The sequence below is a fragment of the Phocoena phocoena genome, chromosome 4, assembly GCF_963924675.1.
Source record: "Phocoena phocoena chromosome 4, mPhoPho1.1, whole genome shotgun sequence".
Taxonomy (NCBI): Eukaryota; Metazoa; Chordata; class Mammalia; order Artiodactyla; family Phocoenidae; genus Phocoena; species Phocoena phocoena.
The window spans coordinates 78,960,478-79,084,342 of record NC_089222.1 but is presented as its reverse complement, the minus strand read 5'-3'; the positions used below and the strand labels follow the sequence as shown (position 1 = coordinate 79,084,342).

Below are 123,865 nucleotides of genomic sequence, written 5' to 3'. Positions count from 1 at the left end.
TACGTTAAGAAACAAGACAAACTCACAAATATTGTGTATTTTACAAATTAAAGGTTTGTGGCAACCCTGTGTCAAGCAAGTCTATTGACACCATTTATCCAATACCATTTACTCATTTTGTGACTCTGTGTCACATTTTGGTAATTCTCCCAATATTTCCAACTTTTTCATTATGATTATATTTGTTATGGTGATCTGTGATCAATGATCTTTGACATTACCATTGCAAAAAGATTATAGCTCGCTGAAGGCTCAGATGATGGTCAGCACTTTTTAGCAATAAAGTATTTTTTAATTAAAGGAAAAAACCCAAGATCTCAAATAATCAACCTAACTCTACAGCTCAAGAAACTAGAAAAGGAAGCACAAACTAAGCCCAAATTTAGCAGAAGGAAGTAAATAATAAAGATTAGAGCAGAAATAAATGAAATAGAAAACAGGAACAATAGAAAAGATTAACAAAACTAAGAATTGGTTCTTTAAAAAGATAAAACTGACAAATCATCAGTTACACTAACCAAGGAAAAAAGAGGACCCAAATCAACAAAATTATAAATGAAAGAGGAGACATTACAAATGATACCACAGAAATACAAAGGATCATAAGAGGCTACTATGAACAACTATATTCCAACAAACTGGGTAATCTAAAGAAATGGAAAAACTACTAGAAACATAAAACCTACCAAGACCGAATCATGAAAATTTGGACAGAGCCATTACTAGTAAGGATACTGATTCAGTAATAAAAAAAAACCTCCCAACAAACAAAAGCCCAGAACCAGATGACTTCACTGGTGAATTTTACCAAACATTTAGAGAAAAATTAATGCCAATCCCTCTCAAAGTCTTTGGAAAAAAATCAAAGAGAAGGGAACACTTCCAAACTCATTTTATAAGGTCAGCATTACCCTGATACCAAAGCCAGAAAAGGACACTACAAGAGAAGAAAATTACAAGCCAATATAACTGATATACCCAGATGCAAATATCCTCAACAAAATACTAGCAGACTGACTTCAACAGCACATTAAAGGGATTATACTGCATTATCAACTGAAATTTATACCTGGGATGCAAGGATGTTTCAACATATGCAAATCAATAAGTGTGATACACCATGTTAACAGAATGAAGGATAAAAATCATACAATTGGGCTTCCCTGGTGGCGCAGTGGTTGAGAGTTTGCCTGCCGATGCAGGGGACATGGGTTCGTGCCCCGGTCTGGGAAGATCCCACATGCCACGGAGCGGCTGGGCCCGTGAGCCATGGCTGCTGAGCCTGCGCGTCCGGAGCCTGTGCTCCGCAACGGGAGAGGCCACAACAGTGAGAGGCCCGTGTACTGCATTAAAAAAAAAAAAAAAAAAATCATACAATCATCTCAATAGATGCAGAAAAAGCATGACAATATTCAACATCTATTCATAATAAAAACTCTTAATAAATTAGGTATGGAAGGAATGTACCTCAACAGAATAAATGCCATATATGACAAGCCCAAAGCTAACATCATGCTCAATGGTGAAAGGTTAAAAGCTTTTCCTCTAAGATTTGGAATAAGACAGGTGTGCCAACTCTCAACCACTCCTGTTAAAAACAGTACCGGAAGGGGGCTTCCTTGGTGGCACAGTGGTTAAGAATCCACCTGCCAATGCAGGGGACATGGGTCAAAGCCCTGGTCCAGGAAGATCCCACATGCCACAGAGCAACTAAGCCCATGCCTCACAACTACTGAGCCTGCAAGCCACAACTACTGAGTCTGTATGCCACAACTACTGAGCCTGCATGCCAAAACTACTGAAGCCCACACACCTAGAGCCTGTGCTCCGTAATAAGAGAAGCCACCGCAACGAGAAGCCCACGCAGCACAATGAAGAGTAGCAACTAGAGAAAGCCCGCGCACAGCAACAAAGACCCAACACAGCCAAAAATTAATTAATTAATTAAAAAAAAATAGTACTGGAAGTCCTATACTAGACATCAGCCAAGAAAAAGAAATAAACAGCTTCTAAATTGGAAAGGAAGAAGGAAAATTGTCTCTATTTGCAGATCACATGATTTTATATATAGAAAATAGGGATGTAATGCACAGAATGAAGCCTATAGTTAACACTACTGGACGGTATATTTGAAAGTTGCTAAGAGAGTAGATCCTAAAAGTTCTCATCACAAGGAAAAAAAACGTTTTTGTATCTAATGAGATGATGGATGCTAACTAAACTTATAGTAGAAATCATTTCACAATATATGTAAGTCATTATGTTGTACACAAACTTACACAGTGCTGTATGTCAATTATATCTCAATAAAACTGAAAAACAAACAAAAACACAAATTAGTATCTTACAGTTCTGAAGGTCAGAAGTCCAATATGATCTTATTGGGCTAAAATCAAGGTGCTGCCAGGGCTGTGTTCCTTCTGGAGGCTGTACATTCCACTGCCTTTTCCAGTTTTTAGAGGCTGTCTGCATTCCTTGGCTCATGGCTCCTTCTTCCATCTTTAAAGTCAGCAGTGCAGCATCTTCATACCTCAATCTCACTCTTTCCATCGTCACATTTCTTCCTCTGACTCTGATCATCTGTCTGCCTCTCACAAGGACCCTTGTGTTCATATTGGAACCACCCAGATAATCTCCCCATTTCATGATCTCTAACTTAATCACATCAGCAATGTTCCTTTTGCCATGTGACGAAAATGTTCACAGGTTTTGGGGATTAGGATGTGAGCAGTTGGGGAGGGGAGGTGCATTCTGCCTACAACAAAGGGCATCTGTTACTAACATAGTGATCTGTAGACTGAAGAGCTACCATTGAAGTTTGAACTTTATGTGATTATTAAGTTAATATACCATGCCAACTGAAATTTGAATTGTGTTGTATGGACATTAGTGTTATTTAAGTAAACCATGGTAACTTGAATTTTTTCATAACTGAATCATGCAAAGCAAGGAGTGCCTGTTTTAAGCCCAGCTGAAGGTCAAAAAGGATGAGAAAATGCATGTAACCACACATGCAGAGCCATGGCTGCAGAAGATGAGGTGGAAGTGATCTATATGTCTGCACTCATATTTGGAGAACACTCATGTAAATAGGCTGAGGTTTCTCTTGTGCTGGATTCTCAAGGCCACCAGAATACTAACAGCACTGCAACTCTTCTGAGAAACGTGGTACAGGTGAATACGGAAAAAACTCGAGAAATAATGATATAACTTCCCTCTTACCTCTGTCTTCTTCTGCCACTTCCCCCCAGCACCAAAATATCTGAGGATCTTGTGCACTAATATCCAACTACTAATAGTGTATTACACTTTGTTTATAAAGCAACTGTCTTTTAAAATTCTGATGAATAAACATAAAAGAGCTCTTTGATAACTGATTAAGAATATAATAAACACTTCCTATGTGTACACTGTTGAGCAAACTATAGAATAAGTGAATGGATACACAGGCTTCTGATACTTAGACCAAACACAATTTTGAAAACTGAACTGCTGGTATAAAGTTTCTCATACATTAATTTTATTAAAACAGCAAAAAAAAAAAAGGTCAGTTATTCACCTCTGACTGGGATTATAAAGTACAATCTTTTAGCGTGAGTATTCTCACCATGCCACAGAGAAAGGCACTGAGGGACTGATGAGGGGGTGTTTTCCTTCTCTGGCAGTGTTATATTAAACTGCAGTATAAATATCTGATCTTAAGATCAGAATACCTCTTGAAGAGGTGTAGCTTGTTTTATAATACCTAAGTACTGGAAATATATTAATTGCATGAATTGGGAGAGGGAAAGGAAGAAGAAATGGCAATTCATGAAAATCCATTCCCAGACTACATCCATACCAAGTCTTACCACTTTACAGAATTCTTAATTTACTAGCCAGTGCTATTTAAAAATACCATTTCAAAAGTCTTACACCGATACTGGATGAAAATCACACACAACACCTAACCCTGGTGGTTTATGTGAAACCAAATCCTTATCTGCCTCTGGCTCCTTCAGGGGTCTGTATCACTAGTGTCTGAATCCTGGTTGGGATGAAAATGACCCTGAGACAGCAGTTTCATTTTCTTCATGCTCAACCAGACAGATGAAGATCCAAAGTGCTAAGTACCTATTTCAAGCATGTGTTCTGAAACTGTTTAGGGCCACAGTAAACTATAAAAGGCAATTTCACAGATACTCTTTGAGAGTGAATATAATCATTAAACTTGATATTTTGCCTCAAAAACGTTTTTCATACTACAGAAAATAAACTCATATATGTTTTGAAACTCTCACTATAAAATTACTATCATAAGTTCATCAAAACTTGAGGGTTTCCGTTTTCATGAAGTAGGTGAAAGGGTAATCTCTATTCTTTCCATGTGATTGTACCTACACCAGGCTTCCCTACAATCACACATCAAAGTCCTTCAGCTCTCCCCAGCTGGCACCTATTTTCACTTTCACTTTCAGTTTCACAGAGAGTTTTATGGCACTTTCCATTTCATTCTTGACAATCTGAGCTACCTACAAAAAAAAAAAAAGAGGTTAACAAACTCTGCCCAATCCAAGAACTGTCTGCCAGCCCACCCACTGAGGGGATAAACCAGACTGGAGCTCTTTACCTCATGGTGCTTAAAACTCTAAGTTGGAAAAGAGCCGGGTATCCCACACTAGTCTGCCCTGACAAACAGAAGCTCTGCCAGGTTCACTAGAATGCTCAGAGTTTTGAAATCCTCAGGGCAAGACTCCAAATTCTCATCTAACTTCTCACAGACAAAAATACCCCTGCATCAGGAATTTCTTTTAAAATGAGTTTAAAGCTGAGCACTCTTAGCTCTTTCTCTACCCTTAAGGATTCTACTTTTCTATAGCCATCCTGGGGCTAGGGAAGGGTTCCAGAAATCTCATGCATCTTAGCCTGACTTACAGTGTCTTAGCTTTCTGTAGAATGGACATGAACACTGCAAAAATACCTGAACAACATCCTCTTCTGCCACTTCATATAAGAGTTCATCATGGAGTTGAAGGATGAAGAAGCCTCCTCTGATGGGACAGAACATCCCTTGCAGTTTTCTCTTTGGTAACAATCCTACCCCATGAGAAAAGTAGCAAAACTGATCAGCCTGTCACTGTGCTATGGGAGTATTTTTTTTTTTTTTTTTTTTTTTGCGGTACACGGACCTCTCACTGCTGTGGCCTCTCCCGTTGCGAAGCACAGGCTCCGGACGCGCAGGCTCAGCGGCCATGGCTCACGGGCGCAGCCGCCCCGCGGCATGTGGGATCTTCCCGGACCGGGGCACAAACCTGTGTCCCCTGCATCGGCAGGCGGACTCTCAACCACTGCGCCACCAGGGAACCCCAGGGAGTATTTTTTTTTAAAGAGGGATTTTGGGAAATTATAATTAAGAGATTAAAACACATAAAATTTGGAGCTATCAAGAAAATAACTAATTGCTGGTTGCCACCTAGCCCACCTATCAGGTAAACTCAAATCTCCACCTACCTCCTCCCAGAAATGAGGAGTCTAACAAAGACATCAGTAAATGGAGTTGATTGACACTCCTTGATGTCTTTTTCTGGCCAGAAGTGTCACCATGGTAGAATTGGTGATTCCCCAGTTGGACCACACACTCTAGACAAGTAATTCTAAACCTAGGGTCCAAATGTGGACTTCAGAAAATACACAGATTCCTTCAAGATATATGAAAGGGTCTATGTCTGTATATTTTTCTGTGGAGATGATGTATACCTTTTCAGAAGATTCTCAAAAGAACTCATGAATCCAAAAATGGTTAAAAAAAATCACTGTATTATAGTTATTATAATATAGTTATTATAGTCACTATTTCCTAACTAGTGGGCCTAGTGGTACAGAATATGCCCCTCTGATCACTAAAATAAGGTTCAACATTAATACTTTTAGAGTATCTGCCTTCCATTGTTTGCCCGTTTCTCAGAGCAGTCCTTCCTTTTTGCCATTCAAATTTCCTATACTTATTCTTCAAGACAGCACAAATACCGTCTCCCTCAATATCTGGTGCTTCCCTCAGAGAGAGTTCTTTAGCTGTCACTACCTGCAGCCCAAGTTTTCTCAGAGGTGGCTCTCACAGGGTAAGAGAACAAAGGCAGATGAGGCATGGCAAGTTGCTTCCATACCAGGGCTGCAAAGGCTGTGCATCTGTTTGCCAGTTTGGCTAAAATCTGATCTGACCCTTTGGGCCCCACTTATCTTGCATCATTGGCTGTCTGGATGCTCTAGTTTTTCTGCTTTCTGATCGTTATACCTTTGTCCTCTTGATTTCCCTTGGTTACTTGGCTTCTGACCCAGAATGCCATGATCCTCCTGTTCCCTGTGTGGTCTGCTTCCTCAGGCTGAGCTCCCTTTGATCCCACTGACCTACTACTGCCTTTAACTCAACATGACACAATCAAGCCATCCTCATGACATACCCACATTGTCTTCCACTCACTCTAAAGAGTGATACCACCTATATCTTCATTTTGACACTGCATCATTCTGCTGTGAAGAGTCAGGTAAATATTTCACAGTCAGGTATCATATCTTCCTTTCCTTAGCAGATTTAAAATTCAAACATAGGTTGACAACTTTTACTTCTAAATCCTCCAAAGCACACAGTACAATGTTATTCCCCAAATAAGTTTGACCATACATCCTCTTTCTACAAATATAAGAGTATGAATGTGTGCATGTGTTCATGGAAAGTCATGAACAGGAAAATCAACATCTTCTTAAGGTGTGGTATGAGGATCGAAGAGGATCCCAGAGATTCTTTCAAAGCATCTGCAAAGTCAAATTATTTTCCCAATAACACCCAAAGGTTATTTTCCTTTTTCAGTCTCCTTCTTTCATAAGCGTACAACAAGGTGATCAATTATCTTGGTTTTAGCGATGAAAGTCCCACATCCTGGGAAACCATCAGTCTCCCACAAACTGGGACATTCATCATCCTCTACAGAGGATTTTCCAGAGATTACAGAACAGGTAATATTGCAACAAACTGAATGCAGAAAAATATAAGAGACTCCAACTGTCATCTCTTAAGCCAGACATTAAAGAGATTTTCAGAAAAAATAAAACCACTCATCACGAATTTTTTTGTTGTTCTGAAAAAAATGTAGTTATTTTCATAAAAATATGTTATTTATGTTAACACATGGTGGGTTTATTATTGTTACCTGTAAATGTTAATAAATGTTTTTAAATTCCCAGTTTTAATTTCTAATATGGTAAATATTAGTAGATATAATTAACACACATAAACAAAAGCTCTTTGGGATCCTTTCTAAGAGTATAAAGACATCATGAAACCAAAATGTTTGAGAACTGCTGAGAAATAAATATAAATCGTTTCCCCTTTTCTTTTCTGATGTAATTAATCTCACCATGTTATAGCAAGGGCCTCATTTATGAACAAACCTGTTCTGTCATTTTGGAGCATACTCTCCCGATGACCATGGGATTTGAAGGCTGAGTGGAACGTTTCTAACTGCTTCTGAATATTAACTGTGGCTATTTTGACAATATCAGCCGCCGAACCTTGGACTCTTGTGTTGATAGCCTGACGCTCAGCCTATGAAAAACAACAATAACAGATGCTCCATCAGACACGCCAGCATTGTTTCATACCTGCCTTTAGCGTCCACAGATTAGTGCTCACATGTGCAGACTGGAAATCTGGAACTGAGATGTGACCCAGGGCATCCACTATAAGCTGTATCTTAAGAATAACAACCAGAATGATCCAGGGCTCTAGATTCTGGGCTATCATTCACATGAGGATAGACTAAACAAAAGAAGGTCAGATTGCTTCAGTTTAGAAATCTTCGACAGTTAGGAACCAAAAACTACATTACACTTAAAATGTATCTAGAAGCTCAAAATTATTTTTAAAAATATATTATCAGTATTCTAAACTTCACTTTAAAGGATCCATTCCTCAAAATACAATTCCTCTTAACACTAAATAGATATAATTAGAATACCATTCTTTGTGATGTGGGTTGGAATGTTTCAAGCACATCCCCCATATCAGTGGCCTCTCAGTCCTATGTAGAGTTTGGCCCCAGCAAGTCTGCAGCCCTCTGGTATGAATCAGAGCTTTTTATGGGCTATTGGGCCTAATCGATAGCTGCTGGTGAAAATGCAGATCCTAGATCCCCAGGTATTAAATTAGAACTTCCCTGAAACTATTGCTGCCATGAGCTTCTTGGCAGGCAACCACAGCTGCTAAAAGTGAACATCCTGGGGCAGTAGGAATAGGGGTCTAGGTTAATATCCAAGATGTAATCTATCCATGAATATCACTCCTGTTGTTCCAAAAGGGCTCAGAAAATGGGAAGGGTCTACTCACTGGAGGGATCTATATAACCTGAGAGGTGTTCTCTAGTTCCCTGTCACCTGGGCTACATCCAACTCCTAGTATATTACATACTGGTTAAAGAGATAGACTTTTTAACTATTGTTTTGTCAAATGCTGATGAATCCATTCTAAACTCACTCAGTTGTCACCGTTTAAAGAGTGACTGAATTTCAAAGTTCTGACTGCTCCCGTTCTTGAAACTATATGCCTCTGTGCAGTGGATTATGTTATTGTTACTATTACTTGCTGCCTTTCTCTGTGAAGTCCCATGGCCCCCACCCATTGCCATGTAATTCAAAGTGTTTTTCACTCTAAAAGAACGGCCTTGACTTGTTTTGGCCAATAAAATGTGAGTAAAACTGACATACAGCACATGCAAGGAGTTTTAAAAGCTATCTAACACTGTCACAAAAAAGGGCTTATCCCAAGTAGGTACTTTTCTTTATTCTGAATTTTAGAATGAAGAAAATACAGAGCAGAGGCAGAGTCAACCCAGAGCCAAACTGTAATGTGAATTAAAAATAAATATTCTTATTATAAGTCACTGAAATACAGGAGTTGTTTTTACTGTGACACAAACAAATATAACTATAATATATAATTCATTCTCATGATACTGTACTTCCCTGATTCTATTCCAAAATAAGAAAACTTGGCAGTCTCAGCTTTGTGTCCCACAATCTCAGTCCCTTCTCATCACTAGAGTGTTTTCATATACATAAAAATATACAGGTTTCTGGTAATAGGAGATTATGCCATTAGGACTAACCCTTCCACTGATAACCAGAAAAAGGCGGTCAGAAAATGCCTCTTTGAATGAATCAGACAGGAAAAGGGAAGTGAAGAATTATAGAACCTAGAGAACTGGGAGAGAAAGGAAACCAAGGAGGTGATCCTGGCATTGGAGGCCATCCTTTCTGCCAGGGAAATCAACAGATTCCAGAAGAGACAGCTGACAGGCTAAGAAGCTGAGCAGAACTTGATGGTCTTGAAATATTTGGGTTCACAGCCCAATAAGTAGGAGGCCTGGTAAGGAGGTGAGATAATACAACTGTTTCTATAGAAAACTAAGAAAAACAAAAGGCAATAGGAACAGACTACAGGGATTCAAGTATGAGCCATATTTGACTACAGACTATTATCAAACCTATTAGACTATAAAATGATCATGTTATCAAGAAAATAAAAGACAAAATTGAATATTTCGGCAGAGAACAAAATACCATTAAGAACCAAATAGAAACCCTATAACCAAAAAAATTAAAACAACAGAACTTAAAGCATTTAAACAGTGCTTTCCCTATAGTTTGGTGTATGTGTGCAGTGGGGAGATAGTATTGACTTGGAGAGAAGATAAAAAGGCCTTCTGGGGTGCTGGAAAAGTTCTATACCATTTAGAACCTAAAAGCTCAATAGTTGCTCAACAGCAAATTGAAGAGCAAATCAGCCAACTGAAAGATAAGTTAGAAGAAAATATCCAGAATTAAGCATGATGAAATATAAACATGGAACAGAGGATATGAAATATAAACATGGAACAGAGGATACGAAAAACGAGGAATTAAAGAGAAAAGTTTCTAAAATTTATAATAGAAGTTCCAGAAAGAGAGGAGAGATTTTGATGAAGCAATGACTGAAGAAGAAATGACTAAGAATTTTCCAAAATCAACAAAAGATCTCACGGTGCAGATTCACAAAGTCCTAACACCCTCAAAAACAGATCAGTTAAACACACACAAACACACACACAGACACAGACACACACACACACACACACACACAGGCACATGAAGTTAAAAAAAAAACCACAGGGGCTTCCCTGGTGGCGCAGTGGTTGAGAGTCCGCCTGCCGATGCAGGGGACACGAATTCGTGCCCCGGTCTGGGAAGATCCCACGTGCTGTGGAGCGACTGGGCCCATGAGCCATGGCCGCTGAGCCTGCGCGTCCGGAGCCTGTGCTCCGCAACGGGAGAGGCTGCAGCAGTGAGAGGCTCGCGTACCACACAAAAAAACAAACCCACAAACTTAAGCACATCACAGAAAATCTGCTGGAAACCACAAGGAAAGAAAAATACTGTATTAAAAGCAACCTAGAGAAAAAAGGCAGATTGCATTTAAAGAAGAAACAGACCAGGGATGGGCAAACTAAAGCCTACAGGCCAAGTCTGGCCCATCTCTTGTTTCTGTAAATACAGCTCTACTGGAACACAGCCACACTCACTCATTTATGTAGGGTCTATGGCTGCATCTGCACTAGAACAGCAGGCTTGAGTAGTTGTAATGGAGACTCTGCAGCCTACAAGCACATATTTAAGGGAGCTTACTTTTTCTGACACAGACACTATTAAAAACTTAAAGGAAAGTTCTACTTACTGGTAAAATGTTTAAAATTTCCCTCTGAGACCTGAAAAGTGGCAAAGATACTCACTATCACTAACTCTATTCAACACTGTCCTAGCTAGGAAGTCAAAAAGTCAAAAAGTCAAAAAAAAAAAAAAAAAAGAATAAGACTTGGAAAGACAGTTATAAAACTACTTTTTTTCCCCAGATAACAACTGTGTAGATAGAATACCTAAAAGTATCTACAGATAAAATTTTGTAATTAGTAAGTAATATTTGCAAGGTTTCTAGACAAAAGAACAACAATAAAGGCAATTATCTTTCTATACCAGTAGTAAAGGGTTAGAAAACATAAAAAGGGAAGGAAAAGATTTAAAAAGATGCCATTCACAACAGCATGAAACTTTTCCAATATCTAGCTATAAATTTAATAAAAACCTTGTAAGATCTCTTCCCCAAAACTATACATCATTAGTGAGAGAATTTTAAAAGACCTAAATAAATGGACATATATAACATGTTTATCAACTGGAAAACTCAAATTTATAAATATGTCATTAATCCCATCTTGATCTATGAACTCAAGACAACTGCAATAAAAAATCCCAGCAGGATTTTGTGTTTGTATGGAAATTCACAAGCTGCTTCTACAATTTATATGGAAATGCAGAGAACCCAAGAACAGGCAAATATTCTTGGGGGAGAGAAAAAAAGCAAGTTGGGAAAACTTTACCATATATCAAAACATAGTATTCAAGAAAAAGCAAAACTACAAGATACTACTTTACACCCACCAGAAAAGCTAAAATTATGTTAACTTAATAGCAAATGTTGGCATGGATGCAGAGCAATGAGAACTCAAACTTATATGGGAGGACAAATTGCTACAACTACCATAAAACACAATGTGGCTTTATCTACTGAAATTGAAGATGAGAGCAATTCTATGTCTACCGCTTTACCAAACATAAACAGAAGTGCACCAGGAACCTTGAACAAGAATAATTAAATCATCAAGATCCATAATAGAAACCCATCCAAACAGAAAATTCTCCAAACTAGAAACCCATCAACAGAAAAATGGATAAATTGTGGTATATTCATATAACAGAGCCATATACCTACCCCAACATGAAACAACATAAATGACTTGCCTAATGTAATTTTGAGTGACAGAAGCTAAACACAGAATACATATATATGATATATAGAGGTCAAAACAAAACCACAGGGTTAGAGGTTATAGTGGTTATTTCTGGGAAGGCAGTGTATGGTGATTAGGAAGAGGTATGAGGGGAGCTTCTGGGGTGCTGACAATATTCTATATTTTGGTTTGTATGGTAGTTACATAGGTATAGCTCTATGATAATTTACTGAAATTTAAATTTGTTTCTTGTGCTTTCTCTATGTATATTTTTCAGTACAGTAAAAGTTGAAATAAAATGTAAAACCAAACTAAATGAAAACCAAACAATAAATCTGGCTATATTTACTCCATTTCTGATTCAGAGGGGTGCAATTTTTTTTTTTCCCTCAGCAACAACATAATGAATCAATTAGAACTCTGACTCCTAAGGATTTGGTATAAAAAGTCTTACTCTCACAGTTTTAACTTCAAAAATATTAGTTTTTAAAAAATTATATGGTTCATTAACATTAATCATTCTATCCTCCATTTTTCATTGTGTAAATACCAAAAAACATAATCAATCCCTATTAGATCAAGCTCAAATTTCTCAGCCTGCCATTAAAAGCCTTCCCCAATAGCTGATTACATCTGACCAGTAGAAAATTATCTATTCCTAAGTGACAACTCAAACTTTCCACTCCTATCAGATTGGCTTCCAGCCAATCCTTACTCAAACTCTTGGTCACTTGTGATTATCTTTTTCTCATGCCATCAATTAAATTTTAAATAGTCTTCAAGAATCTGTTTAAGTCCTATCTCCTCTAGAAGCCTAAATAACTGAGTATACATGCTTTTATATTTTTTTAGTTTGCTTTATCTCTTCCAATACATTTTAAGACTTACTTTTCCTAGTGCAACAACTACAGTGCCTACTTCACTTGGAGATATGATAAAAGGCTGATAAATATCTGACATCTGTATGTGGATATATGGGAGGCGAGAGAGTGAAGAAGTAACAAAACCCCAACTATTCCTCCATGGTCCCTAAGAGCATTATTGCTCTGAGAGATTCTAGCTCAAGACAGTAGTTTAGCAATTTGGGGGCTGGATATTTTCATTACATACAATGTGTAGTGGGCACTGACACACAAAAGTATGGAGTAAGGGCAAAATACAACCAGTTAAAATAGGAAGGTTTGGACTATAACAGAAATTTAAATGCTCAGATACACAAAAAGTGTAGATACACTTTTATGGATCCCAATGATTTCAGAAAGAGATTTCAATCATAATTTGAGTAAATACCATCAATACATCTTTTGAATGATATTAAATATCATTTTAATATCTTCTTTAATATTTTGGGTATCCTAATAACAACCTCTGATGAGCCAGTGCTTTTAAAATAAATAAACAAAAGGAATGAATGAAAAAATACCACAATTCAATGACTGGCTAATCTCTGAAGACAATGCAATCTGGTGTAATATGACAAATTAGTATAGATATCTGAAACAAAGAACAATTAGCAAATGTAAGAATTAAGTTTTTATATAACTTATTACCAAAGCTAATAAATAATTGGCTTACTAAAACAGAACATCTTTAACTGAAATATTACTAAGTGAACTCATATTTCCATTAGTTTCCTATAGAGACTGTGTTCAGCAAATACTGGCATGTACCATCACTTCAGAAGTCCTTAATAAAATAGAAGATCCTATTAATATGCTAGTGATCTCTAAAAGGGACATTAGCAGGGTTCAGTCTTTGTTGAAAAAGTACATGTCATTAAAGTTAAAAATTTAAGTTAAAATACTAAGTTAAAAATCCAGAGAAATTTCAACATACGTGAGCTTTGTGATAAGGGTTGTTGTCTTTGATTCCTGGTAAATATCTATGCCTTCCCAAAATGGTCTGAACAAATCCATCTCTTTTACAATTCTTCACTGTCTCTCTCATGAAATGATTAATCCCTACAAAGAAAATGAAGAAACAATTACAACCAATGTCCATCCTTAATCTCACTCACTAGTTTCAATATAGTGAAATATACCAAAACTTCACCATGATTAACATTAATATCACATCATCAAAATTTTGCATATAAACTTTCATTCACTTTTTCTTCCAGTTTTATTGAGAAATAACTTATACACATCACTGTACAGCATGACAGTTTGCTTTACATATATTGTGAAATAGTGCTCGCTTAGGCAGCACATATACATATGTTGTGAAATTACCACAATAAATTTAATTAACACTCATCACCTCATATAGCTATGAAAGTTAGAAACAAAAGGGACTTTAGAAATGACATAATCTCTGTTTTTCAACCACCATCACCAACAACAAAAAATACAAAACTAAACTCCAGAACAACAGAGCAGGTACTAAAACCTAGAAGGTTTTATTACAGGACCTTAAGACTACTCCATGCTACTTTTCACAGGGTTCTGTTCTTTGATCACACTAACCCTCTTTTACTCTTTGAGCTTATCTTTACCAGGCTTAATACATTCCAACAGCTCCTTGTTACCATCTATGCTATGATTCAAATAGGACCTAACTGAAACTAATGCATGAAGTTGTAATATTTTATTAGAAACTTAAACAACTCACTTCTTAAAATTCAAAAAGACTACATATAGTATATTACTCAAACACATTCATATTCCCTATACCAGCATTCATCCTTTGCTATATAGGTCCGTTATTAGGTCTTATGACTCTCCAGGATGAACTCTTTGCTTCAGATGGGCCAGTCTCTTCATTGCCCATTCCTGTCTCTGAGCTAGAGAGGTTCTTCTCTCCTGGAACATTCTTTTTCTATACTCTTTAAAACACATTTAAGTACAGAGACTGCTAATCTATCTTTATTCTTTTGTGCAATTTCTGCTTTCTCACAGCTCTGCTCATCCTAAGTAATAAACACTAATGCCTCCCAATTAAAACCCCTCATTTGAGGATTTATATTGTGTGGCTGGCACAGATTGTGAGTGAAAGAAAGGGGAGAAACCCTGCCAAGTGCAGCTGTTGGTGATATCTGACTACTAGCATAGGAGTTTCAGAAAGCAATCAGGCTCTCATCTTCTCTTCAGGAATTACTGTGATATTGCTGAGTAAAGAGCAAAGAAAAGGATGAGATTTAAGGGACTACACCTCTATGAATTCTCTTACCTGACTCCTGTAGGAAGCCTTCAAATAGTCAGAGATTGCAAGAACTACTTTAAAAAAACAATCAATGCTGAGGTATAATTTACATACAATAAACAAAGCTGAGATATAATTTACATACAATAAAAGGCACCCACTTCCGGTGAACAGTTTGATGCATTTTAACAAACATATACACCCCTCTAACAGCCACTACAAGATACAAAACATTTTAATCACCTTCACAGTCAGCTCCCCATTATCAGCCTCAAACACTAATGGATCTACTTTATTACACTCTATCTTTTTCATGTTCTTGAATTTCATAAATTACACTGTATGTTCTCACTTGTGTCTGCCTTCTCTTGCTAAGTAGCATTCCATTGATGAGATATACCAAAATCTGTTTATCCATAATCCTGTTGACAGATATTTGTTCCTGTTAAAAAGGAGACAGCAGGGCCAAAATGGAGTCACTTGTGCTAAACCCTATGTCAGCAAACTAAGACTTACTACCTAACCAAATTGCAGCCTCAACACCCCCAGGAATGTAACCTTTAACCAGTCAACCTGGTATTACATGGTCAGCACTAGTGAGGTTATCTGCCCAATAGGCCCTTCCATTACCCTTAGGAGAGTGACCTTGCCGGAAACAATGCATTCTTTGCTAATATTTCCTTTATCCCCCTACCCTCTTTCTGCCTTTAAAAAACTTTCCTCTTCTACAGTTTGGTGGAGCTCCTTTCTAGTGCTAGATGGGATGTTGCCCGATTCATGAATCATTGAATAAAGCCAATTTGATCTTTAATAAATTTACTCAGTTGATAAAGAAATGGAGTAATAGGTACAGAGAACAAACAGATGGTTGCCAGAGGGGAGGGAGTTGGGGGGAGGAGAAAAATAGGTGAGGGAGACTAAGAGGCACAAACTTTCAGTTACAAAACACATGAGTCACAAGTATGAAATGTACAGTGTGGGGAATATAGTCAATAGCTATGTAATATCTTTGTATGGTGACAGATGACAACTAGACTTACCATGGTGACCATTTTGAAATGTATAGAAACATCAAATCACTGTGTTGTATACCAGGAGTTAACATAGTTTGTAGTTCAAATATACTTCAAAAACAAACTCATAGAAAAAGAGATTAGATTTGTGGCTACCAGAGGTGGGGAGTGGGAGGAGAGGGAATGGGTGATGGTGGTCAAAAGGTACAAACTTCCAGTTATAAGATAAATAAGTACTAGGAATGAAATGTACAACACGATACAGCTAATTAACACTGTTGAATGTTATATATGAAAACTGTTAAAAAGAGAGCAAATCCTAAGAGTTCTCATCACAAGGAAAAAATCTTTTTTTTCTATTTCTTTAATGTTGTATCAATATGAGATGACGGATGCTCACTAAATCTATGTGGTAATCATTTCATGATGTATGTAAGTCAAATGATTATGCTGTACACCTTAAACTTATAAAGTGCTGTGTGTCAATTATAACTCAATAAAACTGGGAAAAAATTTTTTTTAATTTACTCACTAGGATTTTTGTTGTTTAACACTTCCAGTCTTTGGCTGTTATGAATAAAACTGCTATAACATTCACATACAAGTCTTTCTTTGGACATATGTTTTCATTTTTCTTGGGCAACCATCCAATAGTAGAATTGCAGAATCATACAGTTAAGTGTATGTTTTACTTTATATGAAAGAGCCATAGTGTCTTCCAAAGTGGTTGTACCATTTTACAACCAATCAGCAATGTAAAAGAGACACACTGTTTTTAAATTTTAGCATTCTAATGTTTCTATAATGGTATCTCTTTGTGGTTTTAACTTGCTTTTCCCTGAGAACAAATGACGATAACACTTGATGTAGTTATTCACATATTTTCTTTTGTGAAGTGTCTGTTCAAATTTTTGAACTTTATTTTATTGCATGATTTACTTTCTTAGTATTGAGTTGTAAGAGTTCTTTATGTATTCCGGATGAAAGTCCTTTGTTAGATAATAGGAACTATAAATATTTCCTCTCAGTCTGTGGCTTGACTTTATATTTTCTTTATGGTGTCTTTTATCAATATTTATTTTTTATGACTAATTCAGTGTTATTATCACCTAAGAAATTGTTGCCTACCTCAATGTCATAAAGCTCCTCTCCCTTTTCTTCTGCAAGATTGATAGTTCTAGTTTTTACTTTTAGGTCTGTGGTTCATATCAAGTTAATTTTTGAATATAGTATGAGATAAAGTAGAGTTCATTTTTTTTCCCATACTGGTATCCAGTTGTTCTGGCACCAACTGTTGACATGACCATCTTTCCCCCATTGAATTACTATGGCAACTTTGTTGAAAATCAATTCACCATATATGTATAGGTCTATTTCCTGATGCTCTATTGTGTTTCATTGTTCCCTGCATCTACCCTTATACCTATCTTGATTATTGTAGCTTTATAATAAATTTTGAAACCAAGGAGTGTAAATAATCAACATTGTACTTTCCCCCCCCAAATTATTCTAGTTATTCCAGGCCCTTTGAATTTCCATATAAATTTAGAATCAGCTTATCAAATTTGACACAAAAGTCTAATGATATTTTGATTGGAAATGCACTGAATCTATAGAACAATTTACAGCAAACCGTGATCATAACAATATTGTGCCTTCTAATAAATTAACATGGTAAACCTCACATTTACTTAAGTATTCTTCAATTTCCCTCAGGATTGCTTTGGAGTTTTCAATAAAGTCTTGCATATACTCTGTTAAATTTATCCCAAGTATTTCATGTTTTTTGATGTTGCTGTAAATGGTTTTATTTTTACTTCATTCACTAATTGTTTATTGCTAGTATATAAAAATACAACTGATTCAGGGACTTCCCTAGTGGTCCAGTGGTTAAGACACCGCATTTCCATTGCAGGGGGCATGGGTTTAATCCCTGGTTGGGAACTATGATCCCACATGCCATGCTGGCATGGCCAAAAAAAGGAAAAAAAAAATAAATACAACTGATTTTTACAAACTGACCTTGTATGGTGGGAACCTGTGCCAAATTTAGTTATTTGTTCTAGTAGTTGTTTTTGTTGAATTCACATGATTTTCTATGTACAAGATCATGTCATGTGTGAATAAAAGTTTTTCTTTTTGGGGACCGGGGACAGGGTTGATTACAAAGGGGCATAAAGGAACTCTCTGAGATGATGAGGTGATGGTTCCATACCTCAGCTGTAATGCAGACAGTATGATTGCGTGCATTTGTCAAAATTCATAGAACTATACAACTAAAAAAGGTGAATTTTATTGTGTGCAAATTACCTTAATAAACTGCCAAAAGAAGAGAGAATTTAAAATGGTGATATTCAAACTGCTCTATAAAAGCAATTTTTCTCTCACAGTTTCTGGTACATTTGCTCAATGGTTTACTGTTTCAAGATAAAGCTATGTAAACCTAAAGCACAGGACAATTCCTAGATTTTATAAGATTTTCACAACGACACAGTAGCATATATATCAACTTCATTTTGCTATTCCATTTCTGTCCCTACTTTTATGAAAAAAGCACATCTCTAAGTAAGGTTGATGTTATTTAATCAACAATGCTTGATGAAAACTTCTGTTAATAGAAAATTCTGTAACACAAATTTTTAAAAATATAATATGGAAAGAGAGTTGAGAAGAATAGTATCTAGAAGATAATTAACATTCAATGCTTCCTTACCGGTATATCTGGATTTGAAGGAGTCAATGTAAAAAGCAGCATCATTTTCTTTAATACCCATCTGCTCTCCCAAAGATTTAGCTCCCATTCCATAAATGATTCCGTAGCAAATCTGAAAGGGACTCATCACACTCAGTAAGTAAATTATAGGTCATAACTACATAAAATGCAAACATAAAAAGTTCATTAGGATTGAGATTTGGTAAACTTTTCATAGTGAGTCAAAGAAATGATTAAATTTGCTTTGGTGGGTTAGATCCATACAAGCTGATATCCAGTGAGCGCTTTTACTGCCTTTTAGCAATACTTTTTGAGGTGCGGGGAGAAAGAGAAGAAGGGGCAGAATATGAATCAATATGAGTGTGTGTGTGTTAAGAAAATAACCCTAGTGGTTTAAAAGGAAATATTTCTGACTGTCATTTATCCAGAACTCTTCAGAGAAGCTTTCTACTCCTCATAATACTTCATTAACTGCTGCTTAAAGAAGTGCCTAGGAGTCAGGAAAGAGAAGCATTATAAACATTCCTCTCCTCACCTTTGAATAGCACTAAAAAAGCAGAAGAGTAGACTACATGACTTCATGATAGGGAGGACGTCATTGGAAATAAATATCCTCTTCATCTCACAGCCACCTGAAATCCCACAACTGCAGAATTCATTTGGGTTAAACACAAACTTTTGAGAAAATTTTGGGAGTAGTGGAGGAAAATGGTCTAAATAGGTCAATAAAGAAACTGATTTAGTAATAAGTATTGCCTGGGTTCAAATCCTAGTTTCACCATTTACAAGAGGTGTTATCTTGCACAATCTACCTTGTATCTCAGTTTCTTCAACTATAAAATGAGGACAGTAATACCTACATCATGAGTTAGTTAGGATTAGATGAGTTATTTTATATGTGTGTGTGTGTGTGTGTAGGATACCACCTGACATAAAGCAAGATCATATAAATATTGTTAAATAAAATTTAAAAAGATAACTTGCAAAAATTGATTATCAAAATCCAAAATACTTCCCAAAATATTTTTTTTTAATTACATTGAGAGGGAGTTTTTTCACTCCTGTTTTCTTTTCCTTTTAGGTCTTTTTACACTTTTTTTTATTAATTCAGATATTACTTAGTGCTAGCTGATATCTCAGCAAGACTGAGATCTAGATTAGATGGTTCAGTGCATGACGATTCAAGAAAACTGGTATATCATAAACACTATTAAATCATGCAAGAACTTATTAAATAGAGGCAGCTATCATCAGTGTATAAATGTTTAGATTATGGAGTCAGAATGTCTAAGTTCTGTCATTCTGAACTTATCCTGGCTCCACCACTTATAGCTATATGACCTTAAGCAAACTACTAACTTTCTGTGCCTTGGTTTCCTCCTATGTAAAATGGGAATAATAATAATAAAACCTATTTTGTGTACTTACTACGAGGATTAAATATTGGACTATTACCTATTTAACTTAGGGTTTGATTCTTGCTAAATGCAGGATTTAATCTGAGAGGATTAGATAGAGAAGACAAAACTGGCTTTCTAAATAGTGGAAGAAACAAGTGTTGGTGCTAAACAGGCAGTGGTGAGAGGAAGTGTTTCATGCCTAATGAGCCAGTCAAGAATCACAGCTGTGAGTAACAAGAAGTGTAAATGCAAAACTAGTAAAGCAGGATCTTAAAAGTGGTGTGCCTTTACCTCAGCCAACAATCCTGCTCTCTTGAAAAGGGCATCAGATTTCCCACAGGTCATGTGATAAACAAGTATCAGTTGTTAATTTAGGCCAGGGAACAGTGTGAATGTGGCCTTTGATTTTCCCTGTGCCCAACAGTCATCCAGGAGTAGGAACTAATATGGGCCTATGTGAAAAGTCCAAGGGCAGTATGAAGTTTTACAGGCAGATTAGCTAACTAATGGCCTCAAAAAACTAAAAAGCTGGGTTTCCCTGGTGGCGCAGTGGTTAAGAATCTGCCTGCCAATACAGGGGACACGGATTCGATCACCGGTCCGTGAAGATCCCACATGCCGCGCAGCAACTAAGCCCGTGCCCCACAACTACCAAGCCTGCGCTCTAGAGCCCGTGAGCCACAACTACAGAGCCAGTGTGCCGCAACTACTGAAGCCTGCGCGCCTAGAGCCCGTGCTCCGCAACAAGAGAAGCCTCTGCAATGAGAAGTCCATGCACCGCAACAGAGTAGCCCCCGCTCACCGCAACTAGAAAAAGCCCATGAGCAGCAACGAAGACCCAACACAGCCAAAAATAAATAAATAAAATAAATTTATTTTTAAAAATAATAATAAATAACTCTTAAAATAACTAAAAAGCTAATAGTTATTGATTATAATCCGCAGCTCAGCAATATTTATTTTTCAACAAACATTCAGGGAGCATCCTTCTATAAAAGGCACCATGGCTCAATGCGTGTGAATATAAAAAGATAAATATATGTGTGCTTACAGACTAGAAAGAGATTTTAAATATACACACACACACACACACACACACACACAATATCTACCACCACCACCACAGTATCTACCACTAATGCATATAAATTTCCCAGAACTAAGTAGGCTCGGACTAACTCTACCTGATTCCTTCTATTGACTCTACAAAGGAAAATATGAATACCATGAGACAGGCTCAGGTGAACGTTGTGAAAAATCCAAAGAGGGAGAAATCACTCCTCAACCACAAATGATTGAGATAGTTAAAAAAAATTTTTTTAAATCGTAAAAATTCTCCTCATTTATGTTAAACATGTTCAGTAAAGACCACCTGTTTTGCTTGTTGCCTCAGATCATCCCCAACAGACTCTGGCTCAATCATCTTCCATTCAGCTGCAATACTCCTGAAAACATCAGCTCCAGTGTTTAGTACTTGAATAAGACGATGATCGTGGGATAAATGAGCTAAGATCCTCAGCTCAAGTTGAGAGTAATCAGCAGCTAATATTAAACCACCTGAAACAGAAATGATTTTAGAAAAGTCGGTACAAAGACAAAACCAAGTTTTATAACACTGAACAGGATGACAGAAATTTAGTTCCAACATACAACCGTGAGATCATGTAAAAAAGCTCAAATCAAAAAAAGCTAAAACCTTGCTCTTAATATGATGCAATTCAGCTCTGTAACATGTAAAAAGTTTTTGCTTAGCTTTCAAGGATATGTAATATATGTAAAGCCACCCTTGACCTCTGCCCGTTAACCACTGTGGTAGTGCTTTCCTCAGTGTTCCTATAGCACTGATACATTATCTAAAATGGTTCTTTCATGCCTCTCCCACGTAACACTGAGCCATTAGGGATGGGAGACAATCTTCCTTTGCATTCCACAGAAATGCACAATTCCTGGTACCTAATAGGTCCTTAACAAATGGTTGTTGAAGGAATGAATGAATGAGTGAATAAAGAAACTGGTTTCTAATGTGTGCTGACATTTTAAGGGGTGTGGAGAGAAATGTGTGCTCTGCTTTGAAAATAAACTTGCTCAACAAAAAAAGGTCAAGTGGCCTGTATGTGAAAAAGAGTATTCAAATAATTAAGAGGATTCAAATAATTTATCTATGGACTAGAAATGACTGGATATGCATGGCAAAAACAAAATAGAACAAGCAAAAGCACAGTTAAAGAAAAAGTAGAAAAATATTTGCAAGTGATATCACAAAGGATTCATTGCTATATTGTATAAAAGAGGTGCTATAAATCAAGAACAAAATATAAACAAGCAATTCACAGAACTAATAAAAACAAAAGAATCTTAAACCTATTGAAGAATGCTTAACTTCATTCACAATAAAAGAAATGCAAATTAACTCTATAACAAGAAACAATTCTTTTCTACTTGTAAAAATCCAGAGGTTGGATGGCACATTCTGTGGCAAGGCTGTGGAGAAAGAAACACTCATACATTGTTACTTGGAAGTAAATGGTAACTGTGTCCCATTAGATGGCAATTTGACAATATCCATCAAAATTAAACAGGCTTTTTACTCTGTGACTCAGTAAACAAGCCCACAGGCTGCTGCAAAGATTATCTGCACACAGATTAAACTGGCTTACGTTCAAATTTCTTTACTGATAATCACAAGTCTTCAGCATAAAAATATTAAACAAAAAAACAAAGCAAACAACAGTGTATACAGAATGCTTATGCTTGTGTAAGAACAGAGGAAGAAAATAGTACATATTCATATTTGCTTGTATCTGCATGAAGAAATACTGGAAGGATATATAAGAAACTCAAATATGTAATTAACTATAAGAGTTATACATAACAGGGTAGCTAGGACAGGGAAGGAAGCAAAGTTTCTCAATCTATACCTTTTAAATATTTTGATTTCTGAACTATGTGAACGAATAACCAATTCAAAAATATATAAATACTGATTTGAAACAAATGACCACAACTTTTATGGCCTTTCTGCCCTAAACAAAATAAAACTGGACAAACTATATGAAATAACAGTTTTCAGATGTTGGACAATAGGCAATACAGGACTACAATCCCTGAGAAAGGGAAAGGAGAGGGGAGATAAGAGGAGCCGTGCAACTGTCTCAAGTTTCTGAATGGAGGCAGCGCAGGGAAAGAGATGAAACAAAGCACTGTGGTCTCTGAGCTGGAAGAAGAAAGTGTAATTTGGGCCTGCTGAGGCTGCTAGAACTTGTGAAATTTGGAGAGAAAGGAACTTTGCATAAAAGGATCACCAGAAATATGCACAGCAATCCCTTTGGATTTTTGACCAAATACTAAACTGTGCAGGGAGAAAGTTCAGAGAACCAGGCAAAGAACACTAAAGAAATAGCTATTATCAAAGTTCAGCTATCAGCTGAACTACTTGAACAACATACTCTTGAATGTTGAAAGATGTTCAAGCTCTGACCAGACTGAGTGGAGAAATCCTGCTGAACAACTTGAGCACAAAGTAGAGACCGCAGTAAGGCCAAACCTTACAATGATGGTTAATCTAGCCCTAGAGTAAAGGCTACTCTAAACGTCTCCTCACAAAGCTTTAAAAGACTCAAAATGATCAAGCTGATGTGAAAGTAAATTAACTGCCTGCCAGAAGAAAATGCTATAAATGAAGACTACAAATCCAAAGAGTTAACAATGTAGTATCCATAATGTTCAGCATACAATAAAAAAAATACTAGATATATGAAGAACCAGGAAAATGTAACTCTGACTAGGAGAAAATTCAGTCAATAGAAAAATGACTCAGAAATTACAGCGATGATGGAATTTAAAGAAATATAAAAATAATGATGGAACAAATAGTGAATTACAATAAAGTAATGAAAACTATACAAAAACTTAAAATTCTGAAACTGAAAATACAATATCTGAAATGCAAAATTCACTAAAAGGATATAACAGCATTTAGACACTGTAGAAAAAAAGATCAGTGAACATTAAAACAGTCAATAGAAAATATCCATTGCAGTACAGAGTTTAAAAAAATGAAGAGGGGAATAAAGAAGAAAAGAAAAAAAGTTTCAGTGATCTGTGGGACTATACTAAGTGGTATTACACATGTATATTTGGAGTAATAGGAAAAAAGGGCAAAATATGGACAAAAATATTATAAGAAATAATGGTTGAAAATGTTCCAAACTTAATGAAAAATATAAGCACACAGATTAAGAAGATGAAAGAAAAAAAAACCTAAGTGGACTCAGGAAATTCAGCAAACTCAAAAGCCCAAATAGTAAAGCATAAAAAACCACCCAGAGACTCACACCCAAATCAAATTGCTAAAACTGAATAACAAATTTAAAAAATCAAAAAAGCATCCTGGGAAAAAATATATTATGCTTGGAAGAATAGCAAGAAAAATAGTGGTGTACTTCTCATCAGAAATAATGCAAACCATAAGCTAATGGAAATATATATTTAAAGTGCTGAAAGAGAAGGACTATAAACCCATAAATCTATGTCAAATTAAAAAATCTTACAAAAGTGAGGATAAAATAGAGAAATTTAGACATGGAAATGCTAAGAGAAATCACTGTCAGTAGAAGTGCACTACACAAAAAACCTTAAAGAAGTACTCTGGGTAAAGAAAATTGGTAACAGATGGAAACTTGAGTCTACTTCAAAGAACAAAGAGTGCCAGGAAGGGTAAAAAAGTGAACAGACAGAAAAGACACTTTTGTTTCTTGATTTCTTTGAAAGGTCATAACTGTTCACAGCAAAAAAAAAAACTACATAGCAAAGTTTATAATAATCATAGAAGTTAAACGTATTACAAAAAATGGGAAATGGAAAAACACTCCTTACGTTATGGATGAAGTGGTATAAAATTATTTGAAGCTAGACTGTGATGTGATGCATATTGTAAACTCTAAAGTATCTAAGATATAGAGTTAAAAAGATAATAGAGGAGCTTCCCTGGTGGCGCAGTGGTTGAGAGTCCGCCTGCCAATGCAGGGGACATGGGTTCATGCCCTGGTACGGGAAGATCCCACATGCCACGGAGTGGCTAGGCCCATGAGCTATGGCCACTGAACCTGTGCGTCCGGAGTCTGTGCTCTGCAACGGAAGACGCCACAGCAGTGAGAGGCCCGCATACCGCAAAAAAAAAAAAAAAAAAAATAGAGGAAATAAAACAATAACAAAAATAGTCATTTACAGTTTTTAAAAAAGAATAAAGAACAGATAGAACAAAATACAAATGACAAGACAATAGACTTAAATCCAACCATATATCAAGAATTATTTTATTTTTTTAACATCTTTATTGGAGTATAATTGCTTTACAATGGTGTGTTAATTTCTGCTTTATAACAAAGTGAATCAGCTATACATATACATATAGTCCCATATCTTACATTTAGTAGTATATATAAGTCCATGACACTCTCTCACTTCATCCCAGCTTACACTTCCCCTTCCCCATGTCCTCAAGTCCATTCTCTATGTTTGCATCTTTATTCCTGTCCTGCCCCTAGGTTCATCAGAACCTTTTTTTTTTAGATTCCATATATATGTGTTAGCATACGGTATTTGTTTTTCTCTTTCTGACTTACTTCACTCTGTATGACAAACTCTAAGTCCATCCATCTCACTACAAATAACTCAATTTCATTTCTTTTTATGGCTGAATAATATTCCATTGTATATATGTGCCACATCTTCTTTATCCATTCATCTGTCGATGGACACTTAGGTTGCTTCCATGTCCTGGCTACTGTAAATAGAGCTGCAATGAACATTGTGGTACCTGACTCTTTTTGAATTATGGTTTTCTCAGGGTATATGCCCAGTAGTGGGATTGCTGGGTCATATGGTAGTTCTATTTGTAGTTTTTTAAGGAACCTCCATACTGTTCTCCATAGTGGTTGTATCAGTTTACATTCCCACCAACAGTGCAAGACGGTTACCTTTTCTCCAGCATTTATTGTTTGTAGATTTCTTGATGATGGCCATTCTGACCAGTGTGAGGTGATACCTCATTGTAGTTTTGATTTGCATTTCTCTAATGATTAATGATATTGAGCATCCTTTCATGTGTTTGTTGGCAATCTGCATATCTTCTTTGGAAGAATGTCTATTTAGGTCTTCTGCTCATTTTTGGATTGGGTTGTTTTTTTTTGATATTGAGCTACATGAGCTGCTTGTAAATTTTGGAGATTAATCCGTTGTCAGTTGCTTCATTTGCAATTTCCTCCCATTCTGAGGGTTGTCTTTTCATCTTCTTTATGCTTTCCTTTGCTGTGCAAAAGCTTTTAATTTTCATTAGGTCCCATTTGTTTATTTTTATTTCCATTTCTCTAGGAGGTGGGTCAAAAAGGATCTTGCTGTGATTTATGTTATAGAGTGTTCTTCCTATGTTTTCCTCTAAGAGTTTGATAGTTTCTGGCCTTACATTTAGGTCTTTAATCCATTTTGAGCTTATTTTTGTGTATGGTGCTAGGGAGTGTTCTAATCTCATACTTTTACATGTACCTGTCCAGTTTTCCCAGCACCACTTATTGAAGAGGTTATCCTTTCTCCACTGTACATTCCTGCCTCCTTTATCAAAGATAAGGTGACCATATATGCGTGGGTTTATCTCTGGGCTTTCTATCCTGTTCCATTGATCTATCTTTCTGTTTTTGTGCCAGTACCATACTGTCTTGATTACTGTAGCTTTGTAGTAGTCTGAAGTCTGAGAGCCTGATTCCCCCAGCTCCATTTTTATTTCTCAAAATTGCTTTGGCTATTTGGGGTTTTTTGTGTTTCCATACAAATTGGTAAATTTTTTGTTCTAGTTCTGTGAAAAATGTCATTGGTAGTTTGATAGGGATTGCACTGAATCTGTAGATTGTTTGGGGTGGTATAGTCATTTTGACAATGTTGATTCTTCCAATCCAAGAACATGGTATATCTCTCCATCTATTTGTATCATCTTTAATTTCTTTCATCAGTGTCTTATAGTTTACTGTATACAGGTCTTTTGTCTCCTTAGGTAGGTTTATTCCTAGGTATTTTATTCTTTTTGTTGCAGTGGTAAATGGGAGTGTTTCCTTAATTTCTCTTTCAGATTTTGCATCATTAGTGTATAGGAATGCAAGAGATTTCTGTGCATTATTGTTGTATCCTACTACTTTACCAAATTCATTGATTAGCTCTAGTAGTTTTCTGGTGGCATCTTTAGGATTCTATGTATCATGTCATCTGCAAACAGTGACAGCTTTACTTCTTCTTTCCCGATTTGGATTCCTTTTATTTCTTTTTCTTCTCTGATTGCTGTGGCTAAAACTTCCAAAACTATGTTGAATAATAGTGTTGAGAGTGGACACCCTTGTCTTGTTCCTGATCTTAGTGGAAATGCTTTCAGTTTTTCATCACTGAGGACGATGTTGGCTGTAGGTTTGTCATATATGGCCTTTATTATGTTGAGGTAAGTTCCCTCTATGTCTACTTTTTGGAGGGTTTTTATCATAAATGGGTGTTGAATTTTGTCGAAAGCTTTTTCTGCATCTATTGAGATGATAATATGGTTTTTCTCCTTCAGTTTGTTAATATGGTTTACCATATTGATTGATTTGCATATATTGAAGAATCCTTGCATTCCTGGGATAAACCCCATCAAGAGTTATTTTAGATAGTTAACTAAACACTACATTTAAATGGCAGAAATTTTCAGGTTAAATCCATATACATTTAATTTAAATTAATTTTAAAATTTTAAACAAAATCAGTATAAAATATTGTTGTGTTAAACACAGTTTTGTTATTTAGGTAAGAATAAATAAATATCATGAAATATTATTTGGCCTTAAAAAAAGAAAGAAATTCTGACACAATTGCTACAACATGAATAAACCCTGAAGACATTATGCTACGTAAAATAAGCCAGGCACAATAGTACAAATATTATATGATCTCGAGTGGTCAAATTTATAGGGACAGAAAATAGAATGGTGGTTGCCAGGGGCTGTGGGAGTCCAGGGGGACAGTTATATTTAATGGGTACAGAGTTTCAGGTGGAGATGATAAAAAGTTCTGGAGATGGATGGTGGTAATGGCTGCACCACAATGTGAATGTACTTAATGCCACAGAACTGAATACTTAAATATAGTTACAATGGTAAAATGCTGGTAGTTCATATTTAAAAAGCAAAGCTGAAAATTGCCAAATGGGTTATACTATCATAGACCTGAATTCACCCTTGGAATATAAATTTCTGACAGAATTCAAATAAATTCAGCTGGTTAACTGCACTCACCCAGAGCTGCCAGGTGGTAAAAAGAGCAAATATGTATACAAATAATAGGGATGATCTGGGAGATAGATCATGACTTCCAAATGTTTTGATGACGAGTACTGAGGAGAGGTCAGACAGAAGTAAGATAGCCTTGAGGGTTACCCCCTGCAATAGGAAGCAGCAGTGGGGAGAAGTGGAGAAGAAACAAAAGAGCAAAACAAGTTAGAAAGAGACCAAAAAAAAAAAATTGTGTCCTTAGAGGTCGGGGGGGAGAGAAATTGAGGAAAGAGAGGGTTAACAGAGTGACAAATGCTATAGAGAAGTCAAAGAGGATGACAACTAACAAAATTCACTGGATTTCGCAAAAAGGTTTACAATGACCCAGGATTACGGATTACATGATTTCAGCAGGATGCTGAGCAAACAGCACAGAGGTTTCCCACAGAGCAGATCATGAAGACAATAATGACTGACTGTTATAAACCTGGCAACATGAAGGGGAAAAACAGGCTCCACCAAAGAGAGGAAAGATGGAGGAACTAATATATTCTTCTGAGTCTTATTCATAAATCAGGCTTTATCAGTGCTTTGAAAACCATTCCCACAGCAAAAAGAAGCTCAAAAACTATCATCGGTCACCTTACCTGGGAAAGGCACAAAGGCATGTCTCATGCTAACTGAAAACGGCATTCCTCTGTCTGAGGCTCTCTCCTCCATCTTTGCCTGGTGCCTGGGGTTCAGGCCACAACCCTTCTTTTTTCCTCCTCTGTTGTGCGAAAAACATCATCAGCTGGACATGAAGTAGTCTTAAATATATGAAAATGGTCTGAATTTTTCAGTAAGTCAATATTTCCATCTAAGAAATTTAAAAACCTTATTTGAAACACACTTTAAAGCTTAACAAATATACTAGACCTCATTCAGCAAACCTTCAATTAAACAGGAAGGTATTTCTGTAATAACCTTTCCCACAAACTGTTTCACTCAATTCAGTAAATCTCATTGACCATATCTAATATAAATGATCTGTGCTTTTTCTTCCTTTTGTGAGCATATGAAGAGGGCAGGAAGGGGGATGTTCCAGACACTGCTAAACTTGTCCCTTTAGTATTTGACTTAAACAAGCATATAGTGCTGGTTGATTTAATTAGTGACCCAGATTTTCAGCTTTTTGCCATCAACTAGCTTCTTTATAGACAGACTCAGGATTTGAAACAGAATAGAAATGTGTATGCCTGGAACAGAAAATTAAACTGATTTCATTATTTGTCCAATAGTCTATTTCTGAGCCATTCATACTCCCAAAAGTATATTAACCCAAATAAAGAGAAATAGAGTCTACCTGCCCATAGGAAGTAGGCCTTTGCCTAGGGCTTGGGAAGGTGGGCTTTCTTCTACTAGTGTTGGCATTTTGATCTCAAAATCTCTTGGCACATTCTGAATATTTGGTTCTATAAAGGTTATTCGTCCTAAAATCAAGCAGAATGAAGACATAAAATTGGGGGGGGGGGAAGGGAAGAGGGGAAATCTGACATTTACTTTAACACGAATACCATTTCTGAATTATCCTAAAAATGCATGCTCTGTTATTGTTAAACTAAATTTAAATGAAATACACTTTATTATGTTCATGTGTCTAAAAATAACAAGTAGAAGACCAATCGTAATATAAGTGAATATATGAATCAGCTACAATACAGTGTTTTATAATTAACCTCGTTCTACAGAAACAATCCCATGATAAGAATATGATATATCATACTATTTCTACGCTAAAATGAGTACCAGAAGTTAGCACTATAAAATGCTAGCCGTTATACAAATGAGTAAAAGACAAATCAAATGGATCTTAGGAGAAATGACTGTCGAAGCCTTTAAAAGCCAGGAACAAACAAGATACAGAAAAGAGGATCTGAAGCAGAAGAGCAACTGAGTGCTGAACAGGGACAACTGGGGCCACAGGAGTTAGGCCACAGGATGCAGGAGATGGAGTAGTAGTGAGAGATGGTGACTAGAACGTTACTTTCTAAATATCACCTGGCCAGTTTTCCTCCTCCTCATCATCACTTATCACAAGAATCAATAATGGTAGGTAGCACTGACATGACTAGAAACTAGAATCAGGTGGCTAGTACATTTTCTAGGAAACAGAAAGCTATTTGATTTAATGCTTATGGCCTTTAATTTCCCCCCAATATTTTACATTTTATTTATTTATTGGATGAATTTTTCAAAAACACACAGGTGTTGTTCAAAAAGTTCGGGTAACTGACTGCTACTGCAGTTTTTATCACACACATACAGTGACAAAAAAATCCTCTGTTTTATGATACTCTTCATTCTAACAGGCTCTCTACTAGCTACTGTATGTAATTCCATCTTCTTTAGATGAATCAGAGATCTTAAGTATCTCAGATACTGTTTTTCTGAATAAACTCCTGATACTATATCCTCGTTATTTTGATTTTAGCAAAAATTAGTGTTCAATTAATGGTAGATATTATTACACTTATAAGCATTAAATGGCCTAATCAATTTTATAAAGCTAACAAATAGCACAGGAAAGAATCCAAGTCTCTTTCTGCCTCAGCACACTGTCTTCTCTTCTATGATAATATCAATACTTAATATTCAGGTCTAGTGTTTGAATTAATGAGGTAACACTGGTAGACAAATAAAATGGCAAAAGTAAATTACAATACATGAATATAGCTTCATGAAGATTAATTCTAATAATGAAAGGGCTTTACTATACTTAGGTAAGCTTGTATTTCTAAAATATTCTTTAAATGTAGGCATAGTATAATGAAAAACAATCAGGAAAACAAGGAATTGATGACTTTCTGCTTTATAAGCAACAAATAAATGTGCAAAAGCTTTGAAAACTCTAGGTTGATTGTTTTTTCACCAACAAGGATTTATTTTACATAAGTTTACAGCATTAGCATATGTTTCAAAATGAAACTTAAAACAGGGCAAGAAATAGGCAAGAAGTACCAAGAGGTTAGCTAAATAGGGAGAAGGAAGAGGAATTGTTTAGAACAGAGACTAAGCAAGCAAAGAGAAAAGCAGCTCCTCACGGTGCCCCCATCCTCAATAACAGCAACAACTGATAATGTACCACGCATCATTCTAAACACTTTACATGTACTGATCTATTTAATCCTCAGGATGACCCAGTGAGGTAGGACTGTTATTATCTTGTTTTATACATTTGGAAACTTGGGCACTGAAAGGTTAAGTACCTTGTCTAAAGATTCTCAGCACCAAGATTCAAACCTTGTGAAAATGTGATATCAAAGTCCACATTCTATACCACCAAACTAAAATGCTCCCTCTATGAAGGAGTTAATGCTGCCTTTTCTTCCACTGCACATTGCATTTGACAAATATGTGAAGTTGTGCACTACCTAGAAAAAGAATGCTTTTTTTTCTTCATGCGATTACATGCATACTGATCCCAAGAGGGCCAAAAGACATGCAAAGGACTCTACACCTTTCTTTTCCGATTGAGTAAAGTAAGACACTCCCTTATTACCGCACAGGCCTACTTAGATTCAACTTGGAGAGACTCTTAAGAGATTCAGAATAGGGCTGGGACTGAAATTAGATAAGATCACTGACTCAAATAAATATTTAATTCCTGGCCATACTCTCATCCAATCTCAGACATCCAAGTTACTCTATACAGTACTTGAAAGCAGAACTGTTATCTTACTAAATTTCGTCTCTTTATCTACCTGATATTCACCTATGCTTTGGATGTAGTATGCGTTTCATAAATGTTTATAGAACTTCACTGAACCCAATGATCAACACTTGAATTCCTTGGTCATCATAAGCAAATATTACATATGAATTTTTTTTTGCAAAACTGGATATTATCCATATTTAAGATTTCTCATTACCTGTAGCAGTGTGTGATTGTGATACAGGATAGATTCTTTCCATTCCAAGGAAAGGATTCAGACGTTTTTCCCGCTGCAGGGGAAAGACCACTTTGGTAATAGCATTAGTGATTCTTCTCCACTCTAATATCAAGCCTGGTAAAGGATGTAATGCCCTTAATTTATTTAAAACGTCCTGCCAAAGAATTATAATAAAGTAGGATCAGATTCTTGTCCAAATTCCATAGCAAACTAGAATCTCTTTTAAGTAAACAATATAACCTCAAAACTAAATTTGAAAACTCCTGTATCTAAACTCAACTTTACTATTATAAAATTACTATTTGGGTTTTTTGGAAATCACCATAATGATAAATCTATAATAACTATAGATTATAAAATGTAAACATGTTAATGTTGAGTAATGTCAATTTACATCTACTATTAAAAAAAAAAAATCAATGAGAGGTCAACTTAGTAAAACAGCTGCTTCCCCACACCCCACCCAATTGTTTACAACATCTCTTTCCTTTATATTTTCCTCCTCCATTGCTCATGTGATTGTAAGTTTCCCAGTCTTTTTTTTTTCCTTCTTTTTGCCATAATACTTTCATAGTCTTTGTATCAAGGAAATTTATTTTTAAAACTGTGAATTTTCCATGCTACAGACATTCAATGAACCATTAAGGAACAAAAACTTGTAAGGTAAAAGGGCCAATGCGATTAAATAAAAAGTTTTGCTACAGAATGAAGCTGTGGAAACTTCCCCGGGGCAGGCAAGTCATAATTAATAATATTATGGTCAAAATTCTACAGAATGGCAACTTGGACTGCTCTCTCCATGGCTGTTGTGGCTGTACTTTCTATCCTTATTTTCCATTGATAATTCATTCAGTAAAAATGTAAAATTAAGGCTTTCTCTCTTTTGTCCCATGTATACAGTTTCCATGGGTTGTGATTCAATTTGACTTTGAAATTAACAGATTAGATTCTCAAAACAAATGCATGGAAAACTTACTATTTTGCTCTGGAATTGAAAAAAACAAACTTTTATTTATATTGACTGTCTTCTTATTTTTTAAATTCTTCCATACCTTTCTGTTCATGCTCATATAACGACAGAAATTATATTATACTAGAAGTCCAAGAGTAGTGCATATCAATAATTAATGTCTATATAGGTCTGAATCTACAAACCTTTACACTGTTTTAATGATAGGAAGGACACAACTGCTAACTCAGATTATGATCCAGATTTTCCATGCTGGAATGTTTCCATAGTGTTTGTGGGCAGCTGAACAAAAAACCAATTTGTTTTTGTCTGGATAAGTTCAAATGGTGTACTACGTTGGATCTTGATTTCATCAGCATTCTTTCAGGACACCAAAATGCTAAAAGTAGTTCAGATTCTGCCCTGTGACTGCCCCAAAGAGCACCTTACTAGTGCTGAACTGTTTTCCCAGCCTTAGCTTCCATCCATCATCATTCCCTCTTCTGGTAGAACCCAAAGTTTTCTTGCTGCCTTGGTGTTTTCTCTCTCCATTTGGTGGCAACTTCAATTCCAAAAATAAAACCTGCAAGAAATTAATGCTTCTTTAGTCAAGAATCAAATCACAAGTATTATCATTCAGAAAACATTTTAAAAAGTTATTCGAGAAAAGATTCTATACATTGCAACATGGATTGTAAGAATTTTTTTGGACAATTTGGAATTATCACATTTAATAAATAATGGCAATAAAATCTTATGTCAAGTAGGCTGTCCATACCCTAATTTAGTCAGTATTAGATTAATAGTAACACCAGGCTCTTAAACAGTCAAGAACACAAGAATGTATATATTCTGTGCTGAACGACTGACAAACTATTGGCATTGCGACTTTAGGTTGCTCTGATTATAAGCTCACCTAAATACTCCTTGATGTGGTAACCAATGCGGCTGCTTGATCATTTAAGCCCCATAGAGGATAAACATGGGAGCCTTTGTGGCTATTGTGTGATCACAAAACTCAGAGAACACTAAAGTAGGAAGGGGCCCAAAAAGCCATCTAATTCCACTACCACAAGGCTAGACCCTGAGAGGCCCTGGACAAAAAGCCAGGAGAAGGTGATTGATCCAATGCAGCAATAATGAAAGTTAGGGAGTGGCCAGTAAGCACCCACTGAAGAAACTAGGCTTACACGGAACAGGGATCCAGGCTGTGGGTCAGAGGGAAGATCCCATGTATACCTTAAACTCACTAGTTCTTGTTAGAGGGGTTCCAATTTAGGCAATTCAGAACACTATCTACTCTTTCTACTCATTCATTTATATACTTTCAGTAAGATTTATTGAACCTTGGATTATTTTCCCAATAATAATTCTAAAAATTGAAACCCTGTGCATGAGAATTTTTTCTACAAGTTGGGCCAGGGGTGGAAGTAAAGATATACCTGTTTCCCTAGAACAGTGGTGATGACAGAAACAAAAATCTGGTTTCAGTTTTAAGTAGTGTGAATAACTGGGGTCCTAGGCATGAAAATTACTGAGGCTTACTATGGATGTTAATAACTAACTTGCCCAAAGACTGTGTTATATAGATATGAACGTATGCACACATAAGGATTGGGGTTGCTATATTTAGCAAATAAAATTACATGATGCCCAGTCAAATTTGAATGACATGGAGCATACTTATACTAAAATATTGTCCACTGTTCATCTGAAATTCAAATTTAACCAAGTGCTGGTATTTAATCAGGCAACTCTAATATACATATCAAAGAGTATATAAATGAATGGCAGCAGAGAAGAGAGAAGAAAATAACTGAATAGAAAAAATGAAAGATTATTACAATAACAATAAATCAACAACCCCAGGAAGGACGACCTATCATAATTAAGACAATTTAAAGATCTCAAGTTTTATCTTAAGCTTCCATTTTTGGTGAATCCTTCAGAATTAATTATAAAAACTTCACACATAAATTCTCTCTTCAGGTCTTAATTAACACATCTGTGACTGAGGGAGTTGAACTGGATGGGAGCAAGAGACACTAATATTTATTAAGCACTTCCTATGTGCCAGCCATCAGGCTAGGTGCTTTAACATGCAATCCTTATAACAACTTTATGACAAATCTGCAAAGTTTAGACAGTTGGAGAAACTTGCTCAAAGTTGCATGCCCAAAATGTAGTAGAATTAAGAATTAGAACCCAGAGTCTTCTAACTCTAAAGTCCTTTTTCTTTCTACTAACCCATGCTTCCCTCTAGACCAGGAGTCAGAAACTTTTTCTACAAAGGGCCAGACAGTAAATATCTGTCACACCTTTTCAACTGTGCCATTATAGAATGAAAACAGCCACAGGCAATAAGTACATGAACAGCTATAGCTGTGTTCCAATAAAACTTTATTTACAAAAACAGGTGGCAGGCCAGATCTGGCCTGCAAGTCATATTTTGCTGATACCTTCTCAAGACCAGTGCCATCCAAGAACTTTCTGCAATAATAAAACTGTTCTATATTTGTATTGTCCAATATAGTGGCCACTAGCCACCTGCGCCTATTGAACACTTGTAATGTGGTTAGCATGACTAAGGAACTTAATTGATATATTTTATTTAATTTCAATTAATTTAAACTGAAACAGAGATAAGTGGCTAGTGACTCCTTTATTGAACACTGCAGCTCTAGATGATTAGTAACATCTTGCCTATTTGAAAGATTCAACTTAAAATCACCAAGGATAAAACAATCAATGTATGAAAATGTTAGATTACCTTTAACATAACTTCCATTTTAACATGAAGACCTAAGAACAAGCCAATAATATCAAAGGACTTTTATTCTAGGCCAGAGTTTGGTCTAGGCCTAAGGCCCACATGCCTTTGCACCCATCTGAATCACAAGAGTACTGGTTCTTGCCTTTGCCCCAAGCCTACTTATGCTGATATCCAGAGATTCTATATCTTTGACAAGTTCCCCATGTAATTTTAGGTGTAGCGAGCTAGGTTCTGGCTTGGGGACTTGTGGACTAAAGAAATCAAAAGAAAGTATTTTAAAACACCCCAAAAAACACCACTGAATTCAATACAAATGTACTACGTGATTAGGAGAAACAAAGTTCCCCATTTTTTAAAAACACGTAACTGTGGCTAAAGAGGGGGGGGCATGCGTAAGCCCTTTATATAGTATTTATACAACACTTACTGTGAGATAGGCACTGTTCTAAGTGTTTTACATTTATTGCTTATTCCTCACAACTCTATGAGGTATTTCTAACATGAGGTATTTTACTGATGAAGAAACTGATATAGAGTTAATGAAGTGGTCCAAGGTCATAGAGTTAATTAATAAATAGAGCAGGTAGCATTCAAACCCAAGAAGTCTGGATTTAAAGTCTATAATACCAATATGCTATAATACTGAATCACATCTAGATAACAATAGAACTTCAAAGATATCAAGAGTAAGCACCCACCCTGTATCGGTAACTCCTCTAAAACAACCCAACCACCCTTTATGGAGTGTGGGGAGGGAAGAGAACACCAACTTTTGAGGGGCGGCGGGGGAGAAGAGTAAACTATGTCAAAATTTATCTAAGATGATAAAAATATTAGTAGGTTTAAAAAAGCAGAGCGTTCCCAAAATCCCTTTTTCACTAACACCTAAGAAAAATATCTAATTTTGCAGTGAAGAAGGAGTGAGAGTTCATGAAATGACTAACTTCATGGAGAAACACCTACACTGTTATACAACTACCACTATGGATCTCATTCACACAAAAAGTATTTACTGGGTGCCCCTTCTGTTCCAGGCAAATCTCCTTATGGAACACACATTCTAGGATACTTCTTTACTACCTTCCTATTCATAAATATAGGTATAAACTTACAAAGGAGATGTTAGAATATTCTATCTCCAAAGTATTCTGGTTAACTGATTGTTTTATTTTACTGATCTTTGGTATTTAGGTAAACACACTTATGAAACACACACACACACACACACACACACACACACACACGTTTTTGCTTTAAAAGTGACTTTTCTAAATTTTTTATTCCCATCATACAACCTCAGCGATGTCATCTGAACTGGTGAAAGAAAAACTATGGCCAGCTAGTTGATAGGCCTGAGTCTCAATTGCATCCAGTTTGGCTTGCATTATGTGTTTCTGACTTTCACATTCTGCGGTACTAAAGCCGATTCCATTTAGTTCTAGCAAGGCCAAGCAGTACTGGGAGGGCATCTCCACTTTACAGAAGACATCTGGAAGAAAAAAAGAAAGCAAAAAACATTAATTCACCAGCTAAGTGACTAGATCAGCATGATTACCTAAACATACATAGAATTTTTCTGGGAGAATCAGAGATGCTACTAAGTTATCCTTCAAGATCCAGTCTTTTGAGCAGCATTATCAAACCATCATTGAAAGGTATTAAAGTACTTTCCACTTTTCCACTTGAGTATTGGATTACTATCTGTGTCCATGCAGAGTAAAACAGGCAATCTTATGAACAACAGTCTGAATTATAAGAGATTGCATTTCTCCCAAGATGATGTTTCTGCTTCTACTCTTAGCAAGAACAAGGTAGCCAATCTAATTTGCTAAGCTGACTACAAAAGGTTAATTCACCAAAATTTTTTCCAGTATTCCTGGTCCCATGGTATGCAGGCGTGCACAAAGCTAAACATGAAGGCTTTATATTTTCCAATGCTCTAAGAGTAAAGAATAAGATTCCTGAAGAATCAGAGTATTTTTCTATCTGCTGACATTTCTCAACAGAATAGTCACTCTAAATCAGTTTTCCCAGTATGTTCTTTAGAATATTAGTCTCAAAAATACTCTATAAAAGGCTGGGATTGAGAGACACTGTATACTATGAGTTTCATCATTTATAAATTACTCTTAGATGTTCATGATGCCTGTTAATATATTAAAGGTTCTGAGCAGAAATGAACAAAGACAACTATTTAATTTTGTTTTAACCAAAAGTCTGAAATCATTTGACCATAAAACCCTTTAGCTGTATAATACTTATTAACATTGTGAAAAGTAAGTGTCCATAGAACATTCTGTGGGAAATGCTATCCTAAAATTGTTAAGAAAAAAATCCATAACAAAGATTTCTGCTCCAGTACTATGGGTCACTAGGACTCTGTGTAACCCTGGCCTGCCTTCCCCAGCTCCACATACACACTTTTTTTTTTGGCTGTGTTGGGTCTTCATTGCTGTACGCGCGCTTTCTCTAGTTACGGCGAGCGGGGGCTGCTCTCTTCGTTGCGGTGCACGGGCTTCTCTCATTGTGGAGCACAGGCTCTAGGCGTGCGGGCTTCAGTAGTTGCAGCATGCGAGCTCAGCAGCTGTGGCTCATGGGCTCTAGAGCACAGGCTCAGTAGTTGTGGCACATGAGCTTAGTTGCTCCGCGGCATGTGGGATCTTCCTGGGCCAGGGATCGAACCCGTGTCCCCTGCATTGGCAGGCGGATTCTCAACCACTGCACCACCGGGGAAGCCCCCACACATTCTTTAAGGCACTCTTGGTCTCAATCAGCAGGCGAAATCGCAAAGGACACCTGTAACCACCCCCAAAAGCAAACAATTGAGAGCTACTGGCCTCTAATAGTCAGAACATACTGGGCAGTCAGAGCCTGGCTTTGGAGACTTGGAACCAGAGCAGAAATTCATGTGATGTGGGACCAGAGAAATAAGGAACTAGGGTCAGAAAAAGAAGAGTCAAGAGTGGTAGGAAGCCAGCCTGGATTCATAAACAGTAGGAAGAAACAGGGTTGCAATGGGAATGGAGTCCTACTGCAAAAAGGTTGAGGGAATAATAGATTTTTGGAGTAGCAATAGGAGGAGAAGCTGATTCTCAGACTTCTGTTCTGAACCAAAACTCTCAAGAAAAGCTAATGTAGGCCTTGGATGAAGTTTAGCTTAGTAACAAGCAGAAGCCAGAGCATAGCCTTTCTAGAGAAAGACTTCCCCCAAATAAGCCCTGCAGGGCTCTACTGATCAAATCTTGTATAATTTCACAAAGATTATAAAAAATATAAGATAGCAAAGAAGTATGAACTGGACTCAGCAGAAACAACAAATGACAGATTTAGATCCCTAAGAATTGCAGGTATGGAATCATTAGAACAGAGCACAGCTACGAATGAACTATCTACAAAATCAAACAAGATGAACAGAAACAAAACAGGAAAGTGTAAATATGTCAATAATCACAATGAATAGAAACACATCAATCATCATAATAAATTGCTAAATTTGTAAAAAAAAAAAAAAACCTGATAGTTTGAAAAAGAAATAAGCTATACTTTGTTTAGAAGACATCTAAAAAGTAAGGATCTAGAAGGTTTAAAGGGGTAGAAAAAAAAGATATATGAGGGGCTTCCCTGGTGGCGCAGTGGTTGAGAGTCCGCCTGCCGATGCAGGGGATGCGGGTTCGTGCCCCGGTCCGGGAGGATCCCACGTGCCACGGAGCGGCTGGGCCCGTGAGCCATGGCCGCTGAGCCTGGGCGTCCGGAGCCTGTGCTCCGCAGCGGGAGAGGCCACAGCAGTGAGAGGCTCACGTACCTCAAAAAAAAAAAAAAAAGAAAAGAAAAGAAAAGATATATATATGAGGCAAATATTAATCAAAAGAAAGTTGATGCTGCCATATTCATTCCAAAAAATAGATTAAGAGTAAAAATCATATTAGTGGAAAAGCTAGTCACAACATAATGATAGGTTTAATGCACCAGGAAAATACATCAATTTTAAACCTGTATGCACCTAATAAAATAGTCTCAAAACATATAAAATTAAAATTACCTGAACTACAGGGAAAATCAGATATAGAAGATTTAAACAACAACATTGAATTAACAGACATTTATAAAATTCTGCATCCAGAATTAGAATACATACTATTTTATATGCACACAGAACATTTACACAATAGTTCAAGTTTTAGGTTACAAAACAATTATCAAAAGACTTCAAAGAATGGGTATTATACAAACATGTTCTCTAGCTACAACACAATAAAGATTGAAGGTAATAATGAAAATATGAAATAAAAGTTTCCAACTATTTGAGAATTAAAAACAATCTTCTTATAATTTATAAGTCTAAGAGGCATACCAGAAAATGTTAAATATTTAGGATAAAACAATGAAAACAATATATGTCAAACTTGTAAGATATAATGAAAGTAGAACTTTGAGGAAAATTTATAGCCTTAAGTACTTAAATTAGAAAAGAAAAACATGATTTTAAATGTAATGAGTTTAGTGTCAAACTTAAGAATTTAGAAAAAGGACTGCAAATAAAGTCAGGGGAACTAGAAAAAAAGAGATTACATAAATGTTCACAGAAATCAATGAAATAGAAAACAAAAACAACAGGAAATATCAAAGGCAAAAGCTGGTTCTTTAAAAAGACTGAAAAATTGGATAAACTTCTAGTGAGATTAAACAATAGTATTATGAAAGAAAAAGATGACATAACAGATAAACCAGAGATATAAAAAATCAGCAATACCTTTAGATAAATTCTTAAAAATATATATAGCTTACCAAAACATAACCAAAAGATATAACTGAATAATCTTACCGTTATTAAAGAAGTCAAAGTAGTAGTTAAAAATATTTCCATAAAGAGAGTTTACAGGCAAATTCTACCGAACTTTTAAAGAACACATCATTCCTACGATACATAAACTCCTCCAGAACAAAAAGAGGCTATATTCATCAACGCATTCCATGAAACTAGAGTAACTCTCTTACCAAAAACAAAGCACAAGAAAGAAAAATTACAGTCATTTTACAACCAATGACTTGGCAAAGTAGAGACAACGTAATCAGCAAGATTTCTTTCACATTGCTGTTTAAAGAACAAACTTTATACAACCATTCTGGAAAACAATTTAACATAATCTTGTACAGTTGAATATTCCCATTTCCAAGATGGAGCAATTCTACATGCAAAAGAAATTCTTGCCCAGTGTAGCAGGAGACATGTAAATTTATAAGAATATTTATAGAGAAATACCTGTTATAGCAGAACAAAAGAACAAAATAAAACAAAACTAGAAACAACCTGAGCATTCACCAAGAGGAAAATGGGTAAATACATTTTGGTGCACACACACGCACACACACACACACACACACACACACAAAAAAAACACAGTGATATATTACAGAGCAGTGAAAATCAATAAACTACACATACTTGCAATAATATGCAGGAAACTTACTAACATGATGCAGAGCAAGTAAAACAAGACATAGTGTGACAGATGTTTTATAAAGTTCAAAAACAAGCAAAACCAAATAATACATTGTTTGGACTTAGACATATATATGCTAAAATTTTTAATTAAAAATAAAATTTAAATAAGAAAATAAGGGAATGATAAACATAAAACTTGGGATGTACAAGGAAGGAGGAGCACAAAGGTAGACAAATGTCTAAGTTATGAATGTGAGTTAACAGTTATCATTATATTATTAAAATAATGGTGAATAATAAGAGGACCATACATGGACCAATGATGATAGTGATCATGAAAGAAAGATTATGACTAATATAAATCTGTACAGCTGAGGTCCTTTGAAAAAGAGAGAAACCAACTCACTCCATACCTAGAAAATCATCTAATCTATGTTCAAACTATCTAGAAAGGACCTAATTGATCAATGTGAAGAGGACAGGATACTTTGTCCTGGTTCAAATTAAGCAAAGACACATTGTACTATTAGTATTAATTCATACCCAAACAAAAATCAGCTCTCTATGGGGAGAAAGTCAGCTAGAACACACCTCTCCAACAGGCAAGAAGATGAGAAAAGAAAAAGATGAAGATTCTGGAGGCCCATTAAAATTAACAAGCACATCCTGAAATAATTATTTTCAAATAAAATTTGATAGCTGTCCACATTCTCTCCAAAAGACTCCCTTATCTCAATGTACTTCAATTCTATGGATTCTGTGAATAAGAAATATTTAACACTGTACAAGAATGCATTTAACACCTCGTGGTCACCCACTTTTGAATCTGCAGGGAAAAAAAAGCTTTCAAGGCACATAGAAAGAAATTGTGAAAGTTAAAAATTACAAATCTAGAGGGTTTCTTGTGCTTTTCTGGAAAGGAAAGTCAGTCTTCTTTTTTTTAATAGGTGAAAAACTGTCTTTAAATAGTGGAACCATCCCCTCCCAATCAGACTGAAAACTTACAAATCTGATAATGGGTAACAAATATCTAAAAAGTTACAGACTAATTCATATCACCATCGTCAAATGTCAGTGTCTAGAAACTATACAGACTACCCAGGATGCCTATCCTAGGGGCAGACTAGTCAGACTAAGAGGGAATGAGCTATGTTCATTCAGCATTATTGTAAAGTAGCCTGAGGTATGTGCGCTGCATACTCCCACTCCTTGGCCTGCCTAGATTGGCTTAAAGAAGCTGTCTGAAATACTACAATGCCTGTTGAAGAGCTACTAATTAACATCACTTAAGGAAGTCTCCTGTGAGCAAATAAGTCAGTCTGGTCTTCTGTATATTCTACCCCAATGATGTTGGGGAGAACTTTATTACCAGCACACAGGGTTTGTGCTAGCAGTAATAATAATCAACAAGGAATACAATAATGAGCGCCTGCTCTGTGGCAAACACTGCACTAAGTTCTCTGTCTCATTTAATACTTACAAAATAAGAACCAGACTTAGAGAGTTAACATAGCTTGCCCAAGGTCCCTCACAAATAAATAATACAGATTCAAGCCCTGGTCTCTGTGAATTCATCAGTCTGCTGTTTCTAGTATTTATTAATCAGCCAGTAAATCCACAGTTTATATCTCCTCACAATGAAGCCAACTTTGTTCCACTTCCTCATTTTCACCATAAACATATATTATGCTCTCCGAAGTCAAGGTACTCAATCTGGGCCAGCAGCCTGCACAATAAATCCACGCTATTTGTCACAAGGGAAAAAAAAGATTCACATAAACACCCTTGGCTGAAAAAAATAACTGTTAATAGCTCTAAAAAGAAAACAGTTCATTTTTTTAAATCCATAAAAGATATATTCTAAGTGTGAACAAAAACCATTTGATAACATTCAAATATAATATTAGGAATAAATGAGGAAGATGCCACTAATTCACCTCATTACAGTAGAGCCAAAGGTCAGCGAACTATGGCCAAACTAGGGTCAGATGCCCGTTTTTGTAAATAAAGATTTACTGGAACACTCATTTTCACATTGTCTATAGCTGCTTTCGTGCTGTGATGGCAGAGTTAAATATTTGTGATTGAGACCATCTAGGTTGCAAAACCAAAAATATTCACCACTGGCCTTTTACAGAAGAAAATTTGTTGATTCCTGCACTAGACAATCAAAAGAAAGGGTCTGCATAAGAAGTATAATTTATCCACCTGTGATAGAGTGGCTAAATACATAACTATCCCCAGTCTCATAACATCGTAAAAATGCCAGGAACTGTGTTTTTACCTTGAAGGTTTTCCTTCTTCAACAAAGAATTAAGTTGACTCATAGAGCTGAAGATGAGAATGGACTCTACAGATGCTCTGTATCGCCCAGAATGCTCAGTGGTGACATTCAGCCCTAGGCTTTGAGTTCCTTGGCCAGTCTCTATCTCTTCCAGGAGTGGAAGCTCATGAGGAAGAAAACGGGAAACTATGCCATGAAGAGTCGGCTCCTTGGAATCTGGATCTAGTAACCAGCATGCCACCTGAATGAGATAACAATCAGAATATTTTCTTGATTTTTCAAAGATATTTCTGTACCCTTAAATTAAAAGGGGAAAAAAGAAAGCTCATTTCTAATCTCACTCGTTTTCACTTAATACTTATTCAATGGTCTTCCCAGGAGAGGAGAAGGAAAGGATAATTGTACCAGGATAAGGAAAGGATAATTGGTATAAAAAATAACTCATCTTTTACCAATAAGAGCGGTGGCCTTCAAAGAAGGAAAATTTATACTTTTCCACTACTGCAATGCTCCTGCTGACCTACTTCAGAAGTAGGCTTGAAAACCAAATGCCTTTCAGCTAACAAAAGTCATGTTTCTGAAAATGCAGCTGGATTCTTCTCCACTAAGGCTAATTTTGGCTTTCCTACTACTATAATAAAGATGGGCCTATATAGTTTTAGGTTTATTTAATTAAAAAAAATTTTTTTATTGCGGTAAGTCACATAATATAAAACATACTATTTTAAGCATATTTAATTGTACAGTTGAGTGGCTTATTCAATATTGGAAGAAGTGAGACATAAATATTTCACCATTACAAGTTCATATCCAGTGTTTTAGAATGCCTACAGAATTTCTCTCAAGGATGAGGCCCTGTCACCATGACCACCCAACTAGTGATTTGACTGCTATTGTTAGCTTCCCTATGAGACTAGAAGACCTGTATTTTCTAATACTTGATTCTAGCAGAGCGAAATTGGATTTAGAATAAGGAAATCTAAGCCTTGTTCATAATTTCAATAATTACTAAATGACTTGGTTACTTCTTTTATAGGTCTAGAATGTAGTTTTACAGGGTGGGGAGGGGCGATATTGTAAATTATAATAAGAAATATAAATTGGGTCTTCCCAACAGAGATAAAGGTGTCTTTAATTATGCTAATGCAGTGACTTGGAGTGCCCCTAGGTCACCTAGGAATGGCGGCTGGTTGCCACCAGTAATCAACCCTGTGATAGGAGGGCTGGAACTTTCAGTTCCACCCCCTCAAACTCCTGCGAAGGGGAAGGGGCCAGAGGATAACTGATCACCAATGGCCAATGGTTTGATCAATTATGCCTATGTAATGAAGCCTCCATAATAACCCAAAAGGACAGGGTTCAGAGAGCTTCTGGGTTGGTAACCACATGAAGATGCAGGGAGACTGGCAAGCCTAAAAAGAACAGAAGCTCCACGCCTCTTCTTACAAACTTCACCCTATGTATCTCTTCGTCTGGCTGTTGACTTGTATCCTTTAATATCCTTTGTAATAAGCCAGTAATTTAGTGAGTAAACTGGTTTCCTGAGTTCTGTTAGCCGCTCTAGTAAATTAATCAAACTCAAGGAGGGGGCTGTGGGAATCTGATTTATTTATAGCTGGTTGACCAGAAGCACAGGTAATGAGCTGGGCTTGCAAGTGGTGTTTGAAGTTGGGGGCTTGTGGGACTGAGCCCTTAACTTATGGGATTTGATGCTCATTCCAGGTAGATAGTAACAGAATTGAGCTGAATTGTAGGACACCCAACTGGTACCCAGAGAACTGCTGGAGATACAGCGAAACCCCCTCCCCCCCCACCATTAGAAATTGGTGATCAGAACCCTTTTAGGGTTGTTGAATAAGAGAGTCTGATGTAAAAGTTGGCAAACGTCTCTTATAAAAGTGAAATTTTATAAATTAATAGCTTCTCTTCTTACACCAAAAATGTTATGATTAAGAAAACCAAGCATGGAATATTTCAAATAGTTTATGCCAAAGGTGCTATATAAATCTGGGATACTACTACAGCTTTAATAAGCTCATATTACCCATATTCTCATTTTGGGCTCTGGAACATCAAAATTAGGTAATAACCTTTTATATCCAGTAAAGGTCAGTTTAGAAACTATATGAAATTTATCACATATAAACCAAGGCTGGTTTGAAGTATAGGAAAGAATAGTATCATTAGCTTACCTGATACTGCCTTCAAAAATCTTTGCCAAAAAAGCTAAAGAAACTAAAATATTATCCTATTATCATTGATCATATTGATAATAACAACCAATTAGTATCATATCTCAACTCAAAATTAATATTCCACACACCTCATGTATCCAGTCTCAACAGAAGGGAAAAAACGATATCCCTTTTCAGGGCTATGATCCTGTAAATAAATGTCTTCTGAAAGTGCATTATACTGTTAAGTGTATATTACAACAACATAAGTTACTCTTTCCTTAATAACTCAGAGTCATCATTATGAACAGTGTATCATAGTTTGCTATTATATGGAAAAGTTCTCAGGGGCTAGTAAGGTCATTTGTCCCTATACTAACGGCCTCTAACTACTATGCTTTGTGATCTCTTATATCTGTATGCTTTTGCTATTTTCTGCCTCTATCCTCATGGACATTTGAAACACCCGGCTATCATATATCTAAATCTGACAGTTCTCCTTTCATTTCTAATTTACTATGAGACAGAAAATTTAGAACTTATGACCAAAATGAAAATTGTTTAAGTCTCTGAAGAAAGATGTGAACTTTAGTGCTTGGAATGTGTGACATCTCTGGTTTTATCTACACAGAGGCATTTGGTGCATAATAATCTGTTCTGGGTGGATGAAGTTATTGGACAAAGGAGTGACTACTCTAAAATACTTAAGCTGTATTGTTGAAGCTAAATAAATACCAAGTCATTTAAGAATTAACCCTAAACATTAAAATTAAATATTTTTTGAAGTATGTAAAATTCTTTTAGATAAGACAGGGAACCTTAGGATCTTCATAACTTTGTTCCAGGGAGATGCCACAAGACAGAAGAAGAATTTTATAGCTCTGGATGAAGTCATAGATGATAACAGAACGTTCTTTATCAGATTCCTTTTGAAAGCAAGACTGAAGGTGCCGCATTCTGTCTTTCACAGTCAGGCTTGGATCCAGAGAAGGTGGGGCCAAACTGGCACTAATTTCTTAAAAAAAAGAAAAAGAAAAAAAGTCTTAAGGCAAAAAGTACACGCATTCATTTGAAACAGCAATCTTTAGTGCCAAGACTGAAAAAGACTCAAAAGCCTCAGTTTAGTTCAGCAAGACGTTATCCAGGTCATGTTGGCTATATAGATGAAGTGCTCTGTAATCTAAAAATTAAGGATTGGGCTAGGTGATTTATAATGCTCTATTTAATCAGGTGGGAGAAAATTCTAAACATTAAGATTCCTAAAAATAAATTTACACTTCTCGGAATGTGGAATTAAAAAAAGAAAAGTTATTTTGAAATGAATTTTAAAGGAACTCATTTCAGAGAGAATTTTAGTATGAATGTATAAAATTACATCTAAAATAAAAGAAGTTCAAGTAATTACTTATCCTAAGATGTTCTCCTATGAAACAACTGAAAATATTTCATGCTTACTCAGAACAGACATTATATGGCATCTTTTAAAATGTTTCCTTATTAATTTTGCTTCTGTCTAAAACCAAACAATCAACTAGGTATCCAACAACCATAATCAGATCACAATTTATACCTAGGTCCTATCCTTTTAATGCCAAGACTTCTCCAAAGGCTGTGTGATTCAACTACTGTAGATGTCTAGCTCATCACTGCCTCTAAATGAGTTCCAGATACAGTCGATAGGAGGATAAAAGCCTGGAAAGAAACTGCCATGATCCAGTCTTCAGAAGCAAATCCTCAAGGTGGCCAGTGAGTCCTTAAGGATCCACTACCCCGAAGAAGAAAACACAGTATTAACAGCCACATGTGACAAGCAGAAGACAGTAAGGGGGGTGGCTTCTCAAAACGTCATTCTAGTTAATATATGAAATAATGTATACAATAGCTACTATTTTTAAAGGTTTTTTTTAATCCTAAAAAATAAATTCTAGGTAAATATCAGGAAACTATTCTCAACAAACAAGTCACTATCCTCATAGAGGTTACATTAAAATTATATGGTAACTTAACCAAATAGTGATTACTTACCAGAATGCTTTTGTTCCTTCTGCAATGAAAAATAGTAAGCATCTCTTCCACCCCAGCATACTGCCAGTCCAACCACCAAGGTGCCATCACAACCTTTAACAGGAATTCCATCAACTCCAATAGGGCTTTCCTGAGAGGAACTAACTACGTAAAACCAAAGTGAAATAGTTAAAAATCTCTGAAAATGAAACCACTAAATTGAATACTAAAAAAAATGATATAATAAAAAATTATTTGATAAGCAAATTTTTCAGATCCCTACAATATGCATTATGTGGATAGTCATTTTTAGGTGTAAGATCTTCCTAGGCTTCCCATCATTTAAGATAACTGTCACTATGAAAAATCTACCAAAGATTTCTTAAAAGAGATCTGTAATAACGACTAAGATAGTTTAAAATTAACTTTTTAAAGTTTTCCAAAAGCTGCATTTTGAATTTCTATAACTCAAAAATAAAGACCACTTGCATACTACAAAAATTTTGTAGCAAATTTAGCAATTCTTAACACGTAGAAACTCCAGAAAAATCAAGAGTTTTACTTCTTAGTGAAGAATTAGGTATGATTTTGTATTTGAGTCAATATTTTTCCTAAAATAATACACCTTTCAATTGCACAGACATAGGTCAAAAACTAATCCATCTTATTTACAATTATATCCCCAATACCTGGAAAATAACTGTCACATATTTGTTAAATTTAAGTGAATGTTTTTATCCCTCTAACCTCTAGCACAGAAAATGTACTCAATTTTATGTTTGTTGAATGAAAAATGGAAAGAGCTAGTCAACAATGAAAGTGCATAAAACTTGTCATTAACACATATGCTTCCTGAATTGAAGATCAAACAAATACTCAGAACTTTATGAACAAACTCATTCATAAATATAGAGATTTAAGAAATTTGATCAAATCTTTGATTTCCACAACAGGTTGTCAAGCTGACTACAACTATCCCCCATAATACTGAATCATTACTTCCATGAAATAAGACAGGAATACGTGGCATTATTTAACCAAAGTTTCAATTCTCTGAAAACCTGAAAGAGTTCTATGAGGCTTTCATGACTATCAGTAGAGGTACAAGTTCTACTTGAGAAGAGTAGAAGTGGGGATTACCAGTGGGGAGAGGAGGGGGGAGGGGAAAGATATCAGTAGGGGATTAAGAGGTACAACCTACTATGTATAAATCAGCTACAAGAATATATTGTACAGCAAAGGGAAATATAGCCATTATTTTACAGTAACATTACATGGAGTATAATCTATAAAAATACTGAATCACTATGTTGTATACCTGAAACTAATTTAATATTGTAAATCAGCTATACTTAATTAATTAATTAAATTCAAACCATGTCACACCATTAAGGTACCATAACAAAAGTCTGATCCATTTTCAAAATATACATCTTAAATTTTACAAAATTATATTCTAACTAATATACATTAATATATGCATATGATTATATATATATAGATATTAGATGTATATATATATATATATGATTTCTTTCTTAGAGAAATGCTGTGTTTAATGGTAAGCTTGGCACACTCTAACACCAGGCACGACCAGGAGCTAAAGCAGCAGGGATGTACAGGAAACCTCCAGAGACTCACAAAGTAAAGAGGATGAGGAAGATAACCAAAGAGAAGGGCCCTATGGCCTCAGACAAGGCAGAGCCCAGAATGGCATAGAAGAGGTATTGTTTGTATGTATGTATGCCTGGCACTCAAGCATCGATCTGTCAAACACTGTTCTAATGCTGGCCTCTGAACCAGCCATACCAACTCTGGTGTCCCCACCAGCAATAAGCTTGGCTGCTGGGTCAGTGTCCTGGGAGACAACACTGGTATGGAACTCCTGTGGGAAGCTGCTATAGAAAGGCTGTTTAGATGGGATTTCTGGCCTGCTTGGAAGGAGGCAGACACAGGCCTGATTAGACCCCAGGCACAACAATGGATCAGAGCCAGAGGAACGAACAGTGTCCTAGTGGTGTGTACATTTTCAGTCTACCAGCTTGAGCTCTTGGCCTCACTGCTCAGCTCTCCTCCCATGTGTCCAGAGGTCTCCCATCTCTTATACCAGAGGGTAACTATTTTTAATCTAGTTGTGCTGAACAATAAGGCTGTTCCACATGTAAACCCACATAGGAGAAACTTATTAAACTTTTTTTTTTTTTTTTTTTTGCGGTATGCTGGCCTCTCACTGTTGTGGCCTCTTCAGTTGCGGAGCACAGGCTCCGGACGTGCAGGCTCAGAGGCCATGGCTCATGGGCCTAGCCGCTCCGCGGCATGTGGGATCTTCCCGGACCGGGGCACGAACCCATGTCCCCTGCATCGGCAGGCGGACTCTCAACCACTGCGCCACCAGGGAAGCCTGAAACTTATTAAACTTTGAACACACTTATTACATTTAATATCCAATACTGAAAAGTCTCAGTCCCATCTCAGTCCACTATTTTACATAAAAATGTAAAAGATTAAAAAAAAAAATCTTACCTTGCTTAAACCTACCACCAATAGTAGCACTTTTAGAAGATGTCAAATTACTGATCTTTTCACAAGCCAATGAGATGGAAAATCGAGTTTTGTTTTGCCACTCCTTCATGAATGTTTGAAAGAGAGTTTGGTCACTCGCTACGTCAATTATGGCCAAACTTTCTGAACTGCATGAGGCTAGAGTTAACTGCAATCCATCCTGTGATAACTGCGGTGAAAAACTTGTGTCTCTAATAGGACTGTCATCTTTGAAACCATTTCTAGTCTCTGGATTTAAATCGCAGTTTTTATTATCTGAAGGTGAGCCAAATGAATAAGTTTCATCAAGTTGTAAACCACCACTAATTTTCCTAAGTTTTACAGAAGATGTTCCAAGAAAACCTGGAAATGACAACTTAGAAGCAGATGGTATAGGAGGAATGAGTCCATTATCATCAACTATACAGTTTTCTTTACAAGGCAAGAGAGAGGAGGTTTCACCATGAATGACATTGTTCTCTAGTGTGTCAATATTGCCTTTTACCACAATATTAGGGGAAAATGGAATTCCTTGCACTTGATTTGTCTCCAAATTTGAAATCACTTCTTGTTTGTCATTTATCTCTGTGTTTTTTCCTTTCAAACTGAGCAAGTCTGTAATGGTTAATTTTAGCTTTTCATTTTCTAGAGGACTGGACACATTATCTAAAATCCTTTGTAGTCCTGGACTTAAATCAAATGATGCCCCTGACCATATGAATGAACTATCTTGCCTTGTCCCAGTAAATATGGATTTTTGAGACCTTTTATCTTTATCTCCTCCAATTACTTCTCTTTGGGAATAATCATTACCCACAATCACTGGATCACTCAGTTCTAATACTCTAAGAGATCCTGCAGTATTATGTTTCTCTTGGACAGGAAATACGTCTACATTATCCAAAGCTTCAACCATCTGAGCAGAATCCATTTCTGAAAATACAGTAGACTCATCACTGAAACAAGACAATGGCTGCTGATTATGTTGATTCTCATTCACATCTGATTTTTTAACTGGGCCCTCTGGTTGTAGACACAGAGAATCAGCAAAATGGACTGAAGTTATTTCAGAAGGAAGGCATTCTTTTGCTTGTACATCAGGTGGTTGTTCTTCTACCAGGTACTCTTCACTGAAACTGTCAAACAGTAAACTACCACTCAAATTCAAACTTGCTTCAGGAACTGGCAGACATTCTACTTCTATATCAGTACGAGTTCTCATTTTAGGAACCAGAGGTATAACTGGTTTCATAGCTTCTTGTGTTTGATAACCTTGAAGAAAACTATTTAATTGGGAGTCAGTAACAGAGAGTTCATTGCCTTTAAAACATGGGTCATTTTCCCCTATTAATATTGGAGAATAAAAAATTGGGCTTTCTGGAGTCAGGTTATCAACCCCATGTGAATCAGTGCTTTGTTTCATAGCATCTACAGTCTTATGTTTCAAATGATTTGTCATTCCTGGTGAATGTTGTTCACCTGGAAAAGTAAAGTGAATCTCTTTCTGAAAGGAGCTCACTGAGCTCTGTTTGTCTAGGCTCTTCTGCATCATTCCTGTTGCCAGGCTGGTATCCTTTGCTCCTTCTTGCTTGGCATTTTCAGTTGCTATCTGTTGAATTATTTTCTCTGACTGAGTATCCAGGTAGAAACTATCTTCAAAATCACAGAGATCTAAACCTAAGTCAGAAACATGATTATTTTTAGTTCTGTCTGCTGCATAAGCATCTGTTTTTACTCGTACTCTAAGGGTATTCAGAATATTCTCACGCTGGCCTCCTGATTTACCAAATGCTCCACTTAGTAGATGTACTCCACTGGATATCTCAGTGCTGCTTATGTTATCTCCTGATACCTGAAGATTACTTGATTTATTTTCCTCAGCATTAAACTTTGTACTTTCACATTTCATAATAACATTTGAGTCCCTATTCATATAACTGCTGTCTTTCTCACAGGGCATTTGCCTTGCTATTGGTTTTTTCAGTTTGGTGTAAGTATTTGTCTGTTTATCAAACTGCTTTTCCAGGCACTGGTTAATTGGATGGGTGTCGTGGTGTTTCACATTAACATGCTGGTTTTTTGAATCATTTTGTATCAGCACTTCATTTGTTTTTTCTGATTCAACAGCTAATCCTCTTCCATTTTCACTAACCACACTGGTGGCTTGATGAGTCACATTTTTATTCTGGGATCCTGTGATAAAATATTCCACAAGAATATCATTAGATACTTTATTGTTCCTTGAACAACTTTGTTCTGTTAGTGATGGGAATGATACTTTGCTATATCTTCCCTCAGCACAGAAAGATATGTTTTTAGCAAATGGCTCTGGACTTCTAAATTCCATATTCTTCTCATCTGAAGTAAATGACTCTTCACAATGAACAGGATTAGACAGAGTCTGTTCTTGTAAATTGATTCTACACATCCTAGTGTCTTTCACAGGGCTACTGTCTCTAGATCGTTTTAGATGCTTACTATGATTCCAAGATTGAGAGGTTGTACTCATCTCTTCTGAACTGAAAGTCAAAGCTTCTTTTTTTGTGTTCTCAGATGAGAGAGTCTGAACAACTTTCGTAGTGCTTGCTTTCCCCTCATTCAGAGAGGTCCCTAGCTTTTCTTTATGTATACTCAAAGAAGCCCGTCTTTTTGCTCTGGAAATGGAATGTACCTGACGTTCTTGATGCCCATCCTGAAATTTATAATAAAAGGAATCTGTATGCTCTCTACTTTTATCTAAATCTTGCACTGTATTTGGTAAATGAGTAACAGAAGAATCATTAAATATTGTGTTACTTTTTTTCTTTGATGTTAATCTTTTATAAGAACTCTTAGTTTGGGGTATAAATTTGTGTTCTTTTACTTCTGATTCACTGCAGGTCAATGAGTGTGTATCAGAATTTAAAAGGGAATATGGACTCCACTGCACTCCCATTTCAACTAAGTCCTGCTGCAGAATCATTCTGGCTTCTTCTACTATAAGAGTTGCCGCTTCCCTTTCAGTTAAATCTTTTCTGCCAGTCACCCAAATAGTTCGCATATTCCGACGCTCTTCAACTGCTTCCTCTTCCTCATCCACTGCCTTTCGGGTACTATACAAGAGGTAGGAAAAGAAAGAAATTAATGCATTGATTCATTCATTAATACAAGTATTTATTAAGCATTAATCTGAGCTTTTCTAGGAACTGAAGAAATAGCACTGAACAAGAGGGAAATGTATCTACTCTCATAGCGCTTACATTATAGTTGGGGAAATCAGAAAGTAAACAAATGTTAAAATGCATTCTGTGTCAACTGGTGATAGGTAAGAGCTGTGTAAAAAATTGAAGCACAGTTGTGACCACCTAGAGGGGTGGGAAAGGGAGGATGGGAGGGAGATGCAAGAGGGAGGAGATATAGGGATATATGTATAGCTGATTCACTTTGTTATAAAGCAGAAACTAACACACCATTGTAAAGCAATTATACTCCAATAAAGATGTTTAAAAAAAAAAAATGAAGCACCAGAAAGGGATAGGTGGTTCTGCAGTTTTTAAATCATTAGGGAAGGCCTCACTAAGACAGAGTCTTTAAATGGAAACCTGGAGTTTATTGACAGAATTTGAAAGACAGTTCAGAGTAACTACAAGAGATTCAAAATGAAGAGAGAAAGTTCAGAATTGAGAGACCCAGAGAAGGAGAACCCCATATTTTTCATACAAATTCTGCCCAAATATCTGGCTGACCTCAAAACTATGCAAGTGTGGAGAGACTCCAAGCAGCTAGGTGAAAGTCTAAACAACTGAACAGAGATTTGAGCTATTGCCTACAACAGGAAAAGTTTGAGCTTAGCCAAGCTGACTGACAAAATATCAGTGCTCTTCATAGTAAAATAATAGATTCTACACCCTAAAAGGTCAAACATACGTAACTGAAGTACCATGAAGAGAAGATAAACAGGATGAGGCATAAAAATTATGGAAGCTGGGAAACTTCTGTTTCCAACCAAGATAAAATAACAGGGACCAATTTAGCCTCTCACCCAAAACAACTAAAAACTGAGGCTAGGTCATAAAAGACATTGCAGTTTCCATTTTGCTGTCTTTTGGGTCACTCACTCTGGGGGAAGCCAACCATCATGGCAAAAGGGTCTCAAGCAGCTCTATGGAGAAGTTCATGTAGAGAAATGAACACCAACCTGCCAGCATGTGTGTGAGGCATCTTTAAAGCAGATCTAAGTCAGCCCTTCAGATGACTACAGTTCTGGCCAACAACTTAACTACAACCTCCTGAGGAGCTCAAACCAGAACTATGAGGAAAGGTACTCCCAAATTCATGACTTGCAAAAACTTTGAGTAAATATATATTTACTAGTTGCTTTTAAGACACTAAGTTCTTAAGTAATTTTTTCCATAGCAAGAGTTAACTAAAATGCCTAGTAAAACTATCGAACTTCAAAGATATAGAAAATAAATCTCGGGACTTCCTTGGTGGCACAGTGGTTAAGAATCTGCCTGTCAATGCAGGGAACATGGGTTCAAGCCCTGGTCCGGGAAGATCCCACATGCCGTGGAGCAACTAAGCCTGTGCACCACAACTACTGAGCCCGTGCTCTAGAGCCCGCGAGCCACAACTACTGAGCCCATGTGTCACAACTACTGAAGCCCATGCACCCTAGGGCCTGTGCTCCGCAACAAGAGAAGCCACTGCAATGAGAAGCCCGCGCACCCCAATGAAGAGTAGCCCCTGCTCACCACAACTAGAGAAAGCCCACACACAGCAACGAAGACCCAACACAGCCAAAAATAAATAAATAAACAAATAAATGTTAAAAGAAAAGAAAAGAACTCTCAAGGCCTACATATTTGGAAGGGCAAAAGAATCACACTCCCCTAAGAATTCTCGAAAACAGCATACAAAGCAAAGAAACAACATTTTCAAAAAACTCAATAAAAGAAAGTATAGACCAAGGATTTCTATCCAGCCAAGGTGTGCTTCAGATATTAAGGTTATGGAAAATCTGTCTGAAACACACAAGAACTTGAAGAATTCTATATTATATAAGCCCTCCTCAAGGAACCTAAAGCTACTAGAGGATAAGTTTCATCCACTCAAGAGAGGAAGGAATACTTCAGCAATAAGAACGATGGTAAGAATCTGAATAACTAAAAATGTAGATTATATTAGTCTTCCAACCCTACCCCCCCACAAGGGTGGAGGCAAAGGTGGAAAATTAATGTATGCAAGTTTTATATTGAGATAAAGTAGAAAGAATGCACTTTGAAAAAGGGAGGGGAAAAAGAAAGTTAAAGTAAGCTCAATGTCAGTGACTGTTGTTCCGGCAATAGGTAGGAATCACAGGATACAATTAAAATCTTGACAAACCACATAATAAAAAGTACAAAAGCACCCATTAAAACAAAAATATACACCTTTCTAAATTTAAAAATAAAATACCAAAGAATACCCTCGGGTGGAGAAAGAAACAGCAAATATCACATAATACACATAATTATAAAATAATTTGAGAGAATTGAAACCAAACATGTTATTCATATTGATAAATGTGAATGGGATTAAATCATCTATTAAAAAGATATTCAATTTGTTTCAGAAAGCAACTCAATGTGGTACAAAAAAGCATATCTAAAACAAAGTAATTCAAAAAGGCTAAAAATAAAGGAATGGGCAAAGGAATTCCCAGGCAAAGGGAAACAAGAAGAAAGCAGTGAGGGATATTCCAAGAAGGGTATAATTTAATGCTCAAAACCAAAAGCACAACAAAGATAACTATCAATCAGCCATATTTACTATGAACATTTACACTCTAACAAGCAACCACATTTGTGAAGCAAACACTGTAAGAGATACAAGGAGACAAAGAGAGAAGTGTACTAACAATTAGTAGACTTTAATAAACCATTCTTATTAAAAGACAGATGAAGTACTGGCAGGGGGGAATAAATAGGAATGAATAAGACTTAATTAACATAATCAAAAAGGTAGATTTTGTGAAAATATCTCAAATATTTTACTTTTATAATAGAGAATACAACTATCTAGTTTGTATTGATCATATATTAGGAAAGAAATTGCCAGTGAATTCCATAAAGTAGAAATGTTATAAACAACATGCTTATATTACAATGCAATAAACTAAAAATTATTAACAACAACAACAAAAAAGAACTTCTACCCAGGCAAAAAAGGGAAGACATGTAAATTCCATAATTCCTAAAAAAATATAATGAAAGCCCTAAATAATCAGAATCTATGGTTACATTTAAAATAAGAGACCACAGGAAAATTCACAGTACTAAATTCATAGTATTAAAATAAAAACACACAGTATTTTATCAATAAAAATATGAATGTCAACCAATTAAACTCCTAGTTCAACAAAAAGAACTAGAAAAAGTATGACAAAGTAAAACAAAAGAAAGCAGTAGGTAGTAATAAAATTCAAAAAATAGGATTTAATGAGGTAGATTTTTTTTAATAGACCTAACTAGTAAAACAAAATACTTGATTTTTTTAAATTTACAAAATAGACCACTAGTTAATCTGATCAAGAAGAAAACAGAAAGCAGAAATTTACCAAATAATAAATCAAAAAAGAGGCATAGCCAATGAAATAGAAGAAATATTTAAAATTCCTAACAGACTAATTTACAGATCGCTATAAAAATATATTTGAAAATCCAGATGAAATAGATAATTTCGTTGGGAAAGAAAGGCTACCAAAATTGACCCCACTAGACATAGAAAGCTTAAAGAGATTAAGTTCTGAAAAAATAAAATAGAGAAGGTGATCAGAGAATTAACCCCATAAAAAGGCACCATCCAAGACTGTTTCATAGGGTAATCATATCAAACCTTTAACCAGTCCCAAAGTACTGAAAATAAGGGAAAATCTTCCTTTTTGTTTTTCATGAAGAAAGTCTGATATCAAAACTTGAGTAAAGATAGTGCAAAACACACATACAAAAACTGTAGACTAATATTATTTATGGATAACAATGCAAAAGTATACTATATTAAATATTAGCAGATAGAATCCAACATCATGTAAAAAAATAATATAACACGACCAAGTGAAATTTATTCTGGAACATAAAACTGATTCAATAGTAGGAAATCTATTAATATAACATGCTAAGAGATGTAAAGGGGGAGAAACCTATGACTATCTCCATAGATACTGAAAAAGCCTTTAACAAAATTTAATACCCATTCCTGATAAAAAAATATATGAGAAAATTGCAATTAATGGGCATTTTCTTAAAATGATTACACACACACACACACACACACACACACACACACACACACACACACACCACAGTCCTGAAGTCAGTATCTTACTAGAGTAGCAGAGGCATTTCCACTAGGATCACAAACAAAGCAAAAATGTCCACTATCTCTATTACTACTGTCTACTACCACTACCTATTAGAGCTATTAGCTAATTCAATTAGACCAAATAAATCAGTTAGATGCACAAGAATTGTTAGGGAAAAAGTAAAATAACTCTATTCACAAATGATATGACAATATACCTGGAAAATCCTTGAGAATCAATGATAAAAGTAATTTAAACAAAAGTATTCAGAAAATAGCACGATAAAAAAATATAAAACTCAATAGCCTTTACATATTCAAATAATAACCATGTAGAAGACATAGAAGAGAGCCACTAATTAAAAACAGGATAATGATTAAACAGGACAAGAAATGTACAAAACTTGTATGAGGAAAACTAAAACTCCTGAAAACCTGTATGAGGAAAATATTTTAAAACTCCTGAAAAATCAAAAAAACTAGATCCAATGCAAAGTTATTACCTATCCTTGCGTAGGTTCACTCAACATTATAAAGATTTCAGTTCTATTAAATTTCAATTGAATTCTAATACAATATCAAAAAGCACTTTAAGTTTCATATGGGCAAACATGCAAGAATAGCCAAGAAAATACTGAAAAACCATAAGGTAGAATTTACTCTACCAGACATTAAAACACACTATAAAGCCCTTATAATTAAAAGCATGGTACTGGCTCATTAACTGACAGAAAGAATAGCAAATAGAATAGAAAGTCCAGAAATAGACTTAATTACATATGGATATTTAATATATGATGGTGGCATCTCAAATCACTGGGACAAAGATAAACTTTTTTATAAATGGGAACCATTGAGAAATAAAATTGGATCCAGACTTAACACCATTCACAAAATTAAATTCTAAATGCATCAGGAATCCAAATGCAAACTTACAAATACTAGAAGAAAACATGTGAATTCCTCTTTAATCTCAATATATGAAAAAACCTTTCTAACTATGACAATTTAGAAGCAAAAAAAAAAAAAGATTGCTAAAAAATAAATGAAAAGAAAAATTAAAATTCTGCATGGTGAAAACAATGCAATAAAGTCAAAAGACAATTGATAAGTTTTTGAGAAAAATATATGAAATATACATGTGAAACAAATGGCTAAGAACCCTAATCAGTTTTTAAAAGAAAAGATTCTAAGACTCTTTAAAAAGGAGAGGGTAAAAACCAAAACCTAGTAGAAACATAAGGAAAAGACATAACCAGATAATTCACGAAGATATATTTCTTTAAATAATCCTGAAAATAAGAAAAAATATTCACCATCACGCACATTTAGAGAAATGCACATTAAAACCATACTGAGATACAACTTCTCATCTATCTGACTAGTAAAAATGAAAACCTTTTTGTTAAAGAGAAAAACCAGAGGCTCCAAATGGCATTACTTGTGCTAAAGCCCATGATACCAAGCCTAGATTTAATACATAACCTAAATACAATTTAAACCTTCATCAGAAGTGTAATCTTTTTTTTTTTGAAATATAGTTGATCTACAATAAGAGCTGTGATTGGCTACTCCAAAGTTCTAAGGAATATAGCTAACTCAAATGCTTTTCAACATCAAGTTATCCAAGATAATCTTTAGGAAGTAAAAGCTAGTTTAAGTTTGTTGCTTTAATTAAAACAGACATGTCAAAAAAAAAAAAAAACAGACATGTCTTAATAGTTGTCAGCATTAATTATAATATTTTTATTCTACCTAAGCTAACAAATTTGTCAGCAAGAAAAATAACTTGGTATGATGAAATTTTCATTAGTAACCTAAATATAATTGTTTAGAGCAAGTAAATTAAATAAATAAAAGTAGAATAAAAAGATTTTCTAGGTGAACTTTTGAAATAACTTTTCCAAATCTTTAGCCTGAAACCCTAAAGTTTTGCTAAGCTTAGGTTAAGTAATGGAAATTTATTGAACATTTAGATCATTCCAAATAAGATAAAACAGGTGAAAGATTAATTACTGAACATAGCTTTATCTACTTTTGGCTTTCTATTGTTTAAAAACTAAAGATAAAATTTGGGATTATTAGTAAACATGTTTGGTGCTGCCAACTATTGGCACTTGCTATCTACCTCCACAAGGATTAAATCATGAGCTGCTGCAGCTGCTGACCTTCAACACCATCTGAAAGGAGTTCAGGGTGGAGATCAGGAATGAGGCACTTCATGCTCTGGGAAAAACTAGCAGAAAATGTCTTCAGACAGATATTTTCAGGAGATTTTTATGAGCCCAATTCTTACATTCCTCATATCTAGAAAAGCACTAAAATCATTAACAGTGACGCCTGCTCCTCGTGACTAGCAGCAAGCCTCTGCCAAAATGTGTGCTTGGCTGCTCGCACCCCCTTCACTAAAGTCATATAACACTGACCTTCCCTGCTACCTCGCTGGAATGGGTACCTCAGAGCCGTCTGAGATGCTGTCTCCCGGGCTATAGTTCTCATTTTGCCCCAAATAAAACTTCACTCACAACTCTCACATTTTGCTTTTTTTTTTTTTTTTCCCAGTCAACAGTGCCATGCTAAGAAAGTTTCTATGAGAAAGCACAAGTTTCTAGAAGTTACAAAGAGTACTTATAATTTTGCCAAGCTTCAGAATGCTAGTGTAAGAGTCCACAACTGTTTAGTTCCTAAATTTTAGCCAGAAATTAAGGTTTTCAAAAGATTAAAAATTCTAATATATGTAATTAAAGCTACAAGAAACAACAAGGAAACATCTCCATATGCAAGGAAAGCACGATATGCTTTTGGCTAGAAAAGGTATGAGAGACTTCCCTGGCAGCACAGTGGTTAAGAATCTGCCTGCTAATGCAGGGGACACAGGTTCAAGCCCTGGTCCAGGAAGATCCCACATGCCACAGAGCAATTAAGCCCATGTGCCATAACTACTGAGCCTGTGCTCAAGAGCCCATGAGCCACAACTACTGAAGCCCGCAGGCCTAGAGCCCGTGCTCCGCAACAAGAGAAGCCACCGCAGTGAGAAGCCTGCACACCGCAACTAGAGAAAGCCCGCGTGCAGCAATGAAGACCCAACACAGCCAAAAAAAAATAATTAATTAATTAATTAATTTTTTAAAAAAACAACGAAAAGAAAAGGCATGAGGAATGAAGATGCATTTTGTTAAGGGAAATGAGAGTAATTTTGTCTGAACTAGAGCTTCTGGTTATAAAGGGTAAACTAAAGGCATACAAAAATCTTTTCTCTCTTCACTGAAGAGAGAAAAGATTTTACCTTGTGTAATCAAGCTGGCTAAAACTGACTTATTATAAGCATTTTAAAAATTAAGTTTTAATATCAATAGTGTACATATATAAAACTAGAACTTAATTTTCCTTCATCTGCTAAATAGACAACCGAGTATTGTTTCATATGGACCTGTGATCCTATTTAGTCAAGTGTCCAAGCCATTTGATATCTTTGACAAACTTCCCCAAATCAAATTCTGAATGATGTCTTTTGACCACAAACTAACTTTGAAATTTTTCAGAGGCCCCTGGAACATTTCAAAAGATGTTAGGCTTATTTGATATGTTAAATTACATGAGAAGCATTACCAAACAAGAAGTAACATTAAGCCTTCTTTATGTCGTACTTGATTAGGTGTATAAGTGTTCTAGAAATTGTGTGAAATTCCTAGAAACTTGATATATCCTGGTACAGTCCTAACTTATAATTCTAGTCATTATCTTAAAATGGTGTATGACATCCTCTGGGACCCCAATCAGAAATGGGTAACAAGTAAACAATCCTTTTACTGCTATTCACTTACTTTCTGAAATTACTCATCAAAATTGAGGCTCACACTAAAATTATTGAACCTGAGTAACAGGGAAATGACCTAGCTGACTTTCATGTAAAGGCAACAGAATCTATATAAAGATTGTGGCAAGTGTTGATGAGATTCGTTCTACTTCTCCAAAAATGACCCGCTTACTGCCAGACCTGATGTCCTTATAACAGACGACAGTCTGCTTCTGAATCAGAGAAACTAAGATGGGTAAACAATGGCTGTAAATTAAACAAACAGTTGGAGCTGTGGGAAAACCAAGATGGCCTCATGGTTCTTCTTGGCTCCCTGACAAATCTCATTTTTCTGTTTTCCCATTCCTTCACCCACCACAGTATATGTAAGAACAACTATTTGTGTCCCTGAAGGCCTTAGGCTTCCTCCCTCTGGGCCCTTGAAAAACTGTATTCAAGCAGAAAAAGTATTAATTACATAGGACTACATGACCTGAGGAGGATACTCTAATGTTTTTGTTTTTCCAGATTTAAGGAGACCTTTTCTTAAGCTATCTATGACTTAACAACAATTTGGTAAAGTATACCTTTGTGAACAAAGATGAAACAACTTCTCCCCACCTGATCCCTCCAGAATTCAGGAACTCTCAGTGAATATTCTTACTCTCTTAACAATTTATTTGCTTGCATAAGTTCAATAACAATCTGTTCTCCTTGTAACAGGATACAATTAGAAACACTGGCTATATTACCAAGGCTTTGACTGGAATGTCATATTTGAGAAAGGTGTGCACAGACTCAGATATGACCAGATAGCTTCAAAGAACTGCTTCAAAAAAAATCGACCTGGTACCTTGCTTACAAGGTTTCAGCAAAGCAGTCTTAAAAAAGGACTTATATGGTCAATCATTATTCTTGCTGTACTTATATAACTAATCAGGCCAAGTTTAATGCAAACAAATTAGTTTTACTATGATTATCTTTGGTTAAAAAAAACATAGGGGTAATTAGAGAGAAAAATTATCTTTGCACCTTTGTAGATAGTATTAGATTCTAGTCCTGTTAATTGTCTTTGAAGTTTTATTACATACCTGTAAACTGGACTGGATCCTGAACTCTTCTAGTGTCCTTAAATATCTGGCTACAACTCACCAAACTAAGATTTCCAATTTTCTCCCACCCTTCTGATTTGACATCACTAAGAACAAAGGCAGCCTTTGAGCCCTGTCAGAAGGGAGCTTACCAAGTGCTCCTGACCACTGACACTGATGCAAAATTATAGAAAGTATTGAGCCTTGGGTACATGTCTCACAGCTAAGGAGGACCACCTGACATCTGGTCCTACACAACACTGGAGACCCCTGAATCAAAATGATGAGTAAGAAAAGTCACTGATATTGATGTCTACTGCTTTCACCCAAGACACCAGATTCAAGTCTTCTTGCTTTAGTTAAACATGAAACCCTTTCTCCTTTTCTTTCTTAATTTCACTCTGGCATTGGCCTGGAAAGATAACATCCTCATCTGTATCTCCCAGGCCATTACTAAGAAGGGATAACCTTCAGTATTTAGGATAACTCTATTTTAGGATGGGGGAGATTCTCTTTCCACATGCACTAAAAACCTGACTGACTCCTGGCTTGAAAAGGTAAATGCAGCAGTCCCTGTGAATAAATCTTTTATCAGTATTCCTTAACAGGAATGGTTTGCATCCCGACAGGTCTTGTCTTTGTCTGTGGTGGTTATCATTCTCCTTGGGCCCATATGAATGCCCATATAGCTGGCACACAACTGTACTAGGCGCCTTAGGTTATCTAACTGTGCCCCTAACTGTTCTAGAAAAGGTCTAACAGGAGGATTCATGATTCAAGAACTGCTTCCTTTGGCAGGGCCTACTTCCCTGATTAGGAGTTAAAACAAAGAAGAATATAATCAGGAACCTTTCCTCAACTCTTAGAGAACATTGCAGATTCCATTGCTAGGGCACTAATTGCCCTAAATAGTCTAAATACTTAGACTCTCTGGCCATAGTTGCTCTTGATAATAAGATAGCCCTTGATAATCTTTTAGCTGAGCAGGGAAGTGTCTGTGCTATGACCAATACCATCTGTTGTACCTGGATTGACACTTCTGGTGAAGTTGAAACTTAATTATGTAAGATCACTGAGTAAGCCACTTGGCTTAAAAGGGTGACTCCTTCAACAGTGTCTTTGACTGGTTTGGGTCTTGGGGACTATGTCTCTGAAGCACACTCCAAATACTGGGAGTTATCCTATTTATAGCTGTCATAAATATCAGCGCATTGGATCCTCTCAAAAGTTTTAAATGCATGTTCACAGCCACTGACCAGCAGAGAAGTGATCTCCCTGAGTGGAACATCAGACAAGAAACGAGAACAGCCACCTTAAAAATTGTGAACCTGTAACAGGGAAGAACAAAATCTGACTCCATGTTGGATCTGTTTACTTTAACCTTTGCTTCCTGTTGCTTTTGTGACTATAATCACTAAAAGGATGCTCTTTATAGCTATAAGCATAATAGTGGCCTCCCTTGGGGAACCCTGCCCCTCTGCCTCAATGTTAAACCAAAGTGCCTTCATTCAGCTCACAGGGAAACACCCTGCCCCTGCCCACCCGTGAATGGCTGCAAGAAAGAAGAAATTAACACATCCCCTCCCAGACGCTGGCCAAACCAGAAGACATTTTGCAAGACTTAGAGCCTTTTTACTTTACTTCCTCACCTCCTCCCCCTCTCTGTTCTATAAAAGAAACTAGCATCCAGACCCAGATAAGATGGTACTCTAGGACTCTAGTCTGCCATCTTCTCGGATGCCCAGTTTTCCAAATAAAGTTGCTATTCCTTGCCTCAACACCTCGTCTCCTGCTTTATTGGTCTGTTGTGCAGCAGAACAAGCTTGGACTCAGTAACAAACCTGAAGTCACGGCCTGTGAACATCACAGGAGTTCATCAAAGACGTCATGACCTATGGATAGCACAACAAAGATCAACAAAGCTGCAGAGCAGTAGTTGAGAGCAAAGCTAATGCCTTAAATTTTGATCACATCTCTCAGGCTTAGAGTATGATGAAAAGGAAGGAATTGTTAAAGAGAAAAGCCACAGGCCCCAAATGGCTAAAGCCCATGATACCAAACCTAGATTTAATACCTAACCTAATTGCAGTTTTGACCTTCACCAGAAATGTAATCTTAATCAACCGGTCTAGAATTTCCTGGTCAGCACCAAGAGGTAATCTGTCCATCCTCCCTTCCCACCCCCCCGCACCCCCACCCACCCCCAAGATACAATCTGCATGATAAAACCCCCTTGCCATTCCCTTTTACCCCCAAAAAGCTGCCCTGGTATAAAAATAATCCTTTCTTTTATTTTGCTAATAGCTCCTTTGCCCTATCCTTCTTCCTATAAAAACCTTCCATCTTTCAGTAAAACCCCTTCTAGTTCCTAGACTGGATGCTGCAATTCATGAATCACCTAATAAAGCTAGTTGGATCTTCAAATTTACTCAGCTGAATTTTGTTTTTTAACAAACATCTAACAATGGATTCTACTCGTGCGCTGAGGGGTAATAGACTAGTGAGAGTGCAACTTGGCTAGACCCTTCTGCAGAGCAATCTGGAATCTAATAAATCTATATATATGCACTTACCTTCTGAAATCTCATGTCTAGGAATTTACTCTGAAGAAACATCACCAACAATATGAAAATACACATGCACAAGGTAATTCATTACAGATTGTTGGTAATGGCAAGCTATTTGAGACAATCTGAATGTTGGATGGGTTTTCTGGCTTTTACGTACCGGGCACTGAAAGGGTGGCCAGTCTCCAAATACATCAGTTTCTATTCAGAAAATTAACATTAATACAATACTGTGGGCTTCCCTGGTGGCACAGTGGTTGAGAGTCCGCCTGCCGATGCAGGGGACTCGGGTTCGTGCCCCGGTCTGGGAGGATCCCACATGCCGCGGAGCGGCTGGGCCCGTGAGCCATGGCCGCTGAGCCTGCGCGTCCGGGGCAAAAAAAATAATAATAAAAAAAATACAATACTGTATCTAATCTACACACCTTACTCAAAATTTACCAATTGTTCCAAGTATGTCCTTTTTCTAATCCAATCTAGAGTAAGGTGGTACATTTAGTTGTCATGTCTCTTTAGCTTGCTTTAATTGGAATCAGCTCCTCAGTCTTTGTTTCCGTGACCTTGATATTTTTGAAAAGTACTGGCCAATTATTTTGTAGAATGTCTCTCAATTTAGGTTTGTCTGATGTTTCTCTACAGCTAAATTTACATTAGACATTTTTGATAAAAATATTCCAGGAGTAATGTTGTGTCTTTCTCAGTATGTCACATGAGGAGGCAGATAATGTTGATTTCTCATATTACTATATTTCATTAATTTTGATCAGTGAAGGTTCTGGGCTTTCAGAAGAATCACAGTCATGGCAATAATGGCCTTAGAATCACACAGAAGAGATTCCAAAATATGTTTACAAATTTTTTCCAATTAAATTTTTTAAAATGTGTACTGACTTCAGATGACTCCCTGGAAGGGTTAAGTATGCTGTTACCACAGAGATACTCCCACATCTGAATTTTTTCACCTCAGGTCTTTAATTACATATTTCTAAGCAACTATGAATATATCCAAAGATTCTGTGAAAATCACAGGCTCCAGAGGAGATCAACACCTTTACAAGTAGGTTTTAAAGCATACTCTATGTAGGTTTCAGTCAGAGGCACACTCCAAAGTGACAAAATCTCCCACCATTGGATCTGCCAATCTGGGGTCACAGGGGATGACCCTGCCCCCACAGCTCCACATTCTCTGCTTGGGTTGCATATGCTTAAGACTCCAAGCAATTTCATCCTTCAAAATCTAGGTAGAGGTAGCTATACAGCTATAGCTATGCTGGCTGTAGTGCATGCTGTACTAGGGCCCACTAGTAGGAATCACACCTGCCGTTGCTGCCGAAGTACACGGAGTAGAGCCCATGATGTGAGGTGGCACTGCACAGTGAGGCCCTTTCTTTGACTATGCTTCCCATCCCTTCACACATGTTTCAAGTTTCAGAGCATGTGACAAACCAAAGAGGAAAGAAGCACTGAACTGGAAATGAGATTAATGCTGTAATTTAGGACAAATTTTTAAAACCTGAAAATAAAACTGTTAATACTTGAAACTGCCTAAACAGCTATAGAATCTGGCTAAGATTCCATATAACAGTGAGTTCAAAGAATAGTGGTTGAGAAAATAATTAAGCTATTCCTTGATAATATGCTGAGTCCAGCCCATTCAATGAATTGGTTACACACACACAAACACACACACACACACACACACACACACACACACACACACACTTCAAGAAGTCCTCTTCTCATAAACTGTTTTTGAGGGACTAGTATTACAAAGAATATTCAAGAAGAGTATATTTTAAAGTTTTCTTGCCTGAAGAAAATCTAAGATGAGTCCTGGATATATACTGAGAACTAAAATCCATCAAAGCAGAAACATTGGTAACTTAACTTTACTCAAACTTTCTAGGAGAGAGTTATGATACATTTAGAAGTGTCTTTAAAGTCATAAAATATATTTTAAACATACAAAAAAAGAAAAAAGTAATCCTCAAAGGGGAAAAGGAGCCACATTTTCTTCCACTTATACCAAATATGGCACGATATTATCTAAGGGAAAAGTATTTTAATATATTATCTATTATTTACAAATTGACCTGTTTTCATTTAATAACATATGTAGACAAGGGGATTTTTCTTACCTTTTAAAAGGCACAGCATTTTTCAGAACACTTTCCACGTCAGCAACATCTGCTCTGGCAAGATCGGCCACAGTAAGAAAGCCAGAAGCATAGAGGAATCTGGCTCTCTGTGCATTAAGTAAGGATACCCGGACCAGGTCACACAGCTCCCTCTGGATGCCAAATGTAAGACGCTTCTGAAACTGGGACAGTAGTAGTTCCATGTTGTGCCAGCCCAGGCGGTTAGAAAACACTGTAATCATCCCTAGAATATTCATATAATATTTATTGAATTAAAAATTCTTTCTAGACCAATTCTCCGTTTCTTGAGATGTATTTTTGTTTCACTGTTGTTGTTTTTTCTGCAGAATTATAAAGTTTAACAGGCCCAAGGTATAAAATAATAGGAGAGTAGACATCTTTAAGGGCCTAGCTAATTGGCTAGACACACTAAATATCATCTCATTTTTTCTTAATCATGAACTTGCATTTGAAAAAATTGAGGCAGAGCACATAAACACAAAACAAACAAAAAGCCCTCACTAGTTCGCCTCTCTCTCTCTCTCTCTCTCTCTCTCTCTCAATTTTTTCCTTACTTTCTTTAAGGAAGAAAGAACTCTTAAAACAGGTAAAGAACTCTTTTCACCTAGAGGAAAACAAGAGAGCTAATTTAAACTGTCAAGTGCTGAGAGGATTATTTACAAAGAGTGAAAGTCCCATTGATAATTTCATAAAAAAAAAAAAAAAGGTTGCCCAGCTTGATAGCTATACCCTCTTGAAATAAAGAGGCCAGAGTAGCCAAGTGTCAAGTCATTAAGAAAATCACTTCCCTACAAGAACATTAACCCTAGAGGTAATCTGAGATCTTTGATGCCAGTGAGTTGAAGGGTAAGTCTCTCCCTTCTTACTACCCTCTCCTGGCATCTTTCCCTCGGTAATCTCTCATGCACACAATTTCACAATGAAACTTCTTACACGTGTAAACACACTCTCCAGCAGCCCAGGATTTCCCTCCTAAGGGCTTAAGGATTTCTTGGTAAAACCAGACCTAGAACTTCCCTTGTTTGCCTAGCTTAGAAGATAAGAGCTTAATTTTATTAAGAAAGACCAGTATTTCCTTAGAGAACAGATATTTAAAACAATGAGACAGAAGTCTAGAAATCCCTCTCCACTTGCCATCTTCCACAGTAACAAGTATTAATCAATAACTTGATGAGAAAATGAAGACCAGTGAGAACTGTGTCTGTTTCTTCTTACAATACGCTCCCCCCGCCAAAAAAAAAGACAGAAAAACAGAAAGAAGAGCGATGGTCAGCAGGTTGCTAGGGAATGGAAGGGGACCAAGATCCAGACACTCAGCCAGCTGCCAGTCTTCTGTAGCAGGGTAACTGAGCCCCCAGAAGTCATAGTTTTGGGTGTTCTGATGATGACAGGAACTACACAAAATTATAGCTTAACATGATCCCCTCACTTTTAGAGAAACCTACAGTAAAATGGAATTTGAAAAAAAGTAATCTTAACTTGACCTCAAACCACAGAGTCTTAAATAAATGTGGGAACACTTGTTTAACTGACCTGCATAAACAGCAGCTGACTGTTGTAACGATTGAATCTGTCCACGACTGCATCCATATTTCTGATTAATTTCCTTTAAGGGAACTTCACTGATTAAATCTAATAGCACAAGACTGGTAAAAAACCTGGAAAGTAAATTACCAAAAGTATGGTAAAAGGTCACTTAACTCTACTATGAAAGTACAATGTATGTTGAGAAACAAGAAAGAACCAAAAAAGGTAAGAGGGTGAGAAAGGGATAAGATTCCTAATAGGATATAGGATTAGTGGACAAAGAGCTCAATGTTTGTAAATTCTAACATATGTTAGTACTATAGCAAAAAACTAATATCTGTATAACAAAAAGATTTTGTTCATATTTCAATAATGCTAACTAATTTTAAGAAATGAGACTTGGTTCAAGAAATATGATGGCACAAAAATTTTAAAGAACACTTGATACACAATTATATCACCTAATCATATTTCAATCAAAATTTGGTTATAAAGAAGTTTTGATGTGAAAGGCAACTGTGCCACAAATAAGCCAAGTATATAATCCTCACAAAATTTACACTTGACTATGATGTAAATAATATGAGACTAATGCTTTAAGAAAAATAATTTTATTATATTTCAAAGAAGCTAAAGCCTGTACAATTTCCCCACCTGAATCTTTTAATTGGCTCTTCCCTACTGGTAACAAATCAATTCAAAGGATGATACAAACCATATCCTCAAATGGAGCCACACTAAGTTGGCAATTCTGATCATATCTTCTTTAAGGGAAGAAAGTAATTAAGTGTTCTACTTTAAAAAGTCTTGATATATAGTAGTTTCTTATAAGCTACAAAGAAACTAAAATATCAATACATTCAGTAAATACAAGAAGTTGAAAATTTTTACTATATTCAGCCAAAACTTTTATTTTAATGACAATGAAAGTGATTACAATAAACTGGACATCTACTGTATATCCAATACTGTGTTAAAAACTGGATAGTCCAGGTTCCTTGATATTTACCTTTTATGGATGGCCATTTGTCGGTGCTGTTTCTCAGTTCTGGCTACTACTTTTCCTTTCACACAGCGAGCCAAGAACCCTTCTTCAACTCCCACTAGCTCTGCCACCCGTTTCATAGAAGCTGGCAACTTCTCCCATAAACAGAAAAATCGATACCAATCAATAGTAGTCCAATCCTCAAACACAGGTGTAACCTAAAGGGAAGAAGCATCATTCATTACCTAAAACTACTGCATTACAAAAGGGACAAAATTGTAAACATAAACTTCATGTTAAAAACAAAGGCTTCATGGGCTTCCCTGGTGGCGCAGTGGTTGAGAGTCCGCCTGCCAATGCAGGGTACACAGGTTCGTGCCCTGGTCTGGGAAGATCCCACATGCCGCGGAGCGGCTGCGCCCATGAGCCATGGCCGCTGAGCCTGCGCGTCCGGAGCCTGTGCTCCGCAACAGGAGAGGCCACAACAGTGAGAGGCCTGCATACCAAAAAAACAAACAAAGTTTTCAGTATTTGGAAAAATTTCTAAATGTGATAATGCCTCACTTATATGGAAACTTCATTTAATCACAAACAACTCACTGACAAGAGAAAAGAAGAGACCACTAAGCACACAAGCTGGATTTTACAGAATCCAAGGACTTTAATCATAGACACTTTTAATCTCGGTATTCTGATGTTAAATACAATCTTAAGTATTTTGTATGACTTCTGAGAAAATACAGGGAGGGGAAAGAGGAATCAATATTCACAATTGCTATAATATATTTATTATCTGAAGTGTCCAGGATTCAACAACAACAAAAAAAACAATGAGACATTCAAAGAAACAGAAACATGTGTCCCAAACACAGGGGAAAAAGCAGGCAAAAGAAACACCTTTGAGGGGTTCCAGATGTCAGAAATATCTGCAAAGACTTCAAAGAGACATTATAAGTATGGTCAAAGAACAGCAACAACAACAAAAAACACACTTAATAATGTAAAGGAAAGTATGATGACAATGTCTCACCAAGTAGGGAATATGAATAAAGAGAAATGATAAAAAAAAAAAAGAGCCAAATGGAAATTCTAGAGTTAAAAAATACAACTGAAATGAACTATTAACTATAGAGCTCAACAGTAGATGCAAGCTGGCAGAATAAAGAATCAGCAAACATGAAGATAGATCCATCAAGATTATGTAATCTGAGAGGTGAGAAAAAAGGAAAAAAAAATGAACAGAGCCTCAGAGAAATGTGGGAAGCATTAAAGTGTACCAACATATGCATAATGAGAGTACCAGAAGAAGACAGAAAGGAAGAGAAAGAACATTTGAAGAAATTATGGCTAAAACCTTTCCAAATTTAACGGAAAACTTTACATATGCCAGAGACTAAAAGTGAACTCCAACTAGGAAAGCTCAAAAAGATCCACACCCTGATGCATCAGAGTCAAAATGTAAAATACCAAGAGAAAATCATGAAAGCAGCAAAAGAAAAACAATGCATCATATACAAGGGAAACCAAAAAAAATTAAGAGCCGAATTCTCATCAAAAACAATGGAGGACAGGGCTTCCCTGGTGGCGCAGTGGTTGAGAGTCCACCTGCCGATGCAGGGGACATGGGTTCGTGCCCCGGTCCGGGAGGATCCCACATGCCACAGAGCGGCTGGGCCCGTGAGCCATGGCCGCTGAGCCTGCGCGTCCGGAGCCTGTGCTCTGCAACGGGAGAGGCCACAACAGTGAGAGGCCCGCATACCACAAAAAAAGAAAAAAAACAATGGAGGACAGAATGCTGTGAAACGTGTTCAAACTGCTGAAAGAAAAGAAAAGTCAACAAAGAATCTTATATAAAGGAAAACTAACTTTATAAAATAAAGGCATAACAAAGACATTCCCAGATAAACAGAAAATTTGTTGCTAGCAGATCTGCCTACAAGAACTACTAAAGAAAACGCTCTTCTGGTTGAAAGAGAGTGACCCAAAACAGTATATTAATTCCACACAGAAAAACAAGGAGTGCCAACAAAGGTAATTGCATGGGTACTTGTAAAGATAGTATTATTGCATATTTCCCCTCTTTTCTTCTCTTGACTGACTTTAAAAAGCAACTGTACAAAACAGTATGTATAAAACATATAAAAATGCAAAATGTTTGATAATAACAGCCCAAAGGAGGCAGATGGGAGCAAAGCTATATTGAAGTAGGAAATAACAAGAGAGAGTAACTAAATCCATAGAAACAAATAAAGGGAAGCACAAATCTTAAATAAAAATGTAAATATAGCAAATTTTATACGTATACATTTGTTCTCCTTTCTACTCTCAGCTTCTTTAAAGACATAAAATTGTATAAAATAACAATTATAACAATGTATTGTTGGTTTGTAACACATGTAGATTAGATGTAACATGTATAACACTAATAGCACCAAAAAGAAAAAAAAAAAGGAATAGGAATACAGCTATACAAGAATAATGTTTCTATATCTCAATGGGATTAAGTAAGTATAAATTTTAAGCTGTATATGCTAACCCCTTAAGTAATTACTGGGAAAATAACTTCAAAAAATATAGAGAAAAAGAAATTTAAATGTTATACTAGAAAGTTTTGCTTAATTCAAAAGAAATCAGTAAAAGTACAAGAGAACAAAAGAAGATGTGACATATATAGAAAATAGACAAAATGTGGAAGATGTAAATCCAACTACATCAATAGTAACATGAAATGCAAATGGACTAAATAATCTATCAAAGACAGAGAATGACAGATTGGATAAGAAGAAAACCAGAATCCAACTATATGCTGTCTATAAGAGACACATTACAGATTCAAAAATACAAACAGGTCAAAAGTAAAAGGAAGTGAAAATATGCAAACCACAACTATAACAAAGCCAGAGTAACTAGACTAATATCAGATAAAATAGACTTCTAAAAAACAGTTCACAGAAGAGGACTATTTTATAATGACAACAGGACCCATCCAACAAACAAACATAACAACTGTAAATACATACAGGGTTCTGAAACACATGAACAAAACTTGACAGAAATGAAGAAACAGACAATTCAAAAATAAGAGTTGAAGATTTAAATACCCTCACTTTCAACAGTGGAAAGAAGAACTAAGCAGATCAACAGGAAATAGAAGGTGAAAATGATACAGTAAATCAACTAGACCTAACAGACATCTGTAGAACTTCAACCAGCAACAGCAGAATGCACATTCTTCTTGAGGCCACATAGAACATTCTCCAGGACAGACCATCTACCAGGCAATAAAACAAGTCTCAATAAATGTAAAAGGATTGAAATCATGTGAAATATGTGTTCTAACAATGGAATGAAATTAAAACTAAATTTAAAAAAATTTTGGAAATTCACAATGTGGAAATTAAACAAGATGCTACTAAATAACAATGGGTCAGAGAAGAAATCACAATTGAAATTAAAAACTACCTTGAAACAGATGAAGATAAAAAATGAAAACATAAAATACCAAAATTTATGGGATACAGTGAAAGTAGTGCTTTGAAAGAAATTTATAGTTATAAATGCCTATACTAAAAGAGAATAAAGATCTAAAATCAATATCCTAATCTTTCACCTTAAGACACTGCAAATTGAAGGGCAAAGGAAAGCCAAAGCAAGAAGGAAAAAAAAAAAAACTATAAAGAGCAGAAATTAAGGAAACAGAGAGTAAAAAATAATAGAGAAAATCAACCTACCCAAAATAGGTTCTGTTAAAAGGTAAACTGAAACACATTAAAATTTTCAAGAGTTTATTTGAGCATGCACCAATTAGAATTGGGCAGCGCAAAACCAAAGGCAGTTAGGAGTCCTCTAATGACAGGAGCTAGGGGCAAAGTTTTTAAAGAGAAGATGCTGAAGAAAAGCAAAGCAATTATAGGACTGGTTATCGCTTCAGCAGTTGCCTTATTTGGGAGAACCTAGTTGGCTTTTTGTGATTGGTTGTTCTCAAGTTTCACTTTCTTGGATTCAAGTGCATTGACTAAGGCTTAAGTTCTTGTTTGCTTACGTAAGCTGCTAAGACAGGCTTCCTTATTTAAGTACTGTTAACAGTTCTTTGAAACAATACTGAAACCTTTAGCTAGACTGATCAAGAAAAAGAGAGAATACTAAAATTACTAAAATCAGGAATGGAAGAGGGGACACTACTACTGCCTTATAGAAATAAAAAGAATCATAAAAAAATACTATGAACAATTGAATACCAACAAATTAGATAACCTAGATAAAATGGACAAATTCCTGGAAACATACCAACTACCAAAACTGATTCAAGAAAAAATAGAAAATCTAAATAGACCTAAAACAAGAATAGAGACTGAATTAGTAATCAAAAAATGTACTCCAAAGAAATGTCTAAGCCCAAATGGCTTGACTGGTAAAATCTATTACCAAATGTTTAAATAATTAACAGCAATCCTTCACAATTTCTTCCAAAAAGAGAGAGGAACACTTCCTAATTCATTCACTACCTCAAAACCACACAAAATCATCATGAGAATAAAGAACTACAGACCAATGTGTCTTAAGAATGTAGATGCAACAATCCTCAACAAAATACCAGCAAACCAAATCTAGCAACATGTAAATAGTACTATACAACATGATCAAGTGAGACTTACCCAGAAAATTCAAGATTAATATCATATCTGAAAATCAAATAATGTAATATCAATAGAATAATGGACAAAAATCCCATGATGATCTCAATAGATGCAGAAAAAGCACGTCACAAAATCTAACACCTTTTTGTGATTAAAAAAATTCAACAATCTAGGAATAGAAGGTAAATTCCTCAAACTGATAAAGGCTATGTGCAAAAAATCCACAGCTAACATCATACTTGATGGTGAAAGCCTGAACACTTTCCCTCTAAGATCAGGAACAAGACAAAGATGTCTGCTCTCACTATCTCTATTGGTATTTAACTGGAGATTCTAGACAGGTCAAGAAAAAGAAATAAAATTCATCTATGGTGGAAAGGAAGAAGCAAAACTACCTCTATTTGCAAATGATATGAACTTGTATATAGAAAATCCTAAGGAATCCACCAAAATACTATTAAAATTAATGAACAAGTTTAATAGGCTGCAGCATACAAGATCAAAATATTAAAAAATTGTTCATACATTTCAATAAACAATCTGAAAAGAAAATTAATAAAGGAATTCCATTTACAATAGCATTAAAAACAATAAAATGTTTAAGAATAAGTTTAACAAAAGACATAAAACTTGTACTCTGAAAACTATAAAAACTGTTGAAAGAAATTAAAGACCTACACAAATGTGAAGACAGCCAAGTACACTAACTGGAAGACTTAACATTGTTAATTGTCATCAAAATTAAAAATCTTTGTGCTTCAAAAGACATAATCAAAAACTTGAAAAGTCATCCCACAGAATACAAGAAAATATTTCCATATCATATATCTCATAAGAGACTTGTATCCAGAATATATAAAGAACTCTTACAACTCAACAATAAAATGATAAATAACCCAATTTAAAAATGGGCAAAGGATCTGAGTAGATATTTTTCTAAGGAAGATATTCATGTGGTCAAGAAACAGATGGAAAGGTGTTCAACATCACTACCCATTAGGGAAAGACAAATTCAAACTATAATGAGATAGCACTTCAAGCCCATAAGGATATACTTAAAAAGACAGATAAAAACAAGCATTGGAGAGATGTGGAGAAATGTGAACCCTTGTACATTGCTTATGGTAATGTAAAATTATGCAGCTGCTTTTTAGGACTTTGGAAGCTCCTCAAAATGTTAAAATTAGAGTTACCATATGATCCAGCAGTTCTACTTCTAGAGATACACCTAAGAGAATCCAAAACATATGTCCACAAAAACTTGAATATGAATGTTAACAGCAGCATTACTCATAATAGTCAAAAAGTAAAAACGTATCAAATGTCCATCATTTTGATGAATGGATAAAGATGTAGTACATCTCTACAATGAAATATTATTCTGCAATATAAAGGACTTAAGAACTGATACATGATAAAACATGGATGAACCTTGAAAACATTATGCTAAGTGAAAGAAATCAGCCATAAAAGACCACATATTATATAATTCCATTTATATGAATAAGAATAGAATAGAAAGTCTATAGAAAAACAGAAATCACACTGGTGGTTGCTCAGGGGTAGGGGAGGATGAGGAGGTTGAAGGAAAATGGGGAGTGACTGCTAATAGGTACAGGGTTTCTTTCTGAGGTGATGAAAATGTTCTGAAATTAGATGTTGATGACTGCACAACTCTGTGAACATACTAAAAATCATTTACTTGTACACTTTAAATTATATACTATGTGAATTGTATTGCAACAAAGCTATTTAAAAAAAACTCAAATTCCCTATGAGAAAATTTTCAGAACACTCTTGAAAGCCCCAAACTAGACTCAAAGAAATAGAAAAACATCTCTTTTCATGAATAAGATCAATCAAATTAAAAGGGATGTCAGTCAGTTCTCCTCCATGTTAATGTATAAATTTAACAATACCAATGAAAATACCAAGTTAATTCTAAGCGATATATGAAAAGGGAGGTAAGCAAGAATACCTATGAACACTAAAAAAGGAGAGCAATGAAACTAACCCTACTAGATAATACAATAAAAGCTTTTAATTAAAACAGAGGTAGTAGTGTACATATTGGTAAAATTGGTCTGTTGTCAGGTCAACAAATGAAATAGAAATATACCCAACAACAAATGGAAATTAGAAAAGCATCTAAACACAAATGCAAATTAGCACATAAAAATTGGAGAAAAAAGTTAAATGAAAGCTGAAGAACATTTTTCAGTCACTGTGTGTAAACAAATCTTTTTAAAAAATAAAGATGTGACTACAGATAGCCATTATGAAAAAAGATAAAATTGAAGAACCATATATTAGAATAAACTCTAAATGAAATAGAGCGCAAAAGAGAGGGACTACAATCATATAATTACTTGAAGAAAATGTGAGAGAATTTATAATCTCAGAGCAAGAAAAGCATTTCTCACTGATTCTAAAGTTCAAAATTCAACTACAATTTTTAAAAATGCTACACAAAACACACAATAAACAAAGTCAAAAGCCAAATGAAAAACTAGAAGAAAAATATTTATACCACAAAGAACTACTCTCCCTAATATATGTAAAAGAATTGTTAAAACTTAAGAAAAAGACCAAAAATACAATAGAAAAATGTGCAAAAGACATGGACAAGTCATAGAAAATAAAATACTACCTTAAACATATAGAAAAAATGTTCAAATTTATTCATAATAAAAAGTGTAAATTAAAAAGTACACTCAAAAATATAAAAGCTTGACAATATAATTTTATTTATGAGGTTGTGGGAAAATACCACTCTCATATAGCACTGGTAAAACTGGAAAATGATATAAACGCTATAGAGGGCAATGCAAAACCAAAATCACCTGTGTCTTTACACTTGACCCAGCAATCATACTTCTAGGATTCTTTCGCAAAGATACACCTCCATCAAAACTAAACTAAACAATAATATATGCCAAAGTTACTCACTGTAGCATCATTTGCCATACCAAAATATTGGGAACAACTCAAATATCCATCAGAGAACTGACTGAATAAACAATGGATTATCCACATACACAATGGGGTTACACAGATATAAAAAGAATAAAAATCCCATGAATTGACAAAGAGTGATTTCCAAGATATATTAGATATATTGTTAAAGGGGAAAAAGAGGTACAAAGTAATGTATATAGAATACTATCCTCTGAATAAGAAAGGTAAAGTGAGACCGTATCTAAGCACTTTCTAATATTTATTAGCACTTGCTAATATTTATACAATGAAAAAGAAAAGACATACACCAGAAACTAATGAAAACAATTATCTATGAAGGTAAGAGGAAACGGCATGCAGAGCATTAACATATAGCTGCCAGACCTCACTGGGTATTCCTTTTTATATAGTTCTGACTTTTGAATCACATAAATGTTTTAAATATTCAAAAAACAAAATAGTACATGCAAACTTAAATGTTTTATTTAAAAAATAAATGTACATTAACTTGGCAATTTTTTGAGACAGGGTTAAGGTCTTTTGAGTGTGAGTCTATTGATTAGAATTTACCATGGCTTTCTTATGTAAACCATACCCACAATACATTGTCTCATAAATCCAGTTTCTCTTTTGGTCAAGTGAAGTTTGACATTAAAGAAAATTGCAAAATACTCTGTGAACAGTATCCTTCTAGTTGTTTTCCCATATAGATTATAACTTTTTTTCAGAGCTTTACAGAAGTCTCACTCACATGTTTTATCAGCAATTATTTTAGTAACTTGCATTAAATCTAATTTTCATAGAAGGAAACTGGCAGTCTGACTCTAGAACCCATAATCATAACCAATGTAAAATAAATGAGACTTATTTTTAAGGCCATGCCAGATAACTGGTAAGACCAGCTTTGAGATTCTCCTTAGACACATTCTCAGGCACAGAACTTTGAACACATTATCACCCACGTAGTACACATGTTCACTGGAAGGGGGGGCGGAGGGAAGGCCCTGTCCAGAAATTTCTCCTCTGCTCGCCTCTATATAGTGTTCTTTTTGAAATACATTTCTTGATAAGCCTTCCTAATTCTTATAATTTGAAATTTACCCCCCACTCTCTTGCCTATCAAAACACATGCATTTGCTCCTTCCCCATTCCCAACTTTATTGAGGCATAATTGACAAATGAAATTGTATATATTTAAGGTGTACAATATAATGATTTGACATATGTATTCACTGTGAAATGATTACCACAATCAAGTTAATTAGCACAACTATCACCTCACATAGTTACCACCGTGTGCATGTGTGTGGTGAGATTCTCTCTGTAAGCAAATTCCAAGTATACAATACAGTATTATTAGCTAAAATCACTACACTGTACATTAAATTCCCAGAACTTATTCATCTTACACAGGCATACATTGGGGATATTCTGGGTTCAGTTCAAAACATTACAATAGAGGGAAGAGGGGGAAGATGGCGGAAGAGTAAGACGCAGAGATCACCTTCCTCCCAACAGATACATCAGAAATACAACTACACGTGGAACAACTCCTACAGAACACCTACTGAACGCTGGCAGAAGACCTCAGACCTCCCAAAAGGCAAGAAACTCCCCACGTACCTGGGTAGGGCAAAAGAAAAAAGAATAAACAGAGACAAAAGAATAGGAACGGGACCTGCACCAGTGGGAGGGAGCTGTGAAGGAGGAAAGGTTTCCACACACTAGGAAGCCCCTTCAGGGGCAGAGACTGTGGGTGGTGGAGGGGGTAAGATTCGGAGCCACAGAGGAGAGCACAGCAAAAGGGGTGCAGAAGGCAAAGCGGAGACATTCCCGCACAGAGGATCGGTGCCGACTGGCACTCACTAGCCCGAGAGGCTTGTCTGCTCACCCGCCGGGGCGGGCGGGGCTGGGAGCTGAGGCTAGGGCTTCAGCACTGGGAGAGGACTGGCGGCGTGAACACAGCCTGAAGGGGTTAGTGCACCACGGCTAGCTGGGAGGGAGTCCGGGGAAAAGTCTGGACCTGCCAAAGAGGCAAGAGACTTTTTCTTCCCTCTTTGCTTCCTGATGTGTGAGGAGAGGGGATTAAGAGCGCTGCTTAAAAGGAGCACCAGAGACGGGCGCGAGCCGTGGCTAGCAGCGCGGACCCCAGAGACGGGCATGAGAGATGCTAAGGCTGCGGCTGCCGCCACCAAGAAGCCTGTGTGCGAGCGCAGGTCACTATCCACACCTCCCTTCCGGGGAGCCTGTGCAGCCCGCCATTGCCAGGGTCCCGGGACTCAGGGACAACTTCCCGGGAGAAAGCACGGCGCACCTCAAGCTGGTGCCACATCCCGACGGCCTCTGCCACCACAGGCTCGTCCCGCAGAGTGCCCCTCCCTCCCCCCGGCCTGAGTGAGCCAAAGCCCCCGAATCAGCGGCTCCTTTAACCCTGTCCTGTCTGAGCGAAGAACAGACGCCCTCCGGCGACCTACACGCATAGGCGGGGCCAAATCCAAAGCTGAACCCCGGGAGCTGTGTGAACAAAGAGAAGGGGAAATCTCTCCCAGCAGCCTCAGGAGCAGTGGATTGAATCTCTACAATCAACCTGATGTACCCTGCATCTGTGGAATACCTGAATAGACAACGAATCATCCCAAATTCAGGAGGTGGACTTTCAGAGCAAGATTTATTATGTTTTCCCCTTTTCCTCTTTTTGTGAGTATGTATGTGTATGCTTCTGTGTGAGATTTTGTCTGTATAGCTTTGCTTTCACCATTTCTCCTAGGGGTCTATCTGTCCATTTTTTCTTTTGTTTTTTTACTTAAAAAAATTTTTTTTCTTCATTATTTTTTATTTTAATAACTTTATTTTATTTCCTCTTTATTTTATTTTCTTTTATCCTCTTTCTTTCTTTCTTTCTACTTTTTCTCCCTTTTACTCTGAGCCGTGTGGATGAAAGGCTCTTGGTGCTGCAGCCAGGAGTCAGTGCTGTGCCTCTGAGGTGGGAGAGCCAAGTTCAGGTCACTGGTCCACAAGACACCTCCCAGCTCCACGTAATATCAAACGGTGAAAATCTCCCAGAGCTCTCCATCTCAACACCAACACCCAGCTTCACTCAATGACCAGCAAGCTACAGTGCTGGACACCCTATGCCAAACAACTAGCAAGACAGGAACACAACCCCACCCATTAGCAGAGAGGCTGCCTAAAATCATAATAAGTCCACAGACACCCCAAAACACACCACCAGACGTGGACCTGCCCACCAGAAAGACAAGATCCAGCCTCATCCACCAGAACACAGGCACTAGTACCCTCCACCAGGAAGCCTACACAACCCACTGAAACAACTTTAGCCACTGGGGAAAGACATCAAAAACAACAGGAACTACGAACCTGCAGCCTGCAAAAAGGAGACCCCAAACACAGTAAGATAAGCAAAATGAGAAGACAGAAAAACACACAGCAGATGAAGGAGGAAGATAAAAACCCAACAGACCTAACAAATGAAGAGGAAATAGGCAGTCTACCTGAAAAAGAATTCAGAATAATGATAGTAAAGATGATCCAAAATCTTGGAAATAGAATAGAGAAAATGCAAGAAACATTTAACGAGGACCTAGAAGAACTAAAGATGAAACAACCAACGATGAACAACACAATAAATGAAACTGAAAATACTCTAGAAGGGATCAATAGCAGAATAACTGAGGCAGAAGAACGGAAAAGTGACCTGGAAGATAAAATAATGGAAATAACTACTGCAGAGCAGAATAAAGAAAAAGGAATGAAAAGAACTGAGGACAGTCTCAGAGACCTGGGACAACATTAAACGCACCAACATTCGAATTATAGGAGTTCCAGAAGAAGAAGAGAAAAAGAAAGGAACTGAGAAAACATTTGAAGAGATTACATAGAAAACCTCCCTAGTATGGTAAAGGAAATAGTTAATCAACTCCAGGAAGCACAGAGAGTCCCATACAGGATAAATCCAAGGAGAAACACGCCAAGACACATTAATCAAACTATCAAAAATTAAATACAAAGAAAACATATTAAAAGCAGCAAGGAAAAAACAACAAATAACACACAAGGGAATCCCATAAGGTTAAGAGGTGATCTTTCAGCAGAAACTCTGCAAGCCAGAAGGGACTGGCAGGACATATTTAAAGTGATGAAGGAGAAAAACCTACAATCAAGATTACTCTACCCAGCAAGGATCTCATTCAGATTTGATGGAGAAATTAAAACCTTTACAGACAAGCAAAAGCTGAGAGAGTTCAAAACCACCAAACCAGCTTTACAACAAATGCTAAAGGATCTTCTCTAGGCAAGAAACACAAGAGGAGGAAAAGACCTACAATAACAAACCCAAAACAATTAAGAAAATGGGAATAGGAACATACATATCGATAATTACCTTAAATGTAAATGGATTAAATGCTCCCACCAAAAGACACAGACTCGCTGAATGGATAGAAAAACAAGACCCGTATGTATGCTGTCTACAAGAGACCCACTTCAGACCTAGAGACACATACAGACTCAAAGTGAGGGGATGGAAAAAGATATTCCATGCAAATGGAAACCAAAACAAAGCTGGAGTAGCAATTCTCATATCAGACAAAACAGACTTTAAAGTAAAGACTATTACAAGAGACAAAGAAGGACATGACATAACGATCAAGGGATCGATCCAAGAAGAAGATATAACAATTGTAAATATTTATGCACCCAACATAGGAGCACCTCAATACATAAGGCAAATAGTAACAGCCATAAAAGGGGAAATCAACAGTAACACATTCAGAGTAGGGGATTTTAACACCCCACTTTCACCAATGGACAGATCATCCAAAATGAAAATAAATAAGGAAACACAAGCTTTAAATGATACATTAAACAAGATGGACTTAATTGATATTTATAGGACATTCCATCCAAAAACAACAGAATACACATTTTTCTCAAGTGCTCATGGAACATTCTCCAGGATAGATCATACCCTGGGTCACAAGTCAAGCCTTGGTAAATTTTTAAAAATTGAAATTGTTTCAAGTATCTTTTCCGACCACAATGCTATGAGATTAGGTATCAATTACAGAAAAAGATCTGTAAAAAATACAAACACATGGAGGCTAAACAATACACTACTTAATAACGAAGTGATCACTGATGAAATCAAAGAGGAAATCAAAAAATACCTAGAAACAAATGACAGTGGAGACACGACAACCCAAACCCTATGGGATGCAGCAAAAGCAGTTCTAAGAGGGAAGTTTATAGCAATACAATCCTACCTTAAGAAACAGGAAACATCTCAAATAAACAACCTAACCTTGCACCTAAAGCAATTAGAGAAAGAAGAACAAAAAAACCCCAAAGTTAGCAGAAGGAAAGAAATCATAAAGATCAATCAGAAATAAATGAAAAAGAAATGAAGGAAGCAATAGCAAAGATCAACAAAATTAAAAGCTGGCTCTTTGAGAAGATAAAAAAAATTGATAAACCATTAGCCACACTCATCAAGAAAAAAAGGGAGAAGACTCAAATCAATAGAATTAAAAATGAAAAAGGAGAAGTAACAACTGACACTGCAGAAATACAAAAGATCATGAGAGATTACTACAAGCAACTCTATGCCAATAAAATGGACAACCTGGAAGAAATGGACAAATTCTTAGAAATGGACAACCTGCCAAGAATGAATCAGGAAGAAACAGAAAATATGAACAGATCAATCACAAGCACTGAAATTGAAACTGTGATTAAAAATCTTCCAACAAACAAAAGCCCAGGACCAGATGGCTTCACAGGTGAATTCTATCAAACATTTAGAGAAGAGCTAACACCTATCCTTCTCAAACTCTTCCAAAATATAGACGAGGGAGGAACACTCCTAAACTCATTCTACGAGGCCACCATCACCCTGATACCAAAACCAGAAAAGGATGTCACAAAGGAAGAAAACTACAGGCCAATATCACTGATGAACATAGATGCAAAAATCCTCAACAAAATACTAGCAAACAGAATCCAACAGCACATTAAAAGGATCATACACCATGATCAAGTGGCGTTTATTCCAGGAATGCAAGGATTCTTCAACATATGCAAATCAATCAATGTGATACACCATATTAACAAATTGAAGGAGAAAAACCATGTGGTCATCTCAATAGATGCAGAAAAAGCTTTTGACAAAATTCAACACCCATTTATCATAAAAACCCTCCAGAAAGGAGGCATAGAGGGAACTTTCCTCAACATAAAAAAGGCCATATATGACAAACCCACAGCCAACATCATCCTCAATGGTGAAAAACTGAAAGCATTTCCACTAAGATCAGGAACAAGACAAGGTTGCCCACTCTCACCACTCTTATTCAACATAGTTTTGGAAGTTTTAGCCACAGCAATCAGAGAAGAAAAGGAATCCAAATCGGAAAAGAAGAAGTAAAGCTGTCACTGTTTGCAGATGACATGATACTATATATAGAGAATCCTAAAGATGCTACCAGAAAACTACTAGAGCTAAACAATGAATTTGGTAAAGCAGCAGGATCAGCATACAAAATTAATGCACAGAAATCTCTTGCATTCCTATACACTAATGATGAAAAATCTGAAAGTGAAATCAAGAAAACACTCCCATTTACCATTGCAACAAAAAGAATAAAATATCTAGGAATAAACCTACCTAAGGAGACAAAAGACCTGTATGCAGAAAATTATAAAACACTGATGAAAGAAATTAAAGATGATACAAATAGATGCAGAGATATACCATGTTCTTGGATGGGAAGAATCAACATTGTGAAAATGACTCTACTACCCAAAGCAATCTACAGATTCAATGCAATCCCTATCAAACTACCACTGGCATTTTTCACAGAACTAGAACAAAAAATTTCACAATTTGTACGGAAACACAAAAGACCCCGAATAGCCAAAGCAATCTTGAGAACGAAAAAAGGAGCTGGAGGAATCAGGCTCCCTGACTTCAGACTATACTACAAAGCTACAGTCATCAAGACAGTATGGTACTGGAACAAAAACAGAAAGATAGATCAATGGAACAGGACAGAAAGCCCAGAGATAAACCCACGCACATATGGTCACCTTATCTTTGATAAAGGAGGCAGGAATGTACAGTGGAGAAAGGACAGCCTCTTCAATAAGTGGTGCTGGGAAAACTGGGCAGCTACATGTACATGTATGAGATTAGAACATTCCCTAATACCATACACAAAAATAAGCTCAAAATGGATTAAAGATCTAAATGTAAGGCCAGAAACTATCAAACTCTTAGAGGAAAACATAGGCAGAACAATCTATGACATAAATCACAGCAAGATCCTTTTTGACCCACCTCCTAGAGAAATGGAAATAAAAATAAACAAATGGGACCTAATGAAACTTCAAAGCTTTAGCATAGCAAAGGAAACCATAAACAAAACCAAAAGACAACCCTCAGAATGGAAGAAAATATTTGCAAATGAAGCAACTGACAAAGGATTAATCTCCAAAATTTACAAGCAGCTCATGCAGCTCAATAACCAAAAAACAAACAGCCCAATCCAAAAATGGGCAGAAGACCTAAATAGACATTTCTCCAAAGAAGATATACAGACTGCCAACAAACACATGAAAGAATGCTCAACATCATTAATCATTAGAGAAATGCAAATCAAAACTACAATGAGATATCATCTCACACCAGTCAGAATGGCTATCATCAAAAAATCTAGAAACAATAAATGCTGGAGAGGGTGTGGAGAAAAGGGAACACTCTTGCAGTGCTGGTGGGAATGTGAATTGGTACAGCCACTATGGAGAACAGTATGGAGGTTCCTTAAAAGACTACAAATAGAACTACCATATGACCCAGCAATCCCACTACTGGGCATATACCCTGAGAAAACCATAATTCAAAAAGAGTCATGTACCAAAATGTTCATTCCAGCCCTATTTACAATAGCCAGGAGATGGAAACAACCTAAGTGTCCATCATCGGATGAATGGATAAAGAAGATGTGGCACATATATATAATGGAATATTACTCAGCCATAAAAAGAAACGAAATTGAGTTATTTGTAGTGAGGTGGATGGACCTAGAGTCTGTCATACAGAGTGAAGTAAATCAGAAAGAGAAAGACAAATACCATATGCTAACACATATATATGGAATCTAAGAAAAAAAAATGTCATGAAGAACCTAGGGGTAAGACAGGAATAAAGACACAGACCTACTAGAGAATGGACTTGAGGATATGGGGAGAGGGAAGGGTAAGCTGTGACAAAGTGAGAGAGTGGCATGGACATATATACACTATCAAACGTAAAATAGATAGCCAGTGGGAAGCGGCCGCATAGCACAGGGAGATCAACTCAGTGCTTTGTGACTACCTAGAGGGGTGGGATAGGGAGGGTGGAAGGGAGGGAGACACAAGAGGGAAGAGATATGGGAACATATGTATATGTATAACTGATTCACTTTGTTATAAAGCAGAAACTAACACACCAGTGTAAAGCAATTATACTTCAATAAAGATGTAAAAAAACAAAACAACAAAAAAAAGCATTACAATAAAGCAATTATCACAATAAAGTGAGGCACACAAGTTTTTTGGTTTCCCAGTGCATATAAAAGTTATGTTTTGGTTTAACAGTGCATATAAAAGTAGTCTCTTAAGTATGCAATAGTATTATGTCTAAAAAACCATGTACACATCTTAATCTAAAAATAATGTTGTTAGGGAATTCCCTGGCAGTCCAGTATTTGGGACTCCATGCTCTCACTGCTGAGGGCCGGGGTTCGCTCCCTGGTGGGGGAACTAAGATCCCACAAGCCGCAAGGTAAGATCCCTCAAGCCGCAAGGCACAGCCAAAAATAAATAAATAAAAATAAAATTTTTAGTTATAAAAAATAAAAATAATGATGTTAGAAAAATGGCACCAAAAGACTTGTTTAATGTGGGGTTACTACAAAACTTCAATTTCTAAAAAACAGATGCAGTATCTACAAAGTGCAATGAAGCAGAGCAAAGTGCAATAAAACGAGGAGGTATGCCTTTAACTGAAGTTTATACCCTTTGACCAACACCTCCACATGTCCCCCATACCCCAGCCCCTGGCAACCACCATTCTCCTTTGTTTCTGAGTTCAACTTTTCCGATTCTACATTAGCGAGACCATACAAAATTTTTCTTTCTCTGTCTGGCTTATTACACTTAGCACAACACCCTCCACGTTAATCCATGTTGTCACAAATGGCAAGGTTTCCTTCTTTTTTATGGCTGAATGATATTCCACGGTATACATAGTTATAAAAACCTATTTTAAGCTAATAACAACTTAACTTCGATGCTATACAAAAACTCTATGCTTTTACTTCTCCATCCCCTCATATTTTATGCCTTTAATATTACAATTTACATTTTATCTTATGTATCTATTAACAAATTATTGTAATTATAGTTATTTTCAATGTTTGTCTTTAACTTTTGTATAAAAGTGATTTACATACCACCATTACATTCAGAATTCTGAATCTGATTATAAATTTACCTTTAGCGGTGAGTTTTATACATTTGTATGTTTTTACACTGTTAATTAGCATCCTTTCATTTCAGCTTGAAGAACTCCTTTTAACATTTATTATAATGCACGTCCAGTGGTGATGAATTTCCTCACCTTTTGTTTGTTTGGGAAAGTCTTTATCTTACCTTCATTTCTGAAGGACAGAACTACTTGGTATAGCATTCTTAGTTGGCAGTTTTCTTCTTTAAATATTTTGAATATATCATACCATTCTCTCTGGAAAGTTTTTGCTAAGAAATCCACTAATGGCCTTTTGAGGTTTCCTTGTACATGACAAGAGTCTTTTCTCTTGTTGCTTTCAAAATTCTGATTCTTGGATTTTTGACAGTTTGTTGTGTCTAGATGAAGTCATTTTGGGGTTGTACCTGTTTGGGGTCCTTTTAGCTTCATGTCCATATCTCTCGCCATATTTGGCATGTTTTTAGCCATTATTTCTTTAAATAGACTTTCTGCCATTTTTTCTCTCTCTTCTCCATCTTGGACTTCAATAACGTATATGACGGCATCCCATAAGTCTTGCAGGGTTTTTTTACTCTTCATTCTTTCCATCCCCCCTTCTCTGGATGCATAATTTCAAATGACCTATCTTTGAGTTCACTGATTCCTTCTTCTGCTTGATCAAGTCTGCTTTTGAAGCTCTCTATTGAATTTTACAGATCACTCATTGTATTCTTCAGCTCTGGGATTTCTGGGTTTTAGGGGGCTTAGGGGGCTTTTTAAAAATGGTTTCTGTTTCTTTGTTGAACTTCTCATTATGTTCATGTATTGTTTTCTTTATTTTGTTCTGTTGCCTGTGTTTTCTTGTAGTAACTGAACTTCATTAAAAGGATTAGTCTGAATTCTTGGTCAGTCAGTTCATAGATCTCTATTTCTTTAAGTTTGGTTATTGGAGCTTTATTAGTTTCTTTGGTGGTGTCATATTTCCCTGATTCTTCATTATTCTTGCATACTGGTGTTGGTGTCTGTGCATTTGAGGAAGCAGTCTCCTCTTCCAATCCTCACATTTGCTTTGGCAAAGAAAGACCTTCACTAGTCAGGCTAGCTTGGGGTTCTAGAAAGGGCCAGCTGGTAGAGTCCATAGGAGGGCAGGCAGGGCCTCTGGTTGGGTGGGGCCACTGGCTCAGCTCTGCATTCAGGCAGGACCACTGCCTGAGCTGCCTGGTCAGGTGGAACTGCTAGCTGGGGTCCATGGATAGGCATGACCACTGGCTGAGCTCTGAGGTTGCGTGGGGCTGCTGCTTGGGTTCTCTGGTCAGGCAGGAACAAACTGTACTCCCTGGCTGGTTGGTGCTATTAGCTGGATTCCATGTTCAGGTGTAGACAGAGACTGTGCTCCACAGTTGGGTGTGCCCACAGGATGAACTCTGTGTTCATGCAGGACTCCAGGCTATGTTCCACAGTCAGGGTCCCTGGTCAGGCAAGACTGCAAGCAAGCTCTGCCATCTGGTGGGGCTGCTGGCTTGGCTCTCTTTTTTTTTTTTTTTAAATTAAAAGGTTTTTATTATGACCTTTATTAAGAGCTCATAAATCACATTCTTAATCTGGCTCTGTTACTACTTTTTCCCTCCACAAATTCTCCCAAAATTATAAAAAATAAAAATGTATAAATATACATTGAGGATTATGCACAGGCCACTAGCCAGGGATGCCAGCTGGGCAGAACTGCTCACCCTGCTTCCTGGCCAGATGGGGACATCATTCTGATACCACAGTGAGTGGAATCGCTTACTGGCCTCTCTGATTGGGTGAGGTGGCCAGGAGAGATGCAGAGCCACTGCCATGATCCACACACTGGTCACTGTGAGCCCCGCCCACTTTTTTTGTTACTACCTGACCCTTGGTGGTCTAGCCTTGCCAATTCTCCCATGGTTCTCCATGAGGCGAGACAGAAGTGACCTTCCCAGGGAATACTCCAGAATGCTGAGGAAACTGGATGACTACCTTGACTCTCTTCACCCCACTAGAGAAACTGGATGCCTCAGTGTGGCACTGTGCTTGCTTGAAGGAGGGGCAACAGAATCAAAGTGAAACCACTGTTCTTAGTGTTCTAATGTGGCCTCTCTCAGTTTTTGTGCTCTAAGAGAGTGTTTTAACCTCACCACCAGGTTCTGGGATTTTCAGAAAGGCATTCTTGACTGTGAATAGTTGCTAATCTGTATTTTTGATGAGGACTAGAGCCAGGGATCTCCTATACCACCATCTTGCTTACACCAGTCCCTACATCTGCTCTTAATTGCAAAATTAAGTATTTATTTCCGGTCAGGTTCTTCCCAGAGAATATGATCTCAAACTTTATTTTACTCAATTCTTATCAAAAATATTTGTTATAAGAAATAACATTTATAAAAGATTACCTAATGTAGACAAACTTTTAAAATTCCTAATTGCATTTACTATAAATATTTTATCAAGAATCTAAGTCCCATAGTATCTTTCTAAGACATTTCTCTTAGGCAATAAAATGCAATGCTTCTCCTAAATTTTTTTGTTTTTTATCTTATGAATATTGAGACTAACAAAGCTTCCCTCTTTGCTACAGCTGCTAGACAGCCCAGAACCAATGTTGGGCACAACAACTGTACATGACTTAATGGTGTTCTTGTTTATGTACCAACATTTGCTTGAGTTTTACATTATGATCTTATCTTTAATTTCCAGATATCTCATTGTCCTTTGCTGTGTTCTTACATACTATATAATACATATTTTTTAATAAGTCACCTCAAATACTTTTTGAAAGAAAGTTGGAGAAAAAAGACAAGTAGGCAAGTAGATTGAAAAGGTCACTAGAACATTTAGCTTATTCCTTTACAACAATCCTTCTTACTTCTTCTCTATTCCCACCAGTACTACCCTAGTCAAGGGAAGCAGACAAGATATTCCCTTAGGGTATCTTTGATGCTCAGGATTCTTATAGGTATTTTCTCCCCATTTTCACAAATATAATAATGAAGAAAGCAGAACTTACCAGATAAACAATATGCAGATCATTTTCTAAAACAAAGCCCTTCATTGCTCTTTGGAGGTCAGCAAAAATATCTAAAGTATCAACTGGAGAAAGTGAAGAAGAAAGAGTTGCCGAACCAAGATGTGTTGGATGATACACATTTCCTGATTTGGGATTGGGGGAGGAGAAATAAAGGATCAAATGTTATAAATAAAATAAAACAAATGCTGTCTTTTGGCATTCTATAATTAACATTTTAAGGCTCTGATAAATTTTACAAACAGAATCCAATGCATGGATATTTATTAGCAGGCTCTATGCTAATTGTCTGATGTTGCTGAACACAGCACTGATTTACTAAAAATGAGTTGAAAAGTCAGTTTCCTTTTATACTGCTGAAAAAGTCAATTTCCTTTTACTAAGCAGTCTTAGATACTCTAAATCACTAAAGGTGAAAAAGTGAGTAAGTTGCAATTAAGAATAATTTACCTTCTGTTCCATCACTAGCTTCAGTAATCTGGATGAATTCATTTTCTAGTAGCCACATTACACAGGCCTCAATTGCTCCAAGTTGAACAGAATCTTTATTTTTCTGAATTCCCTGCTTCCCTTCTTTCATACTTGCAGCCAAAAATGTGCAAGAAGCGTAAGTTTGTATGTCCTGTGATGTACTTGCCACGCCACCAACTATTATCTGAGACAAGAGGTTTGAAATATTCTGTAACTTTTTAATAAGACACATAGGTCCTCAAAATATAAAAGAAATAACTTTGTTCTCTTAAAATATTATCAGCATCTTAATGTAGAGACTCTTTATTAACTCTTCCACCATCATTCATTACAAAGGTAGATAACACCTACTGACAACATGAAAAGTTTTCCTTAAAAGTAGATATAGCATGTTCTCATAAATGAAAATAAATGAATTATTATCTATCTGAAATGTGGGAATTAACAACATAATTAAATAATATACATATATAAGTATATAACATATATAATATAAAGGAGGTGTTGATGGTTCATGGCCATGAACCAAATCAATTCTACTCATCCTTCCTTTTTTAAATATGTGGGCATATATGAATGCAAGCATTGAATACTCCCCACCTAGAAGAGGGGTGAGAATCAGTGTAGAAAAAGATGAAAGTGGCATCTTATAGATATCATTTTCCTCAAACTATTCTATTACATATACTAATCTGCCCCTTGTCTTCTGTCATTTAAAGTATACTGGAAACATACCAAATCAGTCTAAACAGAGCTATTTCATTCTTTTTAATGACAGCAAAGCATAGTTTTACCAAGATTTGTTTAGTTTTAATAGTATTTTAGTTGTTTCCAGTTTCTTCTTATTACCAATAGAGCTATAATAAACATTCTTGTATCTTTAATTTGATGAAATTTCACAAATACATCCCTAGGTAAAATTCCTAGATGTGAATCTGCTGGATAAATGTCTGTGCATTTTTAAAAAAATTCTTAGTAGGTATGGCCACGTTGCTCTCCAAAAGAGTTTCAGCACTGTATGAGTGCCTACTTTCTACAGTCTTATCTACCCTGTGCTATCAATTACTTTCTTTTTTTTTTCAAACAGAGCTAAAGGGGAAAAAACGAGAATAAGTACAATACCAGTCCTCCAGCACCAGCAATGAAACCAACAGCAAGGCATGCTGGTATAGGAATAGAAACTTTTTTGGATGACTACATGAAACAGTTAAAAGGTGTTTACCTTTGAGGACTCTGAGCAAAAGGTTTTATTTTTCACTTTAGATACTTCCGTCTGTAGAAGTTTGCAACTTCTAATTGTGTATTTGTAATTTAATTTTAATGTCAACAGGTATTATCTGGATGGAGGAACTAAGGTCCATTTTTGTCATCATTTTTTTTTTTTTTTTGCAGTACGCGGGCCTCTCACTGTTGTGGCCCCTCCCGTTGCGGAGCACAGGCTGCGAACACGCAGGCTCAGCGGCCATGGCTCACGGGCCTAGCCACTCCACAGAATGTGGGATCTTCCCGGACCGGGGCACGAACCCGTGTCCCCTGCATCGGCAGGTGGACACTCAACCACTGCGCCACCAGGGAAGCCCTGTCATCATTTTTTTAAATTCAGAAAATAATAAAGAACATCTAAAAAATAACCATCTGGCATTTGTGATTTAATACACTGTTTTGAAGTAGATTCATATGGCACTAGCTGTATTAAACTCCAGGAAATAACTATATAAAGTAGAAGAGGTTCAGACTTGGGAAGGCTATAAATAATCTCATAAAGAAACACAAAACTAAGATTTTTCACATACTAAAGTTCTATCATTGTACTACAGGAACAAAAAAGCAAATGGTAATTTAGTGAACTCTCTCTTACCTCTAAAATAGCTCTTATCATGCTCGAAGTTACTTCTTCTCCTTCTTGTCTTTGCAAACAGCTGCGAACAGGTTTTAGAGATCCCTGAAGTAGAGCGATACCTTTTGATTTCTCAGAGTTTTTACAAATTAAGATACTCTCACCTATAATCAAAAAAAACTATACAGTTGCAGAATCCCAACACGTTTACATAAAATACCTGCTAAAGAGAATTTAAACTGGCTTACTTGTTTAAAAGGAGACAAGAGATAGTGGTTGTTATAGTCATATAATTATCACTAATGTTCTTATTTTCTGAATTTTGGATTGAAGGGGATCAGAATATGCTACACCAAAATATGCCACTTTAGCATAAGGATTATTTTGACCTGAAGCCAATTGGGAAGCAGCAAACATAGAAAGAGCTCTTTGCTTTCTCCCTATTTGCTTAGAAGCAGGACATAAATTTCTCTGTGAAGGTGTTCCCCTTCCTGTCTCTCACAGCAGGAGGACAATTCTTATCACTGGAGACAAAAAGTCAGTATTGAGATGGGTGTGCACAAACCTCACTAAAGAAACCTTAACTTGCATTAAACTCCAGCATATATCTACCTTCCCACAATGTACCACCCCCTAGAAGCCCAAACCCCTTTTCCTTTGTCTTGTCACTTCTCTACAATTCATCAACCTTTGTTAAAAGGGTATATAAGCCCCCAGCATCTAACTGCTTCTTTAGATTTTTACTTTTCTATTAGGGACTCTGTGTATGTAAAAAATTAAATATTAACATCAAGTCAAATATGTATGGCTTTTTTCCTGTTAATCTGTAATTTGTCAGTTTCCTTTGCAGGCACTAGGCATAGAACCTAAGAGGGTAGAGGAAAAGTTTTTTCCTTCCCTACAGGATTAACTATTGTTATTGAATAATTAAGTATATAATAGTAATAGATATTTTGAAAACTATAAAGGAAAATGCAGATGCAAATTATTACTGGTTATGAAACTGCATACCAGTCCCTGTGTCCCTGTCCTTTGAAGTAAAAAGCTCCCAGGCCTCCACTCAGTCTCAAAAGGCTGGCTCAAGAGTTAATGATTAGGAAATGCAAAGGTGTAGAAACAAAGAATAGCTGTCGGGCCAGGAAACTGGTAACATTTAGACTATAAACCAGCCACAAAGCAGTCACCGAACTCTCAGTTCCCTGAAAGATATAGATAAAAGGTCTAACACACGTTCTTAACTTGTTCTATAGGAAGCAGACCCCCAGATGAAAACTGCTGACTGCAAGCATGTAGACCCCAGACCAGCTGAACCCAGAAAACTGGTGATGCTTGAAACTTCACCTTGATGCCAACCAATCCGAGAATTGTGCAAAAGCTGCTCATGCACCCGGAAGCACCCTCCCTCACACTGCCTTTAAAAGCCCTTTGCCTGCACCAAGATGTTAAGATCGTTTTTAAGGACGCTAGTCCACCATCTTCTCCTTCTCAGTTAGCTGGCTTTTTCGAATAAAGTCACTTTCCTTGACTCAACACCTTGTCACTTGACTTACTGGCCTATCGTGTAACGAGTAGCCAAACCTGAGTTCAATATCAGTTATACATGATGATAATATAAAATCAAAAATATTAACAGATACCTAGAAATCACATTATAACACTCACTAATTTAAATGCTTTAGGCTATTGAAACAATCAAGTGAACAAAAATATGTGAAAGCACTTATTAATTAAATACATATACAGGACTTCCCTGGTGTCACAGTGGATAAGAATCTGCCTGCCAATGCAGGGGACACAGGTTCCATCCCTAGTCTGGGAAGATCCCACATGCCACGGAGCAACTAAGCCCGTGCTCCACAACTACTGAACCTGTGCTCTAGAGCCCGCATGCCACAACTACTGAGCTAACGTGCTGCAACTACGGAAGCCCTCATGCCTAGAGCCCATGCTCCACAAGAGAAGCCACCGCAATGAGAAGCCTGCACACTGCAATGAAGAACAGCCCCCATTCACTGCAACTAGAGAAAATCCGCATGCAGCAACAAAGACCCAACGCAGCCACCAAAAAAAAAAAAAAAATTAAACCTTAAAAAAAGTCACTAAGAAAAAATATATACAAATATACAATTTATACAAACATAAACACTTATTACAACAATTAAAACTAGAGAAAACTAATTTTTTTTCAAAAATGAATCCAATAGTAAGGGAAAGGAAGCAGTAAATAAGATATTCAACAGGCAAAATGAAGGCCATTTGCATTAGAGAAAAATAAAAATAAAAGTAGCATTGTGGTGGACTATACTAACCACCCAGGCAGAGAGAAAAATACAGATGATGCTTTCTTAACACTGCCAAATTGAGAATCAAGATAGGAAAAATATAAGGAACTATAAACTTGATAACCATTGGTTATTTACCCCAAATATAATTACAAAAAACATAGGTGCCATCAGAACAAACAAACAAAAGCCAGGTGAATAAAATATACCACCTGGTTCTTGTGATAACTATAAAACAACCCAGCTTAAAACAAAAAACCTACCTAGAAAATGGATCAACTAGCATTAGCAACAAGGTAAAAAGCCACTTTGAGCAGTGTAAAGCTCTTCCAGGCTTTGATTCTTCAACAAAATAGACAACCCTTTTTCAGGATGAGCAAGATTTATGAAAATGCCCCAAATAATGCCAGTATATATGTCCAGATCCCATTCCCACCTGCCTAGTGAGGCTGTATCCATATTATAATTGAGAAGTCAATTAGAATCAAATCATTCATAGATTTGATATAGATAGATCTGCAAACTTTTTAACTGCAAGTCACTGTTTTGGCACAAAGCACCATCATCCTACACTGGAAGGTTCCAAAAAATCCAAAGAGAGATTAAAGAGTCATCTAAATAAAACTCCATGAATTATCCAGGAAATATTAATATCATTTATAAAATGCAAAGAAGTTACAAAAATGCTACACAGTCCAAAAAGAATGACCAAGTATTTAAATCTTCATAATTGATATGAAACCCTTTATTTGCACATTCCCCACTTAAAGAAATTCTGAGCAAGCCATATGCCATCCTAAAATGGAACATTATGCAAAGTCAAAATCTCAGAAGTTTCCAAGACCTCAGAAACAAAGTTGTTGTGGTATATTTTAGTATTGTTTGAATGTTATCTGATTTAAGGCTTGATATTAGTCCAGGATGCCAACCTTCCTATTATTCTTCCCCATGAGAAAGATAAGCACAAGCTAAGAACATAGCAAGGCAAATAAAACCTCCTTATCTTTACATCACCTTGAAGACCCTCTGGCCTTGAAAGAAGAGTATCTATGTAAAATGAACTTACACTCCACTCTCCAGAGTTGTGAGTCTACTGAGAAATGAAAATTGGAGGAAGGACAGAAGGAGGCAGTTAGGAATGAGAAGGGAGCATCTCAGCTCTTCCTCTTGCCCTTTTAAAACACATAAATGTAATCTGCATATTTCGTAGATAAAGTAAGAGACAGAAGCAGGATAAACTTATTTGATGCCTTTAGTAAGAGAAATCCAATGAGTTGGAAGGTTTGTTTAATCAACAAACTTCTTAGGGCTTAAAAGTGAGGCAGACCAGTGGCCCTTCAGGGATTACATACAGACGAATCATTTGCTACTAGGGCTGAGACTAATACTTGCCCCTAATAGCCATTCTCTCATTCTTTCTTTAATAAAACCCCTAAATGTTAGATGAACACAGGGTCACTCGGCTAGATTATATTCACCAGCTTCCCTGTAGTCAGGGAATGTAAACATATGACTTAGTTCTGGCCAATTGTGTGTAAGGAGAAATACTAAGTGCAACTTCTGGGAAGTGTCCTTAAAGGGTAGGATGGGCCCTTTACTTCCTCATCTCTCCTTCCTGATGACTGAAATGCAGATGTGATAACAGAGACTGGAATAGCCATCTTATACCACAAGATAGAAACTATATTGCTGAACACGGAAAAACAAACTAGAAGAAAGAAAGTGTGACAGAGAATGTTCCTCTCAAAGTTCTTTAATGTTAGAAGACTCAACAATTTAGTCATACCCAGAATAATGTAGCAGGCAAGAAATAATATTTGCTGCTATCTTCATATTTAATTCAAACAAGCCTCTTCCCTATTGCTTAAGACAAAAGTTTTGTTTGCATTGCTGGTAATTTTATCATCACTTGCTGATACAAAATAAGAAACTGAAAAAGTGTTTTCAGAGCCAGCACCAATTTAGAAAGAGAAAGCGGGTACATGAAGTTCCTATTCCAAAAGTGTGCGAGTACCCCCCGGCTCTCAGCATCCCTATTTGAACTCTTACAGCAGGCACCTAAACAGAATTAATACCCATAAAAATTAATCCCTTCACTAGCACAAAATAGTAGATGATACTGGAAATTAAGTCATCTTACAGCTAATGTGATGTCATCTAACATAATACTGAATCATTTCACTGTATATAATACAAAAGAAAATCTTGATTCTACATTACTAGACAATCAATAGTTGATGATATGAAAATTTTAAGTTATACTCATATAAATATTAAACAAATCCAAAAGGATGACATTAGTGTTTTGGATAACAAAGAAATACAGCATGATAAGAAATGGGTTGCCATTCAATTTCAGGTAGACTGACACTGTCCTTCAGCAACACTATTACAAAATTCAAACTCACTTACCTACTGTGTCTACTCCTTTCCTGCCAGCACGACCAACCATCTGCTTGTAAGTAAGAATATCTAGAGGTCGACCACTGAAAATAGGAGTCCGAATGATTACACGACGTGCCGGTAAATTCACCCCAGATGAAAGAGTAGAAGTTGCTGCCAAGACCCGAATCTGACCTTGACGGAAGGCTCCTTCAATGATATCCCTCTCCTCAAAAGTAAGACCTAAAAAAAAGAAATTACAATAACATATATTTATTAACATATAATGAAAATATTGTACTTGATCACTTACAAATGGATCTGAGAATCTGTTACAAGCATGTAAAGATTTTTTTCAAGCTATTGTTATAACTGTAAACAAAGAAGTAATCAAAGTGTACCAATTTAAGAGTATAATCTGCCAACCCTTGTACTGTATACTGTACTTCTATCTCATCTTCTAGACCAGGGGTTGTCAAACTTTATCTGTAAATATTTTAGGTTTTGCAGGACAGATGGTCCCTGCTGCAACTACTCAACTCTACCACTGTCACGTGAAAGCAGCCGCAAAACAAATGGGCAAGACTGTGTTTCAATAAAACTTTATTTACAAAAACAGCTGGATTTGACCAGCAGACTGTAGTTTGCTGACCCCTGCTCTAGACAAGAACTCCTTGAAGGTAGAGACATGCCTTATGACAGTATCTGCAGGGTCTATCCAACACCATGGTGAGACACATAAATAAATGTCTGAAAAATAAATACATGAGTAAATACAGCACATAGAAAATGTGCTCTCTCAGCACATGAGAAAAACAGCACATAGAATACACACTTACGTGGCTTATTTTTTATTTTCTTTTATTTTAAAAAAAATCAAAAGGATTGGGATTCTAGTTTGTAAATAAGTTGTGGGTCCACCGGTATTCATTTTATTAGTATGCATTATAAGTTATATACAATGAAAATTTTTTATGTGTTTGTGTGTATAGGTATATATATATATTTTTTAAAATTTTATTTATATATAGCACGATAAAAACTTTAAATAAATTGAAAAGGTTAAGTTCCTAATCATAGAAACTATATATTCTTTTTTTCTTTTTTACATCTTTATTGAAGTATAATTGCTTTACAATGGTGTGTTAGTTTCTGCTTTATAACAAAGTGAATCAGTTATACATATACATATGTTCCCATATCTCCTCCCTCTTGCTTCTTCCTCCCTCCCACCCTCCCTATCCCACCCCTCCAGGCGGTCACAAAGCACCAAGCTGATCTCCCTGTGCTATGCGGCTGCTTCCCACTAGCTATCTACCTTACGTTTGGTAGTGTATATATGTCCATGCCTCTCTCTCGCTTTGTCACAGCTTACCCTTCCCACTCCCCAGAAACTATATATTCTTAATCATATCCTCAGCACATATCATCATTGACAGATCATACCCTGAATGAAATTATTCAATTTGGTGACTGTCATAACCCTTGCAATTTTGACAACCTAGGTATTTGGTTTTTAAACACTTGTAGCCCTCTCAAAATATAATATGACAAATTCTAAACTTAATTTGATTTTGATATACTCGTGAGAATATTTCTAATACCCCTTGAGATAAAAGGAAACAAAGTGGCATAAAATTAGGATAGCAAGTACCACTCTAACCTAATTTTTAAGAAAACAAAGTATAGAAAGGTAATAATTTTAGAATTCATTTCCCCAATGGTACAAGAAAGCTTATATCTAGTATTTATATACCATACAGATAAGTAAACCTACATGTTATTCTTATTCTTGTTTAACCTTAATCACACAATTTCTTAAAATAAAATCTAAGAGTATTAAGTGTGGTTAACAAGAAATCAAATGCAAATCAAATATAAAAATAAAAATGAAGAAATTATAAGGATTCTTGGAGGGGGCTTTTTAATAACATATTATAAATACGGATACCTGCATGATGAAACGCTACTCCCCATGGCACAGTTTTTTGTAATACAGAGTCCAGTCCTGAAGGCAAACGTTTTAACTGATCCATCACTTCTAGGAGGCCCTTTTGTTCCAGTATCACTGGTGGAAGTTCAGATGATCTTACCAATCCTGTCACAAAAAAATCATCAACACTGTCACCTCCCCTTGGACCTCTTTAACTGCTATCTGCCTGAGTCATGACAGAGGGCAATGGTTCTGAAACTACTACTTATAATAATCACCTGGACGGGGCTTCTCTGGTGGCACAGTGGTTGAGAGTCCACCTGCTGATGCAGGGGACACGGGTTCATGCCCCGGTCCGGGAAGATCCCACATGCCACCGAGTGACTGGGCCCGTAAGCCATGGCCGCTGAGCCTGTGCTCTGCAATGGGAGAGGCCACAACAGTGAGAGGCCCGCGTACCGCCAAAAAAAAAAAAAAATCACCTGGACATCTTTTAAAAATACTGATGCCTGGCATTCACCTCTGGACTTTGTGATGCGATGCAACCTGGACATAACAATTTTTAAATCTCCCCAGGCAATTCTAATGTGTACCAAAGTTTAGGAAACACTATATTAGGGTGAGATCAAGCCCACAGGAGGAGATCAAAGAAACAGCTGAAGGAAGGAGAAAATTACAGATACTACCACTCAGAGACTAAAAATCAAAATCCTCGCTCAAAGTGTGCCCCACCCCACCAAACCAGCAGTGTCAGAATCACATAGGAGCTTAGTTCTAAATGACAATTCTTCTAGCCTTTTTGGCACCAATGTGGTAATTAATCATACATTACCCTCTGTTTTTGCCTCTATGTGTAACTTCCCCCAGAAGACTTAGATGCAAGAACTGTTTGCTTAAAGAATTTCTTAGACTTTTGGATTTCTGAACTAGTAAACCTTCTCATAGAATATATCTTATATTTTATATATTTTTAAGTCTTTTAGGTAAACTTTTCCTAAAATTTTGAGGATCCACAGAGGGTTGCCAAAGTTTTATTTCTCTAAGAACAATTTAAAAATTTTTTTTAATTATCATTGATTCCTTATTTCAAAAGAAAAGTTATTTTAACATAAAAAAATTAGTAGGGATAATTTCAAAATTTAAACTTCATCTTTATGAAAAATGTGCTGCCATGTCTTTACTTTTCTGGTGAAAAGTTCATCATAGCCCAGGCTCCAGTCTAAGCACCAGGATTTGGGAACCACTGCTATAAATCAAAATAACGGAGCCTCAAGCAAAGAAAATATTAATAATGTTTCTGGTTATTAAGGAATATAAGTTATCATGGTTCACATAAAAAATATAAGTTGGCATAATAAGAAAGTATCAATTAAGAGGGAACTAGAAGAGATATTAAAACGTTGGATCAGAGTCTACCCAATATAACTTCAGGCAAAGTTTACTTATTGGAGCTAGGCTTGAGATATCCATCACCTGTCCTCAAGATGCCACTGTCATAACAAAGTCATAAAATATCACAGTATTCTGTAACTAGAACTGGTCTCTGTCTTCCCTACACTTATCTTTGACCCCAAGGGACCATAAGCTAGTATTCATCCTAGAATCAGTAAAAATATATATTAATGGTTATAGCAATATACTAGATCAATACTCTGCAATAAAAAAGAAACAAATTGGGCTTCCCTGGTGGCGCAGTGGTTGAGAGTCCGCCTGCCGATGCAGGGGACACGGGTTTGTGCCCCGGTCTGGGAGGATCCCACATGCCGCGGAGCGGCTGGGCCCGTGAGCCATGGCCGCTGAGCCTGCGCGTCCGGAGCCTGTCCTCCGCAATGGGAGAGGCCACAACAGTGAGAGGCCCGCGTAACGTATAAAAAAAAAAAAAAAAAAAAAAAAAAAAAAAAAAAGAAACAAATTGATAAAAGTAACAATCTGGATGAATCTTAAAAATATTATGATGAGTAAAAGAATCCAGGCACAAAAGACACATACACACAATACGACTTCATTTACTATATGAAATTCTTAGAAAAGACACAACTAATCTAGAGTGACAGAAAATATATGAATGGTTGCCTGAAGCTGGGGATAGAGGGAGGAGATTGACAGCAAAAGAGAACATTTTAGAGTGACAGAAATGTTCTACATGTTGATCACAGTGGGGGAGTTAAACAGGTGAACACATTTGTTAAAATTCATGAAGTTACACACTTCAAGTGGGTACATTTTATTCCACATAAATTCCACCTCAGTAAAGCTTCTAAAATATTGGGTTGGCCAAAAAGTTCATTCAGCTTTTTCCATAAGATGTTATGAACAAACTTTTTGGCCAACCCAATACGTGTATATATGTATATGTACATATGTGTGTGTGTGTGTGTGTGTGTGCGTGTGTGTGTGTGTATGATTCTTTTTAGAGTTACAGTTTGGAAATATAAAAAAGATATGACTGCTTTCCCCCAAAAAATGTGTATATGTGAAGTTTTTTATACAATTTAGGGGCTCCAAGGTCAACGTCTCAAAGCCCATAGATCCTAGATGAAGAACCTCAGTATATACCTGTAGAAATCCAACATTTTAAAATTCTGAAGATTAGTCTAAATGTGTGTACACATCGTCTGTAAGGAGGATAAGGAGATGATTAGTCACAAAAGCATAGTTTTACAAAGGAGTATACAGTAGGCAGGTGGTGGCAATGATGAAAGAGAGCCATGCTTTGCTAATATAATTATTAACATTACTTTCAAGCAAATGTCCTAAGTATGGAGGCTTTCACTGCTATCAGTAACTTACCCTCAGCTTGATGGTGTAGACTGTAAAACGCATAGGCAATGATATCTGCCAACTTCTCACACCATTTCTTTGACGGACAGAAAAGTAATACTGAATGGTTATCACGAATGGTCTCATAACATAAACTCACGACATGGTCCTCATCTCCCTATAAAAGAAAGAGAAGTTGCCACTATAGTAGTACTTTCAAAACATTTTCGTATCATTTTAAAGTCATTCATTTTGCTTCAAGGGAAAGGTTTTTCTACTCAAAGGCATGATAAAAATCAGTTACACAAAATCAAACAAAGAAAAAGCAGAAAGAGAAGAAAATAAACTTCCTTATGATGCAAGGTGAGTAGGAAATATCTTATATTCATTCAACTAATATTGACTGACCTCCAACCCTCAGGTAATGGGGATATTATGGTGAGTAAAAGAAAGTCAAGGTACTATCTTTAAGGAGTTTAGGTCTCACTGGGGAAACATATTAAAGTACTAAACAAACAAATGTAAAATACAATCATAATACGTACTATGAAAGAGACTTTTATGGTGTTTTGAAGCCTCATATTTGACATAAATTTGAAAGATCTGAAAGAAAGGTTTCCCTGAGAAACTGATGATTTAGCTGAGACGTGAAGAATGGGAAGCATTATCCTAATGAAAGGTAACTCGGGGATAGAGAACACATCTCAAGCAGAACAAAGAGCATTTGTAAACACCCAGTGGTGGCCCAGGGAGTTCTCAAAACTGGAAGGTCAGTGTGTGTAACTGGATTAATTCATTAATCCATTCACTCATTAAGCAAATATTTACTATGTGCCATATATTGTTCTAGGCACTGCGGATGGAGAATAAAGCAGAAAAACAGCTCTGCCCTCAGAGTTCTTCTACTCCAGTAAGAAAAGATAGATAAAAACAACAAGTAAAACGCGTAGTATGTTCAATTTTGAAAAGTGCAAAGGGGAAAAATAAAACAGGGAAAATAGGAGGGATGGGAGAACACAGCAATTTAAATAAGGTGGCCAAGGAAGGTCTGAGAAATTGATATTTGAGTAAAGGTCCAAAGGTGAAAGGGTAAACCCTACTGATGCCTGGGGGAGAAAGCATTCCAGATAAAGAGAACCTGAGGTGGGAGATTCTTGGCATATTATGGAATAGCAAAAAGGCTACGGAGGAAGTAAGAAGGAATATAGAAACTGAAGTCAGCGCACTAAGGGAGTGGGGCAGATCATGCAGGGGCTTGTAGGCTACTTTAAAGATGTTGGCTTTCATTCTAAATGAAACAGGGAACCATCACAAGTTTTTGAGCAGAATGTGATATTCATTTTAAATAGGTCACTAGCTCTTGATTTAAGCACAGACTGAAGGGGACAAAGTAGGAAGCAAAGAGATCAATTATGAGTCTATTTCAAAAATCCAGGTAAGAGTTGTAACATTTAAATGAGGTGGAGGCATAGGCATGATAATAGAAGAAGATTAACAGGAGAGTAGATGAATGTGTTTACTTATATACTTAAGGTAACCAAGGCACAGTCAGGTGAAATTTGGGGTACAGAGCGAAGCAACTAAATAAGATTCCATACCAGGCATGCAGAAGCTACAAATGCATACCTATGACGGTACTAAAACACATGAATTTAGTCCTATTCCTAGTTCTAAACTTACCCTTAACTTTTTCAGTACTCAGAGGCACTGCTCGGCATAAAAACAGATCCCTCGCAGCACAGATCATGAGTCAGTCCTTTAACCTCAGTACTGAAGAATCAGGCTTAGAAAAATATTGTGAACTAAATGTTTTAAAGTGTATTTAGGGGTGTGCGGAGGGGATATTTCTCAGGCCCTTTCTAGGTGCTAGGCAATTTTTTTAAATCAAATTTCATTCTTACAATACTAAATACAAGTATTACATCCCATTTTATAGATGAAGACACTATATTCAGAGAAGTTATGTGATTCAACTAATATCATAGCCATATCAAGTATCCCTATGAAGTATCAGAAGTAGGTCTTTCTGACTCCAAAAAATGAATTTTCCACTCTACTATATTATACCTATAACATTAAACAAAAGGTCAATTTTCCACGTTAGTGTTTAGTGTAAACAAAGCCATAAGAAAATCTTTTTCCTAGTTAAAAACAAAAATCTACAAAATTTTATACTTACACTTATAGGAAATGATAATACTTAAATTTAAGACACAGCTACATTTCCTCTCTCACCAACACCACCAATTCTTTAATATGAAACCAATTAGCTTAGCATTAGGAATCCTTCTAATGCATATATAATGCATAATCAACTACTTTGCAACCCCCTACTTTACTTAACTCAAAAACTGTTAACTTGGGCTTCCCTGGTGGCGTGGTGGTTGAGAGTCCACCTGCCAATGCAGGGGACACGGGTTCGTGCCCTGGTCCGGGAAGATCCCACATGCCGCGGAGCGGCTGGGCCCGTGAGCCATGGCCGCTGAGCCTGCACGTCCAAAGCCTGTGCTCTGCAACACGAGAGGCCACAACGGTGAGAGGCCCGCGTATAGCAAAAAACAAAAACAACTGTTAACTTGCGAGAAAATGCAATCAAACACAAAGGTACTGGTGGTAATTATATAAAAATAATGACTTACCTTTACTTGCAGCATGGGTTGAAATTCCCTCACAGGCTTCAATGAAGAGTCATAAATAGAATTTCCAATTTTTACTGATTCCAGCAGTGGTACAGGGCGAAAGTCAGTGTGGTAGAGTTCAGCATTCAACCAGGAAGCCACAAGCTCCAAATTTGGGAGAGTAGCACTCATGCCAACAATCTGCACGGCATTAGACAGAGGACTGGCTAAATATGCCTGGCTGTGAAAAACAAATGAAAATGATGCTAAAAGACACACAGTACTAATTACAAATGGTGCTAACAATATTCTTGGTCGTGTCCTTTGGTATATACGTGCATAAATTTCTTTAGGGTATATACCTAGGAGTAAAATTGCTAGGTCTTATATTATCTTGATTTTATTAGATAATGTCCAACTGTTTTCCAAAGAGACTGCACCAGAGTTACACCCCTGCAATCCATGTGTGTTTTTTCCCCGTTTTATTGAGATATAATTGACACACAGCACTGTATAAGTTTAAGGTGTACAGCATAATGATTTGACTTACATCATGAAAAGATTATCACAATAAGTTTTGGGAACATCCATTATCTCATATAGATACAACATTAAAAAAACAGAGAAAAGTTTTTTCCTTGTGATGAGAACTCTTAGGATTTACTCTCAATGACTTTTATATATAACATACAGCAGTGTTAATTATATTTATCATGTTGTACGTTACATCCCTAGTACTTAGTTATCTTATAACAGGAAGTTTGTTCCTTTGTCTACCTTCATTCAGCTCCTTCTCTCCCCAACTCTGCTTCTGGTAACCCACAAATCTGATCTCTTTTTCTACGAGTTTGTTCATTTTTGAAGTATAATTGACCTACAACACTGTTAGTTTCTGTTACACAACACAGTGATTCAATATTTCTATACATTTCAAAATGATCAGCGTAAGTCTTGTTACAATATGTCATCATACAAAGCTATTAGTTATTAACTATATTCTCCACATTGTACACTTCATATCCATGACTCATTTATTTTTCAACTGAAATTTATACCTCAATCTTCCTCACCTATTTCTTTCCTCCCCACAACCCCCATCCTTCTGGCAACCATCTGTTCTGTATTTTTAGATTCCACATGTAAGTGAAATCATAAAGTATTTGTCTTTCTCTGTCTCACTTATTTCACTTAGCATAATGCCCTCTAAGTCCATCTATGTTGTTGCAAACAGCAGGATTTCCTTCTTTCGAATGGTTGAATAATATTCCATTGTATATAAATACACCATGTTTTCTTTATCCATTCATCTATTGATGGGCACTTGGTTGCTTCCATATCTTAGCTATTGTAAATAATGCTGCTCTAAGCCTAGGGGTGCACATATCTTTTCCAAATTAGTGTTTTTGTTTTACTTCAGATAAATACCCAGGGGTAGAATTGCTGGATCATATGGCAGTTCTACTTTTAATTTTTTGAGGAATCGCCATACTGTTTTCCATAGTGGCTGCAGCAATTATATTCCCACCGAAAGTGCGCAAGGGTTCTCTTTTCTCCACATCCTTGCCCACACTTGTTATTTGCTGTCTTTTTTGATAACAGCCATTCTGACAGGTGTGAGGTGATATCACATTGTGGTTTTGATTTGTATTTCACTGATGATTAGTGACGTTGAGCATCTTTTCATATGCCTGTTGGCCATCTGTATGTCTTCTTTGGAAAAATGTCTATTCAGACCCTCTGCCCATTCTTAATTGGATTTTTTTATGTTGATTGATATGAATTCTTCATATATTTTAGATATTAACCCCTTACTGAATACATCATTTGCAAAAATCTTCTCCCATTCAGTATGCAGCCTTTTCATTTTGTTGAAAGTTTCCTTTGCTGTGCAGAAACCTTTTAGTTTGATATAGTCCCATTTGTTTATTTTTACTTTTGTTTCCCTTGCCTGAGGAGACATATCCTAAAAATATTACTAAGAGCAACATCAAAGAGCATACTGCCTATTCTTTCTTCTAGAAGTTCTATGGTTTCAGGTCTTGATTTAAATCTTTAATCCATTTTGAATTTATTTTTGTGCATGCTGCGAGACAGTAATCCAGTTTTACCAACACCATTTATTGAAAAGGCTGTCTTTTCACCATTGTTGTATATTCTTGCCTCCTTTGTCATAGATTAATTGCCCATAAAAGTCTGGGCTCATTTCTGGGCTTTCTAATCTGTTTCACTGATTTATGTGTCTGTTTTTATGCCAGTACCATACTGTTTTGATTACTGTAGCTTTGCACTATAGTCTGAAGTCAGGGAGTGTGATGTCTCCAGCTTTGTTATTCTTTCTCCAGACTGTTTTGGCTATTCAGGTCTTATGTGTTTCCATACAAATTTTACAATTTTTCATTTTAGTTCTGTGAAAAATGCCATTGGTATTTTGGAAGGGACTGCACTGAATGTGTAACTTGCCTTGTGTAGTATGGTCATTTTAACAATATTTATTCTTCCAATCCATGAACACAGTATAGCTTTCCATCTGTTTGTGTTGTCTTCAATTTCTTTCATCAGTGTCTTATAGTTTTCTGAGTACAGGTCTTCTACCTCATTAGTTAGACTTATTCCTAGGATTTTTATATATATATATATTGGAGTATAGTTGATTTACAATGTTGTTTTAGTTTCAGGTGTACAGCAAAGTGATTCAGTTATACATATACATTTATCTATTCTTTTTCAGATTCTTTTCCAGTATAGGTAATTAGAGTATTGAGTAGAGTTCCCTGTGCTATACAGTACAGCCTTGTTAGTTCCCTATTTTATATATGGTAGTATGTATAGGTTAATCCCAATCTCCTAATTTATCACTTCCCCCCACATTTCCCCTATGGTAACCATAAGTTTGATTTCAAGATCTGTGAGTCTGTTTTTGTTTTGTAAGTAAGTTCATTTATATCATTTTTTATTAGATTCCATATATAAGTGATATTATATGACACCTGTCTTTCTGTGTCTGACTTACTTCACTCCTTACGACAATCTCTAGGTCCATCCATGTTGCTGCAAATGGTGTTATTTTGTTCTTTTTTATGGCTAAGTAATATTCCATTGTATATATGTACCACATCTTCTTTATCCATTCCTGTTGATGGACATTTAGGTTGCTTCCATGTCCTGGCTACTGTAATTAGTGCTGCAGTGAACATTGGTGTGCATGTATCTTTTCAAATTATGGTTTTCTCCAGGTATATGGCCAGGAGTGGGATTGCTGCATCATATGATAGTTCTATTTTTAGTTTTTTAAGGACCCTCCGTACTGTTCACATAGAGGCTGTACCAATATACATTCCCACCAACAGTGTAGGAGTGTTTCCTTTTCTCCACACCCTCTCCAGCATTTATAGTTTGTAGAATTTTTAATGATGGTGATTCTGTGTGAAGTGATACATCATTGTAGTTTTGATTTGCATTTCTCTAATAAATAGCGATGCTGAGTATCTTTTCATGTGTTTTTTGGCCATCTGTATTCTTCTTTGGAGAAATGTCTATTTAGATCTTCTGCTCATTTTTTATTGGGTTGTTTGTTTTTATGATATTGGGCTGCATGAGCTGTTTGTCTATTTTGGAGATTAAACCCATGTCGGTCACTCTGTTTGCAAATATTTTCTCCTATTCTATGAGTTGTCTTTTCATCTTGTTTATGGTTTCCTTTGCTATGCAAAAGCTTTTAAGTTTAATTAGGTCCCACCTGTTAATTTTTGTTTTCATTTTAATTACTCTGGGAGGTGAATCCAAAAAGATCTTGCTGCAATTTATGTCAAAGAGTGTTCTGCCAAAGAGTGTTTTCCCCTAGGAATTCTATAGCATCTCATCTTACATTTAGGTCCTTAATCCATTTTGAGTTTGTTTTTGTGTATGGTGTTATGGAGTATTCTAATTTCATTCTTTTACATGTAGCTGTCCAGTTTTCACAGTGCCACTTATTAAAGAAACAGTCTTTTCTCCATTGTATACTCTTGCTGCCTTTGTCATAGATTAATTGACCATAGGTGCATGGGTTTATTTCTGAGCTTTCTATACTGTTCCATTGATCTATAAGTCTGTCTTTGTGCCAGTACCAAACTGTTTTGATTACAGTATGGTACTGGAACAAAGCTTTATAGTATACTCTGAAGTCAGGGAGCCTGATTCCTCCAGCTCCATTTTTCTTTTTTAGACTGCTTTGGCTATTCGGGGTCTTTTGTGTTTCCATACAAATTTTAACATTTTTTTGCTCTAGGTCTGCAAAAAATGCCATTGGTAATTTGATAGGGATTGCACTGGTCTTCTACCTCCTTAGTGAGACTTAGTCCTAGGATTTTGATTCTTTTTGATGCAATTATAAATAGGACTGTTTTCCTAATTTCTCTGATAATTCGTGTCAGCATACAGAAATACAAGATTTCTATATGTTAATTTTGTATCCTACAACTTTACATAGTTCATTGATGAGTTCTAGTATTTTGGTGGTGTCTTTAGGATTTTCTGTGTATAGTTATCATGTCACCTGCAAACAGTGGCAGATTTACTTCTTCCTTTCCAATTTGGATTCCTTTTATTTTTTTTTTTCTTGTCTGATTGCTGTGGCTAGGACTTCCTTACTGTTCCACATCTTTGTTACCACTTAGTATTGTCAGTCTGTTAGGTATTTTGGACAGTGTGTGGTAATAGCTCTTTGAAGAGGTAATTTACATTTCCTTGATTACTAATGAGATTAAGCACCATTTCATGTTTAGACACCATTTGGATACCCTCTTATAAATGTCTTTCAAGTTCCTTACCCATTGATATATTACATTGTATTTTTCCTCATTGACTTGTAGAATTTTTTTTAATGTTCAGGATAATGACTTTCCTCTTTCATTAATTTTTGTTCTTGTCTTTATTATTTCTTTCCTTCCACTCTCTGTGGCATTATTTTACTATTCTTTTTCTAAGTTCTAGAGATGAATAAGTCATTAATTTTCCAGTCTCTCGTCTTTAATAATATACACACTGCATACTATCAATTTCCCTTTAAAAACAACTCTAGGGCTTCCCTGGTGGCACAGTGGTTGAGAGTCCACCTGCCGATCGATGCAGGGGACATGGGTTCGTGCTCCGGTCTGAGAAGATTCCCACATGCCGTGGAGCGGCTAGTAAGCCGTGGCCACTGAGCCTGCGCATCCGGAGCCTGTGCTCCACAACAGGAGAGGCCACAACAGTGAGAGGCCCGCGTACCGCAAAACAAACAAACAAAAAAAACAACTCTAGCTGCATTTCACAATTTCATTAGGAGATATTTTTATTATACTTTCATTCCAAACTATCTTCCTGTTTTTACTGTGATTATTTTTTTCACCCCAAAAGGGGTCAGAATTATTTATTAATTTCTAAATATGTGGGCATCTTTCAGTTATGTTTTTCTTATAGTTATTTCTAGCTTAATTCCACTGCTGTCAAAGAATATATTTTAAATGACTTAAATCCTTTAAATATGTTGTTTTATGGCCTAGCACATGATAGGGGTTTTTTTTTGTAAATGTTTCATATGTAACTGAAAAGAATATATATACTGCTCTTATTTGGTAAATATTCTACATACATCCATTAGGTCAAATTTGCTAATTGTATTAGTCATATCTTCTATATCCTACTAATTTGGGACATAGATGACTATCTGCATGTTTTCCCACATACTGCAAGAGATGTGTTAAAATCTCCCTAAACTGAAAGACAAGAGCTCCTAGATTAAAAGCAACTACTGAGTACCCAGAACAATGTTAGAAAATAGACCAACACTGAGACACATCAGTGCAATTTCACAATACTAAGGAAGAAAAGGATCTCTTAAAAACTCTCAGAGAAAAATTTTAAAATTTATACAGGGCTCCCTTGGTGGCCCAGTGGTTCAGAATCTGCCTGCCAATGCAGGGGACACAGGTTCAAGCCCTGGTCCAGGAAGATCCACATGCCAGGGAGCAACTAAGCCCACGCACCACAACTACTGAGTCTGCACTCTAGAGCCCACGAGCCACAACTACTGAAGTCTGCGCACCTAGAGCCCGTGCTCCCCAGCAAGAGAAGCCACCGCAATGAGAAGCCCACACACCGCAAGTAAGAGTAGCCCCTGCTCACCACAACTAGAGAAAGCCCACGCGCAGCAACGAAGACCCAACGCAGCCAAAAATAAATAAATAAATTTATAAAATTTATACAAAGGATGAAGGATTAGCATGGCACTGCATATCTCAATAGTAATGAGAAAAATGAAGTACTATGTTAAAAACTCTAAAAGTGTTTAAAATCTTGACATTTGTACCTGGAAAATCTATGAAATAATTGTAAGGCATTTTCAGACATGCTAATTTTTGCAAAATTTATACCCATAATAGCCTGTACACTGAAATAAAGTGGAACTTCCTAGAAGATATCCCCACTAAAATGAGAAAGTGAATCAAGAGAAATACATATGATCACAAAAAAGGAGGGCTCTGACTCAAGCAAACAGCAATGGGAATGAATGATAATGATAAAAAGAGATCTCAAGATAACTGTTGTACAGCACATATATAGATTAACCACCTATCTAAATTGGAACAACTCAGGAGGCTTTAGGAGAAACTTCTTCAAGAAAACAAATTGGGCAGAATAACAAATGTATTGGAACATACTGGGTGGAGATTTATATAAGTGGGGAAGACGCTGGAGATAAATCAATGATAAGTTCACAGAAAACCAACTCATCAAACAAAAGACATTTATTAATTTCAGAGAAAACAAAAAGTTATTTAGAAAGTAAAAATAATCATAATATACCACATGGCTCAGTTGACAACGACACTTATATAGTCATAACAGTGTAATATTGAATACTGAACTAAGCAAAATTAGAACATAAGTATATTTGAAGAATGGGAATATAATGAGAGGATAAAGAAAGACTAAGGGGCTGGATGAGGAGATCAGGCGGAGTGAGCAAAGAATATAAAAAAGAGCTAGATCTTCATCTTCCATAGTAAAAAGTCAATACATAATGTGTAAAACTAAAAACTCAAGTAGCTATATTTAGAGATATCCGTGTAAACAGAATTTTTAAAAAGCTGTAAGAGGGGCTTCCCTGGTGGCACAGTTAAGAATCTGCCTGCCAATGCAGGGGACACGGGTTCAATACCTGGTCTGGGAAGATCCCACATGCCGCAGAGCAACTAAGCCCGTGTGCCACAACTACTGAGCCTGAGCTCTAAAGCCCGCGTGCCACAGCTACTGAGCCCGAGTGACGCAACTACTGAGGCCCATGCACCTGGAGCCTGTGCTCTGCAACAGGAGAAGCCACTGCAATGAGAAGCCCGTGCACCGAAACGAAGAGTAGCCCCCGCTCGCCGCAACTAGAGAAAGCCCGCACGCAGCAACAAAAACCCAACACAGCCAAAAATAAATAAATAAAATAAATTTTTTTAAAAAAAGAAAAAAAGCTGTAAGAGTTGAAAATAGTTACCTCTGGAAAGTAGGGGATAAAGAAATGCTATTTTTCATAATTAGCCTTGACTACTTAAAAAGGATATGCATACAGATAACAAATACAAAAACTGGATTTTAAAAATTCTATCATAAAAGTGGTGAGCAGTCAGAAATTTAAGAATGTTTTAAAGATAATCTAAAATCACTCTTAGTCTTAAGTACTTCTTTTGGAACATAAATGAAATGCTGTACATGAGTTTGTTCTAAATAAGTACTACCCTCCTCTGATGTATTTAACTCCTAGTTATTATGCACTTTTGCAAACACATTCTCAACATTCTTTAGAATCTCAGGAACTTAGTTATTTCAGGTACTTACCAAGATGCTGATTTCTGAGTAATATAGGAAATCTTAGTCAGCAGAAGTTCCAGCAGATACCCTCGGGGAGAGTCCCCCAGCATATGCAATTCATCCACAACCACCATTCCTAAAGAGATTTTCCAGATGCTAGTTTTTACAGAATTTCACAATTCCAAGAATTTTAAGACTCAATATCTTGTATCTTGTACCATAAATAGCTGGCATTATAATACACTGCATGTAATACAAATTTCTAACCATAAAACAAAAATCAGATTCCACATAGCAGACAATTCTTTTCCAAGATATTTCAAGTATAATAAGTGGTCTTACCACAATGTATCCTGGATCTAGAAATCAATGATTAGCTAACTCAGGTCTAACTCAAGAAAAACTTCGTCATGTTATCAGACAATTCTTAATTGGCAACCTTGTAGAAATACATGTACGATGAAAATCAAGGACATCCACAACAATTATTCAGTGGGTTGAGTTTGCTATGGGGAAAACAGCCAGGGCAACCATACTGATGTTAGCAAGTGCTTAGAAAAACAGAATCAGATCAGGAAGAAATAAATGATTTTAAGAGGATGTTTTTGTTTGATTATGGTAGACTAGTGACTCACCCTACTATAAAACATAAATATGATCATAATTACCTCCTCCCCTACTTGGAGAATCAAACCAGTCTATGCACTTGGAATAATGCTCAAGAAGTACTGAAATTTGTATCAACGAATGCCTCCTTTAAACATTTTCATAATATCATAGTTTGTATGTGCACTAGTGTCCCCCCCACAAATCCCCCTACAAAAATAAAGACCTTTCAGACTATTTCCTAATGGTACATGATGACCCTTTTCCTCATCAGTAAGCTATTTCCAAATCATATTGTATGATGACTTATTTCAGCATTCATCCATCCAAAAAATATTTATTCTACCTAGTGTGCCAAGAACTGTGCTAGGTATAGTAGATATAACACTTAATCTGATATAACACAATCTGACAATTCTGATACAAACTGATGAATGTGATTTCTCTCTCCAAGCTTTATAGAGTGGAGCCTGTGTCTCATTAATCTTTGATTTTACTCCCCACCCCTACCCTACCCTAACTTTACCATTTAAGTTCACCAGGAAAACAATGAGTAGCTAACTGATATTCTTGCAGCTTCTATTGCTGCTATAACCATTCTCTTCCTGTTGCTACCTCTACATAGTGGGCTTTCCCAAGTGGTTGGAAAAGGAAAAAAAAAAAAAAGGATTAAGGTAGAAAAGTTCCAAGCTCAAATACAGTGCCAGTTTCTATAGCTCCCTACCATTTGCCTGCTAAATGGTAGCCTCTGGGTCCAGGCCTAATCTAGATACCACAGTACCAGAATATGATAATGAATACATATATACACTAATTGCAGAGATGGCAGGTGCTTCCTTCTATTCCTGGTAAACTTTAGATAGGAAAGAAGCAATGAGAAATGACTTGAGGGTTCAAGAATACCCTCTATGCTTTGTAAAGTGCAAAAATACAAGGAAGTAGAGTCAATAACATCAGTAGGATGCAAAACTTTTTTTTTTTTTACAGAGTTCCTAACATTACAGATGCCAATTTTCACCTCCAGAAGTAAATGACAGACAATAGAATAAAACATAAGTCATACAGAAATCACAACAGCTCCACTCCATTCTATCAAAAATAGCAAGAGAAAGTATATACTTATTTTCTTATTTGCTTACCTAATAGATCCATCTTATTTTCCTCTATGAGGCGATTGATCAGACCATTGGCTCTCTCAATTGTGCAGACAGCAATATCCAAAGAAGAGAAACGCCCTGTTGGAGAGGTACTGCCCATATAACCATCTACTTTTATTCCTACTTCCTGAAACAGACTCTAAATTGAGTAAAAAGGAAAAATACAGGGGAAAATATTTGAAATTCATGAATCTTAAATTGGTTCTTTCCCAAAACATAGATATAAGTATTCAAATACATTTATCAGATTACTGTTAGTTATTCCTGGTCAGGGCACACTGGTTCTTTTTAGAATCATATACTAAAAATAAGAAGTTCAGAACTGACAAAACTCAGTACAGAGATTTTCTGTTAAGACAGAGTCAAATAAAATGGCATACTTAATCAAATAAGTTCTAAGAGCTCTTTATAGAAATTAAAATTAAAGAAAAACTACCTTAAGCACTAACATTTTTAATCTAATAAACAAGCAAGAAACTCACTCTTTAACACTAATGTAATATTTTCAGAAACAAATTTATACTTCGTGAGGAAAATATTCTCATTATCCCACTAAAGATTAGTTTTTTATACAACGGAAGAAAAGCTTTCAAAAGTCAAATGCAATGGGACTTTGATGTTAATTTTTTTAGTTTAACTTTTAACTAACATACCTTCTCAGTAAAAAGGATCATTATTTTGTTACTTTGGTCTAAGTTGAAAGGATGTTACCATGTAGAACCAGCTTTGTTGGTTATTTGACCTCTGAAATAACTGTTAAAAAGATTTATAGAACCATTGAATTTTAGAGCTGTTCATTCAATAAAATGTTTCTGAGTGTTTACTAAGTTAACCCATAGTTAACCCCATAGTTTCATTTTACCAGTGGAAAAAGCTGAGGCCCAGCAAATTATGTATCTGGCCTGAAGACACAGGTAGTGACAAAACTGGGACTAGAACTCAGATTTTTTGTATTATCACTGCAATAATCTTGGCATTCCAAAATCACATTTTTTCACTGCAGAAATCAGAATAAATTTATTCTATTTAATGAAATATTGTATTTGTAAAAATACCTTAAAGACCAGTGAGCGTCACACAAATGTATACTGTTGTCATTCATTTTTGCAGGAGAACAGGAGAAGAAAACACAGGTTTGGAGCTTTACATAAGCACCAATGGATCTTGTTCTTCATCCTCTAACGTTCCCAAATGGCCCTGCATCAGGATGGGATATGCTTCCTCAAACACACTTCCTTTCCATGCTTCAGTCTAGTCCTACTATTCACTTAAGAGGTTGATTCTTAATTTGCACTTTTATATGCTAATTAGATTACTCTGCCTATTTCCTAAGGAAAAGTTTATAAATTTTTACACAATTTTCACCGATTGCTCTTTGATTTAATGGCCCTTTCTCCTTTATGCAGTAATTTAAAAGTTTCCCCTCATAAATGGTCAACTTTTAAAGCTACATTGGGATGTAATAAAAGAAATTTTATTTTCCAATTGCTTTTATAATTCCATTTCAAATGAGTAAAGCCGAAGCTGCCAATAATAGGCCTTTCACAATTTCAAACTTAGTAAAAGAACATTACCTGGAAATAGTATTTCTTCTCTTTAGCCACAGAGACAAAGGGCAGAATAAATAGAGCTTTCTTCCGCGTTTCCAAGACCCGCTTCAAAATAAGTAGTTCAGCAACAAGAGTCTTCCCAGCACTTGTAGGAGCTAAAACAAGTTATTCGGCAAGGTTATCACTAAAAGAAGTAATATTTGATACACTGCATTAATAAACATTTTAAATCATATCCAGTAACTAAATAGCCCAAGGCTAAACTATCATTAAGTCCCCAGCTAGCATTTGAAACCTTTATACCCTGAAATGCCCCTGACTTTAAACCAGGTTTCTAAATACTCTCACAGTGAAAACAGAGACAAATAAATCTTTACATCAAATAAATGATGAATATTACTGAGTACCTAGCTTATACCTAAAGATTCTTTCCTTTAAGTACTGAACAGTTAAAAGCCCTGCTTTGGGGAAATAGATAAAATGCTTTAATACATTGTGATAGGAGCTATGATAGAAGTTGAGGGAGAAGAGCTGTAAGGAAGTTTATGGAAACAGAACTTATGAGAGCAAAGAAGGCAAGAAGAAAGGAATGCCCAGCAGAAAAAAACAGCATATGTAAAGGTCTAGAGGAAAGCCTGGTATGTTCAGATGATAGCAAGTAATTTAGTAAGCCTGAAGTATAAAGTACAAGTAGGGGAGTGAAAAAAGAGATATGAAAGTGCCACATGGAGAAGACTTTTATAATCCTACAATGCAGAGTGACAAGTGAGTTTTATGAAAAGGAATGACAAAATCATATTTATACTTTATAGAGATCACTTTTGGCTGCAGGAGCAAAGCAAGAGCAGAAAGAAAAGATTAACTAGTTAGAGAACTATTGCATAGTCTAGAAGATGATAGTAAACTAGGTAATGGACCTAAGAACAGAGAGTAGTAGCCAGAATCAAGACATTTGAGGTAACAGACACTACACTTGGTGATTAATTAATGTGAGTTGGTGAGCAGAGTTATGAATGACACCCAAGTTCTTGTTTAAGCAACTGAAACGGTCAGGCCATTCTACCAATGCCACCTACTGCCACTAGTTAGCATTAACTGAGTATTTCTTACACGCCAAAAACTTTTCTAAGCCCACACCCTGGCACTCATGCTCTCTGTGCACGTAGGCGCTCGCTCCCTCCCTCCCTCTGCTTCTCTCTCTCAACTAATTTGCAAGGTTACACAGTCAGTAAACAGCCTGAACTTATATCTATTGACAGTTAACTCTCTAATTATTTTGGCAGCCATAATGAAAATCTGGATGACTCACAATTTCAGAGAAAACTGATACAAAGGACGTACATCTTACCAAGTGATTAGATTCTAAAGTCAGTATACTAAGCACAGACGGCTAAAAATTATGTAAGTCAAAGTTGCTCTTGAAAGCTCATATAAACCTTTCATAAAGTATATTACATAGGGCTTTGTATATACAATCCTGTATAAGCAGGTCAATTTATAAACATATAACGTAAAATGTTCACACACTGAAAAGCAAGTGAGATCAACTGTGGGAAGAGCACATTTACATCTCATACTGCACACTCACTCTGGGACATGTTTTTTTTGTTGTTGTTTTTCTTTGCGGTACACGGGCCTCTCACTGTTGTGGCCTCTCCCGCTGCGGAGCACAGGCTCCGGATACGCAGGCTCAGCGGCCATGGCTCACGGGCCCAGCCGCTCCGCGGCATGTGGGATCTTCCCGGACCGGGGCACAAACCCGTGTCCCCTGCATCGGCAGGTGGACTCTCAACCACTGCGCCACCAGGGAAGCTCTGGGACACATGTTTTTTGAGAGAAATGGTAGGCAGATAATTCTGTTTAAATTGTTGGGTTTTTGCCTTCCCCCACCCTACCATCTAATGGAATTTTCATAATTTAAGTATGCATATGATGAAACTCTGCTTTTCAAATATTTTAAGACTTTATCTAGTTATAAAGCACTCTCACCCACCTTACCTCAATAGTGTCCTTTACATTAATAATGTCTTAAAAATAGTAGAGAAATTAACTTGCACAAATTTGAATACCTGAATAGACTAAATTCTTTCCTTCCAGGACTTGTCCAAGCAAAAGGCACTCTGCTTGCCATTCAAACATCTTTTTTACACCAAAACTGTGATATTTCTCCAGAACCGCTGTAGGAAGCCCCCAGTTTGCCAATAGCAGCTTGTCTACTTTATCGTCAGGAAACGTCTGCTTGCATTTCCCTTTTAGGAAAAAAAAGGAAATAGTTGAATTTAGTTCTAACGTAAGACTTCAGTAATTTGCTTTCCACTGTGTTTTGGGATTCCTATGTGTTGTAAAGAGGCTATTTAAAGTACATCCTGACATAAAACACATACAATATAAGGATCTGTAAGGAGCACTGGGCACTATTAGGAGTGAATTCCCTACAGGTGATGAGATTTGGCCAACTAGTAAGTTGTTTCCGTAAATAAAGGTCGAAAAGACCCAGAAACCACTTGAAGATTACTACCAGACAGTCGCTGAATATGGACTGAAAGCTCTTCCACGTCAACAGAAAGTGACGTGCCGCACCAGGTCCTAGTCACAAACTGAGAAAGGGGAGTAGAAGCCTAGCAGGCCGTGCAAACGCGCGAGCTCCGCGCGGTGAGGACACCTCCCGACGAGTGGCCCGGCTGAGCTGCCTACCACGCCCGCTGCCCACGGAGTGCCTGCGAGTACCTGCAGCTCTGGCCGGCGGGCGGCCGCGGTCCTTCAGGCTGCGTCTCAGGCCCGGGGGCGGGCTCAGCACCGGCCCCGAGAGGAGCAGGGGGCTGTCACTGCTGTCACCGCCACTTCCCGAAAAGAAGTCTGAGCCTGGTGCTGAACGTCGGCGTTTCCCACTCCAGCGCGTCAGATTCATCGCGAAATCTTCTCGGCCGTTCAGGGAAAGGCACAGTCCCAGCGTCCTCCCGCTCGGAAGAAACGAAAGCTGGCGACAGGTGCGGCCGCCATCTTCCCGCCACGGCTTTCAAACTCAGGCCTCCCAGCCCGCCCCGGAACCATAGAGTTCCCAGTGACGAGAGTAACCTGAGGACCATAGAATCGTGGGGAAGGAGGGGCTCTCGCTGGTGTCCTAGACCTCCGGCCTGTCACCTCGGTTGTCGGATAGTGAAAGAGAACCAGACTTGGACCTAGATTAAACGGAGGGAAAAACCAGACTCAGTATATATAATCTCCAATTATAATCATACTGGCTTAAAGTTTTTCCTTTTCTTTTTGTCCATGTCTGGTTTAAATAGCAAGTTTATGTTAACTTCATAAAATGAACTGCCCATAATAGGTAGAGACGTAGCTCTATTTAACATATTGTATTTTTAAAACAATTATTACAAATTATATGTGCAAAATATTATACAAGTAAAATTTAGGATTTAGAATGGAGTGCAATTTACTCCTGCTTTACTTTCTGCTTTATAACAAGATATGCGAACATATGTATATGTATAACTGATTTACAGATGGTAGGGCAGAGGTTATTTCTGTACACAATTTCTACTTTAGCCATCATACGCTGTGAGGAATATGTGATGGAGAGATAGGGACTGCGGCCGATAGACCTCTTAGGTAGTAGAACGCTGCATAGAAGGGGCTCTGGATGTGCCCGAGTGATCATTCGGAGCCAAGAGTTTGTTGATGGATCTGTGCTCTACCTTTGGCAAGGTAGAATCAAACGAGTTCTGGACTTAGATTGATGCCAGTTAATTACCCAGTTGCACAATTGGTTTCACCAAGCAAATCTAGTAAGGGAAAGACCTGCCCTGAAGGGGCGGTGCTTTTCTACAGCTCTAAAAGTCTCAAAAGGAACAGTCCAATAACAACAACAAAAATTCTCATATTTCCCGGACATGTAGTCTGGAAAATAGGAGAATCAATTCTCCTGTGAAACCTTCCTGTTAAAAGAAAAAATTTTTGGACAGTATTCTAAAAGTCCACAAGATGGAGACATTACTCCATGAAGGAAACATTTTTCTTAGTTACCTTTCTTGCAATGATTCACTCAACTAGTTATTGAGCGTCTACTACATGCTAGGCATTGGGTATATGGCAGAGAAATGGAAGAAATGGCTCCTGCTCTCAAAGTGAAAGAGACCAGAGGAGACAGACATTAAACTAATTAATTAATTGATAATTTTAAATTGTACTATTGCTCAGGCAAAAAAGAATAGAGTGCTATCAAAGATATAAAAGGATCCTAATTTAGATTGTAGTCATGGAAGATCTTTCAGAGATGCAGTGTAGCATAGGGGTCAACAGTGCAGCAACTCTGTAGCCAATCGGTCTTTGTTTCAAGACTTAGTAGCTGTGTGATTTTGCTTAACCCCCTGAGCTTCCTTTTCCTCATCTATATGATGGAGATAATAAAAGTAACAACTATTTGGTTATTATTAGCACTAAGATAGTCATAGGTGTAAAGTGCTTACCACATAATAAGTGCTCTTCAGAGAAAGTGCTATATAAATATTCTAATATTGCTTCCAATATAAATCCAGCACTTCGATGGGAAAAGAATAAACCAAAGAAATCTCTGTCACAAAGTTATTCTATTTTTATTAGGTGAACTATGATCAAGTGAGAAAAATAATTATGAAGAAATTGAAAGGCACGGTTTGTGTCATCCTTCTAAAAAGCCTAGAGAATATTTTAAAATTTACAATGTATTTCAAACATTCAACATAAATTTCTAATTTTAAAAAAAACTCTTACAAAGACCTACTAGAGAATGGACTTGAGGATATGGGGAGGGGGAAGGGTAAGCTGTGACAAAGTGAGAGAGGCATGGACATATACACACTACCAAATGTAAAATAGCTAGTGGAAAGCAGCCACATAGCACAGGGAGATCAGCTCGGTGCTTTGTGACCACCTGGAGGGGTGGGATAGGGAGGGTGGGAGGGAGGGAGACGCAAGAAGGAAGAGATATGGGAACATATGTATATGTATAATTGATTTACTTTGTTATAAAGCAGAAACTAACACACCATTGTAAAGCAATTATACTCTAATAAAGATGTAAAAAAAAAAACTCTTAGAAAATACAAAGGAGAAGATTACTTCTAAAAAATGTTAAACATTTTTTGTGCTAATAGTTACCATAATAATTAAAGCTAATACACGTGAAGTATTTCCCACCTGTCTTTTAACTGTGAGCTTGGATTCCTTGGAATTGTATCTGTGGTAATTCCTTAAGGTCTGCATTAAAGACCTTGAAAATTTTTTTGAATATATTTCTGCCAGCTACCTGGGAGACATATCAATTCTGGCCAATTTTAAATGTAATCTTTGGGTTGGCATTTTTTAAGATATGGAAGTAGTAATGTTAGACACCAGAGCCAGATTTGGACAGCTTCCACACTCACCATCTCAATATTCAGAAGAGATATTTCTCTGCTTTACTTTCTGAGGGAGCTGTCGTTTTGGGGTTTTGGCTTTATACAGGGGATTTTAGATCTTACCACCCACCCTGCTAGGAACACCAGATTCCTATCCCCCAGAACACATAATCCATTAAAATCCATACTCTAGACCACCAGGGATCAGCAGATATCACTATGGAAAATTTTGGTTCTAATGCTTCACTTCTCTACTTACTCCTTTTATTAAGGAGTCAAATGTCAAATTATTTGACTGACAAGGAAATCTCTGATTTTACCAGTTTAGTCATGAATTTTAAAGGAAGTATTTTTTATATAACATCCAGAATTTTAAGGAAAGTGTGCTGTTCTAGAAGTGGTTTCTTGTTTGGCCTAATATTGCTAAAGACAGAAGTAAAGGAAACTCAGTAACAATTGATGTGCCTTCAAAGATGTCATCTGATTATTTTAGTAAGTTGCACAAATAATGAAGAGTGGTTTATCCATTGAAATTGCAGAGGTTATATGAAAAAATGAAATTTACACAAACTAAATTGTGAATTGACTAAAACAGAAACATCTAACCAGACTAAATAAATTCTGTGCTTCTCAGGTATGTAACGTACAACATGATAAATATAATTAACACTGCTGTATGTTACATATGAAAGTTGTTAAAAGAGTAAATCCTAAGAATTCTCATCACAAGAAAAAACTTTTTTTCTATTTTTTTCTATTTCTCTGTTTGTATCTATATGAGATGATGGATATTTACTAACTTGTGATAATCTTTTCACGATGTATGTAAGTTAAATCATTATGCTGTACACCTTATACAATTATATCTCAATAAAACTGGAAGAAAAAAGCAATAAAAGAACTATGTGCTTCTCACATGAGTGGAAGTGATTGGCAAAAATAAAAACAGCTGGAAAATACACTTGATCAGAAATATGGGATGCAGGATAGCCTCATCCACGAGAGGGCAGACAACAGAAGCAAGAACTACAATCCTGCAGCCTGTGGAACAAAAACCACATTCACAGAAAGATGAAAATGCAGAGGGCTATGCACCAGATGAAGGAACAAGATAAAAACCCAGAAAAACAACTAAATGAAGTGGAGATAGGAAACCTTCCAGAAAAAGAATTCAGAATAATGATAGTGAAGATGATCCAGGACCTCGGAAAAAGAATGGAGACAAAGACCGAGAAGATGCAAGAAATGTTTAACAAAGATCTACAAGAATTAAAGAACAAACAAACAGAGATGAACAACACAATAATTGAAATGAAAAATACACTAGAAGGAATGAATGGCAGAATAACTGAGGCAGAAGAATGGATAAGTGACCTGGAAGACAGAATGGCGGAATTCACTGCCATGAAACAGAATAAAGAAAAAAGAATGAAAAGAATTGAAGACAGCCTAAGAGAGCTCTGGGATGATATTAAACGCAACAACATTCACATTATACGGGTCCCAGAAGGAGAAGAGAGAGAGAAAGGACCCGAGAAAATATTTGAAGAGATTATAGTCAAAAAGTTCCCTAACATGGGAAAAGAAATAGCCACTCAAGTCCAGGAAGTGCAGAGTCCAATATAGGATAAGCCCAAGGAGAAACATGCTGAGACACATAGTAATCAAATTGGCAAAAATTAAAGACAAACAAAAATTATTGAAAGCAGCAAGGGAAAAATGACAAATAATATACAAGGAAACTCCCATAGGGTGAATAGCTGATTTCTCAGCAGAAACTCTACAAGCCAGCAGGGAGTGGCATGATATACTTACAGTGATGAAAGGGAAGAACCTACAACCAAGATTACACTACCTGGCAAGGATCTCATTCAGATCCGATGGAGAAATCAAAAGCCTTACAGACAAGCAAAAGCTAAGAGAATTCAGCACCACCAAACCAGCTCTACAACAAATGCTAAAGGAACTTCTCTAGGTGGGAAACACAAGAGAAGAAAAGGACCTACAAAAACAAACACAAAACAATTAAGAAAATGGTAATAAGGACACACATATTGATAATTACCTTAAATGTGAATGGACTAAATGCTCCTGCCAAAGGACACAGGCTTGCTGAATGGATACAAAAACAAGACCCACATATATGCTGTCTACAAGAGACCCACTTCAGACCTAGGGACACATACAGACTGAAAGTGAGGGGATGGAAAAAGATATTCATGCAAAAGGAAATCAAAACAAAGCTGGAGTAGCAATACTCATATCAGATAAAATAGACTTTAAAACAAAGAATGTTACAAGAGGGCTTCCCTGGTGGCGCACTAGTTGAGAGTCCGCCTGCCGATGCAGGGGACACGGGTTCGTGCCCCAGTCCGGGAAGATCCCACGTGCCGTAGAGCGGCTGGGCCCGTGAGCCATGGCCACTGAGCCTGCGCATCCGGAGCCTGTGCTCCGCAACGGGAGAGGCCACAACAGTGAGAGGCCCGCGTACTGCAAAAAAAAAAAAAGAATGTTACAAGAGACAAGGAAGGGCAATACATAATGATCAAGGGATCAATCCAAGAAGATGATATAACAATTATAAATATATATGCACCTAACATAGGAGCACCTCAATACATAAGGCAACTGCTAGCAGCTATAAAAGAGGAACTCGACAATAACACTATAATAGTGGGGGCTTTAACACCTAACTAACACCAATGGACAGATCCTCCAGACAGAAAATTAATAAGGAAACACAAGCTTTAAATGACACAATAGACCAGATTGATTTAATTGATATTTGTAGGACATTCCATCCAAAAACAGCAGAATAAACTTTTTTCTCAAATGCACATGGAAAAAACTCCAGGCGAGATCACATCTTGGGTCACAAATCAAGCCTCAGTAAATTTAAGAAAACTGAAATCACATCAAGCATCTTTTCTGATCAAAACGCTACGAGGGTTTTCCCT

At 36.6% G+C, this 123,865-nt stretch overlaps 1 protein-coding gene and 1 pseudogene across 1 annotated transcript; both read right to left on the bottom strand.

The window, feature by feature from the left end:
* Positions 1-4,397: 4,397 nt before the first annotated feature.
* Positions 4,398-118,438, bottom strand: POLQ (DNA polymerase theta). Its single transcript, XM_065876433.1, has 30 exons — positions 118,258-118,438; positions 117,600-117,779; positions 115,555-115,685; positions 113,963-114,119; positions 112,245-112,353; positions 104,421-104,640; positions 101,812-101,959; positions 99,040-99,186; positions 97,119-97,331; positions 92,446-92,588; positions 90,567-90,771; positions 90,099-90,241; positions 69,974-70,167; positions 68,971-69,095; positions 67,417-67,660; positions 50,487-53,596; positions 47,985-48,128; positions 46,778-46,974; positions 43,786-44,026; positions 37,354-37,547; positions 33,731-33,868; positions 32,316-32,490; positions 29,750-29,876; positions 29,052-29,173; positions 21,492-21,676; positions 18,720-18,831; positions 13,689-13,813; positions 7,426-7,579; positions 4,961-5,076; positions 4,398-4,511 (listed from the first exon to the last, which is right to left on the bottom strand). The coding sequence occupies exons 1-30, from the start codon at positions 118,436-118,438 to the stop codon at positions 4,398-4,400; spliced, it is 7,794 nt and encodes a 2,597-aa protein (XP_065732505.1).
* Positions 49,601-50,061, bottom strand: LOC136122573 (ATP synthase F(0) complex subunit C1, mitochondrial pseudogene; annotated as a pseudogene).
* Positions 118,439-123,865: the final 5,427 nt, after the last annotated feature.

Excerpts from the sequence above, each read along its gene's own strand:
- POLQ (XM_065876433.1), bottom strand. The coding sequence starts at position 118,438 with ATGAATCTGACGCGCTGGAGTGGGAAACGCCGACGTTCAGCACCAGGC. Across the intron at positions 29,174-29,749 it reads GGCCTACTTCCTATGGGCAG|AGGAGGAAAAAAGAAGGGTT; the intron begins GTAGACTCTATT and ends TTCGCACAACAG. Across the intron at positions 13,814-18,719 it reads CTTCAAATCCAGATATACCG|GGATTAATCATTTCATGAGA; the intron begins GTAAGGAAGCAT and ends TTTTCTTTGTAG.